The sequence below is a fragment of the Pagrus pagrus genome (genome assembly GCF_965226575.1).
Source record: "Pagrus pagrus genome assembly, chromosome: 7".
Classification (NCBI taxonomy): domain Eukaryota; kingdom Metazoa; phylum Chordata; class Actinopteri; order Spariformes; family Sparidae; genus Pagrus; species Pagrus pagrus.
In genome coordinates this window covers 31,452,218-31,596,396 of record NC_140191.1, presented here as the reverse complement: position 1 = coordinate 31,596,396, position 144,179 = coordinate 31,452,218, and the positions used below count along the sequence as shown (strand labels likewise).

The 144,179-nt window shown below is 41.5% G+C and overlaps 1 long non-coding RNA gene across 1 annotated transcript; it reads right to left on the bottom strand.

Moving 5' to 3' along the window:
• Positions 1-89,804: 89,804 nt before the first annotated feature.
• LOC311259366 lies at positions 89,805-90,627 on the bottom strand. Its single transcript, XR_014622856.1, has 2 exons — positions 90,229-90,627; positions 89,805-90,154 (listed from the first exon to the last, which is right to left on the bottom strand). It is a non-coding gene; the product is annotated as an uncharacterized lncRNA (long non-coding RNA).
• Between the last annotated feature and the right edge of the window lie 53,552 nt (positions 90,628-144,179).

Below are 144,179 nucleotides of genomic sequence, written 5' to 3'. Positions count from 1 at the left end.
TAAATGCCTGAAATTAGGTCTGTGGTTATCACAAGCTTAATTGAAAAATCCCAATAAGCTTCTGTCAAGGAAACAAGGGCATTGCTAACATCCAGGTTATCTTACAAAATACGTCATCTCAGAACTCTATTATGACGATGAGTTTTTCGAATGTAATCATTTTGCTGTAGCTCAGGAGGTCCAGTAATCGGAAGGTCGATGGTTTAATTCCCTGGCTTCCCCAGCTGCATGTCCTTTGGCTGCTGTGATGCACAAATTTCCCTGTTTGTGGGACTAATATTGGAATTTCTGATTTCTGATGTCAAAGTATTCTTGAGCAAGATACTGAACCCCAGATTGCTACTGAGGTTGGCACCTTGCATAGCAGCCTCTGCCATCAGTGTATAAATGTGTGTGTGAATGGGTGAATGTGTGCTGTAAAGGGCTTTGAGTGGTCAGTAAACTGGAAAAGTGCTTTAAAAATGCAAGTCCAGTTAAGATTTTAATGAAACCATGATCTTTTCCTAAACATGTATTTACTTTGAAAACAAAGCCGATGTTGCATGTTTGTTATAGCTAACTTGACCACGGAATGACACTGTGATGTTTTCATGGGTAGGTGACACAAAAATGCAACAGTGACAGGGTGGACCTGCAGATCTATTACATGGTTTGCCGTGAAACCAGGTTGCATGTAGTCCTTTTGATATGGCTGACTGAAATGTAATAATGCAGGACACAGTTCATATTGTATTTTAGTGGTACCAATTCCCTGAAAAATGTATTATCGGTTACCAAAAATCAAGGAAACCCATTATGTGCCCCTAGAGGATTGGAGCACTGGAGCAGTCGCCCTCTTCAGTCGGTTGGTAATCCAGTCTTGCTTCAGCCATTAGAGAACTGGTGAGGCCGGGTCACTGATGTTGGGTGATAAGGTCATCATCATTCCACTCCTTGTTCCAGTTCATCCCAAAGGCGTTATCAGGGTTGAGATCAAGGCTCTGTGCAAACTAGTTATTCCACACCCAACTTGTAAAAGCAATTATTTTGGAGCTGGCTTTGTGCATGGGGGAAATGATGAAATAGCAAGGGACAAACAAAAACTCTTTCCAGCTTTGGAGACCTACTAGGTACTGGGCCTTGGAACGCTTAATACCAGGCTACAGTGAAGCTAAACAAACTAGCTAAAGACGCTGAGTAATAATCATAGAACTTTATAAGCTATTATTATATGAATCCACAAACAGACCCCCTGCATTACCTCCCAGTGGCAGACTGTAACATCAAGCTTCCATTATTGAAAAGATTTCATCTCTTCATTAAGACATGAAAAACAGCCCCAAACCATAAATACATAAGGGCATGTGTCTATATGCTATTGACTATAGTGTGTATGTGTCTCACAGGAGCAGCTCACAGCAATGCACCAAAAATTATATCTAAAGATGTGACATTTTAAAAACTGTAAATACCTACAAATGAGTCAGACGAAGTTTCTGACTTTACTCATTTAATTAGTTCTCAAAGCCCTGGCTCTCAGTTTCTGGTGACTTGAAGGGGATATGAACAGAATTATGTTGCCCCCTAGTGTTCAAAATGTGCACTGGAGTGCCTCAGAGTGCGCACAGACACGCAACAAAGACTGTGTGACTGTGTGTATGTGAGAGAGAGAGAGAGAGAAAGAAGAAGCTGAGGAGTGAGTACAGTGCAGCCCGTCAGTGTTCAATGTTCTGTCACTTTGCATAGGTGAAACTGAGCTGGGCTGTGAGACTGGGAAGGCGGGAGTCCTAGAAACAATGACATGCTTCACAAAAGGCTCAGGGAATGCGAAACACACATATTTGTCGGAATACACTTAAAAGAGAATCAGAGAATTCATAAAATCAGATTTCTGAATGTATTGTGATTGTAATGTGTGCAGCAGCAGAGCCAGGTGTCACATTTTTGTTCTTAAACTGTGTGATTGTGGATGTATCAAATTGCTGACGCACAGTAATACAACATCTCCGCCGCATTTGCCAGCAGTCAAGATGTATTTTGTTTGTATAGGAGCATATGGTCGAGTTATTCAGCCATACACGCTCACTCACAGCTGTGGGTGCACTCTTCATATACATCCTCAAATGTTGCCACATAGACATAATTTCTCAATTTCTAAGAACAGACTGTTGTTGTCTAAAGTTTTGTCATTAGATTTGACTCAGAACTTATTTGAGACAGGTGATCCATCACAGTGGAAAAACTCACAGCTTTTATGTTTCTGTGGATGCTACATTATCATAGCTGCTGGTACAGCAGCAATCAGGGTTCTGCCTTTTTTTTTTATAAAGACATGGGAGTCAGTTGCATTTCATTCATGAGTTCTGAGAAAAGAAATGAGAAAATCAACAATACCAGAAGCAGTTCAATAAGCAAACATGAACATGCATTATGAAAATGTAATTTTAGTAATTTCTTGCATTAAACCGTTTGCTTTACAGCACGATATACTGGACCGGATCAGCATAACTTATAAATACTTGCATTACTTTTTTTATAGACAACACTTAAATCTTAGCTTTCAGTAGGCTTCATGATTGCATATACTTTAATTAATCCTCTATTTAATGCACCACCCACCGAGCATGCTAAAGTGACATAAAAAATAAAACACTGCTAAGATGTTGTAATATGCATGACAAAAAGGTGCATTGTGTTTGGCTAAATGATAGAATGCTCTTGGTGGAACAGTGTTTTTACATGTGTACGTTGTTTATGAATTCCTACCTTCAGTTATGTGTGTGAGGCCTTTCAAGGGTCAAGCATCATTTAATTGTTATTCTACAATACAGCACTGTACATTGAAATGAAAGTTGCAGTCCCTTGATGCTACACAAGAAACAATGTCTCTATGGCGGAGTGTTGAGGGTGCTGTTGGGACCGACAGATAAAGTAGGTCATTTTGGATTTCAAAATGGACTCTGAACTGAACTCAGTTTCCCAGAATTCCCCAGTTTTCACACCTAGGTGCAAATACTGCCAAGAGACCCAGCTTTGAGCTGCTATTGGTCAATGTGACAGACCCGCCACTGAGCAGATAGTCAAAACTCCAGCTCCTTCCTTTGTTCTCGCTCTTCTCCACCTCGTTCCCTACGGGGCTGCCTCCCCTTAAGTTCTCTTGTCCTGGATTCTTCTGGGACCAATAGCTGCTGAGAGCTTCCAGCTGCATTTCCGGCAGGCGCAAAGAACTTGCAAGGTCCTGCTAGTATTCCAGCTCAGTTAGCACCAGCAGCTGCGACGCAAAGCTTGCCAGCTAACTCCACAATCCAAGGAACATGAAGCAAGTTAGCACCGAGCTGCTATCCCTCTAAAGGAAAGGAGCCACCAGTTTCCTCCACCTGCTGTCTTTTATCAGACCCCGCACAGCAAGAACGACATTGTTCAGCATTGGAATTACAACTTTCTCCTGCTTGGCTCATCAGCCAAGGAATCACCAGCACCTTTTCTTCAAAGACTGGTAATGTTGAACTGGGCCTAGATAACACACAGTATAGCATAGTACGGCTAAGCACAGAACTGTTTAACTCTGGTTGATGTGATACACATGTGTTCAATCTATATGTTTGTTCACTGTTTGGGTGTTATTATGATCTCAGGTCAGGTTATTGGTAGTTTGCTTTGCTACATGGCTAATTTGACGTTAGTTGAATTATGCTTCACACAGACTCAGGGTCTTTGCATGCAACTATCCATCTTCTTTAAGCTGGTACCACATTTCACACACACACATACTCCTTCAGCGTGGAGCATATCACACCCACATGTGATATCGGTGAGCGCACAGTGAGAGCACCACCTTTGTTCTTTGTCCTCTCCTATCAATGAAATGAGTGGTATTCCACCCTCGGAAAGAAGTTGCTCTATAGTCTGGTGGTATGTCACTTCTGTATCTTTTTCCAGATGGCAGCAGGGTGAACATACTGTGGCTGGGGTGGGTGTTTTCTTTCAGGCCCTGTACACACGTAAACAGGTATTTCTTAACCCCTTCAGACCCTGCGTCCATTGGAATGGACATGACATATTTCTCTAAACCAATAAATAAAGTAATTAAATGATGTCAGCAATGCTGGTTACTGATTGGATCCTGATTATCCAGTCACAATCATTCCATGACTTTAAGCACACTCTGAGAGAGTGACAGACATCGGACAAGACAAGCATTGCATCAGTTTAAAAAAAAAAGTTTTGCCCAGCAGAAAAAATGCAGGTCTGAACAAAGCTTTTTCTATGCATTTTGGCCTCTCGTACATATTTCAGGTCACTGAAAACAGAGCTTTTGGAAAACTCCTGCCAGGGTGAAGATTTGGTGTTTATGTGTGGACAGGAAAACCAGGGTTTTTTGGCTTGACTCCTTTGTTTGATGTAAGGGACGTTGTTTGGGGCGGCTGGTAGAGCGGGTTATCTAGTGATCAGAAGGTCACTGGTTCGAATCCCGGCTCCCCCCAGTTACATGTCGAAGTATCCTTGAGCAAGATACTGAACCCCAAATTGCTCCTGATGAGCAGTTGGTGCCCTGCATGGCAGCCTCCGGCATCAGTGTATGAATGTGTGTGTGAATGGGTGACATGTATTGTAAAGCGCTTTGAGCTGTCCGAGGTTTCAGCCAGCCCATGGCATCCCTAGTGCATCGGTTCAGTGCATCATTGCTTTGGCGTACGCTTGACAGCCTGTGTTTGCATTAACATGGGAACAGACATGCCTTTTTTTTAAATACCGTTGGTGTGGACAGGAATTTTTTTTTTTTTCAATTTTTTTCTGGGTGGTTTGATCATCTGCTGTAGAGTCTTCCTGTCCTGGGCTGTGCATGAACCATGCCGGTTTTTCATGTTTCCAGTCAGGATGCTTTTATTGCCTTTCTGTAAAAGTTGACGAGAACTTATTGTTGGTGACAATTTAACTTCATTAAATTTCCTTCAGAAGCAGAGTCGTTTCAGTGTTTGTGTTTTACCGGGGTGGGGATGTGTGAAGAAGAGGCTCTCTGTGATGTTGATCGTCCTTCCTCAAAGTTGTTAAGGTGGCCTCAGAGCTGCTGTGAATGCAGTAACATATTCTGTTTAGTTGAAGGAAGTTAACATTACCAGGTTAACATTACCAAGAAATATGCCAACACCCACAAAACGGTTTATTACTACACAAGCCTGGTCGTTGTTGATGGACTCAGTACATGTTTTGATCACCATTCTGACTCTTAAATGGACAAAGTAGCAAACGGGTCAAAATAGCTATGCTGGTGATAGTGACACAATGGAACAGAATAATCACAGAGGTGAGGAGTCATCAACCTGTGGATTGTTTAGACAGTTCAAACTATAATACTTAGGACTCACAGTGGAGGTATTCAAGGTGTATATCTTCTTCCTTCCCACCTGAAAAAGGTTGTTTTGTGTATGTTTGATAATAGATGCTATAAGATAAAATTGTCTGCTAAATACATCATTGTGAAAAATGATGAAATTATTTAACTCTTATTCTGTTCACTTATTAATATTTACTCAACTGATATTCTTATATTCTACTGTGATGTTATTTCAAGCATAGAGTCAAAGGAGTCTCATTTCCCATTCTCACCTGCCAGAGGTGTTTGTATGACAAGATAAAAAATGTTACTTAGGTGTTTAAAGATGTCCAGCTGCTGTTCCTGGACCCGATACACCAAGGGTTGCCACCTGTCCCGTAAAATACGGAATTGTCCCATAATTTAGACTTAAATATTGCGTCCCCTTTTGAGTCAATATGGGATGCAGTTTGTCCCATATTTCCAACTTGCCTCGAACGCAGCATCATCCCATCCGCATTCATCCCACTCTCACGGCTCGTACCGCCTACTCAGAGCAGTCGTTGGTTGGTTTTAGGCATGAGGAATGAGAGATCGTCAGTGATAGGGTGAGAGAGTCTCGGCGGTGGGTCTTCTCACAGGAAGCCAGTGGGGACATGTATGTGGCTGCCCCAAGGACATTATATTACACTGGGCTGCCCCCGCAACTCCACCCTGTGCACCACTCAAACGAAAACAGATGTAGAAATACAGACGTGTGAGGGAAGATTCAAATGCTTGGCTTCCCGCAGTGTAGGGACAGACAAAAGCCAAACAGCAGTCTCACAGTTCTTCGTATCAATCAATCAATCAATCAAATTTTATTTGTATAGCACTTTACAATAGCCAGACAGTACCCAAAGTGCTTTACATCAAAACAATAAAATAATAGATAAAAACAATACATTAAAAAACACAGGAAAGTGCTTCAGTGCTGCAAGAAAACACAAGAAAGTGCTACTAGTGCTGCAGGGTGTTAAAGGCCCTCCAAAAGTGCATAAAGTAAAAAACAGGCAAAATAAGTACACCTAAGAGCAGGACTACCCTAGTCAGAGTTAAATGCCAATCTAAAAAAGTGTGTCTTCAGCTTTGATTTAAAAAGGCTGAGGTCAGTAGTGGTGCGAATGTCAGGGGGCAGTCTGTTCCACAGCCTGGGAGCTGTGACAGCAAAAGAGCGATCACCCCACTGTTTAAGTCTTGACCTTGGGACCTCTAACAGGAGCTGGCCGGAAGAACGGAGGGCCCTGCCATGACTGCGGACAGTTAAAATCTCTGACAGGTAGGAGGGAGCCAGGCCATTTATGGCGTAAAAAACAAACAATAAAAGTTTAAAATCAATTCTTAAACGAACTGGAAGTCAGTGGAGTGACGACAGCACAGGGGTTCACGCCTGGACGTGCCTGTTAAAAATCGGGCAGCAGCGTTCTGTACAAGTTGGAGACGCGAGATTAAAGACTGGCTGAGGCCGACATAAAGTGCATTGCAATAGTCCAGTCTTGAACTGATGAAAGCGTGGATCGTATACCAACCATCTCCTGAGGCTGATACATTAAGCGTCTTAATCACTTCTATGATGGGAAAATCATGTTCTATTCAGATTATACTTAATTTCTGGCTGTCTTTACTTGCAAATTAATGAATCACATCGTATACAAGGGACTTATTTCCTGCTTAAATGTCAGGCTGCGTCCCAATACTCGCACTTCCCCTCAAAATCAGCCCTAGCCCTTGGTTTTGCGCGTTCCTGCGGAGGGGTAGGGTGTCCCAAACTTCAAGACGAGTAAGGGAAGTGCTGTTTAGCCCTTAAAATCCCCACTAAATTTGAAGGGCTGTGCGATGCACACTTCAAATTGAGGGGAAGACTGACATGACTCATGATCGGAACTCACAACTGTTTCCATCATGTTTTGTTGCATAAACATTGTATATTCATGACATTTAATCAAATTTCACCGTTTCCATAAGGAATTTTAAAATCGATATCATGATGCGAATAAAAATGTGTGGGTTTACATCCAATCTATGCAAGAGAACAGCAGGAATAGTTTACTATACTTTTCCTACAAGCCCCACATTCAAATAACCTGCCTGTCATATCAAAATATAAAAATAATTAAAACTATTATTATTACAACAACAACAACAACAACAGCTGATGACACTGCGTGATAATGTTTTTGTTTTTGATCAACATACCTGAAAATCGAACAGGAGAAGAAGGCGGCGAGGGCGTCTCCTGTTTCCCGTGTTTCTTCTCCGTTGATTTGTAAGACGAAGGTAAATGAAAACAGCCGAAGAAATTGGCAACACCACTACTGGAGCCGGCATTTTCGAATGAGCGCTTGAAGCCTACGTCGACGATACGCGTGACGTATTTGAAGACGTCTGTTACGCTAATTTGCATGAAGTGGTGTCCCAATTCGAAGGTGACATTCCCTACCCCTCAACACCTATCCCTTCATCATTGAGGGGAATCTATCTAGCGAGTGCACTTGAAACCAAGGGGTAAGGTTAAGGGAGGATAATTGGCATTGGGCCTCAGTCCCTGAGGTGGGCGTGCCCTCATGTGGACTGGCCTCCATAGTAAAATATGTGATGCAAAAACACTGATTAATTTACTCAACTCAACTTTTCTCAGATGTATGTAGATGAGCTATTTCGGTGTGGTTTCACTGTTTGGATTGTGTGACTACTTTTCAGTACGTAAGACAGGCAGATGACAATTACTTTAGCCAAATCTCTGCTCATCCTATGGCCTGGGCAATATAACATCAATACAATATCAATATACAATATATTGTCAATAGACATTAATACAATCATAAAATAGTTCAATATAATATTGATAGTATAATTCATGATTTCATCAAAAAACAACAAAGACAGAAAGAAGGAAAGAATACATTAAAAAATACTTTAAATTCATACTGTTTATCGTAATATGGCAAGTTTTTCCTCACTCGAATCGAGTGAGTCTGTCTAAGGACAGACGATCTCATTCACTGTACAGATTGTAAAGTCCACTGAGGCAATGTGATTGTGATTTGGGGCTATGTAAATACAACTGATTTTGATTTTTTTCATAAAAGATCTGTCATCCTACTGTTAACGCAGGTATACATTATGATTTACTACAACTGAAGCCCCACCCCACCCTTGGGCCAGTAGTGGTCCCGCCACTGTAGTCTGGTTCACGCTTGGTATAAAACCTGTCATTGGGCATCTATTTCAGGCGGCATTTCCCTCTTTCTTCTGCAATCTGCATGTTACTGTTTTCAAAAACCTCCTCCAGTACATTAAACAACAACCTCCATGCTAGCATGCTACACACTGATATTGGCAAGTTACTCTAACGCTGACCTGGTTGCTAACAGTACAAACCTAAACAAGCTAGCAGCTGTTATCTTTTCTTTTGAGAGGATTTAGTCATTTGCCAGGACTCGCCTTCCAGCCCAAATGCCAGAATAAATGTTAGCTAAGTATGAAACCACAGAAGAATCAAAACTCAACATTTCTTCATGTTGCAACTTTACTTTATGGGTTTCCATTTATATTTATTATCTTCTCACAACACTGTGCTTATGCCCTGCTTAGGTTTAGGCACAAAAGCACTTTGTTAGAAAAACATCATGGTTTGGCTTTAAATACCTGTTTTGGTCGCAATTATCACAGATAAAGATGGTCTGACATCCCATGAAAAATAGCCGGTCGCCACAAAAAACACTGGAAATGTCTAGACTAGAACTAGATGGAAATATCCCCAGGTGTCCTTGATGATGACTTCATAAGATCTCATAGGCTTGATTGTATTCTCCTGACTGAAACTTGGCTTGATGCAACTGTAATCAAGGAACTGATTGAAGCATCACAATCAAATGTTTCCTTTTCACAATGTAGCAGGAGGGGTGGTGGTGTTGCTGCAGTCTATTCAGATATTTTATTTTGTAAAAGCATTTTATTGGGTTCATATGCTACCTTCAAGTATTTAGCTCTAGTAATCAGATTTGCATACCCCTATCTGTTGACTGCCCTCCAAGGCTATAACAATGCTTCACTAACAAAGACCACACCAACAAGGTTATGAATTTTGAACTGAATTGCACACTATATATATTTGAGATTATGTAAGTGGGATGGATTGAGGATAAGGGAGCAGGGTAGAGGGATGAAAGGATGAGGATTGTGAGCTTAGGGGTCATGCAGGATGGATGTCGGACTAGTGTGGGTTGGAAGTGGGAGGACGGAAGCAAACTGGGGGAGTTGAAACTCTGAGTGGGGGAGCCATCTCTTCATACCTCTGGATGTACCCCCGAAGAATACTTTAGGTGGAGAGATGTGTTTGGGTGTTACTGATTGTTCAGATTGTTATGGATGTAACAAGGTAAGCTGGAGAGGACAAACGTCCGAGATATTTATGATGTGGTTGCGGATACCCCGCTTTGAGATGGAAGCAACGGCTTCGATGTGAAATGAATGTCCTAAATATAACTCAGAGGCAATTCTGGATCTGTGTAAGATTTGGCTAAAGTGGTGAAGAAACCAGAAACGCAACCACTTTGCCTGTCTCACAGATTAACAGAGGGTCTTGGGGAGGCTTGATTAGCTAGTCTAAAGTTAAAATGGTCATGGATAGGTTTGTATGGACTTATGTATGAGTCTAGTTCTTTTTTTTTTCCCTGTTAAAAGGGTCTTTTTTTTCCATCAAGATGGCAAGTTTTTCCTCACTCGAATCGAGGGTCTAAGGACAGAGGATGTCGTTCACTGCACAGACTGTAAAGCCCATTGAGGCAATGTGACTGTGATTTTGGGCAATATAAATAACATTTGATTTGATTTGATTTGATTTGATTTAATCAAAAGAGTTACAGTAGATCGGTTGAGGTAGACCAAACTGGTTGGTCTTGCTGCGTTTGAGGTGGAAAATGAGAGTATCAGAAGAGACAATGGAAATGTTGGAGAATTTTGTGGGATGAGAAGGATGGAAATCCAGGGTAGTAGTTGTAACTCTGAGCAGATAGGACAGGACATCGAGTGAGATATATGGATGACTGAGAGAGGCATGGAAAGCTTTGAAGCAATTCCATCTAGTCAGATATGATGGGACTGTGTCTGAGAACCGCTGGATGTCCTCTGGCTTGGTGACGTGATTGTCCTGAAAGAAAGAGATGCAATTGCACGAGGAGAGGAACTGATGCCACAGTTTAAGTTCCATCTTGCATGCTTTGTCAAGCATGTCATGGTTGGGGAGAGATGGGATGGAGGCAACGATGGAAAGCAGGTGGAACAAGAACAATCAACCTTGAGGGATGATACAGACGGCATAATTAAGGTGACCTAGCATCAAAAGAATTTGCCACTTTGTGCATCTGTTGGCCAGAAGGAAGCTTGAAATGAAAAGGAAAATCCAGTGGCCTTCTGTGGGCAGGGGTGCTTGGAGTGAGACGGAGTAGAGGATGACTCTAGGGATGTGCTGGGACCTTCTGTTCTTTCTGAGGTGAGAGGGTGCCAAAAAGATGCCAGAAGTCAGGAGAATGGGGGGGGACTTTTAAGGGGCTGGTGATGTTGCCTTGGACAACCAAGCTCCTCTGCCTGCAAGACAAGTGAGGGTGGCGGTGTGGTCAATTGTTGTATTTTGCATGGAGAAATCTGGGCCGGGAATGAGGCTATTGATGCTTGGGACAGTGGAACTATGGTAGGATGAGAGATCTATAATGTGTCTCTTTTTCCTAAATATTTCCTGGTTGCTACACCAATGAGGCTGACCCTGACTGTGGGTAAAGGTGGATTGGCGAATGGACCTATCATGAATGCATCTCTAGCCTATTTATCCAGTAGCTTATCAACTGTTTTGGGGTCGGATGTGCCTGACTGCAAATTATGGCATGTATCGGAGATATTTGGCATAACTTGCAAACCTGGGTGGAAGCCAAGTGTAAAACCTTGAATGTGGAAGTTAACAAACTGGCGGTCTGGGTATTTTTACAAGGCAGTGTCTAATGCCCCTCTAGGGAGGCCGAGAGGGGTTGGCTGTATTTTGGCGTGTTTGGAGGTCATGGACAGTTGCGGTGCTGCCAGGGGCAGGCTGCAGAACATGGCAGGGGCTCCTTTGTTTGGGGCTGAGGTGCAAGGCAGAGAAGTGTTGAGGATGCATGCTGAGGCCAGATGGGATGGTACACCGCACAAGTCGCAGTTCATGGAGGCTTGGGCTGCAAAGACATGGCAATGAAGCTTGGGGTCAAGTGCTCCCCAGTATATTGTCTGGTTGAACTGCTGCAGGTGTTAGTCTGAGAAAAACCTTTGTCCCCAAAATGCAAGGCCAGGTCGAGGATCAGTGACAGATACTCATCCAGCTCTGGCCTGCGGTCAGGTAAAGCCGAACAAATGTCTCTCTACAGGGAGTAAAAATAAATCATTCATCAAATTTAGGGCCTAGAGTGGTTTGCACTATGAGGATTGCTTGAGGATGGATGACTTAATTGGGCGAGGTCAATGTAGTTACCTGTGGGAATCTGTTGCCTGATTAAGGGTGACAGGAGATCTCGTGGATGCAATCTGGAGATAATTCTGTGGCTAAAGTGAAGCTGTTACATGGGGGAAGATAAGTGGGAAAAGTGCTGGAACGGAAGCGGGGGGGGGGGAGAAACGGTAGGAAATGGAGGATTTTGGCTGATGAAACCACCATGGGTTGAGGGAGCAGCCTGTGTGGTCATGGGAGGAGCGGATGTGGCAGAAGAAGATGGAATATGAAAGGTTGAAGCAAGAGAAGAGGAAAGGATGGTGGGATGCATGTGCTTGGGTTGTTTTGTTTACAAAGCTGTTAATGGTCAGGCACCATCATATCTCCAGGAGCTCATACTACCCTATCACCCAACTAGAGCATTACGCTCCCAGAACGCAGGATTACTTGTAGTTCCTAAAGTCTCCAAAAGTAGAATGGGAGCCAGAGCCTTCAGCTATCAAGCTCCTCTTCTGTGGAACCATCTTCCTGTTTTGGTCCGGGAGGCGGACACCCTCTCTACCTTTAAGAGTAGACTTAAGACCTTCCTCTTCGATAGAGCTTATAGTTAGGGCTCTTAGTTATGCTGCTATAGGCCTAGTCCGGGGGACAATGACACACTGAGCTTCTCTCTCCTCCCCTCTCCTCTCCTCTCCATCTGTATACATTATGCCTGTATACATGCCCCATCTCTGCATGTCACTGACTTACTTCTTCCCCGGAGTCCTTGTGCTTTCTAGTCCTACAGGCTCCCATGGATCCTGGCCGCGCCCGGGTCGTGGATCGTGGATGCGCCCACTGCTATAGCCCTGCCTGATCATTGGATGCGCCCACTGCTATGGCCCTGCCTGATCGTGGATGCGCCCACTGCTATGGCCCTGCCTGATCATGGATGCGCCTACTGCTATGGCCCTGCCTGATCGTGGATGCGCCTACTGCTATGGCCCTGCTGGATCGTGGATGCGCCTACTGCCATGACCCTGCCTGACACCCACCACTACTGTCGCTAATATTTGTCACATCTCTGTTACATACGTTCCACTACTATTATTGTAATGCATTACTACATACCATCCTTACCATTAATCACTACTACTGTTATCACTAGTAATCACATTTCCATGTGCATTTCATTATTATTGCTGTAATACATCTTTATGTACTTTCACTCCTGTCAACCATCGCTTATAATTGAATACATTGTGATCTCGTTGATCTGCTCTGTACATGCGACATCTATTGCACGTCTGTCCGTCCTGGGAGAGGGATCCCTCCTCTGTGGCTCTCCCTGAGGTTTCTTCCGCATTTTTTTTCCCTGTTAAAAGGGCCTTTTTTGGGGGGCAAGTTTTTCCTCACTCGAATCGAGGGTCGAAGGACAGAGGGTGTCGTCTCTGTACAGATTGTAAAGCCAAATTGTAAAGAGGCAAATTGTGATTTGTGAATTTGGGCTATACAAATAAAATTTGATTTGATTTGATTTGATTTTGTGACTGAGGGAAAATAGTGGAATGAGATATTTGTAAAAGTGGAAAAGTTGGTGCAGGGTTCTATATGACCTGGCCCTCAGAGAGGGCTGATGTGGAAGGCTGGGCATCTTGAGGTGAGAATGCCATTGGCGGGAGGCCCGCCGGGCTACAAAGCAAATTTAATTGACAAAACTCCACTACATCACCAAAGTTGGTCATTCAATGTGTTGTATGTATATCTTTGAACCAGTAGATTTGGCCATATTTTCCGAAGACCTATAATAAATTCATTACTGAAACAAACTTCATGAATGTTTTTGTGACAAGGTAGCATGTGTTCCATTCATTCCATCACAGCAAAATGAGATATGTAGAAATCATTCGAACTGAAAACTGCCATGATACACATTTTCTTTACAAGTGTATGAAAACTTTCGACCACAACTGTATTTGAGATTGTAATTACATCCCTACGTTCTGGAATCTCCTCAAACAAGCTATTATAAAAGATTGTTGAAAAGATTATTTTTGATCCATTTGTTTTAGAGACAACAGACCAATCTCAAACCTTTTATTCCTGGGGAAAGTTCTGGAAATGACATAGGTGTGGTGGGAAATGCGCCTTTAATGCAGGTGAGTGCATTATTGTGGGTTTGGTTCCCCTAATGTCAGTGAATAGTGTTGTGTAGGGTTTGTGAATGCAGCCCCAAGCCTGATTCCTCCCTTACCAACCCAATAATCAGGGCCAGATTATTTAAGGCACCTGTGGCCTTTGAAAAGCTCTGTTGGCGGATAGCAGGAGGCAGAAATGGCCTCGGAGATGGAATCGGAGAGTGAAATTGGAAGTGAGAATACGAGAGGGCTTGAAAGCAAATAGGAAAATAAAAGGAAATGGAGTGGTGTCTCAAGTGACTCAAGACAGAAAAATTAGGAAAGAGGTGAGATCCTGTGGGCATGGACACAGTTATGCAGACAGATGGGATCCACACGTGGAAGGAAAGTTTGTGCATCACAGCATCAGAGAGACAAAGCTCTAAAGATCAGTGTCTTTGGAGAGAATTAATGTGTGACTTGCTTTCCTCTTGGACCTGTAGTTAAGAAGAAGAGGATGATAAGTGGCATATCAGCTGACCCCGGATACTGAGCTGTTGGAAGAGAGGTGATGATGTTTTGTCTCTGCGCCCACAGCACAGCTCCTTGTTCTTTGTGATGTTGAGCTCAAGTGACTTTCACCAAATGTTTGGACCAAGTTGTTGACTGCCTGCTGGTATTAAGTAAGGTGGGCCACCAGGCCATGTCATCCACGTACTTAAAAAGTGTAATTCCTTCACTGCTGAAGGAGATGCTGTTCGTGTAAACACAAAAGAGAATAGGAGATAAAACACAGCCTTGGGGGAGGCCTGTGTTTAAAACCAACTTACTGCTTTTAAAAACACCTGTTGAGGTCTGTTCTGTAAAAATTCTTTATCCACAAACCCAGTGTCAGCATGACCTGGTGGTCAGAGAGGTGATGCAGCAGGGTGTTTGTGGGTACAGTATTAAACGCAGAAGAGAAGTCCATGAATAAAATCCTAGTGTGGGTGTGTGCAGAGCCCAGATGTTTGGTGTCTAAAAGTGTAAGACTTGGATCCTCTACACTGCGTTTTGCCTTATAGGCAAACTGGAGTGGATCCAGTTTGTCTGACAGCATGTTTGACAGGTAGTCACACTATTCTCTCCATACATTTACATTACACAGATGTCAAGGCCACTGGTCTGTAGTCCTTAAGGTCCTTAACATGTGTCTTTTTGGGGGTTGGGATTATGGTCGATTCCATCCACTGGTTGGGGACATCCAGAATCCAGAAGGTGCTGGAACAGTCTGGTCAGAACCCCACTTACCTGAGTGGAGCAGTCTTTGAGCACCCTGCCTCTGAGCCTGTTGGGGCCAGAGGCCTTGTGTGGGTTGACTCTGTGCAGGATGGAGGTCACCAGCTGCTCATCAATAGTGAGGGCTCTGTGAGGGAAGCTGGGGGTTAGGCAGGTCCAAGGGGTTAGTGTGCTGCAGCTGTTGAAACGGGCAAAGAAACTGTTTAACTACTCTGCGAAGGAGGTGGGGTCCGGGCAGTCAACCACTGAGGGTTTTGAGGCTCTGCCCATCATGATATTTTAACCCTGCCATGCCTCCCTCACATTTCCAGAGGTTAATTTTTGCTCAACCTTGTTCTTGTAGTTGATCTTAGCCAGCTTGGCCTTCCTTCTGGACACATGTTTGTATTAGGGATGTTGCCATAGCACAAGTCCATTATGTTCTGCATTCTGGTTGGAGTTGTGACATATTGCTCTAGATTGGACAGATGTGTGTGTAAAATCCCCCAGTTGAAACACTGGCTACTCTCCAGTCTGATTGACAGTTCTATTATAACTGCCATGTGCTCAACAGCTAGATTGAAGTCAGGCCCTGGTACATACACTAAAATGACAGTGATCTGGGAGAACTCTTGGGGCAAGTAGTGTGGTCTGAAAGACACAGTCATTAGTTCATGGTGCTTACAGCACTCACAGTCTCCCTCACTGTGACATTTGTTGTGCACTTACTGTTGACAGCCATGCACTGCTCGCCCCGAATTGACTTCTGCAATCTTGCTGCATCTCTGTTGAAGTGAATGATGTTAAAACCATCCAGATTAAAGTCTGCATCATCAGAAAGCCTTGTCTCAGTGAAACAGAGAAGACTGGTTTTCGGATAATCCAGATCGGACTTGATGAGTGTGTAATGTTCCATAGTCTTATTCTGTAGCGATCGCACATTTGACAGGGTTATGGCAGGTAAAGGTAGCCGGCTGCCTCTCCTCCTCCGTCTGTTCTATATCCCTCCTCTAGGCCCTCTTTTCCTTCCCATTCACTTTCGCTTGTGTCCTCGGAGTAACTCCAGAGGTATGTCGTTTGCTGGGAGGTATACCTGCACTGTCTCCAGCTGAAAGTGACTCAGCTCCAGTCCTGTGAGTAGGCGAGCCTACCTGGGTTGATGGTGAGTAGCTGCGCCGGTAGTGAGCAGAGTCTGTTTACGTGCCATAAACTGGTGATCATAAACCATGGACAGACCAGATATAACACCGTTGCCATTATCATTCCGACAAGACAATGCAATAAAACATACAGGAAATAAAACAAACAAGAAAACGCCAGATACCACACAAACGGAAGCTGTGTCAGAAGTCACTCTCTCCACAGAGCAGTGCCCCCTTTTAAGAAGATTAGTTCTCTTTGCTCCTAACTTTTCTTGCTGCTGGTAGTATGTGGTGATGTTTCAGGTATGTAGCACAGTTGTTTAACATACATAGTTAATCCTTTCTTAGCATTTGGTAGTTAACTTCCTTATGTTATAGCTTTGATACACATGGTGTATTGGCAGTCCCTGGTGTATTAAAGCCTAAGGTTCCCCTAGCCTCATTGTTCTGATGCCTTACCTTATGATGACACATACCAGAGGTGGTGAGTAGGGTGGCCCAGTATTGAACACATTTAAATTGCAGCCTCATGACCCCTGTTAATATTTGTTTTAAATTGTAGGTTAACCTACAGTTTAACTGCCGCTGTTTTGCTTGTTGAATAATTGTTCCCCATTTATGATTAATGATCCCCATTTGTCCACTGTTTAACTTATTTGAGCAATCTGTCAACATTTATTATTTAGATTTATTTAAGTAAATATTTTGTCCCATATGATGGGTACTTTTTTGCCTTTCAACCAATGGGGATGTTAAATTGTTTGTAATTCTTTTTGCATTGGATTCTTTCCTTCAGTGAAGCTGAGTGTCCTAATTTTGGAAAGCTAAGCATCCATGGTGAGGTCCCTCCACCTAACACAGATGAAGACTGCAACATTTTTGCTGTGAGGTTTGCTGTATTAGAACTAAGGTGAGTAAGTGGTAGCACCCTGGACATTCCTCAGTATAGTGTTGGGACCTCATCCACATTTTGCAAACAATAGAGAGGCCTGTAGGGGAAACCAGAAGCCTAACTACGAGGCCCTGTCAAACCAGCAGAGCCTATGGACAAAGACAGTGCAACAAAATGCTAATGGTCCGGTGAATTACACCTAGGTTCAACTTCCGTCCCAACAATGTTCATGGCAGTGGATATATTTTGGTGTTTGGTAGTTTGCTAGATGAGTTTTAAACAATGTTTATTCAACACATAAAACAACATAACAGACTAATAATCTAACTGCACTAAAACTGTTGTAAATGGCTATGATAAAAATGTTGTGATAGTTAGAATGATATGGACAGCTGTGCTCAAAATAGGCGTTCAAAGTAAGATGTGTCACACTTCAACCCACAAAGCAACGTTAAAGAACAAACAACAGTAATATGATAGCAGTCACTGTCTTTGGCTATTAGCATGACACTTTGTGTGGAAAAGTCACCGCCTTTCTGTCCTTCAGCAAAATTTAGCTCAGAAAACAGCATCTGTCCCCAGCAGTGAGAGCCAGGCAGCACCAGCTGTTTACCAATGGTGATTATGTGATGTGGTTTTGAGTAAAAAATTTCCCTTACAATGTCTTTGCCACCTTCCAGGATTGTGTTGTTGTAGTTATTTTCTTTGGTATCTTGCATTAAAAAAAAAATAAAAATTTAAGTAAAAAATTCAAATTTAAAGCAACACTAGGTAGTTTTTCGACCTTAAAATAATATTTCTAAACTCAGTTAAGTGGTAGACTAACGGTTAATAGGATGAACGGTGACGCCTCTGCAGCCTGAGGGGGGTCACGCTGGCAGAAACCGCACTGTGTAACTTCCCTGAGCGAGTCGGTACATGCCTGACGTAAAGAAGTCTGGTGCGACCTACTTTACTACACGTTTATCAGTGGATTTAGCCAGCAGCTACTTGGATTTTTTGTAAACCAATGCCATGGCCAAGCCAGCTAAAAAAGCCAAGAAGGTATTGTCTGAGGAGGTAAAGAAAAGAAAAAGAGAAAGTGATATAACATGAGCCAGACAGGGATAAATATTGGACCAGCTTACACCTGGTGGTGCGAGCTGAAAGAGCTGATGGCGACCTAGCCTTGATGCTACTGGATTTGTAAGTCATATATTACATATATACATATATATATATATTATCTTACCGACTTTTACTTTGAGTTGATTTGTTGTTATGTGGTGTTCATTGGGGAACTATTTGTCCACAGTTAATAACCATAATAAAGCCAGGAGATAAGCTAATGCTGTCCGTTTCGATAGCTTGCACGTTTTCATGTAGTGACTGTAAAAGATGACTATTTTACTAAAACACTATGAACATCTTGTCTTGTAAAGTTGCGGATTCCTTAGTTCATGCAGATAATCAACATAATTGTTGAACAGTGTGGTCGGGAGGTAATGTTAGGCTATTGTTGTTATCGGTAACGTTAGCATGCTACTTAGCTACTGTTGTCGTACCGAGTTGGTTGTAGTTATTACACCAAACACGTCAGCTTGCATGTTTTCATGTAGTGACTGTAAACGATGACTAACTTAATAAAACACTATGAACGTCTTGTCTTGAAAAGTTGCAGATTCCTTAGTTCATGCAGATAATTGTTGAACAGTGGGATCGGGAGGTAACGTTAGCATGCTACTTACTGTTGTCATACCGAGTTGGTTGTAGTTATAACGCCGAACACATAGTCACAACTTGCGATTGTATTCAGTAACTCCCGAAAACAGTTATATTTTCAGACGTTACTAAACACATTCACGCCCAAGCATCGTGTTTTGGAAGTAACTTAGTCGGTGCAATCACTATAACCAACTCGGTATGAGAATAATTCTAGCATGCTAATATGCTGTGCAGCCTATATGCTAACAAACTACCAACTGCTATCTCTGAATCTAGCCTGTTGTTGGCACTCGATTGAGGTTTCATGTTTTTGATGTTTCCAAAGGAGGCTTCGTGATTCGCCGGCTCCGTCAACAAATTCACGTGTATTCATTTTCCCCAGGGATGCTCATACAGCAACAGTATTTACGACACTAGTAACAGATAATTGTGCTTCTCAACCAGCCGGGGGTAGTAATGAGTCCAAACTACCTAGTGTTGCTTTAATGAGAAAAGTCACCGCCAAAGTCAACTTCTCCCCGGAAAACAACATCCCTCTCAGGTAGCGAGAGCCAGAAAAGGCCTGCTATTGACTGATGGTGATGTGATTTCGAGATATAAACTTGAATTTGTCAAGCGTATTCGTTGTATGACTGCGTGCACTGAACGTGACGTTCGATAATAGTACAGTAAAATAATTTGGCGTGAAGCAGCTTTCCTCCTGATTAACCGGAGCTCTGCCAGAGCTGTCTACAAATATTTATTTTAGATGAATTTTGTTTCCTGTGGAGTTCATTAATAAACTAAACTTTTAGTTTTGCTGATTAAATGTACCACAGTATTAGTTACTGTGACATTACTACTTTTTGTTCGTCTATGCACTTTCTGCTGCCGCAAGATAGCAGAGTGTCATCAGTGCATCTGACCACACCTCACTTTAAGACAAACACGCCCAGGGGTGCACAGGTGGGCGCAGGTACATTTGCTTTTTACACAATGTCGGCGCTGAGTGTGAAAATGACAACTGCGTCAGTCTGAAACAAGAGGTGACATTTGCTGTTTTGCGTCGGGCGTACGATAGAGCCCAATGTCTAGTAACAGGGCTGGTCACATCATTCCCCTTAATAGTGCTCTTTAAGGGAGTGAGTTGTCTAATCTTTATATGTTTAACCACATGGACACTTCATGAATAGCCATCAAGTTTGAATGTCCAACTTGAGTTCAGCAACATAAAGTTGCAGCCATGTCACAGCCATCACAGTACTGCCCACACTGATTGACTGACAAGTGATTCCATGAAGTGTAGCCCTACAGTACCAGACAGATAAATGGAGATAAAACAGGAAATAATCGAAGGAAATGTTTTGAGGCATCCTCGTGGTGATATGACTCGTCAGTGTTTGTCTGGTGTAGATGTAACAGTTGGATGTGAAGACTGATTAATGCTCCATATGAGAACTTCTCTCCTGTGTAGCTGAAAGACAAGCTGTCATAGTACTCATAGCTGGAGCTCCAAACTTAGGATATCCTGTTTCCTGTTAAGACACCATGCCGCAAATATTTCACACCATGCTCCCTCCGTTCTTCACTCTTCCTCTCTGGGTAGAACAGAGGGATGGAGGAGGAGGAGGACAGGGTTGGGGGGATGCCATCTTCTCCAATCAGCTGTGCAATCAGACGCCTGCTCAGATCTTGACAGTGACAAATATGGCTTTTAATGTCCCGCTGCTCCATGTTAATTGCATTTCTCTGCAATTTAGACGAGCGTCACGCAGAGCAACCGTTGGCATAACAATTAACACCAAACAGCACTTACGGTGTGCGGCTTACGCAGCTCAGTTCACTGTACTGGAAGTCTTTGGAGGCACACTGAGGATGAGAGTGAAAATTAACTGCTCACTCACCCAGAGGTAAGGAGAGGGAGGAGACAAGGAAAGAGAGAGAAGGAGAGGAGTCACCCAGCAACATAGCTCTGAGTTCAAGAGAAGCTCTGGCACTCAGCACCTCAACAGATCTGAACAGGACTTCTCTGGTGTTGGTGAGAGAGTCTCATTTACAGACAGGCAACCCTCCATGATTGAACCGCTGGTGTTTTGTTTTTATGTTTCAGATTAGATGAAAGACTTATTTTAGTTATTATACATTATTATCAAAACTTTTGATTGCAGCATTAAATCTATGTAAAGCAAAGTAGCTCATCATTATTAAAACTGGGATAACTTTAAAAAAAAAAAAAAACAACTTCTCTAAACTCGCCCGACTGGCACAAATATAGATTTGATGTCAAAACCTAGCACCATATTCTCTGCCATAAATTCAAAATTGAAGGGTTGTCACCCCTCTTAAAGTCGTCATAGTTCTGGGTTACCTGTCCACAGACCATTCTGCCAAATTATCCATCCCAGCTTCCTCATTCAATTCCTGAAGCAAGAATCTGAAGCCCATCAAGCTCCACGGTCTGACCTATGCAGGGCCGGTTTTTGCTATGGGCAATTTGGGCGGCCACCCAGGGCGCAATCTATGTGAGGGCGCAGTAGCGCCCTCAAAAAAAAAAAAAAACACGCCAGTTTTCTAGACTACCGCTCATTTCCATGTCAAGTTAGTGGAGTGGGCGCTGGGGCGCCCTCATTGTCACGTCAACTTGCTGCTGAGAGTCATACAGGTTGTGTGTGTCAGAAGAGGGGGAGGGGAGGCGGGGGATCAACTTGCGACTTCAAAGGTTGGATCAAAGCAATCTGTGCATGCATCTACGTGAATGTGTTTACATCACGAGACTCCGGTTGTTTGACGGGCGAACGGACGGTGTTGGCAAAAGGTAATGATGGCGAGACTTCATCTTCATCATGGATCAAAGTAAAAGACCAAAGAAGCCATCAGGTGCCCAGTTCAGAAAGAGAAGAAAAGAAGAGGAGAAACGGGCAAAAGATAAAGGTATGCAGATTTCTATGAGTGACGTGAGTGACAGTAGCCTATAGGCTAGTCATTAGCCCCTTGCTAATATGTTGCTACTTAGCCACAGAAGACGACTGTATTTGGTTTTTAGTTTTGCTGAACTAGCAACTATTACAATTGAGGCATCATGTCATGCAACTAATTTCACCCATAGACAACCTAGGCTAGGTTGTATTTGCAACACAACAAGTGCAAATAGACTGTAAACAGTAAGACTGTGGATTTTTTAATGCTATACGCTATATGCTAACTTAAATAACTTCTAATAGACATTGACATGGCATTTTGTAAGCTACATGTGATATAGCTTTTTGAATCATTTGTAGTGTGTTATGCTTAGTTAATAGGATGTTAACAAATGTTAATAAAATGTGCATTATGGTCATTTTAATTGGGTAACTGATGCATGTGTGATGTAAGTGTGATCTAACTTACATATTGTATCTTAATTGTAAATTCAGGGGCACTTCTGAAATATTTTGGAGCTGGAGCACCCACTGGCCAAAATGAGGAGTCAGATACTTCCACAGCAGCCACAGACATGGTCCTGGAGTCTGATGAGGAGCTGTGTACCTCTGCAGCCACACAGGCCTCTTCAGGGATGGTCCTGGAGCCATCTACCTCCTCAGCCACATGTTCCTTGCAGGACTCCTCAGGTGTGTGTGTGTGTGTGTGTGTGTGTATATATATATTTATTGCTTGGGGTAGTGTCAAGGGATGGTTCGCCCAGGGCGTAAATCTAGCCAGGACCACCCCTGGACCTATGAGATGAAGAAAGAGGAGAGTTTCTTTTCTCAAATGAATACATGATTAAACTCCTACTATTGCTGACAGAGGGCACAATACTTGACATTGAGTGTCATTCAAGAGAGTTCTGGTGACATTACATTTTATCCAGCTGTGCCAGTGGTCTACAACCATTTGGCTCATGTGTTGCAAGTGCATAGTTAAAAAATGGGAAGAGGTAAACAGAAGCTGATGCTTTACTTATTTACTTTATTGTTTTTGTCAGTTTTGTTGTTAATTGTTAAATGACTGCATGCTTCACAACTTACTAAACGTACTAAAATAATGTTGTGAGTTCACAGAAAGTTGAGTAAACAAAAAAAAGAAAGAAGTGTCTGGGCAATTCACCTTGACCACTTTGACTGCCCTACCCTGCTTCTCCTCTATCTTATTTAGGAATCAGTGATTAATTGAATGAGCACTGACATAACTGGTGAACATACTTGATCTGTGCAGTGCAGATTTTTCAATTAGAAAAGTATGTTTAAAAGTGTGCAGTGAGCATCTTAGTATTAAACTGTTCAAAAGCTGATAGTGGACAATAATTATTTCCTTGGCGATAGAAATATAATTTAAGTATGCAAAAGTTATTATGAATGTCCTTCTAAATAGATGTCATTAAATTCAACTTCAGTGTACTAAAAATAAATATACTTACTCTGCAATGCTGTAGATGGATCAGGGTACTTTTGAAACGCTTGAACGCAAGTGTTTCGCCCTAACTTACGGGAAACCCTGACGCAACATGAAAATGAGACTCCCTCATCCCAGCTCCCAAGCACCACCAGCAAGTTTTTGTAGATATTTAAGGTTTATTTAAATTACATTTGACAAAGAAATAGGATGCTGGCAGTCTGGCTGAAAGTGGAGAGAAGAGAGTCCACAGGAATGGGGGGAGCCAAATACTAGTTGTATTACTAGTGCTGTACTATTAATAGTAAACTTATATATATTTGCAAACGCACATACAACCATAGGATATGAATTTTGGCTGATAGCAGTACTGGACGCCAGACCTGCTTGTTTTTGATTGGGTGAGGATTGTAGGAGGGAGCAGGGAAGGGCAGTGACAAGCCTCTAACCCAGGGTTGCTCAAAGTGGGGCCTGTGGGCAGCAGAGTTCTGGAATTCTCTATCACAGTTGATTCCATTCTGTTGGCTCTAAAGCACCCCTCCAGTTTATTTTGATATTTTTGTGATATTTCATATTTTCCGATTCCTTTCCTGGCGATGCTGATGAGCCACACTGTTTGCCAAATATTTTTTGCCAAATAACTTAACTTTGTGCTCAAAGTCATAGAATTGAAGCCAAAAATAAGCTAAAGCCAAAAATTGTTGCTAATATGGAATAATGACCTATGACTACATTAGACTCTGGAAGTCACACGTCATCCTCCAATAGGGGTTATAAAAGCAGCATGGCTCCTTTAAGAAACAGGGCGGTGCTTAGTGTGTGAGTGGTCGAGCAAGAGACGGAGAGCTAGCTACAGGTTAGGGATGGGCGATACCACACTTTTAGGATTTGATACGATACCGATACTTTTTCTTGCATTTTCATCGATATGGATACCGATAGCGATACCATTTCTTATTGGCAGTTTTTGTCAGTCAAAATATTATTACATTTAAGACAAATCACAAGACAAATACAGACCATTTATACAAAATGTATTATGGTCAATACATAATAAAATAAAAATGAAAATAAATAACATAAATATGAATTAAATAAATTAAATATGAACAAAAACATACATATTTTCACTTTTCTTATTTCTCAAAAAAAAAAGAAGAAAAAAGACCAATCTTGGTAGAAAAAGCTAAAAGGAAAAAAAACAAAACAAAAAAAAAAAATCTAATACATCATAACAATGTTGTGTTTCGAACCTCTTTGTAGTAGTAAACATGTAACACTTCACTGAAGCAAAAACAAGAGGTCATAAAGATCATAATAAACTAGGATTTCCTTATTCTATAAACCTGCATAAGAAAGACATTTGTTCCCTGAGAAAATGAACTTGGAAAAATGAACTAGAAAAATATCTGACACCATCACGCCTTTAGTGCACTCGAGATATGTCGTCACACTTTACTGAAGTCTCAGATTGCTGTTCAGAAAAAGTATCATATTCACATTTTCTGCTTTAAGACGATTACGCCTCTGGCTGATTATTTCTCCGGCCTTAGAGAAGAGTCTCTCTGCTGGAACAGACGTTGCAACAGTTCCGAGGTATTTTTTTTCAACTGTGTTCAGCAGTGGAAATGTGGTTTCATTTTTTTTCCACCAAATCAAAGGTTCCTCGCTCCTTGGGATCACCTTTTCCTCCATGTATCTTCTCATTTCAATATGCATCTGTGTTTGCTGTGCGTTTGCTCTGAAAAGCCACAACCCGACTGTCAAAATCCCGCCATAATCCCTTGGATGATGAACACTCAGCAGGTGACCCTTGTGTCACTTGTGTCACAGTTGATGCAGTCGCAGCGGCCTCATGTCTGGTTGACTGTGTTTCAGCGCAGGCCAGGGCTTGCATCTCTGTGATGATCCGTGATTTAATCATTTCCACATTTGCAGAATCACAGAACGCAATGTTTTTGAAGCGAATGTCCAAAAAGGTGCTGGCTGCAAAAGTGTGCTTGTGTTCAATGTTTTAGAACCGTTGCTTGCATTGTGCTGCAAGATGCCCAGCAGATGCGGTTGCTTGCTGGAGAAGAGAGACCATAGGTATGACTTTGGAAATTGTGACATACTGCTCTGCTGAAACCTCCTTAGTGGCCTCTTCAAAAGGCCTGAGGACGTCAATGGCCTGCCTGATGTGGGACCATTCTCCATCACTTAGGCACATGTTGTTTCTCCCAAGAAGACAAAGTGCTGTTGTGATGGCTTGTTGTTGTTCATACAGTCTGTCAATCATGTACAACACCGAGTTCCATCTAGTATCCACTGCTTGGATTAGTTTATGCTGTGGCAAGTTCAACTGATTTTGTACTTCTTTTAGTTTGTCAGTCGCTCTGGTGCTGTGGTGGAAGAACCAAACAATAGCACTGCATTTCTCCAAGCTGGACTCAAGACTTGTGTCAGCCTTAATGGAGTCCTTCACAATGAGGTTGAGTGTTTGAGAAAAACAAGGAATATGTTTCCAACAAGTTTTATGCACAGCAGAGACCATATTGGCTCCATTGTCTGTAACAACTGCATGAACCTTACTGGTGATGCCCCATTCATCAGTTATTTTTGTGAGGAGTTCAGATATATTGTCTGCTGTGTGCTGCACAGCTACATGGATTGTTGCAAGATTGCAAGACTGCATCTGCCAGTCCTTGTCAATAAAATGTCCTGACAGAGTCAAATAAGCTTCAGTGGTTCTTGCAGTCCACATGTCGGTTGTTAAAACGAGACTGCTTGCTGATTGTATGGAATCCTTTACTGTTTTTTGTGCTTGCTCGTACAGTTTGGGAATTTCACCTGTCATCATGGGTTTCCGACTAGGGATCTGGTATCGGGGATCCACCACCTTCATAAAATGCCGGAAACCTTGATTCTCTACCATTGAAATGGGTTGCAAGTCCTTCACAATCATTTTGGCCAGGCTCATTGTGATCTCACATGCTCTTTGAGACTCATCTGAAAAGGATAAAGTTTTCACGTCACAATAGGGAAGATGAAATGTATTTGTTATAAAAGATATTAAGGGTTTTATTAGATATTAGGGCTTTCCAATTAACTGTCAAATCTGGATCGCAAGAAGCTGCAGTTATTTTTTTAAAGTTTGTAATATAATTAATGAAATATGAAATTATGTTTTCCAAATTTAAGAAATCATGTCACAGATTAAAACCAAAATCACAACATCATATTTTTTAAGATTTTCTTTTCAATGGAAAAAATAAAACTGTCATGCAAAGGTGAAAAATCCCCAAAATTGTATCTCATATTTTCTTTTAATACTCTGAGCCAGCAATTTTCAACTTCAGTAAATTCCCCTTTAAGGTGTGGAAATTATTTGGATTTCGGATAATTACTTAAACAAAATATTCAGTAAACATTACTAAAAACCAAGGCCTGTTTTAAGTAGGCTAATCAACAACTGGGCAATACTCGATATAATTATCCCCTTCACCTGAAGTGTCTGTTAAAATTAGATTGTGATCGGAATATTTATAGACTTTATCACTACACTGTCAAAGGTAACTGTCTGTACCTGGATACACTTGGCTTTTTTGCAGACTCTCGTGCAGGGTCTCCTGCCGGACTGCGGGTGGCGCAGGAGACTGGACTTTCACAGCAGCCTGTCTTTTTTCAAGCTCACTGTGGCTCTCGGAATGCGTCGTCTTCAGATGTTTGAATAAATTACTTGTGTTGCTGCTGTGTGAAACTTTTTTATCACACACTTGGCACCTTGCCGTGACTTTATCGACTGGTGCCATATCTTACGCTTCTCTGGTTTTTCCTCCGGCTCCCGCATCCTGGCCTGGCTGTGTCGCTCAGTCTCTGTCGGCTGTGTCGCACATTGACGCTCATTCGCTCGTCTCCTGTCACATGACATGGGCCAGCTCAATACGCCGCCAGGTACAGGGGTGTCTCGGCACATAGTAATTTAAGTAAGTAATCTAAAACAGCTTAAAGTGATGCGTACACCCCCAATTGTTATTTTTTAGTTTATATCGATATTTTTTTAAAGGGGACATATTATGCTAATTTCTGCTTGTTGACATGGGTCCTTGATGTCTAAATGGAATGATAGTAACATGCTTTGGTCAAAAACCCTGAAGGATTGAGCACAGCAGGGTTGTTTACACACCAGTTTCACAGCCCTGCTCTCAGCGGCCGGATTCAGTGACTTTTTTTCATTATGCTAATGAGCTACTGCGTGCGCCGCCCACTTCTTCCTGCCGACCGGAAGACGTGAGGACGGCATCGCGGGACCATGGCAACGAGCGACACACAGCAACTTTCAATAAAGTTGAGAAAAAAAGAAGAAGAAAAAAACAACAACAACAACGAGCAATACACAGCGCGGCGCAGCTTTTCTGTGTCCGTGCCTGCAAATAACTGATAGTAGCACAGCAGACATGTAGCAGGTAGCCCCTGTCTCCGGCTCCAAAACAAAGTAGTGACTGCTTTACTGCAGATAACGTTTTGGTGCTCTCAGGTCTCATGCCAGCAGCTAACGCTACAGGCTGTAGCATTAGCTGTACCGTTAGCTGTAGCCTACTGCTAACGCTACACACGTATTACATGTAAAACACACAGAAAAACGGTCAGAGGACAGTCTCCCAGAGCCATGACATCTGCCAAACTACAGCAGCTCCTCGGGCTGTCACACAGTCAGCAGTGCATTCAGACAAGACACGCTTCTAGAAGTTTGCTTACACACTGTCCTTTAGCACAACGTGCTAATGAATTAACGTAGCTCACTGGCTGTGAATAATTTTCTCAATTCACCGTCATGTTTTAAAAGAGTGCTGATATGACACATTAACGTTTCGCATCATTAACATTATCGTGAATCCTACGGCCAGTAAGCCCAACGTTGATAACTTCACATGTAATGTTAGCTCATCTCATATTTACATCCACGGTTAGCGTTAGCTCATGTGCTAAACGGCCAAAGTAACACAAACTACACTGTTTTTTAAATACTTACAGTTCCATCACTGACAGCGGGTATGGATCCATGTTTTAAGGGACAATCTCGTTGCCAGTCCAGCGTTATACTGACCCTGGTTGTTGAAACAGTCCGGTGTGAAGTGACTGGCACAGACCGTAAAACTTCTGCTCGCTGAAGCTGGGACCCTGATAAATAAAAAGAAGCCACTTCGCTCTGATATCCTCTTTGGTAGGGAGGCGATGTAGCGAAACATGAGGATCCGTGCATCCGACGACAGAGCAGCAATCCTTGGCTTTCGGGTTGTACATGGTAGCGGTACAAGTTAGCGAGGGAAAAAAATGGCGGATCCTCGTTCAGGTAGCTGGCGTAATGTGGGAGGAGATACGCAAAGAGTATGCAAATCACCCGGACTGTTACGTAACAATCCGGGTGAAATCCAAACGGCTCGTTTAGAGACTCAATTCCTGACTCTGCCAGGTACAAAATATTGACTTAGTTGTCAAAACTCATGCTTAGGGGGTGGGGAGGCACTCCGGATACGCAAATATACATACTAAAGCAAGGAAAAAGTCAGTTTTGCATAATATGTCCCCTTTAAGGAAATCGATGCCAAATGAGTAGCGTGTGAGTATCGATATATCAATACCACAGGATCGATACACCCATCCCTACAACAGGTGTTAGCTACCAGAGCAGAGGGGAGCGTTCAGCAGAGAAGTTGTCTAGTGGCAGTAGATGTACAGTACAGGTTACAGTTTGACCATAAAGAAACGCTGCAGCTCCTCAATACACAAGAAGACCTTATGTTTGAGTGACAGCTAGCACTATTCCTGCTAATATTCATGCTGCTGGTACATGCTAATATCGAGGCTATCACTATTCCATGCTTGTGTTGCCATTCTGACAGTCTGGTTGTGATGGTAATAACTACATATGACTTTTAACCACCAGTGTTTTGGGTAACTTGTTACAAAGTAATCCATTAGAGTAACATAACGTGTTAGTTCTGCAATTCAGGTAATCTGTTATTTGCTCAGTTTTTCATACAAGTAATCCATTACTGGAGAAAATCTCTGAAGCGTTTGCACCGTTTCTGTTTCTTTTCTGCTGCTCAGCAAGTGGCTGCGTGCCAGCCGAAGGTAAACCTACATGTGCTGCCCTCTCTGGCATGCACTTCTCTGCCTGAAGGTGGCAGTACTGCGACAGAGGTAGAGAGAGCAGAAGCAGCAGAAGCAGTCAGTCTGCAGCCGAACGTCAGCAGTGCCAATTCAAGAGTTAAGAGAACATATGCCTGTGAGTATTATAGTTTAGTGTGTTATTGTAACACTAACCGCTATTGGTTTAAGATGGCGGTCGTTTATATATTTTTGCCGCTGTTACAATGCTAGTTGTTAGCCTGTCTGTGTTTTGCATTGTATATTAGCATTGAGCTAGCGGACATTGAGCTAGCTGACTTTATTCCTAGCTGTGTCATGGGAATGCTAATGGCTACTGTAAGTGTGAATGTTGTTTCAAACGGTGTTGTTTGAACATATTTGTTGCTTAAAGACATATCATTTTAATCCTCTTTCTTGTATTTCAGTTTTACAGTTAACTTCATTGGGAGTGATAAATAAATCCTTAAAAAGAAAGAAGACTTTGTCTTTCATTGAAGAACTGTTTAGCTATCTGCCAAACTAACACGGCACGTTCAGGGAGGGCAGAATACTACAGTTGTGTCAGTGCACATGCGTACCTGGTTAATTCAATGAAGCGAGATGGCACAGAGGACAGCATTAACTCTGAGAGAGAGCGTTGACCGTTAGACAGGAAGAAACATTGACTGGAGGTGGGCTTTAAATCTGAAAGAAAAAATAAACATCCTGTACTGTTGTTGACCTTTGATGACTCGCCTTAGACAACATGCCTTGTTCCAGACCTGTGGCCCAGGTCAGAACAACACACATACCACGAAACTAGTTCATTTCACCAATATTTTGTTATGATACGCTCGTGCTATTCCCCTCTGAGTCCGGGCTCGTCTGTTGTCAACATCCGGGGTCTGTAGGTTGCCCCACTACCTCTGACCTGGAAGATGTCGTCTCTGAGCTGCGCGCGCACCCGTGACAGCCCAGCTTGTTTACCTGTAGCTGCTACTGCTAGTTTGACCCCGGATGTTGATAACGGACGAGCCCGGACTCAGAGGGGAATAGCACTAGCATATCGTGACAAAATATTGGTGAAATGAACTAGTTTTGTGGCAGATAATGAGTTATATAAAGGCTGTGTGTCACTGCCCCGTTACTCGCATTATATGGATATATCGGCGCTACGCTGGATCTAATTTCGTCCGAACGACTTCAAATGACACCAAAGTTATCTGGGTGAGTAAATGACCATATAGTTAGCTAGAAATAAGGTCCAGGTTGTAAAAAACGGTAGTTATCCTTTAAGTTTTAGTGCACACACTAATGGATTCATTGAAAATAGTTTGTTTGATACTAAAGCCGTGTCGTTGTTTGGTTGCACCACTGAGACCTAAGGGCCAACGTACTGAAAGCACCTTAAATGGCTGAACAAGTCAAACTGCCTTGAACTGCCAGCCTATTCCGACCTTGTTTCGATTTCCGAGCATCAAGTGAGGACCCAGCTGCTTTTCTGCAGCTGTGGTACCCATTTGGAGAGAGCTAAAAGGAAAAAAAAAACACATGGAGAGAAAGTGAGAGGGCCACAGAGAGGGAGATACAGTATATAACAGCTGAGGTGCATTGCACTGCTGCACCCTGTGGGGACACACTGCTGTGGAAATGATGATCAGTAAGGACCAAATTCAGCTATTCTGCATACTTATCCAAGTTGCATAATACCAAAGATAAATGTCACAATTATCTGTCATAAGTGCGAGGAGGCAGGAGGAGAGGAGATGTGACGACCTCTTTGTAAAATGTTATCGTAGTCTATAAACTGACCTTTGATAATGGGGCAGAATAATCCCCAGACTTAAGTCCAGGTTGATATGGTCTACTCTCTTCCCCTAGTTGAGGCAACAGTTCCATAGCCGACATAAATGTGTTTTATTCAGTTAATTATAGAGGGCGTAAATCCAGGCAATGATGGCTGTGACATTCAAAATGATAAAAGAGTTTATTTCCAGCAAAGGATCTTAAGGGAAGACACTGAGACAATAAAATACTGTCTTTTATTAAGGGATCAACATAAGGGGGAAAGATATGTTGCGTATTGCCAGCCTGAGATGTCAGCTGTGTTTTTGTTGGACTATTCTGTGCACGTGACCTCCACTGCATGTCTGTCCATCCTGGAAAAGGAATCCCACCTGTGTTGGTGTTCCTGAGGTTTTCCTTACTTTAATCGGGAGTCTAAAGGTGTTGTTAGCTGTACAGATTGTAAAGTTTGATGCTTAATACATGCCCCCGTTAAATCCATTTCTGGTGTCATGTTTCCACCTCATTAGTTGTAATAACAAGTAGTAGAAGGGATATGTAACAGCAACATTCTGTGGGGTCATGCCTATGTTCCCACAGCCCAATGGTCCCACAGCCCTATGTTCCCACACTAGAATTTTGGGTTAGGGGAGGGGAAGAGGTTAGGGTTAGAGAAAGGGAAGGGTTGGGTTTAGGGAAGGGGAAGTGGTTAGGGTTAGGGAAAGGGAAAGGGAAGGGTTGGGTTTAGGGAAGGGGAAGAGGTTTGGGTTAGGGAAGGGGAAGAGGTTAGGGTAGGAACATAGGGCTGTGGGAACATAGGCATGCTCCCCATTCTGTAGTACTGAAATGTGAATTTTTTTTCCCATGATGTTATTTGAAGTGTACGTCCCAGTCATTTAAAATGTATGTTTGGTGCTTTGACATCTCAGCAATAATGACATCTTTGGCCAATGTGGGTTTGAAAGCCTTTAGGCTAGTGAAATTGTTCACACACCAGTCTGAATCTCAGGATAGATAAGTCAAAGGGCCATGGGTCAGTTCAAATGGTCTGGGAGAATGGATCCAAAAACACCTGAAGGTAGAGAAGGGTAGTTCACGAACAACCCATGATTTAGCGTCATCTTTAGAGGAGTGGGGTTTTTTTTGTTTGTTTTTTTTGGCCTGGCAGTGGAATGTCTATGAGTGTTCACCTCCTTCAGGCCATGGAGAGGGCTTGTTGTGATATTTCGAGTGAGGCTTACCAGGGGTCGATAACTTATTCAAGGGGTATATCCCCACTGCCCGGCTAGAGCTCATATTGGCTGTGATGTTGATGAGAATTGCTGAGGCAGAATAAATGTTTTCTTTCTTTTACTTTTTTCTTTTAACCGTTTTTTCCATTGGTTTTTATTGGTAAATAGATCAAGATTATATCTTCATTTGTTTTCTTCATCATATCAACATTTTGAAAATGTCTACATACATTGCATCTTCATATTGTGTTCATCATGTAGCCTAAAGAGGTTGTTCTGGGGGAAAACCACAAATACCCTTATTCTTTTCAGTCAGAGGTTTTCATGGTAGTGTTTGGAATTGATCTGAACAGTGTTTAATGGCCATTTTGTTGTGTATGTGTATTTAATGGCTTTTTTATGTGATGTCTGACGGCAAAGTTGGGTTCATGTAAGTTTACAGGGTTTTGAGTGGAGAGTTTAGTTTTGACATGGAAGTTTGAAGTTATTGAAGACGAGTGTGCAGTTATATGCATTTGTGTTTAGAGTTTTGGGAAATGGAGCATCAATTTCAAGAAATGTGTTTTAGCTATCAAGTAAAACAGTAAATGTTATAACAGTGTGCCATGAGGTTGCTAATTTCTTATGTTTCCTCTACCACCAGGATCAAAATCAGGATTGGTGATATAACCAGTGGTACATTTCATGTTTAATCACATGGATACCATAGTGCATCCTTTTACACAACAATTTGAAAACGTAAATGACAGTAGTCATAGATGTCATTGTGTGAAACCAATGATCTGTCGATCTTTACAAATCAAGACTCGATAGTCTAGCAATGGCATAGTCATCGGTGTTTAAAGCAACACTAGGTAGTTTGGACTCATTACTACCCCCAGCTGGTTGAGAAGCGTAATTATCTGTTACCAGTGTTGCAAATACTGTCGCTGTATGAGCATCCCTGGGGAAGATGAATACACGTGAATTTGTTGACGGAGCCAGCGAATCACGAAATCGTCTGAAAAAACCTCACTCGAGTGCCAACAACAAGCTAGATTCAGAGATAGCAGTTGGTAGTTTGTTAGCATATAGGCTGCACAGCACATTAGCATGCTAGAATTATTCTCATACCGAGTTGGTTATAGTGATTGCACCGACTAAGTTACTTCCAAAACACGACGCTTGGGCGTGAATGTGTTTAGTAACGTCTGAAAATATAACTACGTTTTCGGGAGTTACTGAATACAATCGCAAGTTGACGTTGTGTTTGGTGTAATAACTACAACCAACTCGGTACGACAACAGTCAGTAGCATGCTAACGTTACAGATAACAACAATAGCCTAACGTTACCTCCCGACCACACTGTTCAACAATTACGTTGATTATCTGCATGAACTAAGGAATCTGCAACTTTTTAAGACAAGACGTTCATAGTGTTTTAGTAAGTTAGTCATCGTTTGCAGTCACTACATGAAAACGTACAAGCTATCGAAACGGACAGCATTAGATTATCTCCCGGCTTTATTACGGTTATAAACTGTGGACAAATAGTGCCCCAATGAACACCACATAACAACAAATCAACTCAAAGTAAAAGTCGGTAAGATAATAAATATGTATATATGTAATATATGACTTACAAATCCAGTAGCATCAAGGCTAGGTCGCCATCAGTCTTGGAACCCATTTCTTACTCAGCTCGTGTCACCAAGTATAAGTTGGTCCAATATTTATCCTGTCCAGGCTCTGTTCTATCACTTTCTGTTTTTCTTCTCTTCACCTCCTCAGACAATACCTTCTTGGCTTTTTTAGCTGGCTCGGCTATGGCGTTGGTTTACGAAAAATCCAAGTAGCTGCTGGCTAAATCCACCGACAAATAAACGTGTGACGTATGCCGTAAAGCAGGTCGCACTAGACACCTTTACGTCAGATAGGTTCCTACCCGCTCTGAGAAGTTACACAGTGCGGTTTCTGCCGGCGCGACCCCCCTCAGGCTGCAGAAACGTCACCATTCATCCTATTAACTGTTTTTCTACCACTTAACTGAGTTTAGAAACATTATTTTAAGGTCGAAAAACTACCTAGTGTTGCTTTAAATTGAAACTTGAATTGAAGTCACCTTAAAATCGACACCCCTAGTCATTCCCAGAGATTCTGATGCCACAGTTTAACTAGCAGATATATTGTTGTGTTTCTACCTGTTTTCTGTTTTTGACATTTTGACAATCAGTCTGAATAAATACATTAAAGAGTAAGGTATAGACCTGCTCCAATTTGAAAGTGTGACGAGATAACTTTTGTTGTGAATTGGTGCAATATAAATAAAATTGACTTGACTTGCATCATTAAATCTGCTAATTAAAAAAAGAGATTTTAGTTTTTTTGTTGGACATTTATTTTTAGGGGTCAGTATTGTTAATGTTATGGAATATGACTTGGATGTGAATATGAATGCATATGTGGTGTGTTACGACCCATCCAGGGGTGACTGGGACGCAACATGAATAAGCCCCATTCTCCCCAAAACCCAAGCAGCCACCAGGAAGTTGAATAAAGAATGTATTATTCCAACAGAACTGCGATTTAACAAATTATTACGAAAAGAAATCTACCTCCGGAAATCAGCTGACCTGTCGGGAAACAAAACAGAACTCAAAGACAAAAGCTAACCTCCCTGACTGGCCAAACACAGGAGAAAACAAATCAACCGAAATGGCAGTCCACCCCTACAACGCTAAAGTACAAAGATGCCCTGGTGTGGCTGGTTGGATCTGTGAGGAGCGTGTGGACTTCGTCTCTCTCTGCCTCTCTCTCTCTGCCTCTCTCTGACGCCATCTCGGTCTTTTATAGCCTCGGCCGGATCCGGCAACCAATCAGCGCTCAGAGGAGGAGGAGTCCGGTCAGCAGGCGCTGCATTCAGAGAGGACACAAGAACACACACACACACGCACCTGTACACGTCACAACATTACGACAGTAGTCGTAACAGGTGTTAGGATTAAAATATTTTTTGGGAATCCTGCTGTCTCTGGTCTGTTATTAGTTGAACTAATTTCCAGGAACTTCCTGGAAAAGAGTAACTATCAATTGAGTAGTTAGTATTTAATGAGTCTATTGTGTAACTACTCGTTGTTATGTGATACTTGAAGGTGCACAAAAACAGTACCTAATGATTCATTAATAAGTAATTAATGTATCATCGCTAGTTAATGCTAATCAGTGGGTAGTTAATAGTTAATCAGGAACAACTCATGGAGAAAGTGATCAGAATGTTGATTGACAGCTTTTTATGTATTTATCATTACCTAATGATTTATTGATATATTATCTCCCATTCTGTTCTCTGGTAACTCTTCATTACTTACTTTAAAGTTCTTGAATCACAGTTATTCAGAAACTACTCATTAACAATTCACTAACTATCAAGTCGTCCTTGTTGCTCCTTGAGCTGGGAGGAGGGGCCAGCTTTGAATGTTGTGTCTACAGACAGGAACTGACAAATCCTGCATAGTATGCCTTTAAAATGCACACTGTGTAAGTGCACATACGTAACTCAAGTCTAGTTGGGGATAAGCTATCTGGGCTCTTTTGTTTCTATGGTGATTATAGTGTATGGGGTGTGGCACTTGACCATTTGCTATTTTAAACCCTGTTGAATTGAAAATGTGCACCCTTTCTTGGTTGATTGTAAATTTATTTGACATGTCTTTGTCCATTTTCACTTTATTGAAACATAAGTCTGTCAAAGGCTGCAAAGCAAACTGTGCTCCAGTCCTTTGTTCTACTCTGAAGTGTTCAGAGATGGCTATAAGATACTATCAAGTCCTTGCCATTCTATATTCTTTGGATCATTTGCTTCATCGTGATTTTGATGGGCTAAAAAGTTTGTTGGCCACAGAGGCTCCAATGTGCTTGAAGAGGCTAGCTGAGAGAGAAATGTAATCCAAACAGTCTCATGTTATAAATTCTGGATGCAAGATCGAGGAGTTTTTAGTCATAAGCTGTCTTTATAATGTGGGTACACAAACTGCTATCTTTCTATTTGTCAAGTACTTACCATGTCGCTCATCCAGGCCTGGCCCTGGATCAGACAGGCAGGTGGCCTTGCCCCCCTCTCATCCAGCCTGAGGCTAGCTCCGAGGCATTCATGCTGCCTTAACCCTGCTGTTTGCCACTGGGAAAGAGAACTCTCAAACTGGGTCAGCAGATCCATCAATATTACACAACGTGGAGCCTATTAGAAAATGAATTCTTCATGCCAACAAAAATGGGAGTTTTACCTTTCCAACTGTCGTGTGGGGTTGGGCCCTTCACACATTCTGTAAGCAAAACCAGAATGTAGTAATGTCTTGTCCATCTAATAACACATACACAGAGATTATTACAGAATAGAATAAGTCATACAGTAAATTCCAGACTTGGTTTTAACTAGTTTGACTGGGTTTATAGCTATGATATATGATAGTGTTTCATGGTTTTAAAGCTGCCCACTTCAGAAAAAATGCTGCATACCTACCTGTAATTTTTGCATAACATGGACATACCATACACAAACATACCATCCAATATTGTGGATTTACTTTTTTCCAACAGGTAGTTCATATGGAAAGTATTAGTGACTTCAGGGCTCTTTTAAACTGCTGTCAATAACTTCACCATCAAGCATTAGCTTACATACAATTTTACTGGCTTTTTTCATGATGTTATTTGCGTATACATCTAATCCACCTAAAATTCATGTTTGATGCTTTCATATCTCATTAATATCAACACTTTCACTAACGTTAGTTTGGAAACCATTTTGGTTTGTTTCAACTTAAAAAAAGTTAACTGATGCCTTAAATATGTGAGTAGACCCATCTTAGGTTAAATAATTAGTTCAAAGTCTCCTTCCTCATTTTACAATGAAAGTAGTTGGATAGTGCAATGTTTTACTGGCCTGTACATTTATTATTTTCCTCTGCGTTTGATTGATTAATTTCTCTACTGCACACCTACTTCCTTGAACGAGTAGCCTTTTATTTCCCTTATATAATTTGGGACAAAGCATTACTGCATGTAAATGCACAAAACTGTAGTCCTAATGTTTTAGCTTTAGTCTATTTTTCATTTGAATTCATCCTAATTGATTTAATTTCCCTTTTTATTATATTTCTAAATGTGGTTTGTATTTACCTAATGTAAAACACCACAAACTGAATTTCCTCCAAACAAAACACACACTCTAAAATTTCTTAAATGTTTCAATACAATCAGTTGTCTTGTTTTGATGAAGTTTGCAATAAATATGAATCAATCAAACAGCCTCATATCATATTAAATACATATATGTTTTGGAGCTGGACATATCTCACGGGACTGTAGTGCTTTCTGAAGGCTAATACACTGCAAGTTTACGAGTTACGAGTATCTGTTCAGTGACTGCAGGCTCCCTTTCTCATTAGTTGCTGATGAGGACTTTTACTAGTTTATAGACAGATTCCAATTCAGTTATTAGTAGTACTCCCAATAGTGACATGTTGTCATTGCAGTTGAACATGTTATTGTCTTTGACACTACTCATTGCTTGTTACACTGATCCATGACCTAATTTAACACCCGAGAGACCAAAGCTTTCACAGCTGGGACTTCACATGAGCTCTGTTGCTGACCTAAGGCCAGCTCTCTGCACCACTGACTGGGATGGAGTGAAACCAAACCACTCAGCATTTCACAACAAAAACAATGAAGTGAGCTAATTAGAGCAGACAGGCAACATACAACTCCAGTTTAGAAGCAAAATGTCATCATGCCAAAGACTCCTGTAATCATACAGCTCTGTCCTTAGTTTTTGGCTTCGGCTCAAGATTTTGATCCTACAGAGCTGAAACGACAGATGGGAGCTTCTCAAAACTTCAATGGGTTGGGAGTTTTTTATTTATTATTATTATTATTATTTTTTATTCCAAAGAGTCAGACTGGAAATACAAAAATCTCAGCACAGCCAAGTATTGATCAAAAACACCTTTACAGATCGTCCTGCAGATACACTCTGCTCATTTTACACTGTTGGCAAATAAAAACCTGAGGTGTTGCACATTAAAATCAAATCTCTCCAACACTGCAAAACAGGAAATAAAACCACTGTAATGAAATAACCTTAATCTTACATGTCCGACCAGAGTGCTGGTGACCTTTGTCAGTCTACTTATCAATCAGTGTATTCCTTATGAGCAAAACGAGGCTAAAGCTTGGTCTTAACCCCTCCTTGCATGCTGCTATGGTGATCCAAGTTGTGCACATGTCACATCAAGCTTGGGTGAGTACAATTCTTCTAAAGAATAAGGTTATAAATGAAGCCTTATTTGAAATATTTGCTGCTGTAAATAATGATATTTCCTCAACCCCTACAAGAACAAAAAAAGCTAATGGTTTGGTTTGACTCATAAATGTTCATTAAACAATACTGTAATTTCCATAGAACTCACACAGTAGAGAATGAGTATTTGCTAATGTAAGGGATACCAATTCAGGGTGGCCTATCAGGTTGTTACAATGCTGGACTGGGCCTGACAGTAAAATGGGGGCAGTGGGACAACTTTGCTTGTTGCATGGTAGAAAAGTAGCACTGAGCACCGAGCACTATGTGAACAGTAACTGTAGTGTAAATAAGACTGATTATGAGACAATGAGCTACTTTTGAGTGAACCAGACACTTTGATTATTCTGGAGGCTTTGAATGAAACCCTGTGTTGTCTTGCCATAGATAGGTCAGCAGTGAAATGGTCTGAGAACAGTGCAGGCTTCATCAGGTCCATGACTTCCAAGAGGGGAATCAAGCTAGTTATGTGTGTAAGAGCCTAGTTAAAGCTGGGGTTGGTAGTTGGAAAAAACATCAAGCCCAGGCTAGATTTTGAAAGTATCCAGCCAGTAAACCCCGCCCCCTGCACTCAGGCCTCTCTCCAAAGCCACTCCCCCCAAACCATCAACGAGCACTGTCCGATGACTTAGATATGGCAAAGCTAAAACATCAAGATTAGTGGTGGGCCTGCTAAATGTTTTTTTGTTACCCTCAGTGATTCACAGACAAACGTGAATATAGCATTGGACTCATGATGATATGATGCATGTTAGAGCTTCCACAATGAGAGCATCATTGACTTTGATGAAGAGTACACGCCGGAGCGAAGTGGAGGCAGAGGCCGTGGATGTGGGAGGTCAAGGAACAGATGTTCTCAGAAAAGATGACACATGTCAAGTAGAAGATCTTCAAGCTCAAAGGATTGCACATGAGCAGGTATCTAAAGTACAACATGACTGGTGCTTTTTTCTGATAAACACCACCTACAACTATTTCTGTTTGTACAGTATATTGACCAGGCATGCGACTTGGACACACAATAATCAGAATCATATTTGTTGCCAAGTAGTTTTTCCCCATTTGAATGTGTGTTTTGGTGCATAACAATAAACACAGTCGGTAGAAAAATGTAAAGAAAGATAAAGGGCTGGCACTTCAAAAAAATGTCCTATAAGCTGGGACATCTGTACAGTTTTGTCCAGGAATGTCTAAAGTATTGACCATTGAAAGTGTATATGTTCACGGTATGCTGAGGACAGTCGAGCTCTGTTCCATAACAATATCTAATCATGTTGCTCATCTGTTGCTTTACAGGCCAGAATTCAAGGACTACGTTTGGAGCAATCACATCAAGTGCTGGAACTCTGCCTGACACCTATTTATTTGTTGTTCTGTATTTACTCCTTGTTTTGCATTATCGCTAAATTGTTTGAATAAAGTCTTGAAAATGATAAATGCCTTTTCTTTACACTTCCAGCATAGACAACCAACCCTTTGCAGTTCTTTCATTTTACATGATGCACTAATAATAACACCTACATTAGGTAGCTACTCTTGTTTATTGAATTTTCTGGAACACATGTAAATAAATAACACTACAAAAATAGTAAACCTTTTATCGTTTAGACAATATAAGTACAATTAGCATAAACAACTATATAGAGGAAGGATGTCCAGAGGTTTCCTGACTGATTATAAATACAGATCAGTGTTGACCGACAGGTTAGGTTGCTGATGTTGGTGCTGTCTCAATCCTCTACTGTTTCGATTATTTGAAGGGAGCGGTAGGTGCATTGTGTGCCGCAATTATGGTCAGTGTTTCCCACATTCTACTGTGGTCAGCTGACAGTCGGATCATGAATTGAATGCAAAGTCTATTTTCTTAAAAAATGTCTTACTAATATGCAATAGTCTCAAGCGGTAGGCTAACATGTGACTGCTAGGACCAGTACTTGAAGCATTTTCCTGGTGCAGCTAAAGAAATGATTCCTGGACATTCCTTTTTGTATTGTATCCCTGCTAAGGAGCACATTCATGCACATAGAGCAAATCAACTTGATATTAAGTCCTACACATGCATATATAAAATGTATCTATCAAAAACACATATTACATGAATAACTAGGGCCGGGACTAGTTAGTAAATTAATCGCATTTTTAATCGCATATAAATATTTGACCTGAGAACAGTGAGAAGCAATTTTTTTCATATGGGTTTTAGTATACCATTGAATAATGACTATTACACGGCCTTACGAGTGAAATAAATAATAAATAATCACCCACAATGATTCAGCAGCGACAAGGATTGCTCGGTAAAGTTTTAACTTTCACTTTCACTTTCAAGGCCGGCCTGAGAGAGGAGCTGGTCAGCGTGCTGTGGTTGGTGTAACGCGTTGAAAGTGTCGGCGGCTTTTTAACTTGTTAAATAATTGTGCTCCAGTATAATCAGTACGCCTGAAACTCATCCAGTGAGAAACGTTCCGCGGTGCAAATACAAGTGCGATTAAAATGCGTACATTTTTTTAACGCGTTAATTTTTGTGTAATTAATTAATCTTAATTAACGCGTTAAAGTCCCGGCCCTATGAATAACAGTGGTCTGATCCATGTTGCTACCAGCATCAAGTTACACTCACCTGTCAGAGAGACTCTACAGAAATAGTGGAAACATCAGGGCATGGTTCTGCTGTGAACTGATGCTTCAAGGGCTGGAAGTTGATGCGTCCCTCTCATAACTATAGGACACAGAAATAGGCAACATCAGCACATTTGTAAAACGTCCAGTTCAAAGGCCATATGAATGACGTCACATAAATACCATGTAACGACATTTGCTTGCAACTACAATACAAACAATATTCACAAAGATATGCAATCTTCCCATGACCTCTGAACAGTGGACTTTCACATGTGTAGCACACACGAATTAGTCCGCGCCTCACATACAGCTCATCTGGCTTATGTCCAAATAGTACGTGTAGACACTGGTCTGCATGTAAATGGTGATGTTACATGTAAATACATTTCACACGGCAGTAGTCTATCATGGCTAGCTTGCTAACATTAGCTACAAGCTGACGATACTAATGATGTTAGCATTGGGCTAATACATACGACAGTGGCATAAGGAGCTAACGTTAGCTACGTTGACTACATAATGCAGAGTAATAACACATTTCCCCCAGCCAAAACAACACGGCTCATTACCTGTCCAACAGAGATACAGCTACCATGGTGTCTGTGTTCAGGCCTTCGACTCCATCAGTTGTCTCCATCGTTGAACAGCCGCTCCAATGTTGACTCTTGTTTCACCTCTTGAGCTCTCCAACTTCTTTTTGTTTGTAGCCTTCTCCGGTTCGGTCTTTCTTTTCGTGCCCTGTTTGGCAGTACAAGCTGCTGTAGGTACAACTGCTAATGAAAAGTGTGTCTGTATTTTCTCTGCCATTCTTGTCCGTAAACAATGAGCTCACTCTGCCACAGCTCCAGCAGTGATTTCAATAGACTCCGGTCAAGTGCAGTGAGGGCGGAGTCAGTGCAAGCTGGGCAGGTAAGGACAGATTGACGGACAGGTAGGCTGTCCATACAATATGTTAGGGCCGCTAAAATTGATTGATATTACAGCCCTGTCGCTGCCACAGATCATAGATGTCTTTCCTTTTTCTCCCAAAGCTTTTTATATTTTGACTGCTGTCTGGATGTTAAGAGATGTAATACAAATATAATAAAAAATGCTTCTGAACCGAATTACAAACCCCAGCTTTAAGTCTCCAGCTATGCAAAACATATTTGCAGTAAGAAGAGAGTCACAGTCTAAGCACAATGTTCAGGAGAGTAGTCTTGGTTGGCAATGTGATCAAGGCCACCTGCAACCATGGGCAAAGGGCTAATTAGAGTTGTGAAGATAATATCAGCAGCATTGTTAATGCATACTAAACTAAAAAAGCTTTAAAAGTACTGAAGCTTACTGTTTCCTCCAGATGCAAGTGGTATTGCTTTAAATTCAATGGGAGAGAATTAAGTTTTCATTTGAGCTATATCTGCGGTGAAGAGTATATCCTATTCATACTAGAACTTTGCTTAATTAAAACCAGGGCTGCCACAGTTCAACACAAGATTTTGAGCATTTTGGCAGGGGCAGTCGGTTTCCCCCACGCATTTATTTTACAAATTGTTCATAACTGACCAGCACAATATGAAAGGTCAAACACATGAGCCACGTTGAAAGGATCTCAATGCACAGTGAGGCCACTGACACCAAGCAAGTGAGGAAATATATTTTGGGATTCTCAGTGTGAGAAATACAAGGTTGAACTGGTTGTTTTGGTTAATGAGCACATATAACACAGGTAGCCACTGTGTTACAGAGAGAACCCTGACGTCTGCCATATCATATCTTATAGATATAGGTAGTGGAACTAGTTGTTGAATGCTGTTGTTGAATGCAAAGTGAATATATGTGAATGGCGCTGCAAATTAGACCCTCCATTTAGGAAAAACAAGGAACGTTTATTATTTTGTACAGTCTTTGGGGATGCACAATATATATCAGATCAATAATTATTGGCCTGATATTGGGAAATGTTTATTATCAGCTATTTATAAGTGTGAAATTCAAGCTGATAAAAGCCAATTATATGCAGTCAGTTTGCTTTCATTGATCTAACACGAACAGCATCGACGCATTTAAATTTAGTAGGTGGCTGTTTGCACCTTGAAAGTTCGATTGCAATCCACCATAAAGCACAGAGAAGAAGAAGAAGAATACAGAATATTAAATCATCCATCTCTGCTCACTACATGTAAGCCCTTCTTACCCTCAGGTGTGCATAAACTACAGGTTATGAACTTCTTTTTAAAATACAAAAACATGAAATTATCAGTTATCTTATCAGTGTCTGTCATGAGAAACAGGTAATTATCAGTTATGGTATCGGCTGAAAAAGTTTTTACTAATTATGGTGCTGTTGTAAACTCAGATTCAATATTGTTTGCATCAAAAAGCCTTACAGATTAGCTGGATTATTGTTTTGTAATGAGCTATCACATCTGACGAATTCAGTATGATAATATATGCATTTGTAACTAGATTACAAACAAGTTCTACATTCATGTAATCAATTATAAATCTTGAATGGAACTAATCACATCAAGAGTTTAGAATTTCTACAAGGCCAAGGTACCCCATAGAACATAACACACATTTATATTTGAATCCAATAAAAGACTTTCTGTAGAGTGGAAGAAGCACAACATTGCATTTTTTTTTTAACCGTGAACAATATTGAACATTTTTTAAAATGTGTTTTAAAATGTTGACACTCTTTCACCAGATGGTGTTTACTGCTTGAGGTTTACATTTCAACCTTTTAGGTTCTTGGATTTTCCCTCAGGATGCAGAAATGAGCTGAGTAACTGAACAGCTTCAGTATGTCCTTGCCTGGCAGTAGATATGGGCTTCAAACACTGTCTGGCCTTTATAGTGTTAAAAAACACAAAATGACTGTGCTCCACACACACACACACACACACACACACACAAACGCCACTCAGTCGGCCCATCAGCCTAATCCACTGTGACATCACATTACCGCCAGCACTCAGCACCAGCCCTCTCCCTCCGCAGACACTGTTAATTAGGTTTGGACCAGCTAACACTACAACCGTAGAGATGGAATGCAAACAGCTGTTGGGGACGAATGCTCTCTCTCTCTCCCACACACACACACACACACACACACACACAGAGCACCTGTGCACTCAGAAATTCATACACTGTGCCATGCATGCCTGCTGCAAACAGAGCCCTATGTAGAAATAAACAAATATTGGTGTAGAGCAACATGCAGTTTAGGATTTATCTGTGTTTCTGTCACTCCCACATGCAGGAATGGATGTTCATACACACCTGCTGATTGTGTCCAGCCACTCACCCGACGAGAGATGGACATGAATGCAAAATGTCAAAGTTGCCTTACATGACACAGATTTTCGCTCTTTATATCTCTTACTGACTCTAATGCATAAATGCATGCACCCATGTATGTTGACACACATGCATCCTTGTGATTCATACTGGCAGATGCAGCAGTATGTTATGGTTCAGGTGTGACTACTCCTGAGTAAAATCAATAGTGTTCTCCATCACCAAATCGCATCTGATCAATAGATTAAAGGCCATCAGGCTTTAGCAAGGCCCCTCTCATCAGCTTGCAGCTGCTGATGAAATGATGGAGGTGATACTGAATGGCTGAATGCTGTTTCTCTTTGTGCATGCTGCTTCTTTATCTTATCTTTATCTTCTGTAAAATAAATAAATAAAATATAAAGCTGGTTAAAAAAAGTGTGAATTTTGCATTTTTCATTCAGGTCAAAGTACAGGTGTCAGGATCAGCTAAACTTGACTAGAGATTTGGCAGAGACGTCAGCAAAACAATCGAGAAGAGATCTATTTTTACTCTAAAAAATCCCAAATCATCCAAAATAATATCAGAGCAGCAATGCAGGCCATATCTTCACCAGGAAGAGGCCACTGAGTTGACCATGAATGAAGGTCACCTGACAAAGATCACATGACTTTTTCCTTTCCGGAGTATTCAAATACACTAAGATATTAAAGGTACAGTGTGTAATATGTAGTGGCATCTAACAGAACAGACTAGGCAGAAATGGAATATAATATTCACAAGAATGTTTAAATTAGTGTATAATCACCCAAAAATAATAGTTGTTGTGTTTTCATTACCTTAGAATGAGCCATTAAGATCTACATAGGGAGCGGGTCAACACCCATGGAGGTTGCCATATTACACTGCCATGTTTCTACAGTAGCCCAGAACAGATAAACCCAATAGTGAGGGCCTTTTGCTTTTTTAAATTAGTGGGCATCCGCTGGAAATTCACCGGTTGGAAGTAAAAGAAGAAGAGCTAGTGGCTGTTGTTTCCTGCCAAACAATCTGTATCGTAAGAAGTTTGAAACCACAACTGAATAGAGGAAGGATGATCATACTTATGTTGTACAAGAAAAATCACAGGAGAGTGAATTGTTGTCAAAGAAACAAAAACTCCAAGACGCTAAATGAGATCAGGACAAATGACGACATATAACAAGAATAAACTTTGGAGTTGCCTTTCCAAGATGGAAATCTCTGATGATAGAGAAATGTTTGCAGACTGACGCTTAAGTATCCTGCTTTCTGCTGGACAGGTAAGAGTAACGTTAAAGATTGCAACCGACTGTAATATATATTTCCCCCCGCTGCTAATGGTACAAAACTGCGATAATGTACAATGTTTATTAGCAGTACGTTAGTTTCACTGAAAAGAAATGCCACCACATATAACGTTAAATATTAGCACACCGTAGCCTCAGTCTGTGTCTCTCAGAAAGCTGGTGGTAAAGTAGCATTAGCAAGATTTATTTAGATTTATTCCTTTTGAGTTATAACGTATAGTTTTATAGACTAAATAACTAAATACATTTTCACCTCATCACTTGAGTTAGTAGAAATACTCCATGACTTTTGTGTCCGTGAGGGCCACCGTAGCTTCTGGAGCTTATCCAACGTCTTCAGAAAGGGAGGGGGGAGCAAGGGAGTGTTGCAATCTAGAACCTCACCGCTAGATGCTGCTAAATACTCGATATATTACACACTGTACCTTTAAGGGCAAAAAACTTTCCAAGCAAAAAAATAGGAAAGTGTATTTTTGGATTTTAGGTCTTTTAGGAATAACATCTTGTTGGACAAATGGGCTTCCTGTTCAATCAGATATTTATTTTGGACTATTTGGGTTTTGGAATGACTCCCGGGACACACTGCCTACCTCTACCTGTGAGTGATGTCTACCTTGCTGAACTACTGTGGCTTGCAGGCCTGTGGTGTCCCCATGGACAGTGTTGTTGCTGCGGTGCTGCTACTGCCAGAACCTTAGGTCTTATCTGATAATAATAGCGCCAAAATTAGGGAAGGGGTTCTGTGGTGCTCATGCACTGTTCAGGCAGGCGGCGTGTTCTTGGAGTATGAAAATGCAGTGGCTGATAGCTATTCCAAATTCTGCTACATTTTAGTATTTTGGCCCGTCATTTTGTCAGCTTTATTGCTGAAACACATATTGCCCATGGCAGATATACTATCATCATCATTGGAGAAAAAGTGGGTGTTTTAGATTAAGAGCAACAAACTTTGAGACCATCGCAGCCCATGGCTTCTTTTAACCATCCTACCTGACCATTTAGACTGCCCCAGAGAGGAAGAGTCGTAATAATAATAAAATATGAGACTGCACCCATAACTTAGTTCAGTCAATTATTGAGTCACAGAGCTGACGGTAGTTTATTGCCCCAAACTGTGTTGAAACCCAAACATTACACCCATACTTGATGGTTAAATATGTGATTCCAAAACCCTGGATATTAATCTGCTACTATCACATCCTCCACTCCTCTCAACAGGACTTTCACCAGGATTTTTATGCTGACTGCTTGATAGGGATAGCTACAAATGAGGAAACAGAGGTCATGTCCTTGTCCATGTATTTTCTCTGGAAAGTTGGGGATTTTAGCTACCTCAAGACTTTCCACACTCTACTGTTAGAAACATACATACCTATTTGAATGATTCCGGTACTTTGGGACAGAACTTTTAGGCAGTTAGACTCAGACTCAGACTCAGACAACTTTATTAATCCTTTTGGGAGGTTCCCTTAAGTGGCGAAAGACTCAGGTGGTTCAGTTTTGCACTTTACAACTATATAAATAGTTACACCTTAAGTGGTATTCATTGTTATCTTCTTACTTTGGTGTAATAATTTAACTAGAATGTGAATGTCTATCAAATTTCATGTTAATCCATCGGTATCCAAGACATTTCACTTAAAAACCACAAATGTCAACCTCATGGTGGTGCTAGTGAAAAAGTCACAGTATCACCAAAGTTGTTATCCTCTGAAGTATGAATGTGTGTACAAAGTGTAATATATAATAGCAAACCATTCAATAGTATTATTGAACAGCCAACACATTCTCAAATACAGTTCGTCAAATACAGCAGCTTGGTCGATGGCTTCTGTTGTGGACACGTGGACTGTTAATAACATTGTGAAATAGTGATGGTTTACTGAAGTTTAGGCACAAATCCAGGTCCATGGTAACCACGATAATTAGACCTTTGGTTCTTGCTAGCTATACCACCTTCAAGATTGCTTCAGTGTATTTATAAGCAGAGAGCAATGTTGAGGGTATCGGACAGAGCAACAGAGGAGCGTTACTGTCCCCACTGATCCAGTCCAATGATCAATCATCTGCCCAGCTGCCTTAAACACACCCTCCATAACCACCCCTCCTCCCTCACTGCTACCTGTGAGCCCTTCCGGGGCATGTTTCATAATGCCAAGGATCGGTGAATGCAACATTTATTACATTAGCAAAAAGTCATTGACTAAGGTCTCTTCTTTATGGAGGACAACATATAACTTGGAAGCATGGAGCTCACATTGAATAAAACCTGAGAAAATCGCTTTTACTCACTCTCCTTGTTCCTCTCGCCATTTCTTTATCTCTCTCTCTTCATCTCTGGGAATAAGCAAGAGAGGAGCCTCATATGTTTATGCGAAGGAAGTCATCATTTGCTTTAATGTTTATTTGCTGAGCTGAAAGGGAGGCAAGATGACAAATGTGCTGACTGGAGTAAGGAGCATTAGCAGGTGAGGCAATGCATTAAATCCCTCAGACTCAATCATTTAGGTAATGTCCCGTTTGTTTTAGATTCACGGCTCGTACTGCCTTTTTACAGATTGAGTGTGGCCAACCGTGAATCTCACGCCACCATTATCCTGCAGCATTTCACACTGTTTATGCTGCACTCTACATCATCTGTTGCAAACCAGACAGGAGGCAACAGGAGTTTAAAGGGTGGACAAACAGCTTTGTGACGAGAAAGTCACTGCTTCAGAGTTGCCGAATGCCTCTAGGAAGTCCATTCCCTAAATAGTAGGTGCCTTTGAGTGATACACTGAACTTCCAGCAGCTCTAAAGGCCAGAGTTCAGTGATCTTAAAAGAAAACTCTCCTTATCTTTACTGAAAAGGGTGCTGCTTTTATGATTTTTATGATTATTATACTTGTTATTATGTCACTTTTCAGTGACATTTTATAAACTAAACTAGAGTCAGACCGATAACGAAGCTGAGGAAAAGGAAAAATGGCTGATATACACACATTTTTTGTGATTATACCCTCGAATGCGGTTATCAAACACTTATGACAAAGATATTTAATGGAGGCGGTATGTTTTACACTTTATTTTCTAAAATGACATCAGTAGAGACTCAGTATGATATATGACCTAGATCAAATTCAGGAGCAAGAAATGTGATCAGGACCTCCCTGCACTGGACTGAGCCTCTTCACTATCCAACAGAAAGTGTTGATTACAGAACATTAGAGATTAATTTATTTATCATTGTACAACACAGGGCTGCACATCTCTGTGTTTACAGGCATGTTTGTGCACAAATAATTAAATCTGCAAGAGAGAAAAATGGAAAATAAGAAAAACGCTCAACTGTCCTGCTAACTTTAAAACATGAATACTGTATATAATATTGAAATGTGTTGAACTGATGGATCAAAATTGAGCTATATATGCATTTGTCAACTGACGTTGAAGGAAAATGTAGGTTTCCCTTCGATGTTTACAATCAGTTAGACTAGTACCTCGCCCTAATCAGTGGCCTTTTTTCTAGTTATGAATGATGAAATGAAAGTATGTATGAAAAGGAATCCTCTCTACCGTTTTTTTCCGTGAGGGTTGCAGGGATGTTACCGCTTTATCCCCTTTCAGGGGGTTGCGGGGGTTACTGGAGCCAATCCCAGTCTCTCTATGGGCGAAGGCCAGGGTACACCCCTGGACGAGTCGGCAGCTCATCACAGGGCCCTTTCTGATGGCAGAGGCTGCCACACAAGGTGCCATCTGCACATCAGGAGCAATTTTGGTATGTATATATATATATATATATTATATATAAAAATATATACATACATACATACACACACACACACACACACACACACGTTAAGGAGTACTATGTGATGGTTTTGCTGGCAACGTGTTTCTAGTGACTTGTGTCAGCCTCCTCCTTTGGCCGTCCTGGCTTGAGTCTAAGGGTGAACAAGCTATTGCCGTCAGGGCTCCTCAGCTTTGGAACGACCTACCTGAGGAGATAAGGCGTGCAGAATTAGTAACTTCTTTGAAATCACTTCTTAAAACCCTCTTTTAAAGTCCAGAGTCCAAAGTATTTTTTTTTTATTCCCTCCTTCTATTACTCTTTTTATTATTTTCACTGTTCTTATTCTGTTTGTATGTATCTCTCTTGTGTGATGTTGTGCCTTTTCGCGTATTTTTATTGCTTCTTTCTATTCGTGTTTATTAATATGGGCACTTTTAATTGTGTGCATTTTGCCTTCATGTTTTAACTTCCCCTTTGCCTGGCCTTTTTCTGTTATATTGTCTTCCTGAGCATCCTGCTATTGCTCTGTCTGTCAAAGCACTTTGTAAACTCTGTTTATAATAGTGCTTTATAAATAAAAGTTGATCTAATCCAATTAAACACCTGAGCTCATCTAGCTCAGGCTTTCTAATATCCAATTTCATACTTAACTTACTTTTATTCATAGGTTCATGCGCCTCTCTAAAGAACATTATATTTCCCTTGGAATGTACCGTGATGACACATTTTTGCTTGTCTACTACTGCACACTGTACAACATCAGTTCCACATCACAATTAATTAGCATCAATCAGTGCTGCCCTATCATGAAGTGAAAACTTCCGCTTACTGCAGTGGCTCATCAAACACATTAGCCTGGGAGTTTTCAGGTATAATTGCTGAGTGAAAAAAGAGACCACATTCCATTACTGCTGATGTTGGTTTTGCCTTTCTAATAAACATATGCTTCTGACCCTTTCCCATCCTCCCACACACCCGCCCACACTCACGCAAACACACAATGCCACGCGGCCTTTGGCAAAACTTTCATTTCCCACAACTTGATCTCAGAAGCACCTCTGAAAGAAAATCAATGTGATGAGAGTGTGAGCATGCACAGTGCTGACAGCAGCATCCACTGACACCCTGCAGCCCTGCTTACATTATAGGATAACAAGCTGTGATCAAGTTCAAATGTGGAAGAAGTTCTTTCTGTGACTGTGACTGAGTTATAAATCCTTTCATGTCATGTATGCAACATTTTAGTGCACTTCTGTGAATGAGAACAGGGAAGGATTTACACCGCTGGAAGTTATTACATTAACTTGCATTGTGAATCACATATTGTGACTTTCACTTGGGGCTACGTTTTACCTCAATAGATCACCAAACTGCCCGATCAGAGAGCATATTTAAATACAGTCTGATGTAGAAGTTTTTAAGTAGGCCAGTCTAGGGAAGTAAGCAGGGTTTAAAAAATACAGAGGTCCAGGTATTAATATGTACTGCCAGTTACATTATTACCATTTAAAGAAGAGTCTCCATTCTATGCTTTTCTGTCAGCCAAAATCACATTACAAATGCTCCCTTAATAATTTAAACAGTCACAGTTATTTTCTTTGTAAAGTTGTAATCACCTCATCATCAGGTTTCAATAAGAGTATTAAAATAAGTGTTTGTTGCTCTTTAGGAAGAATGTTTTGTCTATTTTGTTTTAATTATTTCTCTCTCTGGTTAACAAGGTAAATTCATGATCATTTTTAAAACATAAAGGTTTAAAAAACGAATCCATGTTAGAGTCATTTGTGCGACATTCACAGAAAAAAACAAACAAACAAAATGTTGTTTTTTCTTTCAAACATCTGCTGTGTTTTACTGTATTGCTGCTTCATAATAAAAGCTTTTAGATGACTAAATAACGGGGGGGCTTTTATTGTGAAGAAGTTACAGCAAATGAAATGTGTTTTGCAACTGAATTAGAGGAGCCAGTTTGTTAGTGGTGATTCTTCGGTAGTACTGCAGGGATCGGAACACGCGTGTCATTGGTTTTTAAGACTCACCTCAAGCAGAAAGCCCAGTTGTGGTGGAAATGCAAATCTTGCCGTGTCGATTCAAACTGTGTACAGCCAGGCATGTCATGGAAAAACAGCAATGCAGCAAAGGGCCACATTTTAGAATCGAACCAGGACCATTGCCAAGGACTCAGCCTCCACTCATAGGGCACATGCTCTACCAGTTTAGCTATCAGTGCACCCTGTGCATTATGTTTTTACAGTTTATGCTCACATCTTTTACTGAGGCTAATGAACAATAACAGTTTCCCTTTATATGCTGTTGCTTAGTCTTAGACTTATATGGCGTTTTTCCACCAGGGCCACGATGGACCTGCTCCAGAGTAGGGCCAAGCTGCACCTACTCTGCCTCCAAGGTGACATCTAGCAACCGTGACCAACCTGTAACAAGTACCCATCTCTCCCTCAAACAAGTGTGTGTTGCAAATTGATACTCAACTCCTGTCAGATGTAATGGGAAAAACACCAATGGCTGCTCACTCATTATCGCAACGGAATCACCAGAATCTGCAGAAGGTGCTGATGGAGAGTAACATGTTTTCATTTTGCAGTTAACATTTCTTGGTGCAATCAGAATATTTTTAATCAATTAGGCTTTCATACTGTGACTTGTAAGCTACAGCATAACCTGCCATGTTAAACAATTATGTTACTACACATGTGCAAAACTTATAGTAAGATTGTGAGTGGAAACTGAGCTTTAAAGCTTTACTGCCTTTAAAACTAGTACTGACCAATATGCAGCCACTCTGTAGTTATGTTGTTTTCAATTCAGTGTGCTCAAGGAGAGAAACTTAGTGACCCAGATGTTACACTGGCCCTGATTCAGTCGAAGAAAGAGAAGTTAGCGGGCCAAAGGAAATATAATTCAGCATTACAATTTGGGAAGATGGATAGGATCATTATTATTTACTTGTGAGTCTGCTGCCCTTGTGGCAGAGCTATGGAAAAGCCTTGAGAAAGGAGCAGCTTCAGACCTTGCCCATACAAATGTAATACGTGATTCTCTGAGGGATCTGCGAAAATCTGCTCTCCCAGCCGGATGGCCATGTTTGACCTCTTGTCCTCCCACAGGGTCCTTCTAGAAAGTGCAATTTATCAAGCCTGTTTTCTGCAGGCCCTCAATGCTCCATACCAAGATGAGGAAAACTCACACACCCAATGAGGGATCAACAACCAATCACACACCATCTGTGTGCACTAATTATTGTAGCACAAATACACTAGTGTTCAATACTTGACTTAAAATTGACTGAAAATTGATTCTATAGACAGCAAAAAAGCTATTTTTGCACTCCATAAATCTAGTATGGAGCTTGGCCAGTGGTTTTGCATTAGCAGGAGTCATGTGGGTCAGGCCAATGAAATCCTGCATAGATAAAGAAGTCATGTTTACATGTTTTCTCTCTATTTAGCCCTATTCACAATGCCTTTTCTAGGTGGGAATCTTGAACTGATATTCCGCCTCGCGATCTGTGTGAAAGTAACAGAGCTGATACAGAGGTGAGACAACCTCTGTGTGAATGGAAAAGCCGGCAGCGCAGGACAGGGATGTGACGGTCTGATGGCATTCAGTCTGACAACTAAACAGATCTTTCACTCAAATAATAGAGAAATGTCCCACACTTCAACCCACAGAGTTACAGGACCAAACAACAGTAATGTGGTAACTGCTAGTTTCATTTGCAACTTATATGAGGAAAAAAATACTGCATACATATTGTGACGCGATTTAGAGCAAAAACTTTCACTCACTACTTTGTCTCCTTCCACTATTGTGTTGTTGTAGTTACTGTCTACAATGCAACTAACCCTAACCCGGAAAACAGCATCCTTCCTCGCGAGTGAGAGTCAGACAGCATCCGTTATCTACTGATGGTGATAATGTAATTATGTAATTCTTATGTAATAATAACTTTGTCACTTTCCAGGATGCATGGTGGGTCAGGATCTCAATCACAATACATTATAACAGCATCCATATGATTATAAGCAAAGGTGGTCCCCTAAAGAGAAGCATCCATAAAGACCTAGCCTGCTTTCTTCTGTATCAGTATAATCCAGTGATTATTGTCCGTACACACAAGTAAAAAAGAAAGAAAGAAAAACCACTGCTTTTTGCAGTAATAGCATGACTATGTCAACACTTAACAGCAAGGTACAACAATTATGAGTAGTTATGATGATTAATGGATGATAATGATTACTGGATTGATAGCAAAGTTTTTGCTCAAATCCTCAAAATTGAAGATTCTATATTAAGTAATGATGAGTTACTAGAGAAAAGACAGTGAGATACTATATTAATAACCCATTAGGTAATGATTAATACCTGGTAATCAACAAGCTTACCACTTTCCTCGTGAGTCATTCCTGATTAAATATGAATTAGTTAATGGCACAAAGCCAGTAACAACTTACTCAATACTTAATCATTAGTTACTCTTTTGTAGGCGCAGACCAATCATAACCTCGCATGAGTCTAATTTTCAAACAAACAGGACAGGATTCAGAATTAGAAACAATTGCTTGTAATGCGGGACAGTCCTGAAGACATTTGGTCATCAAGCTTAAGCAAATTAATATATATTTAATACATACTGTATGTTTTTTGGTCAAGATATCTTAAAAATATAATAATAATAATAATAATAATAATAAGAAGAAGAATAGAGTTTGGACGGTGTCCACCTTCCAGTGTAAGCCCTATCAAATTAATCATAATACTACACTACTACATAATAATACTCATAATATTTTATTTTTATATATAGCGCTTTTCACTCTCACTCACACTTTACAACTTTACAAAATTATTATTACATTAAAAACAGAAACCAAACTCACAATTGTATTGTAAATCTGAACATATATATATATATATGTTTATTATTATGTAGTAGTGTAGTATTATGATTAATTGGATATATATATATGTTTATATATATATATATATATATATATATATACCAAATAAACAGTTACAGATAGATAGTACAAGTTTGTGTTGCACCCCTATACTATAGTCAGGAAAAGGTTTGCAATTACCTTTCATTTACTTGGCTGATGCTTTTGTCCAAAGTGACATAATACTGAGGCTCAAACATAGCCACAGTGTTTAAGGAGAATCCTTGGGGAATAAGTGTCTCATCACTGACTGCATGTTTAACCTGACAAAAAAAACAACAACACAAGACTGAAGGAGCATGGAGTGATATATTGTAAGTGAAATGCAAATAACATTTTTCGTTTGAAAGATAAATAGAAAAGGAAGAGCAAGAGAAAGAGGGTGAGTAGCTACAGCACACTTTAAAGAGGTAAATCTTCAAGCAATTTGAAAGTCATTAAAGGCAGCATTTTTTTCTGTTGAGCTGTTTCCTGTCAAGAAGTCTGTCTAGTGTAACGTGTTTACAATTTGCTAGTTTTTCCAGTTTAGGAATGAATATTGTGTGTATTGATGTGTGTGAAAGATTTAAAATTATTATTTAAATGTAGAGTCAATAGGGCCCACAGGAAACTGTTTTTATTGTGAAAGGGTGTCTGTTATGACTGCCATCAGTTAGTGTTAGTGATGGTAAATTCTACTCATGGAGTTGATTGTTTTTTTTATTTTGCCATTTCATTGTGCCATTGATATTGTGTGAGCGCTGACTGAATTTTCATATTAGTGTGTGTGGGGTTTTTGTGTATGTGTGTGTGTGTGTGTGTCTATTATGTGTGAACACCTTGTTTTGTCATTTTGTGAATATATTTTGCTGCTTGTGTGTCTGAAATATGTTGATGACAGGGACAGTCGTGCAGTGTGTTGGTAAGCAGAGCGCCACAGTTAACCTGCTCACTCACCCACGTCATGATGAACACAACCAAAGAGCAGAGATAAGTGATGACACCCCTCCCACCCGTTTTCTTGAGACCAGTGGACCATTGAACTGGAATAATTGCTTTTGTTGAGCTGTGGGCTCATACCCTGACCTGAGACTTAACAGAGGATACGGCTGCTGCTTTGGATCTTCAGTTATGCTACAAAGTGCCTTATTAATTATTTGATTTCAGTTCTTTATTGCTTGAGTCAGCAAAGTATTTGACATACAGTAGCTGAAGATGGCATTTGATTTTTCTCAGATCTTCAATTTGAAAATGGCAGCCACCAAAGCCTACTGGACAGCAGGGTGTAAAATTTGCTATTGTAGGACTCGATCCTTGCCGTGGAATTTACCAACCACAAGACAACTTTTCAACGTTCCAGAGTAAAACACCTGTGTTCTCATTTATAAAACTCTGCAGGGAATCCACACTAAATGTTATGTTATGTTATAAATATAAATGAGGAAATGAAGGTACGCCATAAAATATTCAGATTTATAAAACCTGGCGTACGCCCAATGATGCACAGTTTCCTTTTATAAATCCTAAATCAATTTAGAATAGTGCGCACACGGATGTGCCTCATATCCCACCCTCTCCACAACCACATTTGACCATAAATGGTCAATGCAAAGCGTCTTATGAATGTTAATGCATACAAATGAGCCTGCTGATTGACGGTTCTTTACAGTGAATCATGGCCACAACCAAGAGGAAGCGGAGGAAAAATACTGTTTCTGGCTCAGAGAAGGTGTTTGTTGATGATGTGGGGGTTACAAAGCACATGTTGTTAACTCTTTCATTCATGTTGTCCTCCAGCAGTGTGAGGACAGTGAAAGTCCTTGCGTCCATCATGCATGGGCATAGGATTGACTAGGGACACAAGGGACATGTCCCTACCAATATCCAGTGAGTAATAAATTGTCCCCGACAATAATTTAGTATACAAACCCTTAACAGACCTTGTTCTCCACAAGTCCCGCTCCCTAAACCAGTATCGCTAATAGGATTGGCTTTGCGTTTTCTTGCTAACGTGTGATAGGCTGGCTCATGAATATGGGCTGGCTGTAGTAGCTTGCTACATCCTGGTTGAATTTATTTGCGCCAAAGCGGTTCTGTGCACCTCAGGATAAATAATATCAGAAGAACAGTAGCCTACATTTGTGACGTGCTCTATCAAAATCAGTCAGATGTTGCAATGGCACATTTCTAGATAAATGTGGATTTATGTCAACATCTTGATCTTTGGTCATTTGGGGGTTTTGATCGATTTTAAAGTCTTGGCTTTCAGAATATGAAACTCTTATGACCAGATTCAGACGATAAATACATTCTGAAGCTTGTCAAGGCATGATAACAAAATTTGTCCTGAGCTTGGTGGTAATGTAGGCTACATAGGTATAGTGCTGCCAGAGCACTGCTCCACCACTTTTTTTTCTCCATGTGAGGAAATAAAATGTTCACACTTTGCAAGATCTGGTTGAATGTTAAAATATGAAAATTATAAATTGCTGAAACTACTTAGTAATATGGCATGCTTTCAACAAAGGCTGACATCTTCTCATTAGCAAAAGCTGAACAGCTCTGCATGTGCAACAAGCTGTACACATACACTATCATCCTATCATTCACTTTGTGTGCGAGGTCCAAGGGGCGGCATTTCACCTGACCTGCACACTCAAAACAAGAAACTAAGAGTACAGCACCAGCAACTACATTTAAGACCTGAGCAAAACTATCAACCTATATTCATTTAAAAGGTGACATGTCCAGGTTTTGTGCACAAAGTCAATTAGGAGTTTATGCTCTGACATTTTCAGTGGCAAAAATATCGAGAGGGACAATCATTATGACAAAAGTTGCAGCCTACGTGCTGCAGTCATGCTTCCCGTTACAGCCCGTTACAGAGAAGGATAAGATGAAAACTAAGCTTGATAAATAAATATTCCCATGATAAGTCATCATAATGAGAAAAACAGCCATAATCATGAAATAAAAAGTTGGAAAATGTGAGATAAAAAGTCATAATTATGAGATCAAAAAGTTGAAATGCGATTATTAAATTAGAAAGTCATAATTATCCACTTGAAATTGAGATACAACGTTCATAATTTTCACTTTCTAACTCATAATTTTGACTTTTTCATAAATTATCTGTCTTTAACTGGGACATTGTGCTGCTAAATATTTTATTATAACAATATTTTCTAATTCCTTTTTATGCTGCTCCTTTTAGTATGCATGACTTCAGTATTCTTCAATAATTTATACAATCCATATGTGGAGGTGGTGATGATGTACTGGGCAAGCTGACTGGACACTGTCTCCAGTGTGCTCTGTGCACCTGACCGCAGTCATGTTTACTACAGCAATTTTACACACAAAAACTATATGAAAACTAAAATCATACTTAGTGATATATTCAAAGTATAAGAAGATATTATCGAAGCAATGTGTGTATATATATATATATATATATATATATATATATATATATATATACATACATATACATATATATACATTTTTCAGGCCCCATTTTGTGCATACACATTGAATGAAACCCCTGGTTGTATTAATAAGTAGGCAGGTTTTGTTACTCACTCCAGTAGAAAGTATTAACCATCTCAAGTCCTGTGTAAGAGGAAACGTATATCAGCAGGGGAACAGACCTTGACACAACACCAGAGTGCTCTCTGTCGAGTGAATACCCGTCCGTTCACTCTTCCTTTACCTCTGTTTCTATCACTCTCCCTGTTCACCTTCTTCTTCTTCTCCTCCATCAGTGGGGTTCTTTTTCTTTTGCAGTGTAGAGTTTCCACAGTTATTCCAGTTGTTCCACCGTTACCTGGGGATAGTAGTCTATATGTCATTTTTCTACAGCCGTTTAAAAAAGTGTTCAAAGGAACACTATATGGTATATCTTTATAGTATAGTATTGCTTTCTATTGATTTTCTAATGATTTGGGGGGCAGCACCATGGCACAGTAGGTATCACTGTTGCCTCACAGTGGGTTCAAATCCCGCTGGGACAGGGCTTTTCTGTGTATAGTTTGCATGTTCTCCCTGCGCTTGTATGGGTTTACTCCAGGTTTCCTCCACCATCAAAACATGCACATTAGGTTGATTGTCCAGACGGTGCCCTTGCTCAGATCAGAGTTCAGAGTTGGTCCAGGGGTGCTGTACGCTGCTCACTGCTACCTCGCGATGGGTTAAATGCAGAGTACCAGTTTCATGTTGTACATTGTTAAAATATCTGACATAAATAAAGATTATCCTTATTCTTCCTCTTTTATACAGGAGAACCTCATGGTTTTGATCTCTCTCTCATGTGGTTTGGTCATGGTGCTGTATATCTGAATTCATATTTCTATCATCTTTGGTCAGGTTTCATGTTCTCTGCATTGTGCGCATGCTGAATAGAGCACATTCAAACCACACATTTTCTGAATCACAATAGCAAGTGAGCAGTAGTGACAGTGAATTCCAATTTTCTTCCTGGCGGGGCCTCAGAAGATGGAAATTCTAATGAATAAAAGATAATCACTTCAGCAGAGCTTTTGTCAGCCAGTTTCAGCTCATTTTCAATTATAACCCAAGCCTCCTTTCCACCTCTGTGAATGCATTATGCTCAACAATATTTAAAGCTTTTTTTTCTTTTCTTAAAGTCCACCAACACAGCCACTGAAAATGTATTCTCAGCTTAAGAATTCCCTGACAGGTGAGTACATATTATTCCCATATTCAGGATCCAAACGATCTACGTTAATGCCTAAATATTTTAGTTACAGGAAGTCCAAATAATTCATGGAAAAAGCACCAATCGTTTTTTTTTTTTTTTTGTATAAAACTGTTTCCAACAACAACACGACAACCACTTCAACTTTTCCATTTTATTCTGTTCCATGTAGGCACCAGAGGAAGTCACTACAGGGAAATGATCCCTCACTGGCTTCCCACCCACAAACATAGCCCATTGTCTTGGTTAGAACGCACTATTTAAGTAGAGGGACCGTTTCCAGGATTTAAACCCTGGGTCAAGTCACCCACGCACACACACTTACAGTCCACAGCCTTTGGAACCTGAATATCTCAATGTGACATCTGAGTGGTAATCTGAAGTCGTTGTTGAAAGTTTGAAAAAAAAAACAAGTCAAATGTATATATATTTATAACTGCTACATAAACACTAGACCACATTATTGTGCCAGTGTTGTGCATGAAGGCAAGGCGAAGTTTATTTATATAGCACTATTCAGACACTGCAAAAATTGTGCATCTGGACAGTTATACAGTAGATTAGCCGGATTATTTCTGTACAAGCAAAAACATGTAGCCACAGCAGACAGAGAAGGACAAACAACTTGTGATGCCCAACAATATGGGTCAGGGAATTTCAGCACAATGTCAAACACTGTAGGTAGGAGGAGGAACACTGAACAGCAGCAGCAGTTAACCAGACAGCAGCAACAGTTAGCAAAATAAGCTAACAGGCTTGACATTCAGATGATTCATCAACATCCTTAGCAGCTAACATAGCTTCATTATCTAGCATTATAAGCTAGTTTGAGTTTAAGCTAGCTAGTACAAATGAATTGCAGGCAGAGTCGTGGCCAGGTCAAGTGATGAGGAACAACAGGAATGCAAAAGTCTATTACTCTCTCTTTCCTTCTTTCTTTCTTTCTTTCTTTCTTTCTTTCTCCATTTGTTATTTTCAAGGTAGAACATGAGGGAATGGTGCCAATGGGCGCAGCAAGTTATTAGTATAATTTTTTTTAATTTTTTTTTATTTTGAGTGTGGGGCATCAGCTGCACCCCTCCAGCATGTGGCACTCTAGGCAACCGCCTATATGGCCTATGCCAAAAGCCGGCCCTGGACCTGTGCTAACACCATTACAGTAGTCTAGATTGCTGAAAAAAAATATTTAAACACATTTTTTTGTGTCTTGTTTAGAAAGAGGCAGTAGACAGATGTGGTAATTGTATGTGGCTGTCAAAACTCAGGTCTGCATCCATAACCAAAGATTTGTGGCTTGTCTTGTAAATGTTAGTGTAATGGATTCAAGGTGAGCTCTGATATTTAATCTTTCTTTCTTTCTAAAAACAATTATTTTAGTTTGATCTGTTTAGTTGTAGAAAATCCATCCACTCACTGATTTGCTCGATGCAATACTAAAAGAGTGCATTCATTAAACTGCTCCAGCAGGTCAGGGGGAGCGAAAAAGTCACAGAACACATCAAGAATCTGGAGGACACTGAACAAGGCTCTATAATATAATCAATATAATCAATAATCTCTCAAAATCAGCAGTGAACAGTAACAGCTGATTAAAGTTATTGTTCGCACGTGCTCTCCCTCTTTGTATCTCTCTCTCCTTAACTGTCCCTTCAGCTCCCTGTCGACTCCTCTCCTCTCTGTTTGTCAACTGCCACAACGAGGGAAAATGGAAATAGCCCAGAAGATCTACAAACAACCACAAAAAGCAGCAGGCTAAGAAACCAAACTAAGTGACTGTGGGCAGCAGGCCAAATGGCCACTTACTTTACAGTGATCATATGCCAAAATATTAAAAACACTAAAAAGCATAAATCACATGCCAGCTCAGCTCACGTTTAGTGCACAAAAGTCACAGCTCTGATTATGCTTCTGGCGTCAATGTGTGACATGACCGCTCCCTCTACCTCTTTTTAAAATCAGATTCAAAATAGACACACAAGCGATTTTGGAGAAACTTCAGTGGGAATAAAAGAAGGACCAGATAGATAACATTATATATTACACAACATTTACCTGATAGTGATAAAGGAGTTGCAGGATCCTATCAAATAGATTGCTGATCCCAATCTGGGAGGTCACGGATCCTGTTCTGGCAGGATCTAGCACAAAGTAAGCCCTGCCTTTGTAACTAATAAACGTGGATGTTAGTGTCATTAACTTTGACAGAGTGGACCGCGTTTTACAGCAACTTGCATTCTGGCATGGCTACTGCAACTGGCAATTCAGATGCAGTCATGGGTACTGTACATCAAGTCTGACCTTGTGTTCTTAAGCGTTTGAACTTGGCACGCTGAACTATGGAGTCAAACTCCCAAACATAGGAGGACACAGTAGTCAGTTTGTAAGTAGGACAACAGAGTCGCCTGCTCTGCGGGGGTCAACACCTGCTGTACCTGCTCTGTTACAGAATAATCTCAACTCAGAGGTCCACTGGTTTTAATTGGGTCATTGTAATTAGTGTTAATTAATAGGTAATACAGCCCTTAAATCCTGATAATATGCTTATTCATGCTAAAACACTATACATGTGTTAGTAATAGCATCAATAACATGTTATCTGATAAATTATAAGACATTTATAAGCACTTATAAGAAACTTCTTATTATTGTTATTATTATTGTATTGCTATTATTTATAGACTGCTTTTGTACATTTATAACGGCCAAATGAATGTCTTATATTTGTCTGTAATAGTATTTCAAACACACTTATGGAGTTTAATTAACTTACCCATATGTCACTGTTCAAACTCGACTAAGCTTCTTTGTTGCTTTGTTAAGATTAATACATACTTTGTTATTAACAGTATCTGTTTTTTGCAGATATGGATCTAAAGCGATAAGGAAACTCAAAAGGCTTTATCTTACAAGTGCTTAGGAATGTCTTCTTATCTATAAATTGATGTGTTTATTATGCTATTATGAACACAGTTCTATTTATAGGCATCTTAACTACTACTTAAATAACAAGTATTACAAAGACCTGTTACTGGTCCACATTATGTAACTATTTTTCCTTTAAAATAACAGTTTCAAAATGATTTGGATGGTGCATTGTCTTGTAATAGAGAGAATGGTGTCTCTGTCAGTCCTCACTGATGTGTGTAATGCTTTATGGCACTATATTCACACAAATACCGACTATGTTGGTGAAACTGGATCATATTTTATCAGGAAAATGTTTTTCTGTTTTCCCTCTCTGATGTGCTAGTTAACTCGTGTGACATTGCATCTGACAATATTCTTAAAGAAACCTGGGATCTGTATTTACGACAGTGGTGTTTCACTCAGAAACTGTGGGGTGCTAAATCGCACAAAATACCAATTCCTACATATAATGTTGCTTTCACATCTTTGGTATGTGCAGAGCAAAAAACATTTACAAGCATTTGGAGAGTTCTTTGTTAAAACAAGTAGACAAGGATGCTAATTGAGTAAGGTTCGAAGGTTATAACAAAATATAATTTCACTGTAGGGGATATCAAAATGCCAATGACATACAAGCTTTATCAGTCAATTGAAACCACTGTCAGACATCAAATGTTCAACAGTATTGGTATTCAATAAAAAAATGTATAACTTTGGCTATAATAGTAAATCTTGTCCTCTGACATCTTGCTAACAATAGCACATCACTGAAAATGGCTCCTTTACCAATTAAAAGGAAACTAACCACATCACTATAATATTGGAGTTCCATTTGATTCCAATATTACCACAGGGAAAAATATCAATCTTCTTTTCCTTATGCTGAAAGCCAGATGGTTTGGTCTTCTGCAAACACACACTGTCTGCCTCCCACTCCCACCTCACCAAAAGAAAGAGTCATTTGACAAAGCAGCCTTTGACATTACAGCTTAATTCCTCAGTAAATACACCATAGAGCAACGACACCTGCTGTCGTCCTCCCCTGCCAATCCTCCTCTGACTTGCAAAGGGATAATTTTAGAAAGGGCCTGTATGCAGCCAGGCCTCATTCACACGTCTGTGTTTATGATTCCGACTCATTATTTGTAAGAAGAGCCTGTCAAATATCACCTTGCAAACAGGATTGTCTGCCGAAACACAGAGAAAGAGAGCTACGCTGCGAGCGACAGCAGTATTTTTGGAGGTGTTGTTCAATGTGTCAAGGTCAAGTGAGAGTCCTTGGTTTGCTTTTGCTGTTCTGTAGCTCTGATTTGATTCACAGAGAAGAGTTCAACCTCTCAGGAAATTGTACTGCTGCAGCTTTTAAGAGCCCAAGGTCATCAGAATTTATTGCATTCCTTAATTGGAGTCCTCTCTGGCTCACTAAACCTCCATAGCCTGAGCAACTCTTGTCAGTATTTGTTTGTTTTTTTTCATTTCCTTGTGTTTTCTGATGATTTGTGTGGGGCATTGGGGACTTGTTCCTCTGCTGTGAAGTTAGGGGACCAGAGGAAAGCCTCTAAGCTCTTGATTAACAAACAAAATATTGAACTTTCTCTTCCTTCTGCTGAGATACATTCAAACTCTGCCTCTTGTTTGCCTTGTTATCATACTCACATTTTTATTGTCTGCTCTACCCTGATAATTAGATTTTGTGTCTGTGTATGTGTGAGAGAGAAAATAAAATCAGCTGCAGTTAAAATGTTTTGCCAGATCACATGTGCATCATAAACCTGCAAAAAAAAATAAAAAATGCACATTCACAGCGAAACACTACATGAGAGCAATTCTTTTCATCAGAGAATGGACACATAGCAGAGGCAAACAGAGGGTAATATCTACCCATCCTTCACTGATTAGATTAAGTTTCTCACAGCTCCCACTGTGGTTTAGGGGGCGAAAGCTCCTAAAATGAGGTGTCATTGCAAATTACAGGAGCAGCTGAGGCCCAGTGCCGCCCCACCGGCTAGGCTTACCCATCCAGGTGGCACCCACAGTAATCACTCCTGATCTGGCCCAAAGTAAAGTAACAGCAATTGGTACTGATGTGGTGTTTGTTTCCAGGGCTAGTGAGGGTGGGATCGGTGGCAGCAGAAGCAACCCTCCCCCACCACCTCAATCTACCTGTGCTGAAAAGAAGAGGTGAGGAAAGCAGGTCTGTTCTTGAGATGGGAAGGAAAACAGCACCCCCTCCATCAACCGATGAAGCTGACGTAAAAGATAGAATGGCACTCAGTTGTGCACATACCACAGCCAAGGCAAAACAGTCCCCTTCTGTACTCACTCATAAATACCAGCCACCTAAGTAAGATTTTTTTTTATCAAGATCTATGCATTATTCCCTGAGAAATTAACAAAAATGTTGAATAATGTCCTATCTCACAATGCTGAAGAAAGTGAGAGAACATTCCTGGATCTGTCCCTTTACTTTGATCCACTGTTGTGGACAGAGATCAGAGATTCCCCAAGGTCCTGATGTGAACAGGGAGTTCTTTATTCCCACCGCCACCTTTTAGACACCGAGGAACCAGTATGCTTTGACCCTTTCATGATTTGTGCAGTGCTTTGTTAGTTTCCCAACCTGTGACCCCTGTCCTTCAGGTTTTGTTTTCTGGGGAAATGTAACAACTGTGGGCTTATCTGGGATAGGAAATAAACCTGTTTTGCAGGTATTTTGTTGGTTGCTTTTGCATTGTGGAATAGTTTGTTTACTGCACAAAACATGGAGTTCACATTGGACTCATTTATTGAGAATCCTACTTAGGAGGCACTCAATTCATGTAAAAAGGCAGATCTACTGCAAATTGCTCGCCAGTTTGGCATTGCAGTGACCGCACGATATTAGAAAGATGCAATAAAACAGGCAGTGGTCCCTGGTTTGTTGGATAAACTGACTGATGACTCTGAACCCAAATCAGAAAGTGTGGGTGAGGAGGGTGACCATGAAGGGAGTGTCACTGAACCAATTGCTGAAATGGGGTTAAAACAGCCAGAGATTAAGCTCAAGCTAGAGCAAATGAAGTTTGAGCAGGCGAGGATGCAGTTGGCATACCAAGAAAGGCAAAGTGAAAAGGAGCAGGCAATTCATTTGAGAGAGCTGGAACTTGAAAAGCTCTGTATTAAGTCAAGTCAACAGTTTAGGTCGAAAGACTTTGATTTAGCTCGGAACAGTCGGCTTGTGCCACCATTTAATGAAAGGAGTTGGTATTTCACTCTGTTCGAGCAGGTTGCTGACACTTTGAAATGGCCAGAGGAGTTCAGGCCATTGCTACTCCAAAGTGTGTTGGTTGGAAGAGCTCAGAGTGTTTATGTGTATTTGTCTGTTGCTCAGAGCTCAAAAGACTGTGAAAGAGGCTATCCTACATTCCTAGGAGTTGGTACCAGAAGCGTATAGGCAGAAGTTCCGAAGACTGAAAAAGAATGAGTCTCAAACTCACGTGAAATTTGCAAGAAAACAATAGTGTTTGAGCACTGGTGTAAATCTCAGGACGTGAAGGATTTAAATGGCTTGAAAAACCCCATCTTGTTGTGTTCATGAGAGGGTTGCTACATACCTGAATGAACACAAAGGTTTGAAAATCACCAAGCACCAACACCAGACCAATTATGTCAAAACTCCCAGGTGCCTCTAAACAAGCCCCAACTTGGAAGTCAGCCAGTGCAAGTCAAGTAGAGTGTCACTACTACCACACCAAAGGTCAGATGGTTTGTGATTGCCCAGTCCTACCGAAGAAAAACAATAAGCCCAAAGCAGTAACTTTGCTGGGAGGTCCCCTAATTGGTGAACCTTTGGTCAAAGACTATGAATCTGTAGAGGGGGAAGTGCCAGATGAGTTTAAGTCCTTTTCGTCAGAGGGGTTTGTGTCTCTGCCTGGAGACAATGCTAGCAAGCATCCTGTGACAATACTGCAAACAGAGCACCAGTCTATCTGGCTGAGAGGAACCAAGGAAATGGAAAGTGGTAACAACGCTCTAATGCGGGGAGTGGAGATGAATTGGATCAAAGAACCTTTTCATTCAATGTGATTTTGGAATCTGGCATAGTTACTGGCCCCATGGAGGTAGTCCTGAGGGATGGACTAATGGGGGAAGGATCACATTCCTCCTGGGTAATGATCTGGCCAGCTACAAAGTCACAACCGACCCGATTTATATCGTTATGAAGGTGCCCAGAATTGAGGAAGATGAGGAATTAGCAAAGTTGTATCCTGGTGTGTTTTCATCTTGTGTAGTCACACGAGCTATGGCAAAGAAGAACGTCAATGGCACTCATATCATTGATGTCAGGGATCATACTGTGGTTTATTTGTCTGAGACATTTTTGTGTGATACTGACTCTGATATGTCTTCCGAGACCACGCCACCTGTTGGTAAGAGTAAACATGTTGATGCAGATGGGGATGTCGGAGATTGCACTATAGTCAGTCGCTCTGAGACAATTTTGTGTGATACTGACTCTGTGGAAACTCCTGAGTTGACCTTCCCTTTGAACAGTTGTGAACAGGTGAGCGAGTTTGTAGAGAGTGTAGACAAAGCTTCTACAAGTGGCATTAAAATTTTGCTGAGCAGGAGAAGGATGTTTCCTTGTCACCTCTTTATGCTGACTTACATTCAGAGGAGGAATGTGCCGGTGCTCCAGTGAGGTACTATAAGAGGGGTGGTGTTTTGATGAGAAAAGGGCAACCAGGTGCCTTGTTGGAGGGTGCCAGGTCAGTTGTGTCTGAAATAGTGGTTCCGACACCAATAAGTTCAGATACTTAAGCTGGCACATGCAGGGAGTATGGCTGGCCATCTTGGTGTCAACAAGATGTAAAACTGTGTTTTGAAAAATTTCTTTTGGCCAGGTTTGAAGACTGACATTAGGAATTTTTGTAAAATATGCCAGGGTTGCCAGTTTAAAGGCAAACCAAACCAAGTGGTGCCAGTTGCGCCTCTGCAACCCATACCCGCTTTTGATGAGCCATTCGGCAAAGTGCTGGTGGACTGTGTGGGACCCTTACCTAGAACAAGGAGTGAAAATCAGTTTTCTTCTCACAATCATGTGTGCATCCACTCGTTTCCCTAAGGTAGTGCCACAAATTACAGCTAGAAGTGTGGTCAAGGCCTTAGTGAAGTTCTTCTCAGTCGTTGGCTTTCTGAGAGTGGTCCAGTGGGATCAAGGCTCGAACTTTATGTCTGAGGTGTTCCAATAGAGGATGCAGCAGATGGGGACAACTCACTTTCTACGAATCATATGGAGAGCCAAGGGGCTTTGGAATAATTTCATGCCACCTGGAAATCAATGATGAGAGCCCAATATCATGAGTTCAAGAGAGACTGGGATGAGGGTGTTCCTCTTGTTTTGTTTGCAGCCCTTGAGGTTGTGCAAGAGTCACTAGGGTCCAGCCCTAATGAACTTGTTTTTGGACACTGAGATTGGGGCCCCATGGCTTTGCTGAAAGAGAAGCTCTCGGAAGAAGAGTCTAGTTCTCAGACAAATCTGCTAGAGCATGTGACTGCATTTCGCTACTGGTTGCGACAAGCCTGTGAAGTTGCTGGTGAGAATCTGAAGTGGACTCAAAATGAAGGTCTGGTATGATCAATAGGCCCGTTCTCGCTCGTTTGATGTAGGGGATCAGGTTATTGGGTTACCCCCTTCTTGGATCGTATACTGTGGAGGAAAAGGTTGGAAACATGGATTCAAATCAAATCAAATCAAATCAAATTTTATTTGTATAGCCCAAATTCACAAATCACAGTTTGCCTCAGAGGGCTCTACAATCTGTACAGAGACGACACCCTCTGTCCTTCGACTCTCGATTCGAGTGAGGAAAAACTTGCCCCAAAAAAAAGCCCTTTGATTGCATTGTTCCAACACCCTAGAGCAGAGTGATAAAGGAAACGGACCTGTAAACCCCAAGCTGTTGGGTGTGCTGTAGTGAGCTCTGACTCATTGCACAGTGACGACCACAGTCTGGGCCAGTTGTCCAACTTGGCAACTCTGAGATTCTAGCAAATCTTGATGGTTACTTGTCCCATTTAGGCCCAGATGAAAAGGCAGATGTTGCATCTCTATTGTGTGAGTTCAAGAGTATTTTTTCTGATGTACCCTCTGAAATAAATGTTCTGGAGCACAATATAGATGTGGGTGATGCTGAGCCTATCAAACAACATGCCTACAAAGTCAACCTGGAAAAACGTGTTTTGTTCAGTCGTGAAGTGGATTGCATGGTAGAGCATGGCATCGCCAAACCCAGCAACAGCTCATGGAGTTCACCCTCCTGGTAGATCGGATCGTTATTTCAGTAAATTACTGAAGGGATATTGTCAAGTACCATTAACCCAGCGTACCAAGGAAATAACCGCATACTTAATCTAAGATAGGTTGTTTAAGATGCGTTTGGTCTGTGGAATGCCAGAGCCACCTATGCACATTGTGTTGCGGGGTCTAGACAACGATATGGCCTACATTGATGACGTGGTGGTTTTAAGCGACTAATGGTTTGACCACCTGAGGCACTTGAGAGTGGTGTTTGAATGACTGAAGGCAGCCAATCAAACTAAATTTGGGGAAATCTAACATTGCTCAGGCCACGGTAAAATACCTTGGAAAGATGATTGGACATGGCAAAGTGTTACCAGTGTCAGGTCAAAGGTAGAGGTTATAATTAAACTCCCTGCCCCCACCACCCGCAGAGAACTGAAGCGTTTCTTTGGAATTGCTGGATACTACAGGGCATTTTGTCGCAATTTTGCCCAAGAAGTCGCCCCCCTGACCGACTTGACCAGCCCCAAGAGCCCTTTCCGGTGGAGACCAGAGTGCCAGATTGCATTTGATAAAGCAAAGGCACTCCTGGCTACTGCCCCTGTATTGATGGATCCCAATTTTAGTCGTCCTTTTGTCCTCTACTCAGATGCGAGTGATGTAGGGGTAGGGGCAGTGCTTGTACAAGCTGACGATAGTGAAGTGGAGCGCCCTGTCACATTCTTCTCAAAAAACTCTTGTCAGGTGCGCTACTCTACTATTGAGAAGGGGACACTAGCTTTGGTTCTGGCTTTAGAGCATTTTGAATTCTATGTCTCGACCTCCAATCCTCTGGTGGTTTACACCGATGACAACCCTTTTGTTTTGATTAAGTAAATTGATTCTGTTTAGGCCATTGTGTTTAGCTTAGTTATTTTATTAACTGTCCCTTGCTTTAAGTTGTATATTTTGTAATTGTATATTTTGGATTAATTGTTTCGTTTGTAACTTTTCATCTTTGTTTTCCTTCTCAGTGGCTGCAGGCTGGTGGTGGTGCTGGTGACGTGGGTGGTGGTGTCTCTCCTTGTGTGCTGTGCCTTCTTGGATTTCGGTTATATCACTGTGTGTGACTGCCACGTGTGCCTGGGTGAACCCCCTTTTTTTTCTTTAATTCATTTATTTTTGATGAAATCGCCTTCCCATCCACTAGCTCTTACCCCACCAGTAGGCCTCAGCCCCTGATTAGGCTCCCCTTTATATTATTTTTCTTTTGTTTGAATGAATGGTAAATGGTGTTAAAATATATATTTCTAAAGAAAGTATTATTTTGTAAACTTGGAACCATGTGTCTTGCCATCTGAGTGGAACTAACCTGTGTTTCTGACTGCTAAATAATTCTTTGGGTGCAATTCCCAAGGTGGCGTTGTTGAGCAACCATATTGGCAGTTAAAGCCTTCGTCTCGCCACATACTAAAGGTTTGTTTTTGACTTTTGCCCGGCGCTGGGTGCTGGCTATTGAGTTGATGTTGTGGACATCATATGATTATGAGGCCTGTTCAACCATCTTGAGCCATTTGGTTGCTGTAGGCAACATTTTGAGTTTATATCGAAGCTGGAGTTTGTTTTTGGTGCTATGCCAACAAACCTGTTAGATTTGTTGTCTTTTAGTGGCAAGCTGTTATGGACAGAGATCAGAGATTCCCCAAGGTCCTGATGTGAACAGAGAGTTCTCAAGATCTAGGTCGCAGGTCATTAGAAGCTATTGGGGGCACCTGGGATGTTCTCCCTCAGCTGACTGCAATCACACAGCTCGGAGACTACACAAGGGGGTTGCAGTTTCCCTGCTCAGTGGTTGTGTGTCGTCAGGGAGTGGGCTTTATTCCCACGCCACCTTTTAGACACCAAGGGACCAGTTTGCTCTGACCCCTTTGTGATTTGTGCAGTGCTTTGTTACCCCTAGATTCCACCAGATACGTGTCCAGTCCAGTGCCGCTTCGTCAAGGCTCTGCCACGGCAGCAGAGCTGATAGGTTTCACTCTAGTCTATGTGTCAACTTCCATTGGCGCTGCTGTGTTGTGGGACGACGGATGACGGAGCAAAACCGTACCAGAGCTGGAACACAATGCACATGCATCCAGTGGAATCTTTGGGTCAGTTTCCCAACCTGCGACCCCTGTCCTTCAGGTTCTGTTTTCTGGGAAAACATAACACCGCACACATAGTTAATGCACTCTTAGAAGTAGAGGAGCCTCAAGGAACCTTTTGGGGTACTGACCATTGCCCCTGTGGAGGAACCTTTTCAGTTCAAAAAGGTTCCTTGAGGAATCCCTGTGGAGAAGTTCCTTAAGGAACCGCTCAGAAATGTTCCCTGGAGGAACCACTTTTTGAAGTTTGGGGTTAAATTTTGACATTTCACAAATGTTTTCCCAGATACATTTTATTTAACCACAATATATTAATTTATGATGCATTCAATACAATGAAACATGTTTGTGTATGTGTGTGTGTGTGTGTAGAATATAACACGAAACCCATATTTCAACTGTAGAATTATTTATTACACTGATTACAATAATAATTATAGCTGCTGCGCAGCGATGGGTCGGGTCCGGGCTATTTTTTGGCAAATTTAGGCAATTCTGAGCAACAAACAGGAGAATAGGGAGACAAGACAGTTGACAACAATGTTCATTTTGGACCACTTGAGGCTTGAACCCACAACTTCTGGAACCAAAGACTGTCATCTATCGCTCTGAGCTATTTGGCAAGTGGCAATATAACAGTGGCTTCACAAATTGAGTAAGCCATTCACTGTTGTGCAGGCAGGTTTGAAACCACTGTAAAAAATTCAGTTAGCTAAACATCAGTTATTCACTTATGGAGCAAATCAATCATTTTTAAAATTACCAACATCTCCATGCTGCAATATGTGTATTTTCAGATTTTTGTTTTGATATGTCATTATTGCATTGACTCCAATTGTTCACATGAAAGAAACATTTAAAATGCTGTGAAAAATTCAGTTTTTGAGAAATTAACGGAGGAGAGAGGAAATAGGTTTAAGAAGTTGTACAGTTTCTAAAAAAAAAACAGTGATGTACTTCATAATTTTTAATAGGTTTAAATGTACAAAAGTTTCTTCAATATTGAGGCTGCAGTTTGATGAAAGTGAAGCTGTAGCAAGTATGGTTGATTTGTTATGAATTTTCAAAGTTTTGAACTTTAGGCTATGTACACACGTAGCCGGGTATTTTTAAAACCGAATATCTCCCCCCCTCCGTTTATAAAATAAATTTTATCCACACTACCTCGTTTTCGAAAAAAAACCCTTCCACACATAACCGAACATCTGCGTTTTCAATCACACTGACGGGTGATCGCATGACAGTGGACTGCCCCTCGATATGAGGACGTAATAACTCCGACAGCGACAGGAGTGAGGACCGGGACATACGGAAATTGTCACGCAATGTTATCCGTCGCCTGTGCTCTTGGAGCAGTAGTTGGGCTTGTAAAATCAAAGAGGTAAACAGCGCCTGCACAATAGTTAACACCACCACAGTTTTCAAGGCACTCGGAGCCATGCTTCTGCAGTAAACAAAGGTCGCACGTTTGATGTCAGAGCAGATTTGTTGTTGTTTTGGCGCATATTGTGACGTTCGAAAACGCAAAACTCCGGTTATCTCTGTCCACACGCAAATGCATAAACGGAGTATTCGCAAATCTTCACTTTGCCCGGAGTTTTTTTAAATATTCCTTTATGATGCGTTTTCATGTGGATGACAGGTCCAAACGTAGAAAAATATATTCGTTTTAGCAGATACCCGGCTACGTGTGTACGGGGTCTAAGACGCTTGCTGTAGCACCACCATCAGGACTATTGGCTTGGGTTTACAGCTGAGGTAATCTGGCATGAGACTGGACCTTTGTGCAAAATCTGGTTAGCTTTCGTCCATGGTCCAGTCCAAGCTATTTGTTTTTATTTAATTAAGAGGTGTGCTGTGATGCCACCATCAGGACAATTGTCTTGTGTTTCATGTTGAGGACATCTGACATTTTGATCTGTCATCATCATCATCCTTGCTGGGTCTTGAACCCCCAACCCCTGACACTAAGCACCAGCTCCTAACTCACTGAGCTAATTGGCTGGAAGTGAGACCTACTGTGTAGCTACATGTGTTGACTCAGGGAGTCACTGTCCAGGCAGCTGTTGTCGAGGCAGATTTCAAAAATGGTCAAAATGTCAGAAATTCTGTTACCTGAACAAAAATCTGATAATACATAAATTGCATCTTGACAGCATGGAAATGTTGGTGATTTGTTTTTAACTTGCTTCATAAGAGAAAATCTGATGTTTAAAAATGCCACTCTTACATTGACTCCAGTTGTTCCCATGAGAGCAGAATTCAAAATGTTCTCAAATATTTTTGAGATAAAATTTGCCAAACTCCATCAACCATGACTCCAAAATATTCTCAATTTTTTTCAGGAAGATTGAAAATGTATTTAGCAAGAATTTGATAGTATATGTTTACAGTACTGTTTACAGTCAAACATTTTGATGCACTGTAGGCATAATTTTTGATAAATCAAAAATACGAGAAACAAGTTTTGTGGAGGTCTGAAGATGCTCTCTAGCAAGTTTTGTGACAATTGAGCAAAAATTGTGGGAGGAGATAGGTTTTATAAGTTTTACAGGTTTTGAAAAAAACTGAGTGATGGACTTCATAATTTGTAATGAGTTTAAGTGGACTAAAGTTTCAGCAGTATTGGGGCTACAGTTTGGTGAAAGTTTCAAAACTGTAGCATGTACTGTTGATGTTGTAGGTATTTTTAAAGTTTTTAAATTTAAAACGCTTATTGTGCCCCCCCACGAGGAATATTGACATGTCCTTGGAATTAAATAAATCTGGCATGGGGTCGGACATTTCTGTAAAGTTTGGTGAGTTTTCGCCCTTGGGAAGTATGACTTCCTCGGAAGAAAGATAGAAGAAAGAATTCCTAGGAATACAATAGTGTCCTGGCAGCTTAGCTGCCCGGACCCTAATAATAATAATAATTATTTTTATGAATAATAATAATTATTATTATTGTTATTATTATTACACTGTATATGGATATATTCTAGGAGAATGTACATTTCTTGTATTTTTGTTCTGTTTTTGTTGTTCTTGTTTATATATCGTTTTTATTCTTCTGCATATTTCTGGGACTTTGAATGGGAGCAGCTGTAATGCATGCAATTTCCCCTCGGGGGTCAATAAAGTATTTGATTCTGGCCCAACAGATGATTTTGAAAATCTGATTCATTTTTTTTTATTATTTAAAAAAAATATATATTATTTTTTTAATTTTTTTTATTTAAAAATAATATATATAAAATATTCTATTACTTCTGTTAACAAATATTCAGATGTCTAATGTTTTGCAGAGATGTCCACCAAAGTTAGCATGCTGAACAGTTAGCCCCTGTCCTTCCTGGCTTGTAATATTACTTTACCTGAAGAGGTGATAGGCTATCAGACTATCTTATTGACAAGAATCTGACACACTAGATGAAGACCCAAAAGCACAACTCGAAACATTTCAGGTTTCTCAGAAAAGGCAGTCTTCGCTGAAGAACAGTTCAGTACACAGAAGATTAGTCAGTGTAGCAGAAGTACAAAAGGGATCAGGCAGAGGCAAAGTCAGTTCCAAAAAGCAGGGTTAAAACACTACAAAGAACAATCACTAGGAGAATGCTGGAATGCTTGCAACAAAGCGAAGACAAACTAGCACAGAAGACAGGGAGCATGCAGACTATATACACAAGGAGGTGAGGATAATTAGACACAGTTGAAACACATTAGGGAGGGGCGGACAATCACAGCAGCGGGACACACACAGGGACAGGAAGGGAATCTGAAATGAGAGGAGAGTTAGACAAGCGAATAAAACAGGAAACAGAACTAAAAGGAGAGAAAACAAAAACGTATGGCAGATGTGAGGCCAATAGTTAATGTTGACTGTTTTAAGAAAGCAGTTTTGGCAAAACCATGTTTTCCTAAACCTAACTAAGTAGTTTTGGTCCCTTTTTTTATTTTTTATTTTGAAAGTGTAACTGGACAATGAATGTTTGTTCTTGCTACTTTTACCACGGAATGAGACCGTGTTATTTTCACAAGTAGGCAAGACTAAATGTGATAATGACATGGTGGGCCAGCCACTCTATTATACAGTTTGGTGTGAAATCGGTTTGTTCAGAGATGCACATAGTTGTTTTTTTCACAAGCTTACAAAAGGTGATTTAAAAAAAACTAATAAATACTACAGGCTGTGAAAGTATTTGAGTATCATTTCAGGAACTCAAATTATATATGACTCTTGACCCCGTTGTCTTGCCCCTGAATGCCAACAACAATCACATACAGATGAATATGCAGCTAACATAAAATAGTCCCACAGGATTTAACAAGACAAATACATGAGATGAAGACAACTTTTTCTGTTCCTCTTTTTTTTTTTTAACATGTGTATGGTCTTGTCTTGTCAGCATCTGTAGTAACATGTCTCTGTGAGATCACTACCTTTTTTTTAAGTTGTCGTAATTATCCTTATTCCTATAACAAAAAAACATGCTTCCCATTTTTATTCCCTTGTGTAGCTTTATGGCTATTCTACCCTGTCTTACAGTATTTTATTTGAGACTCTATGATTTTATGGCAGTACCAATCCATCAAATAGAAATATTTATGTCCTGAGCATCATTTAATACACTTTCCTCTAGAACATGCATATGAGGTATTTATGAAAAGTTACATTAAGTTCTGTGAGTTTGAAGAATGTTTGGCTTAACCCTCCTGTGGTGTTTGGGTCAAATCTGACCGATTTACAACTTCATAATATCATAACATTTTTATTTTTCCTCTGATTGTCTCAAGGCCTTATGATATCCTCCACACTAGGCATTTGAACATAACATTGTTGAACACCACTTTCATTGAATTTTGAGTGGTCTAATCAACTCTGTAACACCTGTGGTGTTCCCGGTCAAAAATGACCGGCACAGGAAATGAAAGGGTTAATACTAGATTATGTTCATCCAATAGATGGAAAACATCCCCATGCACACAACCAACACACCCACCCACACACACATACACACACACACACTCACACACACACACACACTCTCTCACACACAGAGAGAGAGAGAGAGAGAGAGAGAGAGATGACTATTCATGTTGGTTTTCTGATGTTCTGTGAATTTGGTCTCTGCTTTGATTCTTATTATAATTTTCAGTGTCTATTCTTTGGATAATCACTGCAGTTATTCATGTTCACCACTAGTTGGATACATTATTTACAGCATTAAAAGGTGTTAAATACAATCAAACACAAACACCAAAGTAAGGGGGGAGAAACAAACATAATACAATGGTTAATGGTAGAACTTGAATAGTAAAGTTTACACTGACAAGGTGATGGAAGGGGTGGAAGTGATGTTTCAGTACTGTTTCAGTGCTAAAAATGCTTTGTCAGGACCAAAAATGTGTGTGTCTATCAGGCCATTGGAAGACATATGTGATGCCTGGGCAGTAATGCATCTTCATACAGTACAGAAACCTCCAGACAGCTTGGAGATCAGACAGTGGTACAGACCAGAGCAAAGTAAAACAAGGCAGGAGGAAGAAATTGTGTAAGACAGCAAAAGCAAGCTGCTTGTCTCAGTGACATGTGAGCATTTGTTTGGTCCCTGCTGCACAGCAGGATCATCTTTCCTCGCTGCGATGTTCCTCCAAATGGAAGAAATCAGAAGAATGGCTGACCCCTGGGGGCTTGTCCCCCCAACTAAGGTCAAGCATTGCCTCCTTCCACCTCCGCCTGCTCACTTTCCTCCACTACCAAGAGGCCCTTGAGTCATACACACTTCTCCTTCACTGCACAGTAAGCCTTGAAGTTCTGGATATAAATTATCTCACGCTCCCTTGCTCTACTGACACAACCTGGAATGGGATGAAAATCCTTTCACAGCCATATCTCGCCCATCTCTATATCCAAAACATGTGCTTGGGTTCCTTCCCACTTCCCGGCATTTATTCAAGTCTGAGAGCACAAAATTTACTCAGAAAGAGAGAAGGAAAAAACAGGTCTGATCACTTCTTGATTTTTTTTTTTCATTTTTTTTTTTCAGCAGATTAATCAAATGCCTCTTATTACACAGATGATTGAGATCCAATTATTTGCTGAATGATATACAGTTTTAATTAATTTGAATTTACATTGCATGAGCCTGGAATTAATGTTTCTATTTTTAATCCAACGAAAATCTGGCGGGTGGCTCTGATTGAATTAATCGTTCACGCATCCTATACTCAGTGTAAACCGCTGTGGCGTGACATCAGCCCTGGGTCCTCCATATCCAGTGAGGGCGCTGTCTTCAGCCAGCTGCCAAGGTCAAGTTCCTGGCAGGGCTGTGATCTCCAGCCACCAGAGACACAATTAGAGTGGACAGAGGAGACAGATTACATAGCAGGGTGATATATTACAGCTCTGTCAAAATGAAACACACAAAATGGCCACAGCGACACCCAAAATGGCCTCTGGCGTATTTCCATAGTAGACTTGGGCTGTGTGCTGAACTAGTCTGACAGCTAGGCGGGACAGTTTTAGGCCACTACCCTTAAAGGAAAATTCAAAGGAAACTCCAAGGGAAAAGGCAGCTTTAATTTATTTTACATTGCTTCATCTCATCTCGACAACTTTTTATTCTCCTCATAGTTCAATGTAAAAAAAGAGGAGCTGTAATTGTCTCAACATAAGCCTGAGTTACCATATTTTAGTGACTAAAGGTTCATCCTGCAGGCCTTCAGTCCAGAGTTTGTGTGACTGTATGAGGTGGGGACAGGTCACCACAAAGGAAGCAAATGTGTCTGCAAATCATACTCAGATCTAAAGAACACATGGGCAAGATAACGTACCAAGCTGTTTGAACTTTTGAAACAATAAATGATAAACATATTTAATACATGTGTACTGATGTAAGTTTTTGGGGTACATAGATTGATTTGGTTTAAAAATTCTCTTTTTTCACTTTGTAGTTTTATTAAGTTGTTTTGATGTGTGTGTGTGTGTGTCTGTGTGTGTGTGTTTTTTTTTAATTATCAGAATAATTTCTGTCTGTGCTTCTGCTTTTATGCTGAAAGGCCTATTTCTTAAACACCCACCCCTGAGGTCCGATTCTAATGGTGGTTGACATCGCCTAATTTGTATATGGTCCTTCTCATTGGTTGACCGTTTTAAATCAACCAATGGCTGTCTCAATTAGCTTCATACATTAGCTAATATAATCATTTGAAAGTATAAAAGGTTTTGTTCGTATATGATTTAACTCTAGCCCTTGTAGTTGGCAGGCAAAAAAATTCTAAAGATGGCCGATGGGCCTATGCAGAGGCATTCTACACTGTGCACTTTGCACTCAGGATACATGGTTTTGCTCTTCACACAGAGTAACACAAGATTATATTTGAAAACACTGTAATATAATAGAGTTTTAAACAACACATGATGAGGTGATGAAGCTGTGCATAGAATAGGAAACCCCAAGATGGAGTCTAGACACTTGTGGTGGTGATGGAAAGATCCTGGAGATCTGACGACAGGGGAGCTGATTCAGGTGAGTAGAACTGGATATGAAGCGCTGGAGGAGGCTTGCAGGAATGCCTGGAATGACAGCTGACAGGAAAGGAGAGCGGTTTTAAGTTTGACAGCAGAGACATGATTGGCTGATAGTGTTCGTGGCAGAATCTGGTCGGTTAAAAGGAGAGGGAGTACATGAAACACCCCTGTCAGGTGAATAGAGGGAGTAGGGGGAAAGGTGAATGAAAGTCTTTCTGATTGAATGTATGCTGAGCTTCATTATATCATTTTTTTTAAAAATCCTAAAATTACATGTGTGGTGTGCAGTGAAGGAATATAACTAAGTACTTCTGCTTAACTGGACTTAAAGCAACACTATTTGACTAACTAACAGTTAATAAATTTGGTTAATAATTTTGATGGTACAGTGTCTTGTAACAGGTGCCTGTCACTTGTTTCTGCACTATGTAACTCCAGTGAGAGTGTAGGATCAGCGTTACATACATGTTTGCTTCGATACACAGGTTTATAACAGATAACATTGTTATGATGTAGTGAGTTCTATTAGTAATGTGCAGGTACATTACATCTGACAAACTGTTACAGACCTTGGATTTGTATTTACTACAGTGGTGTTGCACTCAAAAACTGTGTGGGCGCCAAATTGCACAAAATGCAAGTACATTTTTTATCAGATCATGTAGGACCTTTATTCCTATGGGTGCTTTTTACACTGGTGTGTTCTCTGCACATAACTGGTGACTCTAAATTACCCAAAAGGTGTTAATCTATAGGTAATATATAGTAGATATTTAGGTGATAATGTCAAGGATTATAGAAATGGTACACACCACCTGTGGTGGTCAACTACCTGCCTAAATGAAAATCATCCATTCCCTTCATCCATAGTCCACAGAAAAGTCTCTGTTTTGTTTTGGGTTTTTTTTCTTGAACTAACAGTGGATAATGTTGGCAATTTCAGGCACCAGTATATCAGTCACTGCATCCTGCTGCATCCTCAGGTTTAGGATTTGCCAGATTATAGAAAAACTGGAGTCAGGATTCAGATCAGCTAAAATATATAAACCGCAGTGGGAGGACTCCTCCCTTGTATTCATAAAGTTATTAAGATGATCAAATAAACAGTTGAATGTTCTCCCCTTCACTCTTTGTGTGGCGCCTCCTATGGCGCTGTTCTAACAGCATTTTTTAATGACATTTCATCCTGATATTATGTTTTTATTGTTGAATGTTGGCTTACCTCTTTCATTCTTTTTTTTACTTTACTATATGGACTTGGCCAATGGGAGAAAAGCAGTCTAGATATATATCTGGTTTTACAGCTGTTCCTAAAGTTTCTGTGTTAGAGGCTAAATTAGTACCGTTCGAGGTCAGAAGGTGATTAATTTTTTCTCTTTTAACATTAAAGAAGCTCAAAGTCATTTCTGCTGAGTGTTATAGGAATACAAGGATCAATAGAAATATGACTATGAAAAGCTGAAAAGAAACCTGGGGTTGTTATTTACCTCTACCAACGTTGAATAATAAGATGCTCTGGCATTATGGAGGACTTTCTTACAAGTTTTAAAGCTTTCCAGCCAGGCCAAACGAGATTCTTCCAGTTTGGTGGAGCGCCATCATTTTTGTGATGTCTGCTTTAATATTTTGATGAATGTGCCATGGAGGTAATCTTCTCTGCTTTATTGACGTCTTTTTTAGAGGGACAATAGAGTCAAATGTTATTCACACAGAGCCTGCAACACTATCAACAAAATGATCAATCTGGGAGGGACTAGGATTATCACAAGTGTCTTCTATTATACTGGGACATGATGCTGAATCTAAAGCTGATGGAATAATTTCATTAAACGTAGCTGCAGCACTATCAGAGAGACATGTGGAATATAAATCTTTGCCTTGTGGTGTGTAGTCCAATAACAGGAATCCAAAAGTTATTAAATAATGGTCTGATAAGAGAGAATTCTGTGGGAAAACTATTAAATGTTCAATTTCAATGCCATATACCAGAACAAGGTCGAGGTTGTGATTAAAACAGTGAGTGTGTCATGATTCTGGTTTTTGTTCTCTTATTTCCTGTTTTATTTTGAAATTGTACCCTCATGTGTCGCATGTTGCGTTTCAGTTCCTCCCTTCCTGCCTTCCTTTCCCTCACCTGTCCTTTTCCCGCCTCACTCCACCTGTACCTCATCCCCTCGTTTGTGTGTGTGTGTGTGTGTGTGTGTGTGTGTGTGTGGATACAGTCTTTGTGCTCCCTCATGTCTTTGTCAGTTCGTTCTGTGTTGCCACCCTGTGTTTCTCAGCCGTGTCATCTCCAGTGTCTCCCCTTGGTATGTTTCTGGTTTTTGTTCCTTGTGGTTTCATTGATTTGTACTTTGCTTTTGTTGCTACTTTGTATTTTGTCCTTTTGACTGAGTTTTGGAAACTAGTTAATTTCACCAATATTTTGTTACAATACGCTAGTGCTATTCCCCTCTGAGTCCAGGCTTGTCTGTTGTCAACATCCGGGGTCTGTAGGTTGACCTACTACCTCTGACCTGGTAGACCTGGTCATCTCTGAGCTGCGCGCGCACCCGCGACAGCCGGCTTGTTTACCTGTAGCTGCTACTGCTAGTTTGACCCCGGATGTTGATAACAGACAAGCCCGGACTCAGAGGGGAATAGCACTAGCGTATCATGACAAAATATTGGTGAAATGAACTAGTTTCGTGGCAGATAATGCGTTATAGAGGCTGCGCTTCAGTGTCCCGCCACTCGCATTATATGGATATACCTACACTGGATCTAATTTCATCCAAACGACTTCAAATGACACCAAAGTTATCTGGGTGAGTAAATGATCATATTTTATGGTAGAAATAAGGTCCAGGTTGTAAAAAACAGTAGTTATCCTTTAAGATTGCACTCATTTGAGTGACAGGCAACATCAAATGTATCTCCACCAACAAAAATAAAACCAAAGTGCATAGTATGGTACAGAATAGAATTAAAACAACATAACAGTGCATGGTATTTTATCAAGGCAATGTATTTCAAATTGCATCACTCAGTTTAGGTGAGCCATATCAATTGTTTGGAATTTCATTCATTTAACTAAAGGTGCATTCACACCGGACCTTTTATTTTTGTTGCTGGTGACAAGTTTACATATTAAGTCAATGCAAACGAGCGACTGAGCGGTTAATCGCTCAGGCGAAATATCGCTGGGGCTCCGAGCGACAGAGTGAAAAAACGCTCTGTCGCTCGAGATGAGAAACCCCAAGTCTCTGGCCGTCAGTCGCTTGTCGCTCAGCGCTGATTGGCTGCCGTAATCTATGTGTAACTATGACAACTACTGAAACCATGGAAACGTAATACAACTCCACCGGTCAGGAAGAGCAAAGCCGGCTTTACGTTGACACACACACACACACACACACACACACACACACAGCCACTCACCGGAGACAAATGGCCAGGCGCTCCTCAGCTGGGATGGAGCGCCTGTAGTTGGTGTCCAACCGGGCAATCCTGCCTCCGATTCTCGCCAACAGCTCGTCAAACTGGGCCGTTGTCAGCCGCGTATACTGCGTCCAGACGCAGCTCCTGGAATAGCCGGTGGTATTCACCGAGATCAGTGCGCATCTCGAGTATGTTGTGGACCCAAAACCGACGACACCTTTGTGAACGCACCTTAACAAACAACTTCAATTCCAAGTGCACCAACAAATACAAAACAAAACTGCATAGTATTCCCCTGAATAGAATTATAACAACATAACAGTGCATGGCACTTTATCAAGGCAAAACATTTCAAACCATTAAGTGCATAATATGAGGTGAATAACATGTTAATTGCATCATACTGTTCAAACATCAGTCCTCATTTCTTGCTTGACTAACATGCCTGTTACCTTGCATGTAGTTTGCCAACATTTGCCATCTAATGAGAGAAATGGCATTTTTTTGACTTGGCAAGAGCAGTGAAGTCAGGTGTATATGTTGTAAGGGCAATGCGCAAGCAGTGTTGCAGATGCTGGTCAGTGAGGGATATGCAATTGTGAGTTTTAATGGCATTCATGTGTGAGAATGATGACTCACAAGTGTATGTTGGGCCAAACATTGTCAGAAAAAAAAGTGCAAGACCCCTTGAACGTGGAAATTTCTCTCGGCTGACTTCATGGGTCCAGAATTTTTCAAAACCTGCCTGCTGCAATGACTGTCGCAAGTCATCTGACGACTGAATGTCAGTGAGTTCCAGTTGTAAAGACCCCTCATCCAATGACAATACCAGCTCCTTTCCTTTCAATGCAAAGTCTGCCTCAACATTCACACAGAAAGGGTCCTTCACAAATCTCATCACTTCACTGGAGATGCTGAAATCCTCAAACCTAGTGGCAAAGTTATTTTTCAATAAGTCAATAAAGCCTGACATCACCTTGGTAATTTGCAGGCCAGATTTCCTCAATGTGGGGAAGTGGAGCATCTTGCCAGGACAAAGATTAGCAGAGAAGAGTGAGAGCTTTCTTTGAAAAGCATGAAGTTTCTCCACAAGTTCTGAGACTGTTTTATCTCTGCCCTGCAACTCCATGTTGAGTTGGTTCAAATGATGGAAAATGTCGCTCAAAAAGCAAACAGCGGCATTAAACTCATAATTTTCCATCAGAGACAGAAACTTGCCAGCATTTTTCAATTTTGAAGACCGGAGAAACACCAGAATCTCCTCTCTTAGTTCACAAAAAAGTTTCAAAGAGTTTCCTTTGCTAAGCCATCTAATGTCATTGTGAATGAGCAAATCTTTACATTCAGCAGACATGTCAGTCAACAGCTTGAGGAAAAGGCGGTGCTGTAAACTGGAGGTACAACGGATGAAGTTTCTAATTGCCATGACAGATTCCATGGTCTCTTTTAACTCACCACTGAGCTTGGCAAACAGGAGGCTTTGGTGGATGAGGCAATGTAGAGATTTCACCCGCGGAGCCGCGGCTGCCATCCTTCCGGCAAGCCCCTGATCCCTGCCTGCCATCGAGGGTGCACCATCCGTCACCAACATGTTGACGTGTGCCAAATCCAAGTTGTTCTCCTCAAAGAATGAAGCAATTTTGGTGAAGAGAATCTCACAGGTAGTATGCCCCTCCATGGGAATTAGTCCAAGCAGATCCTCACGAAAACATTCCCCATCAAAAAATCACACAGAGGCACAGCTGAGCAACATCACTGTTATCAGTCGACTCATCCACAGCCAAAGACGTCACCTTGGCCTTCCTCAGCTTGTCCAAAAGCATCTCAAAAACATCTGATGCAAGGGATTTGACTCTCCTCATATTTGACGTGTCAGAAATTGGAATTTGCTCGATCGAATAGATAATGCTTTTTCGGGTTTTCTCATCTTCTACCACCTCCTCAGTGGATGCCAGCATACAATCTTGACTGTCTCTGAGTCTGTAAACGGCTTTTTCTTTTTGCCCAATATCCAGAAACAAGTCAGAGCGGTCAGAGCGCATCACTAGAGCGCGAATGGGCGACTTTGATTGGTCATGTGTGGTCCCCCAAAATATATGTCCGGCCGAAACAGGTAGATATTCTACCTGTTTTGACACCATGGCTTAAAGGGGTGCATACCGCCTCCTACTGCACGATAGAATGTACAATTAACCATAGTAATGCACTGTATGAGACTACCCATATGTAATGACTACACTTCACTCCAAGGGCCGTTACAAAATTCCTCAGGGGCCGGACCCGGTCCTGGGGCCGGCACTTGAATAGCCTGGCCTTACATAAATCCCATACATTATCTACATACATAGGCTGTAAATGTTAACTTACCCATATCACACAAACGCTGCTAAAAAATAAATTAAACAGTTTTCACAGGGTCCAAAAGCTGAAGACACAAGCCCAAACAAGGTCCAACATCTTGTTTTAACCACGAAGTTATGCAAGCCTACGCTGTATGTCCACTGCAGGTGTACCCACCAGAAAGAAGCACGTCTGCTCCGGGAGCGGTCCGCGTAGTGCCCAATGTAGCCAAAGCGGTTAAGCTAACATCTAGGGCTGCCCCCAAATAGTCGACCAAGCACTGGTCGACCAAAAAATCATTAGCCGACCAAAATTTCATTGGTCGATTGGTCGCAGAAAAAAAAAAAAAATAATTGGAGCCATGATTTGTCAAAATTAAGTCAAAATCTATGTGACTGGCGGCTGGCCTTTGTATAAAAGGCTGGAGGGCTTTTAATGTGAAGGGCCAAATACAGGAAGTTGTGACACTCACTCACTGTCAGTGTTTTTTTTAACGCGGCAGGTCCCTTCGACATCGCCGTTAGTTAACAACCATGTCAGGGAAGACCTCTAAAATTTGGGATCATTTTGACAAAAAGAAGGATGACCCCAAGAAGGTGACATGCAAACTCTGCAAAAAAAACTTCGCCTATCACTCGTCAACGACGAACGTGATGTATCACCTCAAACATGTAAGTAGCCTAGCTACCTGCCCATGGCGGCCCGAACGTTTGAAAGCAGAGATAAATACATATTATTATTGTTACTGTATATGGGCTAATATTAGACTATCCGTGTGTACTGGGGAAGCTAAATTATCCAGCTCACTGTGTTTTACTTATTGTGTAAAACTCTCTACAGGCGCATCCACTTTACTGCGGAGATGACACAGCGCCCTCCACCTCCACGGCATCCTCCACTTCATCAATGACGCAGCAAAAGCTCGTTATGAAACCCCCTCTTTCCGATAAAAGGAAAAGAGAGATCACGGACAAAATAGCGGTTTTCATTGCTCTCGACATGAGACCAGTAAACATTGTCAGCGGTGAAGGTTTTAAATAACTGGTTGAATTCCTCGAGCCAGGATACAGTCTCCCTAAACGTGATACTGTGATGCACGCGATTACAAGCAAATACACCACTACAAAAGAAACACTTATGGACAAGATTGAAAGCTGTACAGCACTCAGCTTCACAACGGATATATGGACATCTAACCAGATGGAAAGTTACATGACAGTCACAGCACATTTCATTTCTGATGACTGGCGACTGCATTCATTCATGCTGGAAACTAAAGTGTTGGAGGTGAGCCACACAGCTGCTAACATAGCAGAGTGACTCAGCGAGGTAATGGCAGACTTTAAGATCCCTGCAGAAAAAAGGGCCGCTCTTGTACATGACAATGCCGCGAACATGGTGTTGTGCACGGATCAGTCATCTCATAACCCGTCCTGGGGTAATGTCCAGGGAGTTCGTTGTGCTGGGCACACTTTGCAGCTGTGCATCAATGCGGCTCTTAAAAAAGATCCGATCTGCCGAGTCATTGCAGCTGCCAGACGTCTTGTTGGACATTTTAAGAAAAGTGCCAAGGCTACAGCAGCTCTTACTGACAAACAAAAACAACAGAAAGTTGTTGAACACAAACTCATCCAGGATGTCTCCACGCGATGGAACCCAACTCACTCCATGCTGGAGCGTCTCCTGGAACAGAGGTGGCCGGTCACAGCTGTTCTTTCCGACCCTGTTACCACCCACAGATCTGACCGCGATCTGGATCTCACCACGGCCCATTGGAGGATAGCGGAGGACATCGTCTCGGTGCTGAAGCCGATGGTCACACTCACCGAGTTGCTTTCGCAGGATGTTAATGCATCTCTGTCTGCCACACTGCCCATGCTCATAAACATGAAAAGACGCCACCTGTTGCTGCGCGATGATGACAGCGCGGCTGTGACCGCACTGAAGAAAACACTTACTGAAGAAATTGACAAGAGATGGGAGCTCAAAGGGAATTTCGAGGCCACCATATACATCCAAACTTCTGTCTTGGATCCACGGTTTAAAAGCCTGTCATTCCTCGAGGTAGAGAAACGGGACGAGGCTTACACAACGGTGTCGGATTTGGCTGAGAGTTTATCTCCAGCAGAAGAACCTGCTCAGAGAGAGCACAGCAGTGGAGATGAAAGCGAGCCTGGCCCTGCACCAAAAAAAGAAGCGGGAAAAGCAGGAGGAAATATCAATGTTGATGGCTACAGATGAAGAGCAGCAGGCAGAAGAACAGAAGAGTGAGATGAAACGATAGGACCGCTAGCATGGTGGCAAAAAAACGAGGACCGCTACCCGAAGCTGTGCCAGAGCAGCTAAGCGTGTGCACTCCATCCCATCCACGTCCACACCATCGGAGCGCATCTTCTCCAAGGCCGGCTTCATTGTGAGCAAGACGCGGAGCTCACTTCTCCCCGACAACGTGGACAAACTTGTGTTCCTTTCTCATAATATGAGAAAACTGAGAGCCGAGGGGATATGACTGTGAGTAATATGCTTGTGCAAAACGAAATGTGTGATTTACATTTTCATTTTCGTAGGCTACTGACTTAAGAAAAAATGTAGAAAGTTGTTAAGGCTACTTTTCCGTTTATTTGCACTGAGTGTTTCAGTTTGCGTAATACTTATTTATTCATTAATTCATGATGTTTGCCTATTTTATATTCATTGAGTTTTTATTTCATGTAAGGCTACCTCACCATTGGTCTGTTTATTTGCACTAATTATCCTAAGTATTTCAGTTTTGTCGAATGCTTAAATACAGCCTTGAAAAACGTTTTCAAGGCTGTATTTTATTTTTGTTTTGTTACAATCATGTTACATCAAGTTCATAACCTGTGTGATGTGTTTAAATAAATATTCAGAATGTTCCGACAGTCAGTCTCCTTGCTGATTTTTTCGGACACATTCAGAATTAGAGTCTGAAATAATTTGCCGGTGTCATTAACAGGCGGCAGACTTATAGCCGCGGCTGTCCGCACTTGTAAAATTAATGGTTTTAAGGCTCATAGTTTTGTTATTCAGTCGCTGAGGCTAGTATACTTGGGAAATATATATATATTATTATATAATAATTATATTTATATATAATTATATATATATATATATATATATATATATATATATATATATATATATATATATATATATATTTTTTTTTTTTAATATATGCGTCGATTAGTCGACTAATCGCTCTAAATGATGACCACTGGTCGACCAAGAAAATCCTTGGTCGGGGGCAGCCCTACTAACATCAACGTCCTGCACCACAACTAAAACAAATGGCACATTAAATAATGTTACTAGAGCTCTACTACAACTCTAACCTAGATTGAATTGGTCTATGATATCCACGCCATATCAGGAGTTGCTAACCAAATGTAGAAAGCAAATTAGCATCAGGCATAAACATTAACTTAATTTCATTGATGAATATAACTACTACCAAACTATGCACACTTTTTCCTATTAGCTGCCATTACGTTTCAAACTACAGTACTAAGTTACTTACCTTCAATAAATGCCAGAGAAAATAACCGTCAGTGTGGTCCTGTCCACCTTGTGTCCTGTGGCTGCAAATGGCAGGAAGGAATTAGGACCTTACCTAATTTTATGAGTTATATTAAGTCATTAAGACATGCCTTAGGAAAAAAAAATGTTTATGATTTAAAAAAGGAATATTGAGTTGGATTTATTTTATGTCTGTTTAATTATTGGGAAAGTAAAACAAATGTTAATAAATGGTTACCCATTTATATTAATTAATTGGGAAAGTAAAAAAGTGGTTATACATGGTAAACCATTTATATTAATTAAATTATACTTGATATTTGTGTCCAAACTAAGAGACCAAAGCATGGATTTTTACAGTGTATAAGGGTTGCGCTGGACATGAGTGAAGGACTGCAAGGTCACAACATTTCTCCTAATCCTGCCACCTTGGAATTGAATTAAAGACGAGAAAGCCTGCCATGGTTGGAATGATCAGAGAAACGAGCTTCAACTTCCCAGTGAACTTGTGGAGACACAGACTGGAACTGTATGCAATATTTGTTACATTTGTACAAAAACTGATATTAGTTGACTGCACTCATGAATGACACAGTATGACAATAAAGTTTAGAGATCATGAGTGACCTCAAACCTGTTTCTAAAAATTCAAAAGTCTGCACCTTTTATCAGCTGTCAAGTCTCACACTGAAATTCAAACACAGTTTAACTGATCAACGCATTGACCACATAGCTTGACAAACGTTTACACAATTCATTCAACTTTCAAACTTTATCAGGGAATAATGCATAGATCCTGATGAAAAAATCAGGTATATGTATGTGGCTCTCTTCATGAGTACAATTTGACGCAGATCCTAGATCTGGAGGGCTTCAATTATGGTTTAGAAGTTATGGATGTTTTAAAATGAATTGTGATGCAGGGTTATCCAGTTAGATTGGATGAGGCTTGATTGAATTAAAGGCAACTGTTGGGCCTTGGCAGAGGTATGAGCTGAGTGGAGTAGAGCTTTTGAAAGGAGTTGTACAAAATATAAACTAGATCTGTCATATTAACCTTTATAACAGAGATACTACTTGTCCAGTGTATCAGCAAACTGCAATAAAATATCCATGTCACCCCATCCAACACAACCACATGTTTACATGTATCCATATACTGTACAGTATGTGTGCAGACTATAGGATTTGTGTGCCTGGATTCCCAAGACATATTGTTGAACTGGCGACATCATTCTACCAGTAATGGATTAACCTGTGGAGCTGGTGATAAGCCTGGGATTCTACTTCTTCTCATTTCTCTGCCAAGTCTGAGGCTATCTGGTGCAGAGCTGAGGGAGCTGTAACAGTGGTGCTGCCTGGTGTCAGGGTGTCACTGATAGCTTCTTTAATGCAGATAAGCTTTTGGACTGCAGAGGAGAGAGGCTGGCAGAGACTGACAGGATATCCCCCCACACACCTCCACCTCCTCTTTCTTCCTCCAGTCAAACACAGAGGAAAGACCAGTCCTGATAGATGTCTTCTTACCTCAACCCAGGAAAGGGGAGGAATCTAAAGTAACAACGAAATGAGAAAGGGCTTTTTAGTGTTTCCCACCCTCACTCTAGTAAACTGACACATTTACAGCTAAAACACAAATTTGGTGAAACTCTGAAAGAGAGACATTCTAACAGAACCATAGCTACCATTGAGGGCACCAAGGTCATTTCCACTTGTAAATGTTTTTTCTTTAAATATTAAAGTGACAAACTACTGAAATACTTAGCTGTAATTTGTTTTTAACAAAGGTTGGTGCCACCATAGCTGAGCAGCCTCATGTGTGCATCTTGTTGTATTGTGTGACATGTAACAACTTGTAGACAGTCTGTCATTCTATGCACTCTGGATGATGGGGCTGTAACTTACATACACACAACACTTAAAAGATCATTAAACACTATGTTTGACTATAGTTTGCACTTCACAACACAAATGGCTGGGCTTAACAAAATGGTAGTTACAAATCTTCTGAGATTGGTGACCTTCAGCCGAATGCGTCTGATTGCCGTTGAAAACAGGAAGAGAAGACGTAGATGTCCTCAGATGTGCCCTTTTGTTCAGGTTCTCTGTGCAAAACATACCTGAGGAAAAGGGAGACGTGCTCTTCCTGTGAATGTGTGTGTGTGGGGGGGGGGGGGGGGAATCCAGCGCGGTAACCAATCCACCACACCAATGTTCCTCGGCATAGCCCATCTCACTCCTCACAGCCTCCTCTTGGACACAGAACCCCCATTGGCCCGAAAATAATAAGACCAAAAACTGTGGTCCACTGACAACCCTGGCAAGAATAAATAGGCGGCAAACTGTTAAGTTTTTAATTCAGCACAGGCCAAAATCAAATATATTGAATAAAAGATTAGCTAAATGTATTAGAATATACAAAGATTGTGAGAAACAAAAAAGGTACAGATATATGGAGAGAGTAAAACAAGAGGGCAATGATCCATGGGGGCCCAAGCATACGACAATCCATCCATTGTTTTCAGCTTTTCTGGGGTCAGGTAGCGGTGGCAGCAAGCTCATGAGGGTATGTCACTTGAGGCAGCAGTCAGACACGGTGTCATGTGCAGGCAGGACACAAACTGATGCTCCAAGCTGGGTTTCCCCACACACACCCAGTGGAACCATGAGAGACATGCTGTGCATTCCATCTGAAAGATTATGTAAATGAGATTTTTGGAAAAATGACATCCACGCTTTATGTAAAGGACCTAAGTCTTCCTACCCAGTTATCCACAGGTGTCTCTGAAGGGTCTCGTCTCCTGTGTACCTTCTCCCGCAGAAGCGGCACAAATCTGCCATGTTGTCTATTAACAGATATTTAAATTTCACACTGGTTCAAGTATATGCAGATTTTTCAGTTAGGTTGATAAATAGATTGAAGCTTACCCGATTGATCCATTAGTGTCAGGGCCAATTCTTTACAAGTGTGGTTGATGCCTACCTTATCTACTGGAAAATCAATCACCTGGTTTTTCAGCAGTAGCTTTGCAATTTTAAAAACACAGGTTCCTGTCAGTGCAATTCAGTTTGCACATTTAAAATGCTTCATAGGGTACATAATCTTATTTTGGAGACAATCACGCCACAGGATGTGGAATCCTGCTGGCGGGGATGTTGGACTGTCTCGCATGTCCATCTTGAAAAATTAACATTTTTCTTTTGCATGAAAGCGCTAAAGCAAAAAGGGAAAAAATTATTATGTTTGTTACTTGCACATCAGAAACCATTTAACAGACTTACTGAAATGCATAATAAATCCTGGATTTACTGACCTTGTTGAATCTCTGCACAGTTTAATTTGAGTTGGAGTGGCTCCAAAGGGGTGGAAAAATATGGACCGTCCCTCCTCTGGATACATGGCCTTTTACAGATAGGATACTTCAATGCACAAGAATTGACTTGCGTATATAGTTGCATAAATGCACTTACGACCAAAGTCCAATGTCCCACTCCAGTATGTCAAGCTGCAAGTGAGAATTTAAGATGTAATTGTAGTGAACACCTTTTGAAAACAACCATTTTTCTTAGCATTCTCATCCCCCTTGATTCCAAATGTATTCATTTCATAAGAGTCAATGACTCTGACCTTTGCTGGACACCAGTTGAAAGTATCCATTCAAAATCTGCACAAATAACATTTAAATTATTAACTTGCATATCAAGGAAGAAAAAGCTTAAATTCACCAATTCCCTCCCAGTTGCCAAGTTCTGGAGATCGCAGTAAAAAGGCTGTAAAGGCCCCACTTTAGCCCACAGGATCTCCCCTCTGCTCCTCCATATATGCTAGAGTGCTGGAAATTTAATATATAGTAATTTCAAAGCATATATAGCGTTATTATACCATGTCACATTACTGAACAGGATGCACCATTGTGGATGGATTGACACTCCGGTAAACTGGCTACTGGAGGGTCACAGGAGTTTTTGATGGGAGGAGGAAGGTGGTCAGTTTGAAGATGTTAAATGGTGGGGCTGGATGGTGGTTGTGTTGGGGGGCAAGTCAGAGGAGAGCTGCTACCTTTGAGGAGCTTAGCTGGTATTCTCTCCTCTGGCCCTGTGTAGAGTGTTAGTCTGGCCAACCACAACACCAAAATCATGGCAAACATAGACCAGCTAACACTTTTGCCCTTCATTGCAACAATTTTGAAGGGTCTCATCATATCTGATGCCATTTTTCCTCCTTTACACTGTTGCTCACAGATGTTCTGTTTGAGGACAACATGTTATACTACTTGGTTAAACAAAAGGTGAGGACCCAAATGCAGACACACGGGAGGCAGAAATAGGGGAACAAAAGGTGAGCTATTCAATTATTAAATAAAGCTGAAATACAAAAAAATAAATAAATAAAAAAATAAAAAAATAAATAAATAAAAAGACCAAGGGAAACCAAAAACGATTCATAAAGGACAACAGAGAGAGTAGCAACGAAAAGCTTCAAACAAAGTGCAACAAAGGCAAAGTACAAATCAATGAAAAACAAGAGGAACAAAAACCAGAAACATACCAGGGTGAGACATGAGGAGACACTGGAGGAGACACGGCTGAAGATAGGGCAGCGACACAGGACAAGGACATGAGGGAGAACAAAGACTATATACACAGACACACTAACGAGGGGATGAGGAACAGGTGGACTGAGGCGGGAAAAGGACAGGTGAGGGAAGGAACGGAAAATCACTGGAAGGAGGGAAGAACACACAGGAGGAACTGAAAAGCAAGACAAGACACATGAGGGCACAATTTCAAAATAAAACAGGAAGTAAGAACAAAACCCAGGATCATGACACAATATCTCCTACTTGAAAATGGTCATCATATCCTTTTGTCAGTAATCTTCTCTTGAGTTTTTGTGATGTTTGTCTTCACGAGTTTGTATGTCTGTGGTTCATCCCTCATCACCAGGCTCTCGTTGTCACCTAAAGTATAAAAATGCCACAAGGTATTACATTCCAAGCCATTTATCCAAGTTATTATTACCACAACCCCTTGACTTCATAAATCAAAAAAAAACCTAATACACACTTAGGCCTACTTTGTACTCCTGTGGTACCTCTGATGGATATCTAGCCTCCCTGCCAAACATTATCAGTCAGTATTCCTTTATTGTCCCACAACGGGGAAATTTGTTTGCCACAGCAGCCAAAGGACAGAATATTACAAAAAAACAATAACAATAACCAAAAATTAACAATAGAATAGACTTGTATATACATATAATGATGATATTGGTCAAAATTAACAGCAGTGAATTTTTATTTACAATACAAATAATAAATAATAAATATGGGTAGTAAGACCAATTAACCAGATAGAATAGTCATATTGCACAGTGCAGAGTGCAGAGTGAGGTCTATTGGGAGCAGTGCTGATTGTAGAGTCTGACAGCAGCAGGAAGGAAGGACCTGCGATACCTCTCCTTCACACACTTGGGGTGTATCAGTCTGTTGCTGAAGGAGCTGACCAGTGCGGTGATAGTGACCTGCAGGGGGTGAGACTCCTTCACCAGCAGCGAAGACAGCTTGTCCATCATCCTGGTCTCTCCCACCACCTGCACTGGGTCAAGAGGGCATCCCAGGATGGAGCTGTCCTTCTTGATAAGTTTATCAAGTCTCCTCCTGCCTGCTGCCGAGATGCTGCTGTTTCAGCAGACTACTCCATAGTGTTATGACCCTGGGTCATTATTTTGTGTATACTGTGTGTATACTGATATGTCCCTCCTCCTCCTAAGGTGTGAGCGGGTGTGTGTGTGTGTGTGTGTGTGTGTGTGTGTGTGTGTGTGTGTGTGTGTGTGTGTGTGATTGATAGCGGGTTGGACCTGCTGATTGGCTAGATCTGGCTGATTGCCGACCCAGGATTGGTCAGAGGCAGGAGAGGAGCCTGCTGACTGCAGTCTTCCATCTCTCCACCTATTCGCCCACATCCAACTTGGACTGGTGTCTAGCTTGCCTGTTAGTTTGTTGTGAGATCCAGTATAAGTCAATCATCTGACTGTTGAAAATGTTGTACATAGAGAACTGTGTGTGGTAGCCCAGTAGGAGGGAGAAGCCTTTTATTTAACCCTTTTTCTCCTGTTTTTCCTTCTTTAGGAGTTAGGTAAGAATTTGTCTTTTTGTTACTATTTTTGATTTGTGTTAGGAAGGTAGGGAGATAGACTATTTTGTTTGTTGTGTTGGCTGTTGTCTCCCTCTGAAGCAGAATAAAAATGCTACCTTAAACATAAATAACCTGTGACACTGGCCTTCTTGGGAGTGGGAAGAATGGGGGAGAAGCACTTCATGTTATGTCTCTGGTTCCCCTAGACCAGGGGCGTAACATGATTTGGGAGCTTGTCCGCTCTATCCTTCGTCGGTCCTCATCGTGACTCGGGTGAGTTTTGGTTGGTCTTTTTGTCCTTGTCTCTGCTTGTTTGTTTGGCAGTTTTTTCTTTTGTGGGGGTGGCAAAAGAATGGAGTTTAAGTTGGATGAGTTTACTATAAATCCATCGGATGAGACATTAAAAAAGTGTAAGAAAACTGAATTAATTATGATTGCAGAGTTTTGGTGTGCTTGTGCCAGTTAACATTAAGAAGCAGGAGTTAATGGAGCTTCTGGTTGATAAGCTAACTGAAAGAGGCTTGTTTGAGGAGCCAGCTTCTGTAGTGTGAGCTGAGCCGGGGATACTGGTTGGTACTCCTGCCCCACTTCAGGCCCAGGCCCTGCCTATTCAGACTGGCATGTCTGCAGAGGAATTGAGATTGACTCTGTGCATAAGGGAGGTGGAGGTGCGAAACCGGGAGTTGGAGGTGGAGGCCATGCATCTTAGGTTGAAGGCTCTTGAGATGGAGCGGGGAGCTGCTGCTGCGGCCAGTCCCTCAACCACACAGTCACCCTCCCAAACGCCCGAGGACAGTTTTGATGTTAACAGGCACATTGCATTAGTTCCACCATATAGAGAGTCTGAAGTTGACTCATATTTCAATGCGTTTGAATGCATCGCCGCTATGTTGAAGTGGCCAAAAAATGTGTGGTCTCTGCTGTTACAATGTAAATTAGTGGGTAAAGCCCAAGAAGTCTGCACGTCTCTGTCAATTGAGGACAGTTTAAATTATGATGTTATGAAAGCTAGCGTACTTCGTGCGTACCAAATAGTACCAGAAGCATCCAGACAAAAATTCAGGAAATGTGAAAAAACTGCCACCCAAACATATGGGGAGTTTGCGAGGGAAAAGGGGGCGCTATTTGATAAATGGTGCCAAGCCTGTAAGGTTGAAACATTTGAGGGTTTGCATGAGCTCTTGTTAATGGAAGAGTTTAAGAATCGGCTTGTGATCTACCTGAATAAACAAAAGGTTGTGACACTTGCTGATGCCGCCGTGCTGGCAGATGAGTTTGCATTAACGCACATAAATGTTTTTTCTCCCCCAGTCCGTCAGGAACCGGTTGCCACGGACCGTAGAGTAAGATCCCCTAATAGTGCTCGTCAAAGTACTTTTCCCGCTACTACTGCCCGTGAAAACCATGAGTGTTTTAACTGTCACGAGCAGGGACATCTTATCAGCGCATGTCCCACTCTCCTGAGCAAATTAGACAACCCAAAATGCCATCTCCAATTAACCTAATCCAAATCCAACCACACTCGGCCAAAAGCATGAATGTGGTGGGTAAAAACCTTGCACTTTGTTCAGTTAGATTCGCAATTTGTTTCAGGGAAATTCCAGATTGCTGTGCGTCCCCAGCTACCGATAGCGGGTGTGGATCTTATTCTCTGAAAAGATTTGGCAGGAGGGAAAGTTTTGCCATCACCTGAGGTAATTGAAAACCTGACTGTGAATACGTGTGTTTCTGACCCAGCTGGGCCAGACTTGTTTCCCCTGTTTCCCGTGTGTGCCATAACCTGTGCTCAGGCACGTAAATTTGGAGACTTGGTGGATCTGAGTGACTCTTTCATGAGTTCCTCTGACCCACCAAGCTCACCTCCTGAGTGTGAAGTAAGTGCACCTGTTATAGAGCTCCAGCCTGACAACAAAACCCTCAGAGTACCTGTGGACAAAGGAAAGCTGATTAAGGCTCAAGAAAGTGACACTACTTTGTCCCCTTGTTTTTCACTTGTAAATAAAGCTGCATGTGAAAAGTCTGTGTCCTACCTAGTTGTTGATGGTGTGTTAATGCACCACTGGTGTCCTGGCTCTGGTTTTACGCACCAGTCGGTGCGCCAAATTGTAGTGCCACAGCCTTTCCGTCCTCAGGTCCTGAGTCATGACCACAACATGTCCAGCCATTTAGGTGTTAAAAAAACATATCATTGTGTCCTCCGTTATTTCTTCCGGCCTGGACTTAAATCCGATATTGTGAAATTCTGTCGTTCGTGCCACACTTGCCAGATCTCCGGTAAACCCAATCAGGTGATTCCAGCTGCTCCATTGAAACCAATCATCAGAGAACCTTTTGAACATGTTATAGTTGACTGCGTTTGGCCCCTTCCAAAAACAAAGTCCGGTAATCAATACATCCTCACCATAATGCTGCCACTCGTTACCCTGAAGCAGTCCCACTGCGCTCGTTGAAAGCCCGAGTCATCGTGAAGGCACTAGTCAAATTCTTTTCCACATTCTGCCTTCCCAGATATATCCAAAGTGACCAGGGCTCAAATTTTATGTCCAAAATCTTTGCCCAGTTCATCATCGAGTTGAATGTTAAGCACCGAACCTCCAGTGCTTACCACCCAGAGAGCCAGGATGCATTGGAGAGATTTCACCAAACACTCAAAACTCTACTTCGTACATTTTGCATGGAGTCAAACCGGGAATGGGATGAGGGGCTGCCACTGCTGCTGTTTGCAGTGAGGGAAACGACACAAGAATCCCTTGATTTTAGTCCAGCAGACCTAGTTTTTGGCCACACTGTCCGTTACGCCTGCTCCAGGAGAAATGGCTCTGATGGTTGATCGGCAACTCAGTGAGATGGATTATGTAATCTGAACACCTGACCGCAGGAAGAAAACTCGCAGATATGCCACCTCAACATGCTGAAAAAGTATGTTGGTCGTGAGGTTTGTATTGATCCGTCCCCTGTTGTTGCACCTGTGGTCTCCATGTCTGTCATACAGCCCCCATACAACGCTGGGGATGATGGGCTGGATGACAGGCACAGTTGTGTCCCCTGTGCGCGCCTCCAAAATTCTGAGATTTTGAGTAATTTAGATTTATGCCTTGCACATCTGTCTGACTCAGCCAGGTCCGATATTCCTGGTCTCATCCAAGACTTTCTGAGTCTCTTTGGTGACATTCCCACCCAAACTTATGTAATCGAACATGATGTTGATGTGGAAAATCACAAACCACTTAAACAGCGTGCTTATCGTGTCCATCCAATAAAACGTGCCATGATGCAAGAAGTACAATACCTTCTGGATCATGGTTTCGTCGTCCCGAGCAGTACCTCTTGGAGCTCCCCTTCGATACTTGTCCCAAAGTCCGATCAGACCCCACATTTCTGTAATGATTACCGCAAGGTTAACGCCGTTACCAAGCCAGACTCCTTCCCGTTGCCACTCATGGATGGCCTCATTGATCGTGTTGGATCTGCCAAGTACGTGACCAAATTAGACCTCTTGAAAGGGTACTGGCAGGTCCCACTAACTCGCCGTGCATCCTAGATCAGTGCCTTTGTCACACGGGATAATTTTTTGCAGTACACCGTCATGCCGTTCGGGCTTAGAAATGCACCTGCTACCTTCCAGCGGCTGATGAGTACTGTTCTGTGTGGGGTTAGTGACTGTGAAGTCTATTTGGATGATATTGTGGCATACTCATCCACTTGGACTAAACATGTCAATACCCTTTGTGATATATTCAATCGTTTGTGTACCGCCTCCCTTACCCTTAACCTGACGAAATGTGTGTTTGGAAAGGCTGTCGTCACCTACCTGGGCAAACAAGTGGGGCATGGTCAGGTTTGTCCAGTGAGGGTAAAGGTGCAAGCCATCATTGATTTTCCCGCTCCCCAAATGCGTTGTGAGCTCCGTCGATTCCTGGGGATGGAGGGGTACTACAGGACCTTCTGTAAAAATTACTCTGAGGTAGTGGCTCCGCTCACAAGCTTGGCACCCCAAAAACTCTGTACAAGTGTTCAGAGAAATGTCAAGCAGCATTCGAGGCCGCCAAAGCTGGCCGCGCCAAACTTTGCATGTCCTTTTAAGCTTGAGGTAGACGATTAATTACTTTTCTAGGAAGTTTAAAAAACATCAGCTAAAGCACCATTGAGAAGGAGGCCTTAGCCCTTCTCTTGGCTCTACAACACTTCGTGGTGTACCACGGGTCCAGCTCGGTGCCTACAGTCGTTTTCTCCGGCCACAACCCATTAGTGCTTTTGAACCAGATGCAGAACAGTAATCAGTGCTTGATGCGCTGGTCGTTACTAGTGCAGGGCTTCAACATCGAAATCCGTTATAAAAAGGGGTTAGACAACGTCATGGCTGATGCACTGTCACGTGCTCACTGAATCAAATATTTATTAGGGGATAAATGTTTGATTTTCAGGTCGGGAGGAGTTATGACCCTGGGTCATTATTTTGTGTATACTGTGTGTATACTGATATGTCCCTCCTCCTCCTAAGGTGTGAGCAGTCACCTCTGAGTATGTGTGTGTGTTTGTTGTGTTGGCTGTTGTCTCCCTCTGAAGCAGAATAAAAATGCTACCTTAAACATAAATGACCTGTGACACTGGCCTTCTTGGGAGTGGGAAGAATAAGGGAGAAGCACTTAATGTTATGTCTCTGGTTCCCCTAGACCAGGGGCGTAACAATAGAAAATGGCTGATGCCACCACAGAGTCATAGAAATAAGTCAAGAGTGCCCCCTGCACCCCAAAGGACCTGAGCTTCCTCAGCAGATGGAGTCTGCTCTGACCTTTCTTGTATGTTGCTGCAGTGTGATCAGTCCAGTCCAGTTTATTGTTTAGGTGCACTCCCAGGTACTTGTAAGATGTCACCATCTCAATGTCCGTTCCCAGGATGTTCACCTGTGTGCAGAGTTGTCTGTGCCTGTGGTAGAGGGATAGAAAAGGAGGAAGTTGGGAAGGACCAGCGGTGAATGCACCCTGGCCTGTGGTGGCAGTGGCTGCCTGTGCGGTGGTGGAGTCAGTGGTGGTTGCTGGAAATGGGTAACTGGATGTAGCTGCGGGAGCTATGTTAGTGGGACAGAAGGGAGAAGGAAGAGAAGAAGAAAGGATGCTGGGATGGAGGGATGCCTGTGCGAGGGGTGATTGTGCAGCCTGCAGGTACGGGATTAGAGAGGAATGAGGAAAAGAGGTGAGACATATGGGGAGCAGGCACAAGGGGAGAGTCATCATCGGCGCAACTGACGTCATCGGAGCGCTGCAAGTGTGTGGCAGCCGGAGCAGAGATGGGTGTGGAGGCTGTCAGCAGCAGGAAAAGCCGGGCTTTGTTGTCGGTCCGGATGGACATCTCAGGACAGTCTGAGATGGATGTGGTGGGATGGGGAGACGGAGCCGGGAGTCTCGCCAGTTGGACACACAGTGTCTGGGAGACCGGCTATCACCTGGAGTATGCATGGAAGGCTGCAACCCCTGCGTGGGTGAAGTGGCGTTGGCGGTGTCTGGCTGGAGCCGCTGGATGCAGGGTAGTGGACGATGCGCTGCCGGGGGACGTGGATGGCAGAGCACAGGCGTTGTGGCTGCCTGGCTGACTATGCTGGAGTGGAGTTGATCACAGACGGGGGAAATTCGGCGATGACAGAATGATCATCGAAGAGATCATCGTCGGAAGGATTGAGGAACAGCTCTTGATCCATGGGAAGTTGGTAAGGTATACGAATTGGTTTCAAAAATGCTGGTCTTAGTATGGACGAGTGTCAGAACTTGAGACTAATAGGAGAAAAATGGTTAGGCTTGCCTTTATAAGTCTCCACAGTTGATTGGATTTGACAGGCACAGGTGTTGGGTTAAAGGGAGGAGTTAAAGGGTGCTTTTGGTTAGATGGCTCAGGTGGCAAATTAGTCAGGGAGAGAGGCGTGATCTAGTTCTTGAACTTCAGTTATAATAGCCTCATTTAATCTTGTTTCACAAATAAAGGTTTTTTGAGTCATATTGAGCTCTTTATTTATGGGCTTTCTTGGTAAAACCTTCTATATTGAAGACAAGTAAAGTGCTTGAATGATGGAAAATAACTGGGGCTATCTTAGATTTTGAGCAGATAAAGAGGAGAACATTATGCATTAACTTTGGTATTGTCCAGCTGTTGCATCCTTTGGGGAGCACTTGGCATACTGCAACTGTTGTCATTCCTACATGTTTAAAGTGGCCTACAACATAATCCTACAGACGCTAACATTAATAGATTATATTTTTTTCGAAAATGTTTCCAACCTGCTGCTTATTTGTGTTAGAAACCATCACAGTACCAAAATGGTGCATAGACACTGTAGCCACAAGTTGATCTGGCCACCTTCTGTGTCCAAGAGGGGGCTGTGTGTATGCTGTGAGGAGTGAGATAGGCTATGCCGAGGAACATTGGCGTGGTCTGTCTGGTGTGGTGGATTGGTTACCACGCTGGATTGTTTTTTTCCGTCAGTGAGTATGAGTTTGAATCCTGTATTTTTTTTTCTTTTTCATTTGAAAGGGTTCCATAGTTCTTCTATGTGATGCATGTTTACTCAAACAGGAAGCAAAGACGAGTAAGTGTATTTAATAAAGGTTCATTAGAGATACACATTCACAAGATATGCACACCACTGCTAGGGCACTTAGGTCATCTAACCAGCTGCTCCTGGCAGTACCCAAGTCCAGACTCTCCACTCGTGGAGACAGAGCCTTCTCAGTCGCGGCTCCTAAGCTGTGGAACAGCCTACCTCTCCATGTTAGAGCTGCACAGTCCGTTGAACATTTTAAAACACTCCTAACATCTTTTTTCCTTGGCGTTGACTCCCAGCTAAGCAAACAGTCTTGCTCTCTCTTTTTCTTTCCCTCTCTCTCTCTTTTTACTCTCTTTTTATTCTCTCTTTTTAATCTAAATTTGTTTTAAATTGACTACTATCCCTTGTGTTGTTTTAATTGTTTATTGTAGTTTTTGTGATTAACTTTGTTGTGCTTTTGCAATTGTACAGCACTTTGGTCAACTGAGGTGGTTTTTAAATGTGCTTTATAAATAAATTGTGACTTGACTTGACTTGTGACAAGAGGAGCAACTCTCCCTTTTCCTGTTTACATCTTCTGTAACAGCGAGCAACGCTGATACAGCAACTGAGGGTTAGACACGTTTCCTCAAACAGGAGGCCAACCAGGAATCAGGTATGTTTTGCACAGAGAAAAACCTTGAACAAAGAGGCATATCTGAGGACAGCTACGTCTTCTCTTCCTGTTTTCAACATCTGTAGCTACGGCAACCACAGACTCATTCGGCTGAAGGTCACCAGTTAAAGGGATAGTTGGTAATCCTGTTCAAAAACACTATTTGTTATACTGGGTGAAATGGTCTTCCCACCCTGAGAGTAGTCCATACATAATGTGTTCAGAAAAAGGAACGAAATAAATCAGACCTCTGTGGCAGCTGCAGCATGGATCTATAATATAACCTGGATATGACGAAGCCTCTCAGCAGGCACGCCGATTTTTTCCAGTGGCCACTCGCGGTATTGCAACAAAAAATCCCATGGGGCCCAGAAAGCATTTTTCCCATAAGCCGTAATAGTAAAAGAGAAGCCTGTAAAACTGTTCTCAGGACACCTCCAGCTGTCACCACTGTTAATTGCTAATCTTTGTATTCCATATTTTTAAGTCATGGACTTTTAAACCGTCACAAAGTTTTGTAAAGGCCAGAAAAGCCCCCCCAAAGTCTCATTTTCCATGGTGACGTCACAGCTGTGTGCGTGCACTCCCAAGCGCGGTCGCGCTGTGTCTCGGGAGCGAGGATGCCTGTTGGCTGAATGACAGCTCTGAACGGGGCTAAACGTGGTGGGAAAAGTGAATTAAATGACTCCAGGGTGAGTCTTTTTCAAGACAGCGTTGTGATACAAGTTTCATATTTTAATGGCATGTATTTTAAATGCAGTTCTAAAGGTATTTTGGCGTTAAATCACCCGCTGAATGACCGCATTTTCACTTACTGCCAGTGCCACTGCTGTGGAAAAGTCTAAAAGTTATTTACCATGCATGTGATAGTGTCGGTGATGTGTGTCACCAGGGTCTGATGACTGTTTAATATCCTTTTCATCCTGTCATAACGACCTTTTATTACGGTTTGAACCGTCTCAGTCTGATGGCCTGGAATTATGCAGTCTGCAGCAGAGCATACTGATGATGATGCAAGTATAAACTACAACGCAATAAATAATAAAGATGAATAAAATAGAAAAATATAAGATACAATTAATTAAGAAATGCACATTTTACTTAAGTAATGTCAAAGCGTTCTCTATTTAAAGAAAGTAAGAAACAACAGTCAACATGCAGTCACATGTTATACTCTCACTTGGCTCTTACAAACTATTTTTCTCAGGTTTGCAGACTGTAATCACAAATTAAACAATTTTTACTTGGGACAGATTTGTTTGAGCCTTGGAAATATTTTACAATTATTTTTTATACATATACACAATCAACTTAATGCACATGAATAATGGCACTTGCACTTCGGTAGAGATATTTGTACTTTATTGGATTCGCACACAACATTGTTTACACATCACAGCAGCTCCGCCTGAAAGGGAGAGTCAGGATCCTGAATAGAGGAGACTGGACATGCTGTATCACTTTGTTAGTATTTGGTGGAACATGTGCCATAATTACTGTGGCTCACATGTGTAGACTATAGTGCCATGAGTGTGTGATTTAGTTGAGTCACTGTGTACAGTATGAAACACTAAACAGACAGTCGCTCTGGCCACAGAAAAAAAAAAAGTTCCCATCTCTGTGGCACCGTGAGTCCGCGACACAAACGCGCCCCGTAACATGTAATCGGTGTTTTATGACAGATCGGACTACACAAATACACACAACATAACATGAATATGATAATCCATCGATCCACCGATTGACTTCGCTGAAACAAATGCATACGACCGGGAGGAGGGTTAGGAAAACAGCGGAGAACAACGTTTTATCCTTACTTAGAAATAATAAAACAACACAAATAAACCACGTGTAGTCTATAACCATGACTTTGAGAACATCATCGGTTGATGTGCGCTATAAATCCATCATTTGATTGTGTAGATCTGTCGTTACCGCTCAAACTCATCCACAAGCACTCATGAGCGCGCTGCGCTTATCCAGAACGCAATTTGCTCGTTCTCATTGCCCCAGGGCATGATGGGAGGCCCCAGAGCATCATGGGGGGTGACTCAACTGCGCATGCTCTATGGGCCCCATAACCATGGATCTATAATATAACCTGGATATGACGAAGCCTCTCAGCAGGCACGCCGATTTTTTCCAGTGGCCACTCGTGGTATTACAACAAAAAATCCCATGGGGCCCAGAAAGCATTTTTCCCATAAGCCGTAATAGTAAAAGAGAAGCCTGTAAAACTGTTCTCAGGACTCCTCCAGCTGTCACCACTGTTAACTGCTAATCTTTCTATTCCATATTTTTAAGTCATGGACTTTTAAACCGTCAAAAAGTTTTCTAAAGGCCAGAAAAGCCCCCCCAAAGTCTCATTTTCCATGGTGACGTCACAGCTGTGTGCGTGAACTCCCAAGCGCGGTCGCGCTGTGTCTCGGGAGCGAGGATGCCTGTTGGCTTAATGACAGCTCTGAACGGGGCTAAACGTGGTGGGAAAAGTGAATTAAACGACTCCAGGGTGAGTCTTTTTCAAGACAGCGTTGTGATACAAGTTTCATATTTTAATGCCATGTATTTTAAATGCAGTTCTAAAGGTATTTTGGCGTTAAATTACCCGCTTAATGACCGCATGTTCACTTACTGCCAGTGCCACTGCTGTGGAAAAGTCCAAAAGTTATTTACCATGCATGTGATAGTGTCGGTGATGTGTGTCACCAGGGTCTGATGACTGTTTAATATCCTTTTCATCCTGTCATAACGACCTTTTATTACGGTTTGAACCGTCTCAGTCTGACGGCCTGGAGTCATGCAGTCTGCAGCAGAGCATACTGATGATGATGCAAGTATAAACTACAACGCAATTAATAATAAAGCTGAATAAAATAAAAAAATATAAGATAAAATGAATTAAGAAAAGCACATTTTACTTACGTAATGTCAAAGCATTCTCTATTTAAAGACAGTAAGAAACAACAGTCAACATGCAGTCACATGTTATTCTCTCACTTGGCTCTTACAAATTATTTTTCTCAGGTTTGCAGACTGTGATCACAAATTATTCAATTTTTACTTGGGACAGATTTGTTTGAGCCTTGAAAATATTTTACAATAATTTTTTATACATATACACAATCAACTTAATGCACATGAATAATGGCACTTGCACTTCGGTAGAGATATTTGTACTTTATTGGATTCGCACACATTGTTTACACATCAGCAGCTCCACCTGAAAGGGAGAGTCAGGATCCTGAATAGAGGAGACTGGACATGCTGTATCACTTTGTTAGTGTTTGGTGGGACATGTGCCATCATTACTGTGTCTCACATGTGTAGACTGTAGTGCCATCAGTGTGTGATTTAGTTGAGTCAGTGTTCAGTATGAAACATAAAGACAGTCGCTCTGGCCACAGGCTCAGCTCTCTCGTCTCTGTGGCACCGTGAGTCCGCGGCACAAACGCGCCCCGTAACATGTAATCTGTTGTTTATGACAGATCAGACTACACAAATACACACAACACAACATGTATATGATAATCCATCGATCCACCGATTGACTTCGCTGAAAACAAATGCATACGACCGGAGGAGGGTTAGGAACACAGCGGAGAACAACGTTTTATCTTTACTTAATAAAAATAAAACAACACAAATAAACCACGTGTAGTCTTTAACCATGACTCTGAGAACATCATCGGTTGATGTGCCTATAAATCATCATTTGATTGTGTAGATCTGTCGTTACCGCTCAAACTCATCCACAAGCACTCATGGGCGCGCAGCGCTTATCCAGAACGCAATTTGCTCGTTCTCATTGCCCCAGGGCATGATGGGAGGCCCCAGAGCATCATGGGGGGTGACTCAACTGCGCATGCTCTATGGGCCCCATAACGCGGAAGTAAACCCGGAAGTCAGAAACTTTTTCGGCGTATGCGCCAGGCGAGCAACTCCGTTGAAATCAACGGCGGCCATTTTCCGGTCCTGTATCCACTAATAATACATCCATGCCCATAACGCGGAAGTAAACCCGGAAGTCAGAAACTTTTTCGGCATATGCGCCAGGCGAGCAACTCCGTTGAAATCAACGGCGGCCATTTTCCGGTCCTGTATCCACTAATAATACATCCATGAGCTGCAGGCCTGTAAAGACTCTGACCAATCCCTCCCTCTCGGTCCGAGTTGAAAGAACCAATCAGATGCCTTCATGTCTCGTCCTGCCTGCACCCCCCTCTGTCCCCCCCCCCCTCCCTGCGCGCACTCATCAGGTGTCACTGTTGCCGGATATATTCAGCACACTGCATATGGAGTTAGCAGGAGATACACACTCCAGGTCAGAAGGTGGCGGTAATGCACACCCAAAAGTTGTTTGCCAACAGCCATAAAACAGCAGCAGCAGAAGAAGAAGCAGAGTTAGCAGGAGAGAACAATGGCAGAGAAAATGCAGCCAAAAGTAGCACTTCCAGAAGTGATGCAGAGGTTGCTGTCTTTCTGTTGGACAGGTAATTAGTTGTTTTGCTTTGGGGGATTTGTTATTTTCATGAAATATGTAACGTTAGCCAACTTAGCTACTTTTGTAGCTTGTATTAGCCCAATGCTAACGGCTCTCCTCTGCCCTGCTGACGACTGTCTGATGCGCGTTCAAGTTTGTGGGGGCGGGGCTTTGGACGGAGCACTGACGGGAGGGGGAGAAGGGGGTGGAGCTTAGACGAGGTGCCACTTTCAAATCTTGCTAGCTCTCCAACATTACCAACTATACCTTTAACATAGTCCCGTGTTAATCCGGAACACCGGTCAATGCAATGAATGATTAGTCTGGCACTGGCCTTCCATAGACTGTATTCCACCTGACCTACACACTCAAAACAAGTAACTATACAGGAACTGGGCTCAGAAACTACAGTATGAACCCAGCATATGCCCTCAAAACACGTCCAAACTTGTGCACACAGAATCAATTGTGAGTTGTATGCTTGGACACTTTCAGTGGTTATTTCAGTAGGACAAGGGCTTATAAATTATAATAAAGTAACAGTGCATGGCCCCTGCTAGTGCAAATCTCTTCAGAGTTTTCTCGTGTGTTTCCCTGTTGATTCTCACTAAAAGATCTAACATCGTTTTTTTGCTCTTTTGCCTCCAGTGTTTTTGACCTCGACCATCTACCAGCAGCTCCACTTCCAGTTACCCAGCCTTTAGCACCTCCGCGGCCAATAGCCTTGCCCTGAGCTCCACGCTCCAAGCTATCCACCAGCGCCACCGTGAGCTACCTCACCTCCTCTTCCTCTCCAGCGGATTTCTCCAGCCAGAGCCTGTGACTATTCATACCTGCATATTCCCTGTGAAGCCTCAATAAATTGCCTTGCTACACTACTCCCTTCCTTGTTGTCCGCTTCTGGGTCCTACTACACCTACTAATTTTAGCAGATTGGGTATGAAAGGAGCATCTTCGCAAGAAACTGTCGTTCACAAGTAAGGATGGGTCGACGTTCACCACTTTATCAAACACATGGTCGTATAGTCCAAATATGTTTCAGCCCAACCAGACATTCATTAAAACAGTTATCAGGAAGACCAGGTTCTCTCCCTATTTTCGCATTTATTACACCACGACTTTCTTCCATGGTCTAGACCAATACAGAAAATGAAACAGTGCTGCAATTGTAGTCTGTTTCTTTTTATTACAATTGGACATAAAGTTGTGAGCATAGTTGCCCTCGGACTGACAGGCAACTTTCCAGAAGAATTTGTGTCATCAGCTCCACATAGACCCAAAGTACAAAAAAAAAGCTAAGTGATGGGATGTGATATGAGAAAGTAAAGTTTTTGTAGTTTGTGTTGAATTTTACAGTTAAATCAATAAATGTTGAGCAATGAAGAATTATGTACTAAGGTAGAAAAGTTGCTGTTTGTTTTTAAACTCATCACCTTCACAGTTTAATCTCCACTAGCATTCATTACCCCACAATGCCTGACACTGTAATGAGGATGCCCTATCAGCAGTCTTGTGCCTTCTGTGTTTGATTGTGTTTAATTTCTGGGTGGTAGCTTTGTGTGCCCTGCATTAAATCATCCTCTGTCAAAGGGCCTTTCAAGGGAGATAAGGTTGTAATGTAATATAGTATTCAGCAGAGCTCTGAGAGAAAAATCCATTTATTCAAAAGTGAGTTGCAGCTTCTGTTGTGGCGGCTGTGCATGTACATCATGATGTGCCTTTTGAGTACTTTCATATTTACTAGAAATTACATAACAATTCTACCTCTGTCATCTCTCCTGATTGACTGGAAATTTCCATTAGCACTTTTCATTATCCCTTTCAGTGTTTTCAATTTACTGCTTAATAAATGAGAGCAAGTACCATAACTCACTCTATTTAGGAAGGACCAAACAAGACTGTCAGGACTTTTTATGGTGTACTAGAGATGCAAAACATAACACTGGACAAAATAGAATGACATAATCTAAAGGATAACAATTTTTCTGAGAACAAACCAACACAAAATGCACTTCCCAAAACACAATTTAGAAAATGCAACATAACAGAAAACACGCCACTTCAGAAACTACAACACCAAAACTGAAAACAAAACAGTTCACTAAACACAACACAGCTGAAAACACATCATTCAACAAAACACTTAGATTTTATAAAAAGGAGAACAATTGGGGGCAACAATTCTTGTACTCAATTCTTTACTTAAACAAATAGTCTTTTTTTCAATTAATTAGACTCAATCCATCTTCACTAGTTCAAATCGCAATCACCTCCAAATTCTACTGGAAAACAAAGACACACATGTGCATAAACAAGTTTGAAAACCTTTTAAATTTATTTGCATGGTTGTTTTTTTTATAAAAAAAAAAAACAGAATGTGGAAGAATGCAGCTCTTCAGCTATTGTGCATATTTTCTTCATCTGTGACATTTTCTACAGATACAGACATTTAAACTGTAGTGAAACACTCGCATGATGTAGATATGACTGGCCACTGATCATTACAGGTCATTTTGTTACGGTGGGGGGTTTTCTTAGGACCCAAATGCAGATATCGAGACAGGAAGTCAGTGAACAAAGGATTTTATTTCACAAACTGTGATGACTGGAGGGTAATGGGAAGGAGAAGACCAGCCAGGCAGGCAGGCAGGTAGGCAAGCAGGGTTGACTGGAGCCGGCATGGAGGAACACAGGAGCGCAGGGAAGCAGGAAGCCGAACAGAACAGCGCTGGAGATCTCTGCTGGAGCCAAAGACAAGGACATCAGCACAAAGGCAAAAACACAGAAAACACGGAACACTCTGAGTGTATAGAAAATACAAAATGGCAGCACTGAAGTCACCATAAGGGATGCAATAATCTAGCGCTGAAGTGGTGGAGAGACCAGAGCCGTTTCTCAATATGCGTACTTCTCTGTACTTCTGTTCTTGTGGACTTGAGAAACACATCAGCGCCGGACCAAGTACTGTTCCAATTCAAAGTTCGCATCTGGCCAAGTACGGCCGAATAACCCGGATGTGTTCTTGCCCCACCCGTTTCATCGAGGATGCATCAGTGGAGACTTGTGTGGACTTTGGGAAGTTACGTATCCCAGAATGCATTTTGTTATAGCCATGGCCGAGGAGCGGAGCGGACCATCCTCCCGTTCTCCCGTCCGCCCGTCCCCTGGGAGTTCACAAGTTCGAACTTGGCGTACTGGGTATTGAGAAACGGCTCAGGTAGATAAAGCCAGAGGGTGATGAGTTGATCTGGAACAGGTGTGCCACTCTGCTGCAGCTGCTGCTGCCACGCCCACAGACACACACAGGAGAAGGAGCAGGTGAGGGAGAAAAGGAGGGGGGGGAAAGGGGTGCCACAGGGCTGCCACAGTAGCACCGTGACACATTTGTTGCAAAGAGGGAGGTGTGTCGCACCACTGCTCATGCCATCTGTGTGGCTCCTCAAACCTGTTTACATAGTCGCCGAAATGAAAAGCAAGAATATTCCGCCATGCACACACCGTGCTTATGCAGAATGTGTTCAGCACGTAAGAGGCCTACTAGAAACTGGGTTACAAGTTAACATGGCAGTGAAATCAGAGGTCTCCATGAAAAATCTACCTGAGAAGCATTGAAACCTTGGTTCTCTGAGTAAAGAGAGTGGCTCTCCACACAGTTACATATTCCAGTTGTACAGGGACTGACCCACTTGGGTTCGCTTGGATACACCACTATTTGGCCCATGTGCAGACTTGAGCAGACACCAGAGCAGATGTCGCTCCCTTGATTCTCCCCAAGATCCCTGACCCTGGTATTTGAATGAGACGTCCTTACCAACAGAGTGCTCTAAACTCTTACACTCTTATGGTACAGTGGGCCATGTGCGGTGTCTCTGGATGCAAAAAGGTTGGTCACTGCCATGCTGAAGTGACACAAGATTTTCTGAACCACTTCAGTTTGCAGCCTCCTTTCCCCTGGGCTTGGGCTTCCACTGGAGAGCACGTCTGCCCTCTGTTTCATCTGCACATGCATGACCCGGAGTGAAAGAAATCGTGTGTCTGTCCATGTCCATAGCCTTTGGGCCATCCTGCAAAGCCATAGGGAGCCCAAGCCCTGTTGCCTGTATATGCAGCAGCGGCTGTGCTGTCTGTCCTCACCACCATGGGTCGGCTCTGCTGACCCAGCATGAAGTGCCAAAATGCTAAGTGGATGACCTCAGTTCCAGGATGTTTATATGCTGGGCCATCAAGTAGTACTCCAACCCTCGCTGGTGCCCCTGCCATCGTGGATTGCGCTCCATCCCATTGGACATGCATGTGCGATGACCACCTGTTTCCCTGCAATAATGAGAATAAAAAAGAGGCAGTTTATGAGGGATTTCTGCCTCTGCTGTGTCAGTGTTACGATTCCAGCCCTGGCATCCAGCCACATGCCAAGAAATTGGGTGGGCTGCAGTCTGCACTTTTCTACACTGCGCAAAAAATTAAGGGAACACTTAATCACAGTATAGCACCAAGTCAGTTAAACTTCAGGGATATCAATCTGTCCATTTAGGGAGCACAAGTGATTGTTAATCAATTTCACCTGCGTTGGTGCAAATGAAAGTGACAACGGGTGGAATGGAGAGGCGAAGGAAGATGACCCCCAAAAAGGGAATGGTTTTGCATGTGGTGGCCACAGACTCAGTCTTTCTCTCCTTATCCTTCCTGACTGATTATTCTCTAGTTTTGTGTTCTGCTAGTGTCCTTGTTACTACTGGTAGCATGACGCGGAACCTGCTGCCCAATCAGATTGCACAGGTAGTCCAGCTCCTCCAGGATGGCATATCCATACGTTCGGTTGCAAGGAGGTTTGCTGTGTCTCCCAGCACAGTTTTAAGAGCATGGAGGAGACACCAGGAGACCGGCCGTTACACGAGGAGAGCTGGACAGGGTTATAGAAAGGCATCAACCTAGCAGCATAACTGGTATCTTCTCCTTTGTGCGAGGAGGAGCACTGCCAGAGCCCTACAGAATGACCTCCAGCAGACCACTGGTGTGAATGTTTCTGACCAAATTGTCAGAAACAGACTCCATGAGGGTGGCATGAAGGCCCGATGTCCTCTAGTGGGACCTGTGCTCAGAGCCCAGCACCGTGCAGCTCGATCTGCATTTGCGATAGAACACCAGAATTGGCATGTCCAACATTAGTGCCTAGATGAGAGCAGGTTCACACTGAGCACATGTGACAGGCGTGAAAGAGTCTGAAGATGTCATGGTGAATGTTATGCTGCCTGTAACATCATCCAGCATGACCGGAATGGCGGTGAGTCAGTGATGGCCTGGTGAGGCACATCTTTGGAGGATTTGCACTTGCCATTGACTGGCCCTCTCATTCCTATGACCTAAATCCAATCGAGCACCAATGGGACGTTATACAGTATATCGGTGCATCCGATGCCCCCAAGCACCGCCACAGACTGTTCAGGAGCTCACTGATGCCCTGATTCAGGCCTGGGAGGTTGGATCAGCCTGTAATTTAAATGTTTTAAGTTTGATTCTCATTTGAATCTGATGTGTGATTAAAGTGTTCCCTTAATTTTTTTGAGCAGTGCATGTTAATGCACAGCCCCAGATTCTGTATGTGTGCCAACAATGCCATCACATGGCACTGACACTGCTCCTCTGTAATAAAATAATAAATTGCATCATAATTAAAGAGTACAAAATTTTGACTTTTTTGTTCATCCCATTGTGCCAAATAAACATGCAAAACATACTGGTCCAAAACAATTCTGAATCATGAAATAAATTACATATGCTCATTTATTATCAGAGTGCACAGGCATTTTGATAGTTTCATCTGCAGTTTCCTTGGTGCCTGTTTTAGTATTTTTGCTTATTGTGATTTGCACTGCATGTACTGTAACATTGTGTAATGACATCATCGAGAATACAACACGATGACGTGAAAGACAGAAGTTAGTTTTTGAAATCAGTTACAAAATATTCTTTACATCTCTGCTTTTTGGAACATTAGTTGCAAACAATCAGGGAGCAAACACAGAGCAAATGTACCACAACAATACAAGCTGTTAAAGAGCCTGCACCAACTCCTCTCTCCACATTTCTCTCTCAACCTGTTCACGTCTCTTTAGTTTATTCACATGCTTTCAATGACCCCTGTGCTTCCCTTTTATTTTTGCTTCTCCACTTTCCTTTCCTTTCTGTCCCCCCTTTCTCTCTTTCCCTATCTCACATACAATAACACTCTTCTTTTGTCTTCTCCACTCCCCCTCACCTTCCTCTCCTTCTCTTTGCTCTTCTCTCCGACATATGCTTGTGCACAAATGAGGGATTTACCTAATGCATATTACATCCTATTTCAGCGAACAGGGGAAATTGAGGGTAAGGCTATAGATTTTTTTTCTTCTTGGCATTCGGGCCCTTCCCGTGCTGGACTGGTAAATGAAGGGTACTATCCACTCGCAGGCTGACACCAAAGCAAGAATCATTCAATACTTACCTGAGTGCTACCGGGGCAGGAGGAGAAATTGCCTTTGGAGAGCTGGACTCATTTTGAAGGGGTACTCCTGAACAAAGTGACTTTCACTTCACATTCACAGCATATGTTGTTAACTTCCTGCACACTGCATATTTTTATTGAGTTTATAAAATGATGGCTTTACTTGATTGAGGAAGAAAGAACTCTGGAATGGGCTTTACCTGAAATAATCTTCGAGCAGATGTTAAAACTGAGCTGACTACAATAGAACTTTTCTAATAATACACTAGTATAGTACAAAAAGCATCTGGACACAACCCATGTAATTACAATTTCTCGACTCCAGCTGTGGATCTTTATCAAATATTAAATCTCTTCCAGAGCATGGAGACCCGACCTACACCGACTCATCAGGCGCCCAGGGGCTGGGCTGGGTACAGTCAAACATTTTAAAAAGATGTCCATGTTTAGGTTGGGTTTGGTCATATCCTAGATAAAAAATATATGTCTGTGTTGTTTCACATTGAAAAAATTGCATCAATAGGAGAGAGAGGACATGCCAAAACATGGCCATCTCTTGTCTTAGACTGCATTGAAATGGCCACCCTCCAGACTTGCAGACACACCCCTCACAAACTTAAGGCGTAAGTACAGTGAGGTGTTCACTGTCATGTCATGTGCACGTGTGTGTGGGACTGCATGGCATATGTAAGCCGCTGATAGACAGGCCTAAAGACGACAAATATAATATACCATAACCTTTACTTCTACATATTTCTGTATTATGATGTGGTTAAATATTAACGAGGCCACAAAGTCTGCAAGTCTGCAAGTGCGGTGAAGTCTGGACATTTGATTAAAGTGTTAAAGTTTGATGACAGGTATAAAACAAAAATCACCAGTTTACCAGGAAATAAAAGCCAGGTTGTCCAGGCTACAAGACCAAAGTAAAGATTGTTTATTTTACTGAGAGCCGGTTGCTGTATTTCACTGTGCTGTCTGTACTCTGACAGACAAGTGCAGTTGCATTTCTCAGATTGCTGCATGGTCGCACCAGACTGTGACTGACTGCTTAGTTTAAGGCTCAGTCAAAAACAGAATTTCCTAAATATGGACTGTATTCAATAGTGTATTCATGGGCATACTCTCATGTGCGTTGGCACCATCAGAGACAATACACATTCACACCTGCAGTCTGTCTTTTGTCTCAGAAATGTTAGCAGCTGCCTGTAGGGAAGGTCTGGTGGATGGTTTGAGGAATGACTTCCTATCGACAGCTTATTCTCTCTGTATTTCACAGCTCAGAGATTCAGCTTTCCTCTGATGTGTGATCATGATGCACCATGAGGCATTTAGCCATATTAGAAAGAAAAGAAACATTTCTGCAACCATCAGTACAGCTGGTTTCATTAGCTGCCTTTTATTATTCTATTTTGAAGAGATTTGGTGGATGTCTTGCTGAACAGTTCAGGAGTTTAGCTTTTATTGAAAACGGTTTTGATATGATTATGATAAACACTATTCTTGTCTTCAACTTATTCAAACAGAATATGATGACATGCTGGCAGTACTGCTCAACCCATCAAATCATACACAACAGGGAAATTAACCTCTTTTTGTGTAAAATGTTCCCACTCACTGCAATATAAAGCAAAGTCCAAACCCGGACATAATTGACCAAGCATGTCCGAAACTGTCACGGTGTGATTAGTATCCCTTCCCGTGTTCCCCTGTTTGTCCTACTAATTATCCTTTTCCCTGTGAGTGTGTGTGGCAGAGGCGTGGCTTCCCCGGCAGGCAGCACCAGGGGTCCCTCATCATCATCATCATCATCATCCCCTGGCAGCACAAGAACCCCGGCTTTCCATCCAATCCTCGCCAGAGTATTCAGTCTACCTATGTGGTATCACTTCTGCCTCGGCCTACTCGTGTGTTCTCTTCTCTTGTGCCTGCTAGCTTTGAAAGCTAATGTTTTTGTGTTTTTTGCCTGTTCCAGATCCTCTTGTTTTTCCCCTGGTGCCTGCCTGCCTGTCCGCTTCCCGCCTGCCTGTTCCCTCACCTGCCAGCACGTGGGGTGGCTTCCATGTGCTCGCCTTTTGTTCTCCTTCACGCCAATAAACTTTCATTGTTCATTTTTGGAAACCTCTGTGTCTGTGTCTGCTTCTGGGTCTAGCCCTGTATTCCTGTGAATCGTAACAGAAACTTTCCTACAGTATACTGTAGAGACTATAGTTACTTACAGCTTGATGCTGTGCTGCTGCTTATCATCATTTTATAATCCCAACACTGCTGGCATTTACAATTTGGTGATCACAGATAAAGTTAGAGATGACAGAAGGTTGTATTTCTGACTCCAGGCGGAAGCACTCTCAATGATTTTCAATGGATTACGTCCACTTGGCGTTCCTCCTGCTCACACCAACTCATTGGCGGCGAATCACAGAACTTATCATGTAATTATATTAATCTTTTGGCAGACATCAGTTTAGCGGTTACTGAACGTGTCTGCTTCTCCAAATTCTGTTTGCATTTCCTTAATGCTAAAAGGACTGTTTTTAATTTTGTTTGGTTGTTTTTTTGTTGGATAAATAAGGATTGATTTGTGAAGATGGACACATTGTGTTGACAATGTATTGTGTTTTTTAGATTGGAAGATAAAAATATATAAAGATGAAGAAAATAAAATAAATCTTAATATGAGTTAGATCAGATGATGTTATAGCCTGATATCTAGCCTATATATTATCACCAAACCAGTTAGATGTTCCTTTCCAGACAGGGTTGATTAATATCAAAAACCTCTTTAATTACAGTTGGTAAATGGTTAAAGGGAGGCAGAAAGCTGTGTGCTCCACACACTCTGATGTTAAGCTCTGCAACCAATTTGTTTAATGCACATGCATAGGTGCCATCTGTTGAGGGTCATTGGGTTCTGTGCGCCCGATCTCAGAGCAAGCAGAGTCTCCTCACAACGAGACTTCATCTAAGGTCGAATTTTTTGCCCGCCCAGAGTTTAATATATAAAATAAACGTCTTGGTAATTTGAGAGCTGTGGAAGAACAGATGATTAAAGGCGGGATATGTAAGAATTGGCCACTTGTTGAACATTTGCACTGTGCAACTATCCCACGCAATTCTTGTTTGCTTCCTGTGCAATTTCACTTTTTCTCTGCAATTATATTTATTATTCTTATATATTTTTCTTTAGTATGTTACTACACAATATATGTGTATTACAATTCCAAGTGCAATTATCCTTTGCAATTGTCCACCTTTGTCATATTTGTATGTAGAAAGTGAATAGTGTACATAGTCTTATTGTGTATGCTTTTTTGCCTTGCTTTTATCTTGTTTCAATTTTCTTATCTTTAACTCAATCTGTAAGCTGCTATAACAAGTGAATTTCCCCATTGAGTGATTATTAAAGTCTTATGTTATCTTGTTAGCTCAGTTGGCCCTTCAGCTTGCCAGAGAGTTGACATTTACATTGCTAGCACAGGACCTTTTATATCGCTGGGAGAAAGAGGTTTTCAGGCAAGGGGCTAGTTGGTTAGCATGCTAACTTCAGTTGATATCTCTACAACACAATACATAGATGTCTTTGACGTAATGTCAAAACCATTATTTCTTCACATTCTGTTAAGTGTAGTACATTTTTTAATGTTTTAAACGAAAATTCCTACACATTACATTAGTAGGAAAAGTTGGACACATTTGTGCTGCTAAAATGTATTAATATCATAGGCTAACTTTGACATTTTGTAGTTCTACTTTGTGTGAAGATGCAACACAAAATGCAGGTGGTGGCTGCGGTAGAAAAATGAAAAATAATCCGCTCTGTGCAGCAAAATTGTTCAACTGGAAAGACCCAGTCTATTCTGGTTATCAAAACTGAAAGACCTTTATGGGGCACATACATCAATCCTTTTGTTTCCAATTATTACATTACATTTTACATTGAATCTGGAAAGGGAAAGGTGAAATAAAATATTAATTTAGAGTGAGACTCTCCCCAAAAAAGCCTGTAGAAGGCTACAGAAAGAGCCTGTTCACCTCTGTTCTGCAGGAGCCTTTGTGATCACCTGTGTTTTAATGTGGCAACAGAAGTGAGAGATGACCCAAGACCGTCTTCTTAACTCACTGCTTACAGCCCCGGCTAAATGCAGACACAACTGGTAACTGAGCTTGTTATCATCTACAGATACAAATTCAGAACCTAATTTATGTCATGTACATGTTCTTCTGGTGTCAGACAATGGATCAAGTAAGAAATAGGTAGAAATAGATTTGGTCAGGGATCATAAACAATTATTCATTAACTGCTAACCAGCAGTCATTGCAACTGGCTGGCTGTTGATCATATCTACATTTTATGAACACCATATTGTCTGAAAAGATAAACACAGATACAGATTAACATATAACTAGGTGGGCAAACAGGTGCTGTCGGTCTATAAAAGGCGTCATTGTATCGAGAAAAAAAAAAAAAAAAGAAATATGGGTCTGCCTCCATCAAAGTTTACTAACCTGGCATATGTGGCTACCTTAGTAGATGTCCAGGTGATATATTTCTGTCATCTTCCATTTTTTTCTGCAGTTATGACATGTTTCTTCCTGTTTGGTATTCTAAATTTGCTCTACTGCAAACTAAATAGAACGCTGTGGAACCACTGTCTCTATATTTTGAAAGTCAATATGTGCTTATTACCCAACCATTAACTACGAGCTGAGAGGAGCAGAAAACAGTTCAGCTTTTAGCTCCACTTCCCACTACTTTATGCTGTTTATAAGGTTCATTATTAGAAGGCGGGTCAGCTCAATTTCTGTGAATTTCTGATGTTAAATTACTCTCTTCTCCCATCAGATTCTGTTGTTTTCTGCATTACACCAACAACTTATCCCTCTTACATTTTCACTTATTTGTTTTCAAGCTTTCATAGCTTCCTTACCATAAGTGATGCTCTCTAGCTCCACTAATTAGCCTAGCAGCATTCAATCACTGGCTGTTGAGGTAGTGTCCAGCAAACGTTGTGGGCTTTGGAGATAATTGGCGGACTTTCTCAGGAAAACCTGGTCCGATCAGAAGAGATGGCATTCATCCCACTTTGGATGGAGCGGCTCTCTTATCCAGAAATCCAGAAATTTATTAGTGGTCCACAACCATGACAAGTCCAGACCAGGAGGCAGAGCTGCAGTCCTACATGCTCCTCTGAGCTTTTATAAGATCAGTTACCCACCCAAAACCCCATTGAGACTGTCTGTCCCCAGACCACTTAAAACAAGAGTTTTACATTAAAACCTAATAAATAACACTACAACTGTTCAAAAAAATAGAAACATTAAATCTCTATCATCCACAACTGTTTTAGTAAATGATTTAATATCATATCATCATATAGGTTTATTCTATCTCACTGAAATGTGGCTGTGTAATGAAAAACATGTCAACCTTAATGAATCCACTCCTCCCAGTCATATTAACACTCAAGACACCAGCCGAGGAGGTGGAGTTGCAGCCATATTTGACATAATCCTATTAATCAATCCTAAACCTAAACTCAATTATAATTTGTTCAAAAACCTTATTCTTAGTCGTTCTCATCCAACCTGGAAAACAATACAGCTAATCCTGTTTGTTATAATTTACTGCGCTCCTGGTCCTTATTCTGAATTGTTATCAAGTTTAGTCCTTAAACAGATAAAGAAATAATCACTGGTGATTTAAATATTCATGTGGACATTAATAATGAGAGTGTTGGTACTTACTATGTCATTATTAAATCAATTGGCTCCAGTCCGTGTGTACATAAACCCACTCACTGTTTTAATCACAACCTCGACCTTGTTCTGGTATATGGCAATGAAATTGAACATTTAATAGTTTTCCCACAGAATTCTCTCTTATCAGACCATTATTTAATAACTTTTGGATTCCTATTACTGGACTATGTGCCACAAGGCAAAGATTTATATTCCACATGTCTCTCTGATAGTGCTGCAGCTACGTTTAATGAAATTATTCCATCAGCTTTAGATTCAGCATCATGTCCCAGTATAATAGAAGACTCTTGTGATAATCCTAGTCCCTCCCAGATTGATCATCTTGTTGATAGTGTTGCAGGCTCTGTGTGAATGACATTTGATTCTATTGTCCCTCTAAAAAAGATGTCAATAAAGCAGAGAAGATTACCTCCATGGCACATTCATCAAAATATTAAAGCAGACATCACAAAAATGATGGCGCTCCACCAAACTGGAAGAATCTCGTTTGGCCTGGCTCGAAAGCTTTAAAACTTGTAAGAAAGTCCTCCATAATGCCAGAGCATCTTATTATTCAACGTTGACAGAGGTAAATAACAACCCCAGGTTTCTTTTCAGCTTTTCATAGTCATATTTCTATTGATCCTTGTATTCCTATAACACTCAGCAGAAATGACTTTGAGCTTCTTTAATGTTAAAAATTCTACTTATTAGAGAAAAAATGAATCACCTTCTTACCTCAGATGGTTCCACACAGAAACATTAGGAACAGCTGTAAAACCAGATATATATCTAGACTACTTTTCTCCCATTGGCCTTCACCTGGTAACTTCTCATGCCTTCATCTAAACCATAAGTGTTTCCTAAACCATAATTCCACTAGTTGTATGTGCATTGCAGAACAGCTCCACTGTGGTTTTGCTCCACCCTTGGTCATCCATAAACCTCCACCGGCAGCATTTTTAGTGCATCATGGCACAGCACTGCCAGACAGCTGGAGTGGGGAGTTATACGTGTTATAAACACAACAAACTGTTAGTGTTCCCAACTGAAAGATTACAAGAAGGGTGGATTGCTTGCTTGGAATTGTCTCTCTGCCATGGGTGATTAGCCTATTCATATAAAAATGCTCTTAATTTACTGGTTCTGTTGGATTTGCTAATTGTTTGAAAAAAGCTATGTAGATACCTATTGTTGTTGTTGTTGTTGTTGTTGTTGTTGTTGTTGTCCTCACCTACTTTTGAGCTACAGCCTACAGACATTAGATAAAACTGCACCAGAAAAACATTAACTAAAAACAATCGATTATCAAATATAAACATACAATACAAACAATACAGCATCAACAATTAAAATATTTTAAAAATATATATAAATTAAAAAATGTAAAACAATATTGCTGCAGTTAACAGTCCAGTTATGAGAGACAATAATCTAGTGAATGTGTTTTACTTTTTTAGCAATTCATAATTACTAATAGTAATTATTATATTAATAATAACAATTATTAATTAAATGAATAAAACAGGGCACCACCCTGGAATCAGGGACCAATAACCAGACTGGAAAACAGTCTCAAAAGAAGGGTTCACTTTAAATGTGAATATTTATAAAATATTTTAAGTTAAAGGAACAGTGAAGGAAATGAATCTGAGCCAAGATGGCGGACGTGGAGTAAGAAAGAGCCAAGATGTGATACTTCATAGGAACACGGCAAAGCTAACACTTTAGCTCCACAGCTCCAGAGTGGAGAGGCTCAAATCAGCTCGTAATGAACACAAAGAAAAACAAGCAAGCACAACGTTTTACAGTGTAAAAACTAGCAGCAAAAAGGACTCGACAGTCCACAAACTCACAAATAATGTAGCTCACAAGCATACAAGACACGCTAATTTCTAGTATCTGCCCAGACACCAAATAATCCTCACTTGTGACCGCACTGTTGGCAGCTAGCAGGGGTCCGTCTGCCTTAATCCAACTCACTTCCTCGGTGTGGAAAAAAAGACGTTGGCCAGCTACAGCATCCTGCAGTTAGCGGGCTGACAGTGGATGTTCTCCGTGTTGTAGCAGAGAAAACAACAGAGTCGACGTGGGCAAAGAAAACGGGGCAGCACAGGCAGCCTTCTGAGGGGACATCCTCCCTCTGCAGGGATGAGAGAGGCTGGGTTGCGTAGCTTCTTTTCTGGATCCGGAACGTGTTTGGTAAACATAGGACAGTCATGGCTCAACCAGCGAGATAAAAGACTGCAGCCTAGTCGGAGGTAAAATCCAACCGTTTGGTTGCTCCCTTTGAGTAACAGCTGCGCAGATGAAAGCTGATGCTACCAGCAACATGTTACAATGGGACTGCGGTGAAACGGGCGTGCAGCTATTTTTAAGGTTCTCCGTGCACCCGACTGTTGCGCGGAACTGACAATGCATCTAGGTGCATTCTCAGACAATGGGAGATGGGAGTTTTCAAACCTCGGGGGCCTGTAGCAACCCGGCACCACCTCCAGGACTTTGGGGTTTCAACTCTTTCCTCTGTTTACCAGGCTTTGGTAATGCAAGGAGGCCACATGTTAGCTCTGGTCTACATGCAGGCCGCTCTATTGTTATAACTATGTGGTTAGGTCCCAAAAAGAACAATAGCCTTTCTTCTACTACTTGCAAGACTGCAGAGGAGGGGTAGAAGGAGAAGAGCTGGCACTGGGTCCATCCACTGAACCAGCACAGGCGTCAACAAGGGGATTTTTATCATCTTGTGGCTGAACTCCGGCTGGACAGTCAATGCCATCATCAGTATTTCGGGGTGAGTGCAGAGCAAATGGATGAGCTTTTATCACTCATTGGCCATGAACTCAGAGTTGCCATATAACCCAAGCAGACTGGCAGCAAGTTCACAATTCAAATGTTTGCTTGTTGCCTCATGTTGTGGGACAAGGCTCAAAGCAAAATGATATGATTCATCATGTTTCTGGTTTGGGAAGTGGCTCTTTTCAGAATAGATAGAAGTCGCTCTGCCATGTTAGTGGACTGTGGCCTGTTGCTCCTCCTCGTGTCTTCCATAGCACCTGTAGCTTGTGTCGCTGTTGACAACCGCTCTCTTGGGCTACAAGACCTCTGGGGCCTGTCCCTCTCCCCTGAGGTAGTGCGTTGAGAAAGAGATGCTGCTGGAGACACAGATGGTGGTTTGTGTCTCTCATTGATCACAGACGCACTGCCACTGGACTGCTCATCAGATCCACACAGCGACAGTGGCATTGAAGATCTCTCTTCAGGTGAGTGGAACAGCTTGACATTCCGAAACACCTCCATTGCGAAACCCCTCCATCCCGACACACCCCACTCCGACACACCGCTGTTTCGAATCCGACTTTCAACTTCCGATTACTTCCCAATATGGTTAGGGTTAGGGGTTAGGGTCAGGGGTACCACAATAGCCTTTTCAGAATAGCGGGGTCTTTCGAAAAAATGAGAAACCACGCCATTACGATGAATGGAAGTCTATTTTCGGAACAGCGGGGTTTCGGAAAAGCGGGGTGCAACCTCAGGTGAGGACTGCCACTGATCACAAGCGGTACCTACAGCAGCTTACACTGCTGAACAAAGAAAGAAAAGAAAGACTGAACCAGAGAAGGCTACCAAAAACAAGTTAGCACAAGAAGTAAAACAAGAGTCAGTGGCTTTTCAGCGATGGCAACAACTGAAGGAGTCTAAGGGCCTGAAAACGGATGCCATGTTAGTAGTGTTTCTGTTGGACAGGTAATGAGCTTGTTTGTTTTGTTGGGGAAATGTATTATTACTCTGCATTATGTAGTCAACGTAGCTAACATTAGCTCCTTATGTTGCTGTCATATGTATTCACCCACTAACGTCAGCTACTGTAGCTACTGTTAGCTAGCTAAAGAAGCAGACTACTGCCATATGAGACATATGTACATGTAACGTCACCGTTTACACGGTCAACGTTTGCACGTACTGTGGATCTGATCCATAGAGCAGTGTTCACATATGCACTGCTACCCTGGGTTGTTGGGACATTAGCCAGACGAGCTGTATGTGAGGGGCGGACTAATTCTTGTGTGCTACATGTGTCAAAAGCCAAGTCCACTGTTCAGAGGTCAAGGGAAGATTGCATACATCTGTGAATACAGTTTGCATCATAGTTGTAAGCAAATGTGTTTAGATGGTATTTATGTGATGTTCATTCATATAGACTTTGAACTGGACGTTTTACAAATGTACTGATGTATCATATTTCTGTTTTCTATAGTTACGAGAGAGGCGCATCAACTTCCACACCTTTGAACGGTCACTCCAGGGCAGAACCATGCCCTGCTGTTTTCACAATCTTCTCTCTCTGACAGGCGAGTGTAACTTGATGCTGGAAGCAATGTGGATCAGACCACTGTTATTCATGTAATATGTATCTTTGATGGATAAATTATATATATACACGTATTCTTCTTTCATATCAAGTTGGTTTGCTCTATGTGCATGAATGTGCTCCTTAGCAGGGATACAATACAAAAAGGACTGGCATCCATCCTTATCCAGTTTTCTGTAATTATATTTTGTGTACTCTGTGTAAGTAGCTGTGTGGAACGGTGTTATGTTTTTACTTTTGTTTGTGTGAAAATGTTATTTTATTGTGTGAATAATACTCTGAAGGGGTTAGGGTTAGGGTTAGGCAAGATCAAGCTAGCGTCGATATACCAGAGATGGCTAAAGTTGTGATTGAAGATGATGTTATTGGCCAGCCTGCATCCATTACACACCATGCCTGTCTAAAACAACTGGCAGAATATCTTGTTCTACCTATAAACCTGTGTACTGCTAAGTACCCAAGCACAAAGGTTGAATGCCAGTCACCAAGTTTTCAGATTAGCGTCAATTCAAGGGGCACAGCTGCCATTGTTGAATGGGTGAGACAGTTTTTATATATGTGTCAAATGTGTGGTAGTAACTCTTGCTGTTGCCTGTGCTGTCTACTCCATCTGTGTCTTCTTTTAGATGTGTCCTCAGGGTCACACTGCATAGAAATGGAGTTCTCAGCCCACTTTCAAATGTGGGATGCTGGTGGGTGACTTCATGTTGGCCAGTAACATCCTGCTGTCTGGCAACCATTATGCTAAAATATCCCTCCTATTCAAGTTTATGACAAGGAGGTAGAGAGGTCCTCTGTCTTTAGGATCCTGGACTCCTACTGTCTGGACACTATAAAAGAGTTCTTCTTATTATTGTTATTATTTCCTAACTGTATGTTTAGTGGTTGTCTGGTGTTAACAACAACAACAACAACAATAATAATAATAATAATAATAATAATAATAACTATTTGTAAAGCACTTTATAAAACAGTTACAGAGTGTTTCACATAAACAATAAAGTGAACAAGTCAAAACCCAGTGTGCATACTTACATTCCTACATATACATACAAACAAACACACTTACCGACATACTGTTTATTCAACCACAAACACATACTTGATGCGAACACAAGATGAGAATTTAAGTCAAGTGAGGGAAAGCTTGGAGAATTTATGATAAAGCTAACCTATAGAAATTAGTTTTCAGCTGTTGTTAGAAATAGACCACAGATTCGGAAGATCTGATGGATTGGGTAAGGCTGTTCCAAAGTTTCGGTGCTACCACTGCAAAGGCATAGTCACCTCTGGATTTGAAATATGAACCGGGAAGAGATATAAGGCCCTGATCAGATGACCAGATAGCAAGACCACTAGAATAAGGGCTGACCATGCAGAGTCTTATGTGATTATTACACTTTTGAAATTGATTGTGCTTTACTGGAAGCCAATGAAGGGAAGCGAGAATTGGGGTGATATGTGAATGACAACAAGTATTTGTTAACCTAGCTGCTGAATTTAATGAGGACTGAATGATGCCTGTGAAGAAGCAGTTACAGTAGTCTAAACAAGAAAAGATTAAGTCATGTACTAGCAGTTCTATGTGTTTGGCTGTTCACAATTTTTGTCAAATGACAGTTGCAGGCTGGAAGAGATAAGATAAGACTTTATTGATCCCTCACCAGGGAAATCCACGTGTTACAGCAGTTTACAGATTGAGTTAAAGATAAGAAAATTGAATCATGATAAAAGCAAAGCAAAGATCGAATACATTATAGATTAACAGAAATATAGAATCACATACTACTGTGATAATAAAAAAGACTATGTACACTCACATACAAATATGACCAAGGTGGAGTTCAAATTTGGTCAATGTTGGTCAAATAGCATACCAAGATTCTTAGCGGTGGTCTTGATATTCTTTGGGAGGGGCAGGTTATAATGACTGACCTCCTTACTAAAGTAATCAGGCTGATCATAAGGATCTCAGTTTTATCGGATCTGAGATGGAGGAAGTTTTGAGACATCCAAGTTGTAGCAGACACTAGACAGTCAAGAAGAGTGGTAAGGTTGTTCAGGTTATTTGGTTTAAAGTTTAAACCAAATAACCTGAATTTTAAACGATAAGTACAGCTGTGTTTCGTCCACGTAGTCACCTAGAGCTAGCATATATAGGGAGAACAGGATTGGATCCAATATTTGTCCTTGAGGGACACTACATAGGAGGGGAGTAGAGGAGGACATGTAGCTGTTAATGTGAACATTGAAGTGTTTGTCTGATAAGTATGAGGTGAACCATTTCAGAACAGTCCAAGAGATGCCAACCCAGTTCAGTGTTTCCCCAATATAGCCCGCCACTCCTTAGGGGGGAGAGGAGAGGGGAGGAGGAGCAGAGCAGGTTCTGTCTTAACTCTAAAGAATCTAACATTAGGCCTATAATATTAAGCACTATGGACACCTCATACCTACAGTATATGAATTCACACACTTGCAAGTAAAATATAAAGGGAGAGAAAAGCACTCCGTCTCATAACTTTAGAAAATAACATTTTATCATTTTGCGCTCACACTTCTAAGTAAAGCATATACACAGAGTGGAAAATTAGAAACTGTAGCTGTTTTTAACTCACAACTGATGCTTCATATCCAGATCACTTCACACACCTGAGAGTAAAGCATATAAACGAGGTGCTTTAATTGCACAAAGATTATGACAACAAGCATGATGATGAAGACGTCCACACTAAAGCAAGCAAAGCTGAGCACAGATTCAGGATCATCATTCTTGGAGAAGGGAAAAAAACTGTCCTGCAACATCACATGAGTATTACACTGCAATGTTATAGCAAACGCTTATTATTGATAATAATAAGCGAAGAAACAAATGTCTTTGACATAAATAACATTTAGAAAATCCATGTTGTTAAAAGATAGTAGATACTCCACGTGCACCATTTTCTTCATCCTGGAGGCGGCCTTACACCCCGGGAGGGGCACTGTGATGTGTGAAAGCTGTCAATCAAAGCCAAATAATAGATGGTGAGGAGGAAGTAAGGTTACTCCCAGTTACTAAGGTAATTGGATCCACAATTTTTGCAGTTTTTACATAGTATTAATTGATTTATCTTTTATGTTACCAAATGCAATTTTATTGACTATATCTATTACTAGACAGGACAACATCAGATGTGTTGGTGTTGTCAACACAAGTAAGCACCGAAGCGGGGAGGGTCAGTTTGGCCATATATAGAGGTTGGGTGCCAGCTTTACAGAATGGACAAGCATGCTGCCACCAAACATCATCAAAACAGTGAAAAGGAGCATGCTGCACTGATTCAAAGTACAATTCATCAATATATTTTAGTTTGAAATCATTTAAAAAAAAAAAAAAACACCCAAAAATTGCCCTGCATTTGATTTTAAGATTGTTTATTCTGTATATTTGTCACCCTTCTACAGGGTCCTTAGTGCTGGCTGCCTTTGATCCTGTCATCATACTTCAACATGAGGCAGTGATTGGTAGCTTCAAATGTCTGTACCGCCTCACAGGCTCATCACACAAATTATGCTGAGCTTGGAGCTTGCTGAACTCCTTGGCTGCCAGTATTTTGAGAAATTAAAAAGGTAAATGTTAAGGCTTGCCTTTCTTCGACCAGCATTATCACAAAATTTTGACCAAAGTCGACCAATTATACCTCACACAGAATGGTGGATGAAATGTTGGACATCTTGAGCACTGTGGTTGAGGAGCCAATCCTTAAAGCCATCAGTGCCTCTGTGGCAAGTGGGCTGGAGGGGGAGCTGTCAAAAAACAGCTGGATATTCATGTTAGATATAATTTTATTCATGGAATGACAACAATTAACATTAAAAATAATAATTTGAATGACATGACTTCATTATGTTTATTATGGCTGTTTTCATCTGATACATGGACAAGGGGGGCTTGCTTTATAGCCAATTTGGACCCAGTGGATGTCAGTGATGGCAGAGCTGACACCATTGTGGAGGGAATAAGGAGGTCCTGACCAAAAATTTGGACCCGCCTGGATCTTTGAGAGTTTGTGGATGGGGGCAGGGTAGGATAGGGAGCTTTAAAAAGTAGGTGGGATGGAGGGGAGATGTGTGTCAAAATCGTTACGCCCAGGTGACACCTATGCTGCTACTCAATTTTAGGGGAAACACTGCAGTTCATCTCTGTTAATTGAGATAGCATGATCAATGGTATCAAAGGTAGCGGATAAGTCTAATAATGCCTAATTGTTGGGTTGTACGTGTGTTTTTTTTACAGTGGACAGGCAGAATGGCGGAGGTGGGCTGCCCTGCCGCTGCTCCCCCATCCCGCCTGTCCCCTCTACTAACGAACCCCAACACATTGCAGTTGCAGTGAAGAGTGACTCTGGAGGATGGGTGACCCCAAGAAGAGCAGCAGAAGACCAGAGAAGGGCCTAAGAGATCAGTGTGTTTACCTGCAAAGCTACAGTTCACAAACTGCCATAAACAGAGCAGTTTATGAGCCAGACCTACTGTGTCAATCAAATTTTGCCTGTATCCTGTTTTTTAATTCCCTATTTTTGACCCTTTGCCATCTGCACTTCTCTAATGATCCATTAAGACAGGTAAGTCAATATATGCTAGAACATAGGAGTGTAAGAAATCAAAGTCAAAGATATGACTACACTGATATGCGGACCTTTGGATCCATCTCAATGTACTGTGACCTGGTCGACGGCCCACTTTTAAAGCTATGAATCTGTTGAGTGAAGCTGCAATGCTGCTACTTCCTCACAGCATCTTCAAACTCTCGTAAAAGTTCAGAGGTCAGTGCGAGTCCGACAGTGCCAGTAAGATTTACAATGCACGGACCTATCTAAAGTCAAAAGTTTGGAAGAGATTAGGATTTTATAAGGAGGACAGAAAGTTGGACAAAAAGTAGGCCGGTTGTAAGCTCTGTAGAACAGCGTCTAGGTACAATGGTAGCACGTATCTTAGTGTTCACTTGGTGATACGGCATGGTGAAACCTGTGCAGATGACCGGGATGACGAGAAAGTAGGGGTGGAGCCGAACCCGAATACGGTATTTGGAAAGGCACAAATAACGTGTTTTTTACGAATACTTATTTCGAACAAATACTTTAAAAAATATTTGTATTCGGGAACAAGAAAAACATCATATCAAAAAGCTACGTTTCCTCATGAGTACATGCCCGGTTGAGTGAGTGAGTGACGTTCAGGAGTCGGGGGTGGAGTCCATGATGCTGCTGAACCAGGTGACGTTGTTTACACTCTGCGTTGTGGCTTGTCTGTGAAACGCGCGCTGCTCAGGGACTGGGCAGATCTGTCCCACTTGCTTTGTCCCTCACTCCGTTGGGAGATCTTCCACAGAGTAAAAGAAATACACATTGTTTCTCTCCCCCGCTCCGCTCGAGCGCGGCTGAACGCAGCTTGAGCCCACTTCACGGGCGCGAGGCTGCTGCAGCCGGCGACCCTGCTGACAGCAGACCGGGGGAGAAAAAAAAAATCTTTGCTCGGTGCTTTGGTTGAGTTTTAGGCAATGAAGAAAGGAGTTGGTTAAGTTTAGTAAAAAGACCAGGTAGAGGCCAGAAGCATAATGACTGTTAGCTATAGGCTACTATGTCATATTATTTACAGATCAAGTTTAGTTCTTGGAGCTCTGTGCATTAGAAAGAACAGTTCTTTTAAGTATTATTTGTTTTTATTCTGTCTGTTCAACGTCCTCCAACAAGGACGGGTGGTGGTGGGGTTCATAATGTTCACAATGATATTTTATTAGTTGTTGGTTTAACCATGGATGAGGTAATGGCTGTTATGTTATTTTCTTTTCAATGACGTTCCTTGTTACATGTTCATTGCTGGATTTATGGGAAAACATCAACCAATATTGCATATCCATAATTATTAGAATGGATAATTAAAGGAGCAATAAGCGGAAATGCATTATTTAAGACTGAAGGAATTAAAAAATCGCTACATGGAGAACGAGAGGTGTAATTTCATCTGGAGTATAGGATGACGTCACACACCCGCTCTCTGTGTTGATCTCCAGCCTCATGTTTACAAGCCGGTCCGGCCGCGCGTTCATGTGCGTTCATGTGAAACTCCGCCTCCTCCCTCTCTATAAAACGCGACAGCCAGTGAGTAGTGACAGCGGCAGCGGCAGCATTTTCGAACTGCAATGGCAGACAGCGGAACAAAACCTTCCAATGAAGACAAGCAGGAGCAGGCTAAAAAAAAAAACGGTCATTGGCAAAGAAATTGTCCGATAAAGAAAGGGATAAAACCAGAGTTAACATTGGCCTGGCGTTTCCGAGGTGGAGGGAGCTACGAGAGCTAAAGGGGCTACAGTCGGACTCGGAGCTGGCTCTTCTTCTTCTTGACAGGCAAGTAACACCATAAAGTCAAATGTCTGTTTTATTGTCTGTGTTACAGTAACTTTACACACTTGCCGCTATATTGCATGAGTATGTAGCATGGGTTAATGTCCGGAGCTGGAGTTGTTACCAGCTCGGTCCTCAGCAATGGGTCAGGCGTTACGGTTGTGTTTGGTGAGTAGCCCGACAGGCAGCTAACATTTCAATTAGCATTGTAAAATTTAGCCTGGCAGACAACCTGGGGGGCTCACGGGCTGTCACACCAGGCTGAAACATCGGTCTCACTCACGGAGAAGAGTAGGAACGTTAGCATTAGCTCCCGGTGCTAGCACTAGCCAGGATCCGGCTAATGGCACACTTTGTTTTGGTCTACAGGCAGTGCTCAACAGCAAACCTAGCGGTGAAATGATTTCGCTTTTTGCTCCTTTAAAGAATACTTACACTATAACGAAAATTAGAAAAAAAAAATGTACGCCTATTTTGGATTTTACTCGAATACAAATACAAATACAATTACTTTTCCCCCCTCAACAAATACAAATACAGATACAAATATCGGCTGCTCTGCACACCCCTACGAGAAAGACATGAAGATTAAATACTTTTTCCACCCACAACTACAGTAGGTGAGGTCTAAGGTAGTCACAGCATCTTAAGCCCGTTTTATTGCTAAGGACTTACTTAAGGTCTGCTTTTGAAGGTATTGCCATCATTAGCTGCATTCTGTGACTGCTGGTAGTACTGCACACTGTTAACTGTCATTTTCTACTAAAATTATGTACTGAATTAAACCATACTGCACATGGTTTACTGTCTTCTGATAGTTGCTGCACAGTAAACATTATTAATTTTTGAGTTGGTTATCAGTAGTAAACATTTGTCTGATAGGTAATCATAAGTGTGATTCCATACACTGATTACTACTAGGAAGCAGAGGATACAGACAGTCAGGGACATCCAGTTCAGAGAGGTCCAATGCAGACAAATCCAGCTCAGAGAAACCCTGCTGATGGTGATATAGACAACAGGATAGTTGTTCCTCAGATCCAGGATAAGACAACAGGTGTGTTTTTTATACACTGAGGTACACGCAGATTAAGATAAATATATACATAATAGTAAGAAAAATACATAGGAATCCCTAGTCTTCCCTGGTCTTTTATGATATATTTATTTGAAGGTTAGGAATGCCACTTTTATAGAATTAGCTTATTCTAATATATTAGAAAATGGATGTCTACATGAACCCAAGAATTGTAATGGATTGTATCGTATAGTAACTAATCAAAATCCATAATAAAATGTAACTGAATCGTATCGTAGCCCATGTATCTAGATACATGTCGGATCGTCTTATAAGGGAGAGATGTGCACCCCTACTAGAACACCTGATCCTTTCATATTTCTGTCTGTCATTTTGTGTGGATTATAAAGTAATTTCTCACAAAAGACTCACAACCATTCTGCACGGCTACAGCATATTTAATGTAATTTAACACCATTCCCCCTCTGGTAAATGCCCACCAAAGCTGTGTAACCGGTGTATTTCAAAAGATCGTTCTATAAACGCACAGGGAAGTTAAAACTAGTGATGAAGTTTCTTTAAATGTACCTGCTATTGAATGAAAACAGTAACTTCGCAAAACTAAAAGAGACCTACTTGCTTTGGGTAATATTTATCATATGTGATTGTAACCAATCGGTCAGTCCATCAAACACAGCGTACTGTATGTAGTGTGTATATAAATATAAACTGGCTTTACTCAACAGTCTTTCCTCTATTAAGGTGCTATAGTACTCAGTAGAGTGGTGTGTGTGTGTGTGTGTGTGTGTGTGTGTGTGCGTGCGTGTGTGTGTGTGTGTTGTGAAGAGTGGAGGCCAGCAGTCTCCTCAGGGATGCTTTGTGGAAACCTGCAATTCTATCACAAAGTGTTGCTGTGCAGCAAGTGGTCCTGCTATATTGTGTTTAATAGCTTCCGCTGAGGGCGCAAATAGCATGTGGGCCCCCATAGGCTATGGCTATCAGTAAACTAACCTTTGAGTTGTCATGGTTACTGCCCAGCAAGTACTTGAGCCATGACCATAATTAGTCTTTTTTATTGTCAGGAATATTAGTCATGGGAACATGCAGGAACTGACCTATAACAGAAACATCAACATGAGTTCCTGTCAGATGGGGTCATGCTTATGTATAGTAGAGGTTTTTCTATCTGCTGCCTACTGAAGAATAATGTTTTTAAAATTCTATAGAGCATGGCATGTTTAGTGACACATCACAGAAGTGATCCAATATGATTCAGGGATTCAGGTTAATTTTCATTCTCCAACAAAAGGAGATTCTTACTACTCAGTAAGGTGCCCTTGACCCGCATTCTTGATGTCCAGCAACAGGACAAATGACAATCATGTGTATCACTACTGTATCATGCTTCAATTATCTTCTGTTAAGAATGTCAACCAACAGATGCAAGTTTTTTGGGGGCTGGTGCTAACAAATATTAGGGAATAAAAAGTTAAAATGTGTCTGCTATCAATATCTCATCTGTTATGTTCATATAACACACACACACACACACACACACACAAACAAATATATACAGTGTCTATAAAATGTATTTACCTCCTTGGATTATTTCCCCTTTTATTGCTTTTATAAATGGAATCATGGTCAACATAATTTGGCCTTTTTGACAAAAAAATGTACAAAAGTCAAAGGTCAAAGTGAATGTCACAATTTTGAGAAAAGGTGAGGACCCCAACACAGAAACACACGGGAGACTGGCAGGATTTGAGAAACAAAAGGCGAGCATTAATACTAAACTGAAATAACCAAAAACCAAGAACCCAACAAAAACCAAGAAGTGCAAGCACCAAGAAACAAAGTAGCAACACAAAAGGCTAAACAAAGTACAAACCAAGAGCAAAGTTCAAACCAGAAATCACAAGAGCTAAGTGGAGACAAAAAGGCAGGAAGAAAAACTCAGGAGAAAACGGAACCATCTGACAAAGAAAAGTTGGAGCACAAAGACTATATACACATACAAACTAACGAGGGGATGAGGCGCAGGTGGATTGAGCAGGGAAAGGACAGGTGAGGGAAAGGAACGGAAAAACACTGGAAGGAGGGAAAACAGAATACTGGAGAAAAGTAAAAGACAACACAAGACCAGAAAACAGTGTTTGCATAAATATTTCAACTCAGTATTTAGAAGATGTGCCTTTGGCCGCAACACAGCACAGAGTCTGTGTGGATAGGTCTCAATCAGGCTTGCACATCTGGACACTGCAATTTTACAATTTTTTACAATACATTCTTCTTTGCAAAACTGCTCAAGCTCTGTCAGGTTGCATGGGGATCTGGCATGAACAGCCCTTTTCAAGTCCAGCCACAAATTCTCTATTGGATTGAGGTCTAAGCTTTGACTCGACCACTCCAGAACATTCAGCTTGTTGTCTTGAAACCATTTCTGTGTAGCTTTCGCTGTATGCTTCGGGTCATTGTCCTGCTGGAAAATAAATCTTCTCCCAAGTTGACTGAATCAGGTTGTTCTCCAGGATTTCCCTGTATTTTGCTGCATTTATTTTAGCGTCTACCTTTACAAGCCTTCCAGGGCCTGCTGCGTAGAAGCATCCCCACAGCATGATGCTGCCACCACCATGCTGCATGGTGGGGAGTGTGTGTTTGTGGTGATGTGCAGTGTTTGGTGTCAGACAAACATAGCGTCTAGTCTGATGGCCAAAAAGCTCCATTTGGTCTCATCAGACCAAAGAACCTTCTTTCAGTTGACCTTGGAGTCTCCCACATGCCTTTGGGTGAACTCTAGTTGAGATTTAATGAGCTTTCTTCAACAGTGGCTTACTCTTGTGGCCACTCTCCCATAAAGCTTTGACTGGTGAAGAACCCGGGCAACAGTTGTTATATGCAGAGTCTCTCCCACCTCAGCTGCTTAAGTTTTTAACTCCATCAGAGTAGTCATAGGTATCTTGGTGGCCTCCCTCACTAATCTCCTTCTTGCATGGTCGCTCAGTTTGTGAGGACGCCTGCTCTAGGCAGATTTACACGTGCCACATTCTTTCTATTACTTAATGATGGATTTAACTGAACTCCGGGGGATGTTCAGTGACTTGGAAATGTTTTTGTATCCATCCCCTGATACTTTTCGACAACCTTTTCAGAGAGTTTCTTTGAGTGTTCTTTTGTCTTTATGGTGTAATTGTAGCTAGGAATACCAATTAACCAGTGACTGGACCTTCAGACACAGGTGTCTTTATACTACAATCACTGGAGACACATTCAGTGCACTTCACCTTTTTCACAGCAGACATTCTCAATGTCAAAGGACAAGTGTGAGCAATAATGTTAACAATGGCTCCAGTCCTTTAAATGTCCCAGTAAGCCATGTCAGTGAGTGAGCATGCACTGTACTGGATACAATGGAAGTCAAAATGTCTGCTGTGAGAGCTTATTGACTGGACCTCTGTTCAATTAGGTTGGTCACTTTGAAGGGGGTGAATACTTATGCAAGCACTTATTTTACATTATATATTTTTCATTGATTGACATTACTTTGTTGAAATCAGTTTTCACTTAGACTCGAGGTTTTTTTTTCTTTGAAAATGTTTTGTCAAAAAAGCCTAATTATTTTGACCATGATTCCATTTATAAGAGAAGAAAACATCTAAGGGTTTGAATACTTGTTATAGGCACTAATATAAATAAGTAATTTAATATATAAATTTAATATGTACTTGTGGGTGTTTACCAATCTCTAATATGTCTGTGATGGCCAATATCAGCAGAAAATCAAACATACATTGCTCTAAATTTTTGCTTCTGGGAATGGCAATGCTAATCTCTTGGCTCAGTGTACTAATTTGGTCCAGACTGATAGAAAAAAAAGATAAATAAATGAGTGATCAGGAGGAACAACATTCTTTTTGGCCTATATAGTTGATAATGCTCGATCTTTAAAGATACTCTTTAGGAGTAATGGGAAATGAAGGCACCTCCTGTCGATGATAGACACAGTAGGAGAGAGGTAAAGAAAGAGAAGGCAGAGGCAGATAGAAAGAAGTATCCAGCATACAGAGTAAGGTGTACTCCTCTTGTTAACAAGCTGTCAGATCAAAGGTAAGCAGGACAAAGGCTCTTTATATCTAAGCCTCAACTCACCTCTGCACTTCCCTCTCTTTGACTTCTCCTTTGCACGCAGCCTGCACTTCATCACACTGTGCGCTGTTTGACCGCTCTCAAGACTTGTACTGAATAGAGAAACAGAGAAAGAACAGGTCCCACTTATTCATCAGAAAGATGATGGCTAAATACTTCATGACACTTTCAGAAAACTCTATGGCCTGTCCATACAGCAGTGATTCAGTCTGCAGCCGCTTCATTAAAAGCTTTTTCGTTACTGTTGTAAACACACACACACACACACACACACACACACACACACACACACACACACAAAATCTTTTCCAGGAAAGTGGACTGGTACAAAGAAAGACAGGTATTCCACAAAGCACAGGGTACTAGTAGAATAGTAGTGAAATCACCAAAGCCTTGACTTGTGAACTCTTGTTTAACTCAAGGAAATTCAATGTAAAATCTTGCAGTTATATGGACCAAAGGTTCCCACTCCTTGAGGCTACAATGTTAATTACACCCCACAACAGACAACACAGGCTGAAAAAAAATATCCATCTTACAGACCTGTGGACTGGGCCCTGAGGAATTTTGTCATATGCATTGTTATGTATTTGAAGAGCTCACCATCATCAAGTTACAGGAAATCTACAAGGGTGATGGGCGGTAAAAATACACTTTTAGCCCTTTATACTGGACAAAAACCCCACTCACATCTGACTCCCACATCAAAGACTCGGCAGTACTCACGGTTGTTTATTGGCTCCAACTCTGATCTACAGGAAGCAAAACAACCTGACGGACACTTTAATTTTTGCCCCTTTTCAGGCGCTGTGCTATGACATGCATTGAAATTATGAACTGGTTAAACATCCAATGTATAGGATTTAGTGATATCTAGTGGTGAGGTTGCAGATTGCAACCAAATGAATACACCTCGTCTCACCAAGCATTTAAACAGTTCAACATCTAAGAATTAGCCACCTGTCCTATTCCAAAACAAAACAAATGGAGGGGGAATATATCACCAGTGTGACTGCTAACTGTAGCTGCCATGAGCTAGAAGTGCAACTAGTGATTTGAACTGGGGGCCCATAGCACCGGGAGACTGTTGGTGTGTACACTGCTTGCACAGGAGCTTTGGGCCAGGATGGGCAGTGGTTAGCTGGTTTGCCTGCTAACTTTCAGTAGATATCTCTGCAATACAATGTATAGATGTCATTATGTCAACACCATTATTTCTCCGCATTCTGTTGATAATTTTAATTGCTTTTTTTTTTTTTTTTTCACCAAAATTCTTACATACTGCATCTTGAAGAGAAACTACAGTGCCCAAAAATGTTAAAAGCTCTCTCTGTAGCCAGTGTTTGCCTCGTTTATAAGCACATACATAGCGGTGAAACATTATGGACCCCATGCAAGATGAAGGCTCAGTCTAAGGTAATGACAACACAACAGATGTCAGATGTCTCACTCCTTAGTTACTTCTACCATCAGATCCCCCCCCAAAAAAGACGTCTGTCTATTAGTGATGCGCAGGTTGACCTGTAACCTGCGGGACCCAGTAACGCACATGTGGGTCAGGCGGGTTTGGGTCAGCTTTACCAGAAAATATCACGGTTGCCAGCTGGCGGGTCAATGACTGACAAAGCAGTGTTCAGAGTTGGCCTAAGTCATTAATAACGTACAGTAAAAACTTACAAACACATAATGTGTGCAACAGTTCACATTCCACTTTCTTTTCCCTCTTTCTGTCACTCTCTTTGTCTCTCAGTCATACACAGACACATACACCACACACATACAAGCAGATTTATTGTCACAAGGATCACTGAGTTTTTTCTCCCTAAGTAAGTGGTATCCGTACTTTTACTTACACCGCCGATGGAAAATGTTCACAGAATGGGAAGAAACGGCAGATGAAATTGAGCCAGATGAAATACAACGTTACCTGCAGAGTCACTTCATTGTGGACGAGTGCCAGGAGGACATCCTTGCCTTTCAGAGGGATCATCGTTGCACATACCCTCTCCTCTCCATGCTGGTCCAAGTGCTGCTGTGCATTCCAGCGACAAGCGCATCCAGTGACCGCGTCTTCAGTTCTGCTGGTCGTGTACTGAAGTGCGTCAAAACAGGTTAAATCCTAGGACTGTGGACAACTTGTTTATTCTTTTCATTTTTATTAACTTTATTTAGCCCTGATCCTCCCTCTTCTGAGATCGGGTGACAGAGGAAAAGGGAGACAGCTCTGTTTTAGTCAACATCATGGACAGTGGCTCTCAGTCTTGTCCTCTGTCTAATTTATCAGTCTAGTGCTCAAATGGTACATCATGTTTTTTGCGGGTCGGGCTGGGTACAGGTTGTTGATTAGCACATATTTTAATGGGTTGGGTGGGGCAGGTTGGCTCTCATAACACATTGGGACGGTGCAGGTATGAAAAAACATGACCTGCGCATCACCACTATCTATGTAGATTAAGACTTTTTAAAAACAAGTTGAACGTCTTCTGGATGTAATCTGATGAGGTATATGATCTGCTGGCTTCCTGCATTCTGGCACATTTGTGATGATAAATTTGGTTAAAAATTAGGCACAACATCAAACCCATAATGTTGCCAAAGATATGACCGGTGCCAAGATCTTGACAGCATAATGCATTTGAGCATTTTTCAGAATGATCCTGTAAAGAATTTGTCCTGCCTGATCGTTTAAATAGGGCTTATTGTATTTTTCCTGTGAGTGATTCACAATAAAAGTCACCCTCTGTTACTCCAGTTGAATACTTTCAATTTGAAGCTGTAGCAGAAGGAGATGTTGGATTAAGCCCACATATGGCTGTAGGAGCGTTAACAGCACAGTTAACAACGAGGCTCATATTAATGAGATGAAATTAAGAACTAAGGCTGCATCATTACCCCAATGCATGTAAATAGTATATTACATTTCTTTTGCAGAAAAAAGTCAATAAATAGTGTCAACAACGGGTTGGGACATCCTGGAAATCTGAAGGATTAGGCTCTGCTGAATTATACATTAAAAAGGATTGCTTTTAAGAATACTGAACATTTTTGCGACGTATGTACACGTTATCAGTAGATTGCCAAACTTTATATTATCTTGAAGGCCACAAAGCAGCCTAACATAGTGAAGATAGGTTCTTAGACAAAAGTATGTAAAAAAGCTAGTAACATACCCGATGTATGATCATTTGTTGTCAATGAAGATAAAAATAAGTCATGAGAGACAGGACAAAACAAAACAGCTGGGTTGGTACAAAGTGCACTGTTCTGTTGGTGTGCATGGGTTGGTGTGTGTGTGTGTGTGAGAGAGAGAGCATGTGTTGGGAAAGCTGCCAGACATTGATATGTACAGGGATTTAAAAAGTAAGGGCAGACGGACTAAGGAATGTAAAAATATTTTTTATTCAATTATTGATTGATTATTGGCAAAATGTTTGTATTGATTAATTCTTAACTGGCTTGTCTGCCGTTTTGCCGATCAACACAAGTATCACATCTTATCTCACCAGTATAACATAACTGACAACATAGAACATAATATAGGGAGATAAACTTTTCTGAAAAGGTAACTGATTATTGAGGTGCTCTGAGAGCTCACCTGATAATATGCACCCCAGCTTCCAAAGCTGTGTCCTCAGTGCATGACCTAGGTTCAATTGCAGCCTGTTGCCATGATCAATATTCCAATAACAAACATACTACGTTTGGTTACATTTTCAAAATAAAGGCGCCAAAACAACGTGGTGAGGTTTAAGAAAAGATGACTGACTGGTGACTTTATATGGGACTCAAACCTTGGTTGCTTATGTGAAAGTCCTCTTAATAAACCATGATCCCCAAACTCTTCTCAGTTTTGACTTTCTGGCTAAATTATCATTCTCATTCGTTGTTCCCATTATCATTGCCCCCTGCTGGTTATTGCACCTTCACATTGCAAAGCAGTCCCAGACAATTACACAGTGCTCATCGTAGAATGACCTTGGCAGCTAAAAACCTGAAATATCTTTAAAAAAAACGCGTATATCTGATGTCCCTTACTAGTACACTGGGGTATGGATGGAGCCACAGCAGCACAGACAGGTAGCAGGTCAATACTTAAGGCATGTGGCTATGAATCTCTGATCACCATTGTAAAGGGAAACTGCAGCAGGGCGATGTTGTGCTGTTCTTGTTCAGATAATATCTCTTGCAAAGAGGATGAAGCCATTTTTATGCTTCAAAGAAATTGCTTATCAGATCTAAAACACCCTCCTCCAAAGCTTGTTTTTTTGGCAATGAAAATTTGGAGGCGACACTTTATTCAGGGACTCTGCATGTGTGAGGAGGTGAGAGATTAGGCATTATTTGCCCTATCTCAAGCTCCATTTTTTAGCTTGGACCAGCAGCACTGTAGGTCGCTCTGTTGGTTGGCCCAAAAAAATGTCCCCACCCTTTGGTAGCTACAGGTTTTACCGTGGGAGGCTGATATTTGGCATGGAAGGCAGGGGTGTGTGTGTGTTGGTGTCATGCCAAGCGGCTAAAGGGGGCATGATCAGGTGATGTGCCTATCACAAAAAGTAGCACAACTTCAAAATGAATTCACGGTCTTGCCCAAGATTTTGTGGAGATTCGGTCATGAGCCAAAGGACAGCTGACTTACTGTACATGGCAGTTGGCTAACAGTGGCTGTGGCAGCAGAACTTCTAAACAGATTCATGCGACATGACCAATCATTGTAGAACACACACACCATTTTGCAGCATCTTCTATCATAACTCATGAACTCACATCATTGGACTAAGCAGTTCTTTTTTCTTTAGCTATCTCCTTCTGCTGGTCCATCAGTTCATTGGTCCAAAAAACTCCAAATGTCCATTGGCTGTCCAACCCATATCAACAACAACTTTCTATGTATGAGGCTGAAATTCAACATGGAGGTCAGGTGGAGGAGAAAGCTCCATGTTATGCCGCACTCAGGGATCGACGCATCTCGACTGGCAGGATGGTAGCGAGCGGAGCAAGCTACTGTTAACGTGAGTTGTTCAAAAACCTTCTTTTAAGTAAACTGTGTACACAAACAATGTTCTCGATGCTGGTGCTCATGTGTAGAGACCCTGGTGATACTACGAGCAAAGTTTCATGTTGTGTCGAGTCTTCTAAGTGTTTTAAAAATAGCGATTTTGATGCTACCATACAGCTGCCCCTAGCACGCAATTGAAAATGAAACTACGGAAAATCTTACAAGTGGCTTTTTCGTCGTAATTATGCTTTTACACAAAGGTTTGACTCGGGTACATTCACAAAAAAAGCCTAGGTTGCATTTTGGTGAGAGTTACACGTTAAGTTTTCATTGCAGCCGCTCACACATGTACCTGATTTCAGTCAAGCTGAGAGTCTGTGGGATGAGATGGAACAGTCAAATGACCAAAATTATCACTAGTATAGAGTAAGATTACACAGGTTTGGCATCATTAGGATGCCTCAGTGTTTTCCACCCCAGGAAACATGTTGTGACAAAAGCAAGGTGCTGGCTGCAAGACACCCTAAATTCAAAATAACAGCTTCTTATTTTCACTTTATTGCTTGTCAATTTTCTCTCCAGTGTAATCCCCTGAATAGAAACTCTTAACAGGCACTTGCCACCTTGAAGGATGTAATTAAATGGAGTCAGATCTGAATGCACAGCTTTTTAGACTAAATATATCCTGTTTGATGTGTTGGTGGTGGGTGGGTGGAGGTGGGGGGCTGTCAGACCTCCAGAGGACTGACAGTGACAGACATTCAGGTAGAGGGAACTGCCAGCTCCACTCTCAACTCAAAACAGATGTGAGAGGCAGCTTGTTCCTCTTGATTAATGTCCTCTAGCACTTTACTACTGAGGACTTCAAATAGAGGTTTGATGCATATAATAAGCCGCCATTCACCCTCCGGAGTAAAAAAAAAACTTTAGTGAAGCTACCAGCTGGATGGAGCAAAGCTGCCTCTGAGGCTATCGGCTCAGATTGTCTGTGGTGCTGTGTTTATGATGGCCCTCAGAGAAAGGGTTTTTTTTTTTTTTGATTGAATGGCATGACTTGTGTGTGCTCACCCATGGGAATACCTGCTAAAGTGAGGATGTATGGCTCATTTCACAAATATTCAAGGAGGATATGATACCAAAACCTATATCACACTGACAAGACCACTACAACAATGATTTCCTCGATATTGACCAGTGGACACTGTGGCTGTCACAGTCTGGCTCTCAGTCCCTCCCCTCCACCCACATTCCCACATCCTCAAACTCATTCATTGCCATTCTCGTCCTGCCCACTAGATGCCTCCTGACCTTTTCTCCTGTCCTAGTCATCTCACTCCCACATCCAGTCAATCCCTTGTGCCCTGCATTAACGCCTTTCCCTTCAGTCCCAGTCTCCTAACTTTGACTGCCCACCTGTTTCCACTCTCCCTCATCACCCCTGCATTTATTAACCAGGCCTTTTGCTTCCACTTTTATGTACCAGTTTTGGACCACCTCTGCCTCTGCCAACTGTGTTTGGGTCTTCCCCTGTTGCTCAGCTCATATCAGCCATGATGGAGACATCTGGCCAAACACAGACCCAGCAGACCAACTTGGTGAAGTGATTTACACCATTTAGTGCCTTCTGAACAACTGCAACAACATCTCAAGTAGCCTACTGTGTACAAGGAGGCAGCTCTGACAACTGCACATTAGTTTCTTCCCAGCCTTTGCTAGCGACCACCTATCCTCCTTGTCTGCTAGCATACAGCCTTATAGCCTCCAGTCTTCACCTGGGCCTATCTGCCCACAGTCTGCTAGCTTCCAGCCTGCATACCAGCCAGCTAAAACCCCAATCTACTAGCTTCCAGCCTGTATCCCAGCTGGCAAAGATCCCAGTCTGTTAGCTTCCAGCCTGAATCCCAGCCAGCTAGGACCCCAGTCTGCTAGTTTCCAGTCCATATCCCAGCCAGCTGAGCTTTGAGACAGCTGGCTTCCAAGCTGCATCTCAGCCAGCTAAGCCTCCTGTCTGCTAGCGTCACACCTGCATCTGAGAGCTCACTAGCAACAAACCTGATTCCCAGCCTTTACCCCACCCTGCTAGCCTCTAGACTTTGGACCTGCCTACTTAGCATCCAGCCTGTAATCCAGTCAGTTAGTCAGTGATCGGATAGCTACTTGATCCACCTTTAGACATGTAAAGTGACCACATTTTATAGCTGACTCTGTTTGACCCCATTTATACTGACAAAGGGTCTCCAATCACCGTAATTGCTCAGTAGGTTTGTAATGCTCATTTTAAAGAATTGTTTTGTTTTTTTTAATTGATGAGATGAGAACCAAAGTTTGTTCTTGATCTTCAGCAGTCATGGTGACAGACAATAAATGTAGAAGTAGTAGTGGTTGTCATGCTATCATGCTTAAAATGACAATATCCTTATTTCAGTCAGTGTGTTGTCTGTTCTTGTGGTCTGTTAGACTTATGAATATCTAACCAACAGGCATTAAGATTAGAATATTTATTCACACATCAGGTGTACAGGTGTATAGAAGTCTTATCACCCGAGCACAACTCATCCTACGATATGTTCCCAATTGCAGATTGAGCGTACTGTAGCCCCCCTTTCTTTGGAAATGTGTTAACTTTATGGAGACGTCAGTCTTGTCTGGGGACCATGAACAGGGCCGTAGCCACCATTGAGGACACCGAGGTCATGTCCTCGGTATTTTTTTCCTTAAGTTTCGTTTCATTAAAACCGAAAGTAAACACGGTCGCAACGTGACTGCAGGTCTATTTTTAGAACGGCAATTAAATGCATCGGAGCAATGATGCAAAGTAGTGGTAAGAGGCTGCATCAATCCAAGTTATCATTTGTTGCAGCAAGAAAGGCAGAGGATGATCAGGCAAAGAGGAGGAAAGGTGAGAATTGTAATAAGCTAAGAGAATGAGAAAAATAGTGAACGAGCCTACAGATGCAACAGATAGCCAATAGAGATGCTAAACTGTAACCTACTGTAAATGTAGCCTAGGCTGAAAAATGAAAGGACATGCAATGAATCAGAATATTTTAAGGCCATGTTCAGTCACAGTATGAATTATCCATCAATAATATTATTTGGATGTTTGGATGGATAAGTAATAATGTGACTAAACATGGCATTAACATGTTAGGTCAAATTATAGTAATCATGACTCAGTAGTATACTTAGACTTTTCATTTTAAAAATTCAACAGAGGAAGAGACAGGAGGAGATGAGAGAGAAAGAGCAGGAGAAGGAACCAGTGAGATGCATGTGGAGTCTGCCGAATGTTGACCTCGGTATTTCAAAAATCCTGGCTACGGCCCTGACCATGAAATGTCATTGTAATTCCAGTTGTTGTTGAAACACTCAAAACTAAAAATGTCAGTGTTATTGGCACTAGGTACCAAGTCATAGTATCACTATTAGGAGTCAGTTAGCATACTAAGTTTGTCCCAAATTTTGGGTTAGGGTTAGAGTCCTTTAAGTAGATATCAAGAAATTTCCCAGGATGAGCAGACAGTTTCACCTGCTTATGCTTTACCGTATGCTAAATCTCTGTTATATTAATATCAGAGCGAGACTGACAACTGACAACGCCTCAAACATGATAAAGGTGCTAGAAGTGAATGGCTGGACACGGCTACAGTGCTTCGGGCACAGGCTACACCTGGCAATAGGTACAGTATGTTTTGTGATGTATATTTTTCATAGATTTGATTGGAATTGATTTTGATTTAAATGCCGCCCTATTTGGCGACATAGGAAATATGCACTGTGCTATATATGTAGTTTGGGTGGCTCAGGGAGTTCACTGAACCCCCTAGCAATAGCGAACTCAAAAGAATGCATGGGATTTTTTTTTTGTTTATTGTACCATAGTAAAAGTTGATTGTATTGTTGCATTGTGTTGTGATGAGGTTTTTTAGTGTCTTAGTGTCATTAGCCATGGCTGATAACAGACACCGTCTCCTTAACTGTCAAAAATGCATAAGATGAATATGAGACAAGAGATCAGCATTTCAGCTTCCATTTCCAGGTATTTACATCTAGATCTGTTATTTTTAGGTGAGCAAAAGTATAGAAACAGGTAGACTTAAAATAGATTAGAGTGAATAATACTTAACATTTAGTTGCAAATCCTTTGCTTGCAATAACTGCATCAAGCCTGCGACCCAATGACATCACCAAACCGTTGCATTCTTCCTTTGTGATGCTTTTCCAGGCTTTCGCCGCAGAGTCTTTCAGTTGTTGTTTGTTTCAGGGGGGTTTCTCCCTTCAGTCTCCTCGTTAGCAGGTAAAATGCTCAACAAGGTTTAAGCTGGAGATTGACTGGGCCAGTCTAAAACCTTCCACTTCTTTCCCCTGATGAACTCCTTGGTTGTTTTGGCAGTGTGTTTGGGGTCGTTGTCTTGCTGCATGATGAAGGATCTCCCAATCAGTTTGGTTCCACCTCTCTTTAAATTGGCAGACAAAATGTTTCTGTAGACTTCTGAGTTTATTTTGCTGCTGCCATCATGTGTTACAGCATCAGTGAAGATCAATGAGCCCATCCCAGAAGAAGCCATATAAGCCCAAGCCATGACATTTCCTCCACTTTGTTTCACAGATGAGCTTGTGTGTTTGAGATCATGAGCAGATCCTTTCTTTCTCCACACATTAGCCTTTCCATCACTTTGGTAAAAGTTAATTTTTGTCTCATAAGTCCATAAAACTTTGTCCCAGAACCTATGATCCTCGTCTCTGTACATTTTTGCAAATTCTATCTGGCCTAAAAGTTCCTATTCTTATTGCCCTTTTCACGAAGTCTTCTGCAAACAGTGGATTGTGTTTCCTTCACTCCTGCCCTCTGGAGGTTGTTGGTGATGTCACTGACAGTTGTTTTAGGGGTTTTCTTTACAGCTCTCACAATGTTTCTGTCATCAACCGCTGATGTTTTCCTTCGTCTACTAGTTCGACATCTGTTGCTGAGTACACCAGTGGTTTCTTTCTTCTTCAGGACATTCCAAAATGTTTGTGCAATAGCTCTGATTGATTTTCCATCTTCTCTCAGCTTCAAAATTGCTTGCTTTCCTCCCATAGACAGCTCTGGTCTTCATGTTGGTTACACCTTTTTAACTATAAATGCGGTCTGCAAAGGCAAAACCCAAAGCTGAAACTGAGAGTAGACATTCAGAGGTGTTTATTGTTTGAATAATCAATGTGATAGGAAAACACCTGGACAGCAAAAAACACCTGTCAGTCACATGTTCCAATAATAGGTAATAGGTAATAATAGGTGCCATCTTCTAAGTTTTCCGTGTACATCAAAAATAAAGGGATTGGCCTTGATGTTTCAATAGTTTTGGCGGGGTCTGTACATCGTGTGGGTGTGTTTGTTCGACCTGAGGGACAGTGACAGAGGGAGAGAGAGTGTGGTGTGTGTGTGTGTGTGTGTGTGTGTGTGTGTGTGTGTGTTGTGATCAAAAAAATATTTTGTTCTGTTTGACATCATAGTCATAATGTATATCATATCGCTATCAAGATATTTGGCTTAAATATTGAGACACTATATTTTGTCCATATCCTGCAGCCCGAGCACCACACCCAGAGAACTAAGTGTTATGGAAACACATTAGCTGTATTATCATTCCAAGTGTAAGAACATTCATGTGACCAGTGGATTGTTTTGTAACTTATGACACAAGAGACTCTCATACACTCCACCTGCAGTATGAGGCTAGCGCACCTAATATTAGCCATGCTACAACTGCTGCTTGTTTAAACATGGTACTC